Below are 140,824 nucleotides of genomic sequence, written 5' to 3'. Positions count from 1 at the left end.
AATTCGAAACACAGAAAGCCAATGTCGCGGTTATTCACGGTCGCAACAAGTGCAATCAGTTGCAAATTCAAAATTCAATTTTCGTTAATCGGCTTAAGCTGACTAACCCTACGGCATCCCAATGCGGTGCTCGATTCTCTTCAACGTCCCTCCGTTTCACGTATTTCCTATTCAAACTTTTTTTGCACACCTCACACACACACTGACACACACAGAGACAACAGGGAATGCATGCATGCATATGTGTGAAATTTTTTGGCGAGGTTACTGCGGTTAGAAGAACGATTGCAGAACTGACAATCAAACCAAAAATATTCTCCATCCGTAGCAGAATGACGACTAAACAGATACTTATTATTCCTTAATATGAGTAGCCATATATGACAAGTGGAGGAAATACAGATAAGAAGAGACAATGTATAAATTGTCCAAATTGCCTATTTTTTTATTAGAACACAATTAATTTGGCACAGTAAACTAGACTAAACTAGAATTCACTTAGAAATACTTGCCAATATATTTTGATTTGGCTTTGGCCGTAGTATTGACTCTATAATTACGTATACGCAACGTGATCCTTTGCAGGTTTCAGTTTAAATTTTAAATCAGACTTTAAGGCCAATAAATCGGCATTTATGCCCAATGTATAGAATTTACTAACTGTTTCATACATTTTGTTGCCATTAATATACCATTGTCAAGCTATGTGTATAGGGTAGAAAAAGAGAATATGTTCGTACCAGATAACGGCGAACCTAAAACCAATTGTCTGCAGAGTTTTGGTGAATTTATCTCTTTGCTCTAGGTATATTGTCGCCCTTGGCAGTTGATTCAAAACATAAACTCCCTTTCTTTGTAATCCATTCATATGTAGTTAATCGATAATTGGTCTAAAGGAATTGAGGATCACTAAGGAAAATTGTTTGATTTACCCAGATATAGAGAGAGTTAATGTATTTTAGTTCAATTGCCATAACTATGCTGCCTCGTTCAGTTTTTTTAATCCGAATTGAAGCTTAATGCTGAATTTTGACTTTTTACTTCAAGCCACAAAAACTAAAACGCATTTTCTTTTACTTTTTGTATGAAACATTTGAATAGTTTTTCATTTGAAATATATTTCTTTGACAAAATAATCCTATTAATTCTAAGTATTTTGTTTATTAAGACCAATAGAGCAAAACATGTTGTTCTTAGTTCTATGTTTGAATTTCTTTTGTTTGCTTTTATTCAAGGTTATGGTAATATGAATCAAAAAGGTAGTCCTTTCAGTTGGCCGGATGTCAAGGTTACACATGAATAAAGGACTTCATCGTTAACAACAGCAATGGCAACAAAAGCAACAAACGCACTTGAAACCAATATGAAATTTAATTATTTTTCATAATTAAATTAAACAAACTATGTACTCAAACTAAAAATTTATGAATAACCATGCATACTCGAGTGAAAGTTCAAAGTTTAAATTGACAGTGAAATTCGTATGGGGATGTGTATATACATACATATATATATATATATATATATTGCTTTCAGACACCAATGCCAAAGGTAATTTCAAGGTCGTTAATTTAGTTTTTGTCCGGGTTTACCTTCGCTATTTTACGTATACCGAACTTTTAATTAGTGGCGCTAGCTTGAACAACAGACCGGAAATTAAGCGAGTGAACTCTCTCTCTCTCTCACTCTGTGCATTCCATTCGATATATATATGTGTCTGTGTGTGTTTGTGTGAGAGGAAGGGGAAGTATAGGAGACTTTTTCTATTTGGTTTTTTTATACCCTTGCAAAAAGGGTATATTAATTTTGGTCAAAAGTGTGCAACGCATCGAAGGATGCATCTCCGACCATATAAAGTATATATATTCTTGATCAGCACGACGAGACGAGTTCAAATAGCCATGTCCGTCCGTCCGTCCGTCCGTCCGTCCGTCCGTCTGGATCAACGCAAACTCCTCCTAGACCGTAAGGGCTACAGAGCTGAAATTTTGCATGTAAGCTTGTATATACTGCAGGCGTTGTATATCTCGGATTCAGCCGGATCGGACCACTATATCATATAGCTCCCATACAAACAGCAAAGTCACGAACAGTGACTTTTCTTAATAACTTCGTTATTTTCTGAGCTATTGTCGTGAAATTTAATATTGGTGAGTTAATTACACATATAAACGACTATGCCAAATTTGATCAAGATCGGGTGACTGTATCATATAGCTCCCATAGGAACGATCTTTCGAAAACAGTGACTTTTGTCAATAACTTCGTTACTTTTAACGCGATTGCTTTCAAATTAAACATTTGTTAGTTTAATATATCTGTTAATGACTGTGCCAAATTTGATAAGGATCGGGTAACTATATCATATAGCTCCCATAGGAACGATCGGTGGAAAACAGTGACTTTGATCAATATCTTCGTTATTTCCTATGCTACGACTGTTGGCCGTTCTTTCGCAAACATTATCCTTTTTAGATAAAACGTTTTTCCACTTTGATAGCTATAGGTAAGGAAAGAGTTACCAAAAAAGTTGCAAGGGTATAGAAACTTTGACGCGGTCGAAGTTAGCCCCGGCCCTCTGGTTTTTTTAACTCTTCTATATTAAAATATAGGCAAGCAGCCTTCAACACTATGTAGAATAAATTTTAAATATTTGCCACCTAGAAATTTATGTCTATGTGTTTGTATGTAGACAAAATTGACAGAAAATTCCATATACCAATTACCTCAATATGTTGGAATTTTGTCGTGTAGTTTATATTTTCTTTTGTTCAAGTCTTATATATAGTATTTACAGATAATTAAGGTAAATCTAATATACATAAATTTATTTGAAAACTTCTGTCGAGTTGAGTCAAGACTATTGAATTTCTTTTGTTTTGCAATCAATCAACATATACAACTAAAATGATGATGCATTTTATTAAACACCAATAGATTTTGCTTGCTGCAATTTATGGTAAATAATTTTGATATTTTATCTTGTTGTCGAACATATCCATAACATAAAACAAAAGCTTTAAACACACTCTCTTAACGAGCTCTCAAGGCCGACATGCAATTTAGTTTTATATCATAAATCAAATATTATTATTTGTTTATGACTTACTAATTATTTACATTTTTGATTCAAAAACTTTGCTTACACGAGGGTGGATCGCAATTTTGTCAGTATGACAAAGTAGAGGTCACATATGGCAAGGGACTAATGATATTTAATGGATCATCAAGAATTAAGTACCAAATAGCAAGGAGTCATAGAATTAGTTTGCATTATGTTTGCCAGTTGGAAAAATATAAGATCAGATTTCATATTTATCACAATTCAGATGAAATTTAAACACTGTTGTATTAGACCTCGTCTTTTATTTTTATTATTTTTGAGAAAAGTTGAGAGTTAGAGGTTCATACACACACACATACTCGCACAGACAGAAACAACCGCCCACATAGAGCAAACTACTCTTAGTCTCCCTTCATGACCCCTGGTCCTCTTTTGAGTACTTTTGTTTTTGCAGATATTTGAAATAACTGTTCACTTAATGCTTGCACGTGTATGCGCGTGGGTATACGTGTATCTCTGTGTGTGTGTTTGCGTGTGTTGCCATTAATTAGCCTTTGTTTTAAAGCAGAATACAAATTGAAATGCATTTTTCATGGCTGACGCAGCACTTGGTCCCTCTTTACCTGTCTGACCCTTCTGTGCCATCATTTGTACTCCAACCAAATGGATGTTTATCCAGTGGCAAATGCATAAAAACGAAACCTGTTGCAGAGTGCATGCAAATGCAATTGCATTCACCACGGGCAGTCAGAATGCTGCAGTTTGCGATAGTATGAGTTGAGTGGTTGGGTCACTGTTGCAGCTGCACTTAAGCAAAAGTACCAAACGCAAAATGTAACCATTCGACTTGAAGATACTCACTAAATGGACTAAATGGAGACTGATCGAGTCTTAATGTTAAGAATACCCCAGAAATATATTGGTAGTACCTAGTTAGTAAGAATTTGATTTTAAAAGTCTTTAAATTATAATTGATGCTCAAAAATATTATTCAAAATGTACTCGGTTTTTCCATGGGAGTTTTTCTCAACAAGACTTTGTATAAATTTAAAATATTGCAAAAATATGCAACAAAATATTCATTTAATATTTCATATTTTTCTGTTCTTATTTTTTATTTAGAAGCTAAACAAACTACAAACCTTTACATTGAAGTTTGCAGTCAAATGAAATTTTCTCTTATATAAGGTTTATGCGTTTAGTTTAAAGTTCAAACTTGTTTTCATTTAAATAGGTCATTTAGTATGGCAAGAAAATAAATTTTCCGAATACATTTCATTTGGACCAAAGACTTTTCATAATTGTTGGTTTTTTGCCATGACAGGTTTACTTTCAAACTAATAAGCTCTGACAGGGCCCTGACTACCCATTATAAGAGTAAAAAAAAAAAAAAACAGCAAGGGAAATATGCATATTGCATTTCTGGTAGCAGCTGCAACTAAAGGGGCAAGAGCGTGGAGATAGAGATAGAGAGAGACAGGGAAAGATAGAAGCACTCACACACGAGATATGGAGAATGGACGCGTCCAGCCCCAGCAGCAACAGAGGAGAAAGCACCAGCTCATCTCTGGGAACCCAGCAGAGTAATCGTAGCTTCAGCTCCACTCGGACAACTTTCCTTTATATCTCTTTTTTTTTTGGATTTTTGGGTTGCTTTAGCCACGTCGTTAGTTTTGCACTTTGCTGGCTGTCATTTTGGGGGGCTGGCACGTCTAGGGGGCGTGTGCCAGGATACTGCATTATTTACAAACTTGCTGCACGAACCACCATCAACCACCTGGTGGTGGTGGTGGTTATGGGAGTGTGGTAGTGGCTAGCACTCTACACTTGCGGACGGTTGTAAAAAATTTCATCGTCCTGTAGATACCGCAACTCATCAAATTGAAACACAAAACGGTAGACAATTTATACATATATAGAACCAAAAAAAATAAGTGCCACACACTAATATCTTAGATAGAGGCTTACAGTGTATCTTTCACATTAATTGAAATCACGCAATCAACATGGGGAACGTCTTTTAGTAGGGCTTTTAGTATCTTTGCCCTTAACTCGATTTCCGGTTTGATGCGCTTCTGTTTGTTTGCCCGGAAATTAGTTTCGTTTATTCTCTCTCTCTCTCTCTATCTCGGTCTCGACTTTACTACTCTCACACCATTTAAAAAAACCTCAACTGGATGCGGGATACTCACACTATCCATCAGGAAGCTGCTGGTGGACCATTGTTTCCAAGTATACATGCTACACATTTTTCCTAGCTCAATATTTGCATGTGAGGAATTTTTTCAATGGCAGCTTTGTTTGTTTAGTTTGCATTCAATTTGCTTAAATTAAATACACATACATGTGTGTGTGTGTGGTGTATGTGTGTGTGCGTATGCATGGAATTTGGATGAAACATATGTATATACACATAGATTTGTAGCAAATGGATAGTCAGAATCAAGGGCAATAGTGACGATTATGAATTTCATTTAAAATTTCACACTTAAATCAGTCTCTTTGTGAGTTTTTTTTTTTACTCGGAATGAATTTTTATTGCAAAATGTCTCACATTTGAAAATTTTATATATTTTAACAATTTTCACAAAAATATCTTTGGACTTACTATAACACGGAATTTGAGCTTTTGAATTGGAAATTCATAATTTGATTGGATGAATAAATTTAAAACTTCCAGATTAAGAAATTTAAAAACTTTATTCAAAGATAAGCCAAAAATCTGAGATAGTATATAGAAAATGTTTGATTTTTATCAGAGCTAACCTTCCGATAATTGATGTAAATATTTTGTTTGTGAAAAATATAAACTAATCACATAGAGGAGATTATTAGAAAAACGACTTTGTTGCCAAAAATAATATTCTTTTTATTAATGGATGTTGCCTAAGTTAAGCGATTAACTTGTCAAGTAGTTTAATCTGATAGTTAATTAAAGAGTATCTTAGTTTTGCATCTTGTTTTGGTAGAATTTAAAAAAGTTTCTTCACATTAACATTGAAATTCGCATTCCACTTTATTTGCAACCGCAACAGATTAACTCAATTTGAAGCAGTAACAAATTCTCATGTTATTTTCAAAAGTTGATCAAATATCTTTGTGTGTGTGTGTGAGGTGTATGCGTGTGGGTGTGGGCCCGCATGTATATAGGCGCATTTATTGTTGTGTTGGCAATTTGCGTCAAACCTCAAATAGACGACACTTGGCCACAGAAGAGAGATAGACACAATTCACATGAACCCCATGACATTTCTCAAGTTGGCGCACACACACACACACACTAAATGTGTAGTATGTACACACATATATGTACATATGTATGTATGTATGTAGTAAGAAATGAAGAGCAGAGATTCGGTTTCGGCTTGTTAAAGTGGAATAACAATTCCTAGAATTACAATAAAAATGGCAACAGCAACAAGCAAAATTCTAAGTCAGTGGTATTACCCTTTTTGTCCTCAAGACCAGCCATGTCACACCGCCACGCCACGCCACGCCGCGCCATGCCACACCATGCCACGCCCCCTTACCCAGTAAATATCCTCGTCTTGTGTTCTGTTGAAGCACTTTAAGCTGTTGCTGTCGCCTTGGTCTTGCTGTTGGTCTCGGTCTCGGTCTCAGTCTTGGTCTTGGTTTGGTCCTGGACTTAGTCCCGGGTCGTTTTCTATTGCTCCATCTCTCACCCCAAACTTAATACAACGAGATTAAATGTCCTGTCGCAGCAGGCTTAAGCGATAAGCTCAAGGCTTGTTGCGCTGCTAAAGTGAGACAGATATACCAAAGAGAAATAGAGAGTCTGAGACAGTAAGGGTAAACGAGAGAGCAACAGATTTTTGTTTGTATTTGTTATTTGCTGGGCTGGCATACAATGCTTTGACGGAAAAACATTTTTCTTATAGTCAAGTGAAAAGTTGAGTTGGCATTTCTTTCGTCTCCTCGCTTCCTCAGTTGACTCTGTTTGTAAATCAAAATAAACATTGCTTTTTGGTTGCTTTTGCTGCTTATTATGGAAGTACACTCGCTCCACACACACACGCACACACACACACACACACATATACACTCAGACGCACAAACAATTGTTTGTGTTGACGTCTGCACTTCGGCTCGTTTTGGCTTTTGTGGCCAGCTGTCAAGTGGGAGCGCGCCTTGGCTCCTATATGTATGCAATTCAATTTATTTCTCTTTGTATGTATGTACATACATACATATGTATATGCATGCATACATACGTGTGACATTCACATGTGTGTATGTATGCGTATGGATAGGGCTCTTCAAAACAACAACAAAAAAACACTTTGCAAAAAACCTTTCGTCAAAAATGCAAAATGGAGGTCGCTTTAAACGAATTAAAGATTGTTGACCTCATTATTTTCAACTCAAACCATTTCGGTGGAAAGGAAAATTAAATTTCCTCAATACAGACATTTGTTTGGTAGTGTTCAAAGCCATGTCGTTATATGTATATACAAGAGGTAACTCAATTCGATCTTGATCAGATGTATTTCTCTAGATAGATACTACCATTTCGTTGATGAACTCTCTAGTTGGGATTTAAAAGAGTAAAAATAAGGCGAAAACTGTTTGAGGATTCAATTCGATTCTGAATGCATCCATGATTTCGTGTATGCAAACTTAAAATGACTTTCTCAAAATAGTCCTCTTTAGACAAATCTCTTTTCTTTGTTTACTTTAATAAATAAAGTTTACTTTTTGATTCAAAGAATTATCAAACGTTTGTAGTTTTAAGCCATTGAAATATTACTTATATTAAAATCTCAGATGACACAGAGAAGCTAAGGCCACATAATTTAGTATATAGACCTGCCAATATCTAAGTTATATATGTTTTAAAACAATTTTCAGAAAAACTGATAAAAACGGTGCTCATAGAACTAAATATATAAAACATTGATTTTATAAATTTTTGTTTAAATTGATTTTTATTGATTTTTTTTTTCTTAAATACATATATCGTAATATTAATGTTAAAGCATTTTCAATCTCAATTTGTGAGATATATATTATGCTAGTTATCATTTAATAACCAAGGTAAATCAATTTTTAATGGAAAAACATAAATGTAAAATTTCGTGATGGGATAATAATTGAAGTTGCCTTAACTTAACTTTAGCAATTACTGGAATTGGGATTTAAATATAGAAACAACAAGGGTTTCGTTTCGTTCGTTTATGTATCTTGGGTTATATATATATATACACAGAAAAATCGATTGATTTGCTTAAAATTTTCTATATTTGCCCAGTGTATTTATGTCTGTATGTAAGTGAGTGAGTGAGTCTGTGTGTGTGTGTGTAATTGTGTAAATGAATGTGCTGGCATTTTGAGTTCCACTAAAGCTCTTATTTAAGTATTTTGCCCCAAAGGTGCTAAGATTACATAATTAAATTGCAGTCGTGGCATAGCAATTAATTAAATGTCTCATTTATTAACGCTTTGTTAGGCAATATTTTCACAAATGACTACAAAAGCAAAACGAAACAGAAAAAAAAAAGAAGGAAAGAATATAAAGAAAGTCAAAAAGAAAAGAAAAACGAAAACGTTAAAAAAATATACAGAAACAGAAACTTGAAGGCAGCAGAAGCAACATTAACAATGGAAGAGACATCCTTATAAAAGCCACCCTCACACACGTACACACACACACACACACACACACACAGAGTATGTATATATATGTATATATGCCTATATGTACACATAAAGAGGGGGAGAGACAGAGAACGAGAGAGGGGTACAGAGACACGGGGATATAAATTTACGCATTACGCATACGCAACGTGGGTGGCGCTGATTTATTTTTAACCTCAAAGCGTCATTCACAATAAAGATATTTTACGTTTATGACCCACAAAAATGGAAACTTTTTACGCTATAAGCCGCCGTGTACGCGCAACAATTTGGCTAACACACTGCTTTTGGGTCGGGCGGGGGTTGCTCAAGCCGTCGTTTACTTGTTGCGGTTGACCGGGCATAAACTCTATGAGACAACAGACACACAACCTACAATGACGATGACGATGACGATGCCACCATGTTGGGTCGTGGCCCAGACACCTAATCGACCAATTTCTGTGGGCTGTAATTTAATATGAGGCCACCAACTTTAACATGCCCAGCACGTGGCCGCAGGGGCCAAGGCAGGTCGATCGACTGACTGACTGACTGACTGACTGTTTCACTGGGTGAATGTTTATCCTGCCTGGCGCACACACACACACACACACACACAAACACACCTGTGTCAACAACAGGCTGTTAAATTTTTAAAGCCCGTCGCATTGGCATTCGTTTCATTTGATTTGATAAACGCCCTCAACTCCCTTCTGCTACCTTTTGTATCTGACTCTAGCTCCAGCTTTGGCTTATGCAAACAACTCGAGCCACTCGAGCAGCAGCTAAAGCCTTTCAATGGGCGCGTCAACAATTTACATTGCCATTGCCCTCGATTCAATAGTAAGTACAACATGATTCACATTGGCACAGAACAATATAATGGCCGTCTTTACACTGGGCCAAATGATTGTTTAACAACAATCCATTATTGTGATTTTGAGAACATATAAAGTTAGAAATGTCTATACAAATTGTGAATAAGACAAATCTTATTACATTTTGCTATTTGTTTTCTTATAAAATTAATCAATTTAAACCCCTTTGTAAGGGTTTATTCTTAAATTCCATACCTAACACATAAGGATATATGTATCTAGTAAACTGCCTATGTGGATTCGGGATCAGTTAAATTTTCTCTAAATCGTAAACTTATCGTCTGTTTATCTCCAATATGTAGCACCAAACATTTATTAAGTGTCCATTCCCAAGGGAAGACATACACTTTTTTAATAAATTTTATATTTAGCTGAATTTTGTTTCGAATGTTTTTGTTTTTTTTTTGTGTTTTGTTTAGCTTAAACTAAGACCAATGTGCAATTGTTATTTGCTTTTCATCTCATCTTCGCGCGTTGGTTCTTTGCCCTTGGCCCTTGCCATTTCTGTTTCCACGTCTTTCGTCTTTCCTGACACAATCAATCAACGCGTCAAGGGTCTCCTTTTGGAGCAGTGCCCCATTGCCACCAACTCTCACATCAAATTGCAGACCCAGATCGACCATTTGCTTTGTTCCTCCAATAAATGCAAAATAAAGGTGTTCAACATTTTGCCATAGTGCCACAGAAAAAACAACAGCAACAAAAACAACAGCAACAACAACAACAACAACATGCAAAAGACAAAAGCAAACTTCTGTGTTGTTTTCTTTTTTTTTTTTTTTGCGTACCCCATCATTTTAGGGTCCTTGTTGGCAAGGGTTCAAGCGACCTGCATAATATTACGACAAATGTTTGAAAAACTTTTTCAATAAGCAAAACTTTGCATGCAATTGTAGTGGCTAAAAGAGAGTTAGGTTTAAGGATAGAGTTGCTGGCTTGACGAAAGGTGGCTAAAAGAAATAAAGAGTGGGCGTGGTTGCATGGCAATTTGCATAGTTGGGTGTTGTTGTTGTTGTTGTTGGCCAGAACTAAAAGTGTAAGGGCTTCAGCTTAGTACATACAAAATGAATAAAAACCAAACCGTAACGAAAAATAAGAGCCAAAAAAAAAATTCATAACCAAATTGGATGGCAAATGGGTGATGAGGACCATAAATAATCCGTTAGCTGCTGACAGCATGAAAACGAACATGATGTATCTAATTTGCACACCATTCAGAATAAAGTGCAGACTAGCTACACAAACACACAAACACACACACACACACAACCATCTCATGGACACATGTGTGCTGGCGTCAATCAAAAATAGCGTTGGCAGGCAACGCCTCCCACTGTCTCTCAGTCTGTGGGTCTTTCGGTCCTTTAGTCTGACTGTCTGTCTTTATATTAGTCAGTTAGTCAGTTAGTCAGTAGTCTACTGTGTCTGTAGGGTTTTTGTGACACTCCGACTGTCGACAATGCAACTAAAATGATTTGTCAACTCTGAGCACCGACGTCAGAGTCTATCAGCGACATGCTACATATTTCTCTGAATGTTTACTCTGATGCTTTTCAGCTACTGCCACTGCCACTGCCACTGCCACTGACTTTGCATATCATTTTCTATATATATACACATGTGTCAAAAATACTAACACTCACACAAGGGAAAACACACACATACACACACACAAGCACCTACACTTTCTAAAAGTTAAATATAACTACACGAACAAATCTTTGTTTGAAAATCTGATTAAATATATATGACAAAAAAAGCAAAAAAAAGAAAAGTTTATCCGTTAGATGAGCTCAAGGATAAATACAATTATGTCTCTTACTCAGCAAATTCTCACAAAATTACAAAAATTAATTTAATATTTAAACTATTGTCATCATCATCTTTATCATAACCATTAGCCTATTATGATTATCACAAAGTTTATCCGGACTATTAGTAATCTAGCTGGCACACTCGGCGTATACGCAATTCTTGTTTGTCTAGAAACCACAAAGTTTTGTTTCAATTTTTTATGCCTAACCCAAACTTAATAGTTTAATGTAATAAAAATAGCCAACTCAACATAATAATAATTGACACATTACTTTGGAGAAGATAATCGGGTCTAACAACATTTGGATTACAAAAGGGCTTAAATGGTTTGTCAATTATTTGGCATCAGTCCAAACTAGACTAAAATAAAACTAAAAATTGTTAAATCAATTAAATTGAACTATGTTAGTGTAGACCTTCATACGCTGTTCGAGTATGTATGTATGTAGGTCAAAACAATTAAACTGCAGCATTTAATTTGATCCATTTTATCGATCAGATGTGGCTTAGTGCTTTTGCCCTTTCAAATTGGTTACAACTGCAGCAAAAAGTTAATGGCCAACAAATGCAATCGACACGGTGCCCTGTCCGCTGTGGTGAATAAACGAAAACGAACTTTAATGGCTAAAGGATAAAGGATACATATGATATCCATTAACTAGTTTGATTTATGCATCTGAACTCATGTGGCATTCAAAAACAAATTACCAGCTAAATGATATATCATACACTCATTACACACCACTAGGCAAATGAATAGGTACAATAAGTTGTTTAAGTTTTAATTGGTTATTTTGTTTCCGATTCCATTTTATCTTCTGCAAGTTTGAGTAGCTTCAAATTCATACTCTATCTTAATTAAGCAACCTGTTATTAAACTAAAAATGATTTTTGTAATTTTTCATCAATTTGCATAATAATTGTGTTAGACGTTAGGAAAATCACATTATCTAATTGCTTATTGTTAGTTTATTAGTTCTAGAAAACTTGATTATTCCCATTCAACTGCATGGCCATGTAGAATAGAATCTTGCCTTAATTATATGCAAATGCTCAGAGATTCAAGATGATGACAGTGATAATGGGCCATCTTCGTTGTCGTCTGGCATTGAGTTTTTGTTCTTGTGCTTGATAATTGCAATTGATGAGCCGTTGCCCATTATGATGAAGATGAGGATGAGGATGAGGATGGGAATGAAAATTAAGATGACGATGGCATTATTAAATCGAAGATGTTGATCATTTATAAAGCACAACGTTTGCATATTTTATAATAAATGGAACGTGTGACAGCATGCTTAACTTTTGCATTACCTCGTCACGACCTCGACATATCTCTTACAATCTCTCCCTGTCTCTGTCTATGTCTCTGTCTCTGTCTCTATCTCCCTGCCTCTATGACCTCTCAAGTAACCTCTTCACATGACTCCACCTTACCCCCATTTGCACTTTGCACACACATTCACACATTTTCCGGGTGTGTGTATGTATGTATGTATGTGTTTTACTCCTTGCATTGTATACATATTCGCATATCCTCGTTTATTATTTAAATGGAACATTGCAATACATATGCGTGTGTGTGTGTGTGTGTGTGTGTATCCCTGAATGAATGAATGTGTGTGAGTTTACAGTTAAGATATGCGAGGCAATGGGGCATGCTGGGTAACCTAATAAGTTGAATGAAAATGTTAATAAGTACAATGCAAAATGTGTTGCTATCAACACTTTAAATTGAGCCATAAAGTTCAACGAGCCAGACCGATTTTTAACAGTCAGTAAAAAAACTGTAAAATCATGAAATTTATAATTTAATTACATACAAATGTTTTGTCTTCACTCAAATAAATTCATGTAAGTCTTAGACAGAGATATAAAGCTAACTAATTAATTGCAGAGATAGAATTATAAGAAAGACAATTCAATATTTTGCCAAATGTCCGCTAAAAAAAGAATTTTAGCTGTATACGTTTATGTTTAGTTTTAAATACCTCCCTAACATTAAAAAAAACAAGCTCAAATATATTAAATTGGATGTCTATATCAAAGATATCTTCTAGAATCATTATTAAGAAGTTTTAAACAACAATTAGCCAACGCAAGACAAAAGGGGAAAGGGAAGAGTATTGTGAACAATTTACAAATACCGCGCTTAACTTTCCACCTCAATATTAATACTGTCTATTCAACTCAAACACTTGCTTTTCACTACTCACTCACTTGCAAAAACAAAGCAACGAAACAGCAAAAAATAATAGTATCAACTACAAATTATGAATTATCACGCTTCACTTCAAAGAACAAGAAAACAAAAAAAAAACTATATGGAAACGGCCAACATTCATAGTAATTGACGAATCGTGGCTTAGATAAACAAACACAGTTCGGATTTCAATATAGACGGAGTACCGTCGCACATTTATACGGCCAATGAAAATGCCAAGGAGCGAAAGCTTTCTCTTGGTACTTTTTAGTTCACATATTTAGATCATTCCCTTCGAGGGGACAGACCTATTCAAATTTTTGTAACGTTTTCTGTCGTCTTCTGTAAGTGACTATCTAAATAAATGGTCTCATTTATTCTTTTTTAAGTCAACGTCTTCTTAGTAACTCTTTTAATGCAAGTGAGCATAAATAGGGATTCCAGTGAGAAGGAAAATAACCCAATCTTCATTCGTTGAATTCAAAATATGAACGCATTTTATTTAACAAAGTGTTGTGTATATAAATGAACTCTTAAACTCTATATTCTTATTCTATTGACTCACATTTTTCGGGTGTTGAAAATTGTTTATATTTGTTGCCATTGTTATAATCTTAAGTGTTTTTCACAGAGTGTGGATGCATATTTTGTTTGTTTTGAAGCAATAATTGTCATGTGAATCTTTATTACTTATTTTTGTTTTATGTTTTTGTTTCGTTTTGTATATTTCTTTGGTGCATCTGATTCGGTGAAGCCATTTGAGATGAACATAATGTTTAATCTTAAACAGAGCATCTACAAACTTCAAGTGGCTAATTATTAATTGTGTTAGTTAAAAGTTCATATTTTGAATTCAATGTATTTTCGTGTTTGTTGTTCATTCTTAGTTTGTATTATTACCGCTTAGTTGATCTTATATCGCAGATTAAAGCGAATGGTAGAAATAAATGGACATATTAACATGTCATGCAGTTAATCAAACCACTAACTTCGTTTTATCAAAGTAGTTGACACAGAGTCATTGAGGAACCCACACAAGTAGTATTCCCAGAGATTCGATATTCGTATGCTGCTCGTTACGGATATTGCTCTAGGTGGCAATAAGGCATATCGAATGTATGTACTTCCGATATGGCCATTTGTGCTGGCCCACCACCCCGCTCCACAACGCCGTCGAAAGGGGAAGTGTTCGTGTACATTGGCGTGGATTATAGTTTCAACTAGACAGAGACACACACACACACACACACACACACAGACACGCACGCACTTGATGCTAACGCCTCAACGTTTGCGTGAGATTTGAAGCTGTGGTTGGTGGTTTTGGGTGGTGGATGGGGACTTGAGATGTGGCATGGTCATTGATTAGTGTCCAGCGTCAAGTGAGCGACCTGTGATACAATTTGCCGTCGAGCAAAGTGCACGTTTGTGTTTAATATGGTCATTGATTATGATTGTGTCACTGCTCTTAGCCTCTACCCCCCTCTATCACACACACACACACAGTGAGTCCAGCACTCACTGGAAGATGAAGTCATAAAAAGCATTGGGCCATACCAAAATGGATTCACATCGGGGGACGCACAAAACTAACAGCCAATTCGTAGGCATGTGGGGCACATACATACATACATACAATGGGCCAACACAAAAAGCAACAAGCAAAGGAGAGAGAATACGAACAAGAAGAAAAAAATAAACAAAGCAAAAACAAAAATGAAAAAAGGACACATAGGCCTTATAATCAGGCCAAAAAAAGATCAAAGTAACTGCAAAAAAGGCTGCAGGCGAATCTCAGAAAATCTGGCAACCGATGACACGGAGGTCTTCCACAAGGGGGTGGGTTAATGATCATAATGTTAATGGTGATGGTGATGGTGATGGTGATGATGAGGATGATGACTGTGACCAGAAACGTGGCAAGGCCGCCATCCAATAATTAGGCTGGCCTGTCAACAGGGAGTTAGAAACAGACAACTTAGAAACTTTAAAACCCAGTCTCCATCGTTCGTGGTCTCAATTCCAATGCCAGTCCCAGTGGAAAATATTAAGTTTTAATCAGACTAGAAAGAGAGAAAGAGAGCAAGCTAAAATGGAGATGGAGATGGAAACGGACCTGTAGATGGTGAAAAGGTCCACGAGAGTGTATTAGATGGTGAGCTGGAGCTGGAGCTGGAGCTGTTCGTGTACGTGGCATTTAGATAACCGTGACGAACTTTTTTAATGAGTACCGGTTTGCGGCTAATAAACATTTGCGTGCTGTTGCCCTCTTTACCGTGGATACACACGCTGCCTACCCGCCTCCTGGTCCCTCCCCCCGGTTTTGAACCGTTGCCCCGTTCGACATTGATGTTGCCATGACGCCATGTTTTTAATTGGCTGGGCATGGCCATTTGACCGTTTTGGCCATCGCTTTCCGCCCACACTCCCAATTGTAGTCATTTTCTTCCATTCTCTTACCGTAGGCACAATGCGCAACAGTTGACGTATCCCGACGGCCAACGGCAATTGCATATTTCATTAAATTGCCTGGCACACACACACACACAGACACAGATACGCAGACACACGCACACCCATCAACTTCTACTTACAACAACAACAATGACCACATTATTTTGTCACAACAATTCATTATAAAAATTTTATCCAAGGACAAGGGTGCCATTGCCGAAAAGTTATGAAAAGCGTTGCGACCCATTTGACATGACGCATACGCCACGTTGACTGGGCAAAAAACCAAAGTTTTCTTTGATACATATATAACAAAATACATATATATGTACATATATATTTATATAGGCATAGGTATACCCTTAATTTAAGCAAAAGCATTATAAGCTTTTCAGGAGGTGTACAAAATTTTGTACTTTTAAACCAAAAATAATCTTCAATTTAACCAAAATGTTCACCGTGTTTTAAATACAAATATTGATTCGTGAATAAGGATCATATCCATTATTTCGGTTTTTCATAAAACAACATAAATTTGGAGTTTAGTTTCTCTCTAGTAGTTGGTAGCTCAAACGCGTAAACTAGTTTTGAACTATAATTTCATAATGTCTTAATATGGCCATTCAAGTGCCAACACTTAAGAATCAAGTAATATGCCCAGTGTCACTTGAAATTTCATGTGTATATGCAACAGAGGGTTCAATATCCTCTCAGATGGTGTCTCGTTAAGGGTATTCACTGCCTTCTGAAAATAATTTCCTCTCGATCATTGTTGTTGTTGCTGTTGCTGTTATTGTTATTGTTGTTGTTGGCTGATACAAGTTTTCAGCATTCAAATTTACTTTGGAAAGTTTTTTTTTCTCTTCTTTTCTTTTTTTTTTGGCGGATGAGGCGCGTCGCTTGGTAAAGAAAACTTTTTGGTGCCGTTCGTTGCCTACTTTCCGGGGCGCCCTTTTTTCCCTCCGTTTCCTTTTTTTTTTTTTTTTTGATTTTGCCGCCGTCTTCATTGTTGTTGTTGTTGTTATTATTATTATTATTGTTACTGTTGGCAGACAGCAAATCAACAAAATTATGATAAACAGCTGCAGGTATAAGACCGTTAAACGAAAACGACCCAAAAACGACAAAGAAAGAGAAAAAAAAAATGGCAAAAAGCGAAAACGAACGATGGCAAAAAATGGAAGGAAGAAAAAGAAACAAGCAAAAAAAGGGGGTAAAAAAAAGTGAAACTGACGGCACGGTTGGCCGCCTGTCCTTCTATATTTCCACACCCCCTTTATCACGTATCCCATGCCTTTGAATACCCTTTCTCAAGTGGGTAAACTCAAAGACTAAGCTAAGATATGTGTGTTTTTTTAGAGTATTTTATACATCAGAACCAGAACCTCATGAAAATGCAAAAGGCAATTATTCTATTATATTTACTTTGTCAATTTGACTTTCTTAACAATTGAGAACTAAAAGGTATTAAATTAGGCTTAACACATTCGATCTTTCAATCAGCTCTATATTTAGAACATTTTAGAAACACATATAATTAACAAATGTCCTGTAGATATATATTTGTATGCACATATTCCCTTTTTGAGTCCTTTGAAATGCCTTTAAGAGTATAGAAACTTCTGTTTATATATGCCATATAAGGCCTGGCCCTGTTTTTGGCATTAAGCGACTTTTCCAATTCAATATATGTATATGTACATTTTTGGTTTCTTTTTTTTATTATTATTTGTGCCTTTCCCAACGACGAAGAGAATTTGCTAAACAAAAAAGCAAAAAAAAAAAAAAAATGGGGAAATAAAATCAACTAAAATATTTGCACATGTTTACAGTGGCGTGTTAAAGCTTTTGATCTTTTTTTTCCCTCTTCTCGGCCGTACTTTGTTTTTTCTCTTTCTTTTTTTTTTGTTTCTATTGCCTGACTGTGGTTTTATTAACGCTGCCATACAACAAGTATGTACAAACATACATACATACATATATGTATTCACATAACCCGATATATATATATACATATGTACATATGTTTGTATAGATGAATAGATGGGAAGCTCCAAGGTGACAGCAATTCCCATACCAACAACAAGATCCAGCTGCCTGTTTTTCTCCTTAGAGATTTTTGCATATTGCCTCCTCAAAGACGGAAAGGAAACGCAATGCCCGCCTTCAATTGAAGGCGCGTTTAGCTTTTTCCCAAACCAAGCAACATGTAAAATTTTCCATCTCTTCAGCATTTGAGCATTTTCAGCCACTCACCAAGACACACTCACACACACACACACTGGCATACACTTACACTAATACACATACATTTATTTTCAGGTGGCAGCCGTGGTAAATATTTGCATATTTGATATTTATGTACCAACAACTTTATACACAATGTAGATTTTCATATCGATTTTGGTGCTGTTGCTGTTGCTTCTGCTGGTTTTTACTTAGTTCTTGTTGTTGTTCTTGTATTTTTAGTTATTTTGCACACATTTGTTAATGTTTGCTATTCACTTCACACCGCCTACATACACACACACACACACACACATACATTTTCGCGCTTAGCATAGATAGATGAGCAAAAACAACTATATACAAGTGCTCGGTGTCGTCATGTTTGCCATGACTGCAAAAATTGTGAGAGCTGAACCGTCTATAAATAGAGACTCTGGACAATCAGCTGGGTTGGCATTGGATTGGAGGTGGGTTAGAGCTGGATACGAAAAACTGGTGCAGCCATTGATAAAGTTCCCATTTCTCACCCCTTCAATTCCAGTCAGTATCGCTAACAGTTTGCTTTCTCTCTATCTCTGATGCTGTCTGTCTGTCTGACTTCCTATCCGTCTATATCCTCTGTTGATTTCCTGTCAGCAACGCTAATGAAATCAATAATAAAAGACGATGCCAAAAAAAAGGAAGAAAAAATGCAAACACGGGAAATCCAAGAAATCCAATAAATTACAGTACCGTTATATGCTGATTAATTCTCAGAAGAAATTGTTAGAAATAAAAATATTCTAGAAATTACAGTTTTCATTATATCAATAGATTTTTTTTTCTGTTTTGATTTTAATTTAATTACAATTTTAGTTAAGCAAAACTTAAAAGGGGACTAATTAATTTCTTTTATTATGAGGCAGCTTGAAATTCTTAACAAATTAAGGTTATAGTCGAGTGATTTGTTAAACTATAGATTTGAATGTGAAGCATCGGAAAGGGAAAAGGCAAAGGCAAAACCTTTACAAAAACGAAAAGGCTAAAATTGCGTAAACAAAATTGTTTTTCGTTTGCCAGGATCTACTGTATAACCAGAATTTTGAGAAAATAGAATTTAATTTAAGTATAGCTGTAAGCAATTTATTATTGAACAGCTAAATAAATAAATATTGTGATGTATGTTATGCATAAATGTATGCTATATATATTTACAGTTAATTTGTGTGCTTCTATTTGATTAAAGGATAAATGACAAGGCAATATGCCTTTAATATACCTAAATATTTGCTTATTGTAATAGCATCTCCCCTCCCGCCCCATTCTCTCATCCTCTGTTACACCACCTGCTGCTCCTGCCATCATCTTGTTCTCCATCTTCTCAAATTCCATCTCTATTTGGCATCATTTATCTTATTGCATATCAAAGCAATTGACAGGCAAAATTATTTTACAATTTATATTTGGCCATTAATAATTGTAAGGCCAAATGAATTTGGTTAAAGCGTTGGGCATTAGTAGAGATTTTCATTTGATTTTAATGTTTCTCACTTTGCCCCGCAAAGCCAAAAATGTTCAACATCTGCCCAAATTTATGTCCATCAACTTGTCGTTGCCAAAATCTAAACTAATCAGACAAATGCAAAATGCATTTAATTTCTGAAATAATCAAATCTCTCTTTCTCTCTCTCTCTTTCTCTTTTAGTTCAGTCAGTCAGTCTATTATTCAAATAGAAAGCATAAACAAACAACATGACAAACAAAGTAAACATTTTGTTTTTTATTTTTGTTTTCTTCTTGTTATTTAATTGTATGTTTATTTGTATAATGAAACAACAACATCATATTGTTCTTTCAATTATTATAAGTATATTTTTAGGAACTACCCAACGAGCATTTGAAAGATTGTTTTATCATAAAGTCATTGTGATAAATTTCTTTTGTAGAAGACTTAAAAATGCAAAGACCAATAATATAATGCAAGGCAAAGGCAAATGGTATAATAAAAAATTGAACTCTAAGAAAATAGTTGAAACTGTTTAACAGAAGGAAACATATTTATCCCATCAAGTGGCTACCATTTTGAGCTCATTTATGACTACTTAAAAAGAGTATTCAAAAAAGGTTCGCATATGATCAGAAATTATTTAAAATGTGGTTAAACTCAAAGATACATCAAGTCTGATAGAAACTTTAATATTTTGCTAAAGAGAAATCTCTATCAGAAAGTAAAATTTTAAAGTTCCATATAATATATTAACAAATTAAGTCATTTATCAATGCTAATGAGACAAATTTTTCGAAATAAAGCATCAAATTTCCAAGAGCTAAAAGCTAGAATCATGACAAATTGCCGCATTAATGGGGAGCTGATTAAATATATTTGAAAAGAGAATAAAAATGACTGAAGTTATACAGAAAACCTTAATTAAACATGACTTGAATAAAAAGAATATGTATACATATATACCTATACCTATATATTTATGTATTTCTATCGTTAAGTCGTATATATCTCGGCAAATTAATTCGCACAAAGACCGCATTGAAATCACAAATAAAAGTGAGCATACATTTGTGCAATGAAAGCAGCTTTCATGTTGAAAAGAAATATACGCATATTCATTGCAATTTTCAATGGTCTATAAATAAATTAAACATACTTATATTCAATGGCAATCAGCATGGACATTTTTCTTCCATATTTTTTTCCCATTTGGAGCTTTGCCTTAGCCTTCATAAGGGCAACACTTTGATATTGAATATATTTTATATGTAGGTAGGCGATTTCAATCGCAATCGTCCTCGAGTATTTTGTAGTGCTTAAGCATCTGACAGATTATGGAAAAGACTCGTAGGAAATAAAGAAATTCAATTGATTTTATAGTCTTACCTTTTAATGATGAAAGTTTCAATCACAGTGACAAATCATGTGCAAGAAGGATATTTCAAATTGAAGTTTCCATCTAAAGTTGTTTCTCTGATTTTGTTTATTTCAATTTTACATGGAAACTGCACTTTTAGCCAGCTTGTTGATTGTGGCAATTTTAGCCATACATTGCATAGATTAAGTTCTATACATTTTCAAGGTTCGATTATTTGTTCTATATTGCTTTTGTTTGCTTGCCCCTTTTTTTTTTATTGTTGCTGTTACTTTTTCATTTCATTTCTGATTCAGCAGGCATAAAAGGATAGCAGGATCGTTTGCTATGATGCTTTTACCTTTTATGCTTGCAAAATGAATTACAAAAATTTGAAATGAGTGTATTCAAAAATGCTTTTTGTATGTATGTATGTATAAATGCGCTCAAGGATAGCAAGATTGGGAGGAGCATTGAAGCATCCTATAATATGCGCAAAGGTTCCCATAGACACACATGCACACACACACACGCACACATACGCGTACACCTACACATATACTCAGTCACGCAAAGCAACAGAAATGTAAACGTTGTACACATATTGAATCCATAAATAAATCCTTAAGCAAAAATTGTAAATGTCGGATTAAGTGTATCACGAGGACACACATAGGAGTTGTGTGTGTGTGTGTGTCTAAGAGTGTGCCAGCGCATAAATAAATATCAGAGAGAAGAGAAATGAAGAATAAGATGAGTGTGCATGTATGTGTGTGTGTGTGTGTGCAGCACTAAAAACTAAATGGCAAAAACACTTTAACCTCCTGCTGCCAGTTTTGGCCTCTGATGCCAGTTGATGTCAAACATGGTTAGATCGAAACAAAGTTAATTCCCTGCAGCAGTTTACACACACGCAAACACACGCAGCGATAATAATTACAGGAAACATTGTAATCCTCTTAACAGGCAGATTTACACGCCAAAAGCAAAAGTGTCTCAACAACAAAGGAAGACAAACAGAAAAAAAGAGAAAACAGAGACTAAAACACAAAATAAAAACAAAAAGCAAAACAGAGAACTGAAACTTGTTTGATATTTGTGTCACACACACACGCATCGCTAAGAAGCGGCTAATATATTGTCATATTCATAGTCTACTCTTAGGCGCCCAAATTTACTTACTTTAATTTTTGATATGCTTCTTAGGCTCTTTGAAGACGAACAAAAAAAAAACACTCACGATTCTTATATATATATATATATATATTTATGTATATATATATATATATATATATATATATATATATATATATCTTTGTATATTTAACTAAAACAAAATACGACCAAAAACTTTGCCAAAAAAAATGATTGTATTGCAGATATTGAATATCATTTACTACTCCTCTATATAATTTTATAAGATAAACTGATAACTGATAAGTATCATTTGCGCCAAGCACGTTCCACACACTACCAAGTCCCCAAGAAGACTGGAGCACATAATGGAGCTACTGTTTGGCAACGCTTCTTGGCTTAGCTAACGGTTAACTCAAAAACGGAGTTCGGCGGCGACACGAAGTTGGCCATGGCAATTGTCTGTGGGCCGCTGCCGCCGCACAAAAAGGTAGCAGATATCGCAAGGGACGTGGAATATGGGGCCGGGGGGTGGAGCTGGTGGTGGTATGTGGGTGGGGTGGGTATCATGAGTATTATGGAAAAACTGTTGCGCGTAGGGGAAATGTTGGGAAAATGTCCCAGCTGTATTTGTCTGTGTCTGTATGCGTGTGCGTGTGTTTTATTTTGGAGTGGGAGATTTGAGTGAGTGTTTGTGTGAGCTAGACCCCGCCTACCAAGGGCTAAAAGCAACAGTTTGTTGGCATCAGGGTCACCATTCACACACACACACACACACAGCAAAGCCAAAGGCAAAGGCAAAAGCAAAAGCAACAGCATCGTATAAGTATCAATAGCCCAAAAATATTTGCACACGATATGCGCACAGAGACACCGATGGATAAAGTATGGTCGGGCAGCAGCTTTATCAATGTCAAATGATGGTTGCTCGATGGCTCAACGTGGCGGGGCACAGACGGGACGGCAGCAGCAACTAGTGGTTCTCACATTTCCACAGTAACAAATTGTTTACGCTTAATTGGGCTATGCTTACATGGCCACCAGAGACAGCGAGCCACCTAACATATACAGACATATACATATACACGACGAGTATATGGATATTTTTTGAAGTTATTCAAAATTCGACATACACACACACACACACATTCATGGCCCTGGACAAATAGTAGAAAGTGTATTAAGTACATGAGTTGCTAATCCACTAACATTTCTCAAAAAGAAAACAAATTGATTGGATTATGTCGACAATCATTTAACAACAACGCAAAAGACTAATATTATTTGTCGTTTAGTTAAGAAAACCCATTGAAATTTATAGAAAGCTTAAATATATCCATGTAATCCGCTTTTCTAAACACCTGATATTTAAAAATATATATGATAAGTCTGTTGTTGATTATAGAATATCACCTAAGTGGCTTAAGAGATATGAATTGAAAGATATGAATTTTTTCAAATACTCCAAAAATTTACTAAATTTTGGAATAATATGCTTAAAAAGACAACTTGATAGTAAGCGCGACTAAAATGTTAATTGAAAGTTGAATTTAAAATGATTTAAAAGAGATAACAGAGATTTTGAAAATGAATTCCAAATTTAGGAGTTTAAAGAAAGGTTTTCAGATATTTTCAGAATTAATTTTTCTTATTTTATGCATCTCAGTGATTTAAAATGTAAATACTGTAAACGCCTCCGGCCCGTAGCATTTGCTTATCCTGATATATGGCTAATCCGGCACTGAATTTAGAGGCATCGTCCTTGTCTTTGGCTTTTCCTATATATTCGTGTTCCATGACTTGTGAGCAAAGCATGAAATCGAAACTTTTCTGCACAAACTCAAACAAGATTCCGTTTAAAAGTTGAAAAAGTTTTATATAACAATTTATCTTGTTGTTATTTGTTTCGTAAATTGTAACCAAAGACTTTTTGAAAAAGTCATTATAAATAGTGAAATTTTCTTTATATTTCTTAACTTTGGAAATCAACTACTGCAATTCAAACACTAATCAATTGTCGATTCAATTTCAATTAAATAAAAAGCAGCTATTTAAAGGAAACAAAGTTAAATGAATACATACTAATATGTAAGTGAGAGCTAATATATTGGCCCTTAGTTGATAAAATTACCTTAATATTTGCACAAAAATTCAATACATGTATTTTTCGAGTAAAAGTCTAGTGCCCAAGGGGTCTGATTTCTGATGTATACCTTTTATATTAAGAAGTCTCCGGTCAGTGGCAACAAAAAATGGGCCTTTGAGATTTCACCGAACACATACGTGTATGAATGTGTGTGTGTGTATAAGTATCTTCTTTTACTTTTTTCTTTTCGTTTTTTGTTTTTTTGTTATGGAGAGAGTATACAAACATAAATCAAAATGGCAGCTCCAGACAATGGTCCTGGGCCATTTGGCATATGAAAAAAAGGCTCGTGAAGATGGAGCTACACAAAGGTGCGAGGAGTTTAGGTTTTTTCTTCACTTTTTAACGTTTTTGCGCCTCTCGAAAGTGTCATAAAATACATATAGAAATGTCGACCCAAGTCTAGATTTGGTTTGTTAAACAAATCAATTGAATAGACTTACAAAGTATATAGATATAGACGGATATTTACAATTAGATATGCAGATATCGAAAGGATTTCTTGACCTTTCAAAAGGCGACAATTTTGGTCAAAAGCAAAGAGCCAAATGCAGTCAACTAAAAGCAAAAGTGCTTCAATTAATGAAAGTGCACACATGCAAAGAAAGAGATAGAGTTAAAGTGACACACCCATATTCACATCTGTGTGTGTGTGTGTGTGTATAGTGGCCACTTTGCATATTTATTGTTGCACTTAATTGGAAACAAACTGCCACAACTAGTACAAGTTAGTTGGAGAGGGATGAAGAATAAGAGGAAAGAGTAGAGAGCAATATGCATTTGTACAAATCAAATCAAAGGCAATAGAACGCAACGAAACGAATCAAAGACGAAAGGTTTATCGATTGGTCAATTCAATTTAATTAAAATCTCGAAATGTGCATACGTATGTACATACATACATACATGCATACAAATATATGTCCGTATCTATATGTATCTCCTAATGATTTGCACTTGATATATGGGATGTGCGGGTACCAAATGCCAATATAAATGTGGGTGGGAAATAGTTGGTAATTGGTCACAGTTGATGATTGCACTAATTACACAGGCACGCTTCGACAGCTAAAGACTAATCAAATGAATTTCATTTTCATTTACACTTCAAATCGAAGGCAACAGGATGTAATAGCAACCGGAAGCCGGCAACAGGCGAAAACAACAACGACAAGCTAACAAGCTGAAGAAGAGGCAAACAGGAGTGGCAGTAGGCATGAGGCAGGAGGCGGGAGGCAGAAGGCAGCTAGGGCAACAAAGGACCTTTAGGAGACGCCTCATGCGTGTGTGTGTGTGTTGAAAGGTTTCTTGTATTAAAGCAAATTATGCCTTTTTTATTATTTTGCATTCATACATACATAGATCAAAAAAACAAGAGAAGAGAAGAAGAGGCAACACAAAAAAAAACACGCTATTTGTTCTGGCTTCGAGTCAGGAACACACACACACACAGGCAAAGAGATTCACACACACACACACACACACACACACACACACACGCACATACATACATAGACAAACTCATTACGAAAAATGAGCGTCCTGCGGCGTTCAAACAAAGCAGGGACCATACCTGAGAGACCCACCCGGGGCTAGGTTTATGTGTGCTTGTTTATGCCAAAAATCATATATACACCGCCCACATATCGATTTTGTTTGATGTTTAGGCACAGGACACACAGGACACACGACCAGAGACTGAACCAAAAACCAGGAGCAACAGCTCATGCCGTGCCCAGAACCCAGAGACGGGCTATAAGTCATAACGGGGGCCTCTTGGCCAAAAGGGGGGGCGGCCATCGAAATAGCCGCCACCCCAAGAGAGAGAAAGAGAGAGAGAGAGAGAGAGAGAGGGAAAGAGGATACATAGTAAGTACTACCTCATCATCGTTTCCGTTTGTACATATATATACGTATATATTTATACAATATATGTACCATCAACTTACATTACGACGTCGCGACGGGTATTTTAAATATTTAAAGCGCATAAATACCGACAAAATTTGGTACACAATCCTCATGCCAGGCCTCCTGCTGACCCCCCCTCTCGCCAAATGACTCCCCAAAATACCTCATACCTCATACAGGGTGTTGCGAAAGTAAATTGAACAGCTCTGATTCGTATTTGGGTCAAATGTGTGTCATCGTCAAGTGATTCAGCAAGCCCCAAATGTATCGAAAAATATAAAATAAATAAAAGCAAATCATTCAAATTCAAACACCAAACTCATTCAGGCTAAAGCAAAATGTCACAATGGGATTGAGACCATTCACAAAATTTAAAGTTTCGATTACATTTTTAGGTAAACTGACAAAAATCATTAAAGTTAATATTTGTTATTAAAATTAATAATAATATTTAAGCAAATTAGGAAAACATTTAAGGTAATCACATTTAGAAGATATACAAGCTATCAGTCAAAGAACTGAATTTTAAAATAGTACAAAAAACTGTTGATGTTTTCTGAAAGCGTTTTTTAGACAATTTGTTAGCTACACAACTTACCAAAAGTTCTTGATGGCTTTTATACGCAAATTATTGTCAATTCATTTCTCCAGTTCCCTCATTGTAAATCACTTTTATTACATTATTTTGTACATACCTTCAATTTTTCTGCACGTTTCTTTATTTTAGGTTATGTTCATTGGTCTGGGCGTAAAGTAAGAGTCTTCGAATCTTATGTTGTATTTTAGCTGGCTTACACTGCGTATGCGTTATTATATATAAATTAAAAACCACTGATGTTAAACACTACTTCCTAAACGTTTAAAATTTATTAATCTTTCTTAACCTTCAACAGATTTTGGATTGTGTAATAGTGAACTAATTCCAACTAAAATCTACAGCAACCAATACGTTTGGAATTCACAAATGGATAGCTGCATATCGAAACTGTAAAAAACCAAAGAAGAGTGAAAATAAACGAGACATAGAAACATTAAGAGCTAAGAATACGATCTTGCTCTCCAATGAACGTTTGGAAAAAGTTTGTGAGCGGATGTTTGTGTGGGCGGAAGAGACTTTACCTAAGCTCCCGCGGCTAGGATCAGCGCTCAAAAGAGTAAGCAAAGAGCAAAAGAGTGAATGCAGTTGCTCTTCTGATCAATGCAATACAAGTGAGCCAGAGCGAGAAGGTGACACCAAAAAATACTACATATTGGTATTTAAATACATGCATTCGTTATTAAATCACAGTTTAAGTTTATTCAGATTAATTATATACAAATATCATTTAGTTTATAAATCAATATTCCAAAGACATTTACTTTGCTTATACTACGTATGTAGATATAAGTGTATGTGTATTCAGATCCACCGCAAGGCATGTCTGATAAACTCCATTAATATCGTATAACACTCTTGATATTTGTCCCAGACAACAACAACAACAAGAAAAACAACGGCAACAAAGAAGAAGAAAAAAAGGAAAAGTGCCGTGTGAAAATTGAGCTTAACAATTTATCGACAGTAAAGACGACAAGTGGAAGAAGAGTCCTCTTTCTAAACATTTAGCAGCCACCCTGTATAGAGTATAGGGATTTCAAGAGCTTCCACTTGAAGCTGTTTTTTTGCTACAGTATTTTTTACGAGCTGTTCAACGTTCGCTCGCTCTCTCTCATTTCTCTTTCTTTCTTTCTTTTTTTTTTTGGTGTTTCTTTTCCATTGTGGGATTTTTGTTGTGTGTTTTTTTGTGTTTTTTGTTTTATGCCAAAACAATTACACTTGGTGTTGGTGGCCCGAATGTTTGCCAAGTGAGCTCTTTGTGGTGCTTATTGTTATGGCTGTCCTGCCGACGCGTCGCTGCTGTTGCTGTTGCTCTGATTGTTGTCCTTTGTACGGTGGAAAAAGTGAAGGCTCGCATTGCCATGTTTATATGTACGTGCATACATACATATATAGCCATAAGTCCAGTTAATTAGTTGCTGCGGTTTTTCCACCTTCTCCTGGGAGTTCATTAAGCAATGCCAGGGCGATAGAGTGTTGAAAAGAAGAAAGCGAAAATTCTTGAAATTGCTTTTAAAAATAAATATGTATGAAAACAACAACAATGAAATTTCTAAAGAAAGGGCATGAGTAAAATACTAACACCCTCTCATACACACACACACACACACAGACACAAAGCCCACTCAACACTCATGGCTTTGTGTCTGCTCAATTTTTTTTTTCTCACAGCGATTGCATTGTGCCATTCCCAATCCGCTTATGGCTGCCGCTGCTCCTTTTGCTAGATGAGAGCTCCTGCTCCTGCTCCTGCTTTTACTTTTGCCATAAGCAAACAATGCACTCCAACCACAAGCAGTAGTTGTGTCCCTGTTTCATTCCTTATGACATATATCCCTATTCCTGTTCCTGGTAAGTGCTGTGCGTATGATAAAAGCTTGTCGTCTTTATATATATTTATTTTCATTCTTTTAGTGGGCTGCACTTTAAAATTTGATTTTTATGTCATTTTCATATGAAGTCTATATGACATACGTAATACGGTATATATTTATTTAGATGCTGGATCGGGTCCCTCAGTCAAAGCCAGAAAAACACTCTAAGCTAACCCTATTCTTGCGGATGAGGCTAAACAAAAACCAAAGCATTTTCATTAGCCTACCACCAATATGGGGGGACTTACCTACCTAACCGTTAGCAAGGTCAGCTTCAGCTTCAGCCTCAGCTTCGGCTACGGCGCCTTCACCTGGAATAGGCAGCATAATATCCTGGGGTAAAGCTCTCTGGCGATGTTGTACTAAAAATTTGAGGGGAAAAAACCCTTCAATTTGAAAGAGCTTTCATTGTCAAAGCTTAGTTTTTCTTTCGTCTTTTTTTTGTTTCTTTTTCATTTTTGTTCCAGTGACTGAGAGACGGTTGACAAATGCTCTGCCCTGGCGCAGAGTATATAGAGCTAGACAGAAATTAGAAATCAGTTTTAAATATACATAGATACATATCAATAGATGAAGAACGTGTAACGTGCTTTATCTTTAAAATAAATTAATTGTGCGCTTAACAAATTCTTCGAGTCAAAATTTATAATTTTTTAAAACTTTTGTTAACCATTCCATTAAATTATTAATTCTTGTTTAGTTTAAGCCGCTGTATAGACTTGAAGATATAGTCTTTTAAGATCCTTTTTAACTATATTTAACCAATTTAAAACACTTAAGTCATATTACCTTATTGCATTCGAATACTTCTGTTTTTGTTAGGGTATAGAAACTCCATCATGGAGCTGGGATTTACCTTGGCCTCTTTGTTCTTTTTTTTAGTATCTCGTTCCCTTCGTTAGTTGGTTGACCTTGACAGTGGCTAGAGAACTTGGCCTTGTTGAAATTAAATCAAATATTTGGCCAATTAATTATTTATTGCATATGTCAAGGAGCAATGCATGGAAATAACAACAAAGCGAGACAAAACGACAAACCAATACGAATTTCTATTAAAACTAATTATCTTTCTCTCTTTATTTAAACATTATCGTGTGTTCGTTGATGTTGTAGTTTTTTTTGTTTGTGTGTGTTGGTTTTGTTTTATACATTTACATATAGATAATATATAATAATTTGTTGCCTTTTTACATATTTATATTCGCTTCTAAATATAAATAGAAAATAGCTGATTTTTTGTTTTTTTTTAAAATAATTTTAACTAAACAATAAAACTGTATGCTCTCTCTCTCTCTCTCATTCTGAGTGCGTGTGTGTGTGTGTGTGTGTGTGTGTGTGTTTTGGGTGAGAGTGGTTGTCTTTTCCTATACACTACGAGTATTTGTTATAAGTTCTCATTCAGCTGATCCATAATACTTGGACACATCCATTTTGCTCAACATATATTCTTTAGTTTTTTGTTTTTTAGACATAAGTTTAGTCAGCTCACAAAAAAAAAATTGAATTTTACTTTATAGTATTCAATAAAGAGAACCAATTTTTCATTTTAGACTTAAGCTTAACGGTTTTGTTGTTTTACACTTAATTTATACTAAGGCATGTTATATGGTTGGGCTTGAAACTGCAACACATCAAACTTGTTGTGTTGTGTAATTTTTAATGCTTAATTTTTTTCGTTTTTTTTTGTTGTTTTCTTTGTAGGTGTTTGTTTTCATTTTTCTAAGCATTGTGTTTTTTGTAAGTGTAAGTTTGTAAGTTTTTTTTTATACAAGTCGAGTTAAATGAAATAAATAAACAGAGTTCAGCGGAAAGAAAGAAAATAATTAACGCTAACATTTGAAACGTGAACGTATCGCAAAATTGAACAATATTCCAATAATCCGTATGCCGTGTATATATATGTATGTATATACCCTATATTCTTTTTTCACAGACATTGCGCTGCATTGGGCTCTGGTGCTATGGACGAAACAACATTCGATTATTCCGCATCGAGGGAAAGGCATGGCAGGCCAGTCAATTGGTGATTCGCCTGCTGTGCTGATCTCACGGATCGCGGCTGAGCAGATGGTGGTGCATGCTCGCGATATGTCTTCAATTTTGTTTCCATGGCCTGCAAAACATACAACAAACAGAGAGAATAGCATAAAAGTGGTGTTAGCCAAGGGGCAAAACAACATTAAACACATTTAAATAACAACAACATCCACAACAATAACAACATCTACAACTACGACACAAAACAAAAGCAAAAGAAATACGTGTATGACATAAAAAACTTTGTATTTGTATTTTATTAACCAAAAAGCAATTAATAAAAACAAATGGACATAAAAAGTTTAAATAAGGAAATGGGGAGAGGATGCTGACTGGCGTCCGGTAATGGCATTTGTCATAGCGGCGATGCATCCGGAGTGTTGCGCATGCGTTCGGCAAATCGTTTGAAAATATTTGACCCCAAATTGAGGCTATTCGAGCTGCCATCGCTGCTGCCGGCGGATGTTGTTGTCTGGGCACTACTGGACGTTACAAAGGAGCTGCTGCTGCCGCCAAAGGCACGACGAAATAGGCTCGGCTCGCTACCAGATGGCGGCAGCAACGATCCTACTGATGAGGACGACGACGACGACGTTGGCAACGGCAACGGCAGCGACGGCGGCGGCGATGGCCGCTCGCAAATGCATCGAAACTTATCACAATCAGGACACAATAACGCCTTATCCCACTAAAAACATATGAGATATATATATTTTTTAACTAATCTTTCTTAATACAAGTATATAAGCATTACACCTCCAACAACAAGATTGCCTACTTCCAATTCCGCCAAACCAATATAAAACAATTTCCTTTTCCTAAAACAATTAGTCCAGTTGAAAAGACTTTATGGCTTTTTGAAAAATACAACTGATTGGTATAAGACTATTCAAAATTTTTGGAAAATTTTTGTGATTTTTTCAATAAATTTCACTTGAATTTAAATGCCATTTGTCTTCTTTCTGGATTCTATTGAGTTTAGTATAGAACTTCATAGATAACAAATAATATTTTTAGACATTTTAAGGGGGGTTGTGTTTTTGGTCCAATTATATATACAAATATATATATATATATAGGAGGAGGGGGGTTTGGTAATTGGGGAACTTACGTTTAGTTTTCTTAACATGTCGGCCACAATGTTCAGCGCCGTTGTGCGGGAACTGGCATTCATGGGATTGCCATTGATTAGGTTCTCGGGATCTGCAAAAGGAAAGCACACATACACAGCAGGTTAGGTTAGTCGAGATTGTGTAGAGAAATTATGGGACAATTATTTATATTAGTTAAACAGACTACAAACAAATTCAATTACATATACAAAACATACAGAGAGACACACACACACATTGCCTACGAAAAATGTTGCAAATTTGGCCTCATATAATTTTGTTTGTTTTTAATAATTTAAAATACAATTACAGCAAATAAAAAGACTTAATTCAGCTAGCAGATTCATCTCGAAAAATAAACAAATTTGTAACTATTTTTACGTACGCATTGTGTGATGTTTTCATAAGAAACATAAAATTAATTTTACTAATATCGCAAATTTCCCTAATATCGACTATTTGCATTGCTTCGGATGGAAAGTGGACTTTGATTGCAGCTTAAAGACACGTTTGGTTTGCTTTAACGAATTGAGTATCTTACTTTTAAGCGATTGCTGTTGATTATATTCGTTTTTATTAACTAAACTGCCGTTGAGGGCGCTCGAGCTGATGCTGGTGGTGGTTTTTGAAGCAACAATGTTGTCATGTGGCGGCATCATATCACCATTGGCCACAATGCCATTCGGTAGCGAGGAGGATGAGTTCATGGAGCTATTACCGGCTGTGCCTGTAGAATTGTTGCTAGTGCCATTTGTTGGCGTATATCGTGACTTAACATTGAGCTCTTGCTTGAGATCTGCGCAAAGACAATTTAAATTTCAATTTTATATTCTCACCATCTCACTCAATGTCTAAATATACTCACCTCGCGTCTCATCCATGAGCCGCTGCAGTTTTTCCTGCAGCAATCCTTTCTCGTCTACCTCCAGTTCAAGCAGGGCATTCTTTTCGTATGCCTGATCCAACATTTTCTCAAAATTCTCTATGCTCTCGTTGAGAATGCGATGTGCACGCTCTAAATCATCATTTTTCTGTTCCAGCTGACGTAGATATACTTTCATCGAGTCGCGTTCCTTCTTTACTGTCTCCAACTGTTTCTCCATATTCGACATTTCAATGCAATGCGAATCCAGCTTAAGCTAAAACAAGGAAACATCTTAAAAGTTTGCCTATAGTTTGCATTTTCAAAGAATATTCACCTTGAGGGAATCATTTTCTTTCTCAAACATATTTAGCTTGGCTCTGAGATCTTTAATAATACTCTGTTTTTGCTCCAGAGTAGCGTCCATTTCAATTTCCATTTCGCGTGATTGTTCCACAAATTCATCATAATCCTGTTTAACATCTGTCCATCTGGAAATCAAAGAATAGATACATAAGTCCTTCGGCTCCCTGAACTGCTGATGGTACTTACTCTTTGTGATATTGTTTGGATCGCTCTTTCCAATATCTGCATTCATCTTCGACGCTATTAAACATTGGTGGAGAATCCATTTTAGTTGATTCCTTTGCAGACTTTTTCACTATTTATCTTGATTTGACTTTATATTTAAAATATATTATATATTATTTTTGTAATGTATATGTGTGTACTTGTCGGTGGTCAAACTAAGTTTGAAATTTCGTTCGTTCGAATTATTTGAAAACTCTCAATTTTTTTTCAATGAATACTTTGTTTTGGGGTATGGGGGGCGGCGGCAGGCTAACTTGATTCATATGATTTGTGGCACTTTCGTTATTTTTCGTGTGTTGAGTGTTTGTGTTGTTGCCGATGTTTTTTTTTTTTTGTGTTTTGTTTTTGTCTTAATTGCAGCGATTAAAAATGCCCAAACACAGTTGTTCAAGATTAGTGAAGTTGCGAGTCGTCGAGCCAATAGATTGATCTAAAAGTAAATGGTGTGGTGAGGAAAGCGATAGAAAGAGTGGGGAGGGGTTAGGATGTGGAAAAATCAATTAAGAACACCTGTTCTCATCTGGTTGCTGGTATTGTTGTTGTTGTTGTGTTTGTTGGTGCCCTAAATGGCAGATAGACCTAACTTAAATAAACACTTTGTGCGTCGTTAGTGTCTGTTGACGTCGCCGCAACATCACCACCATCACCACAACAACAACAACAACAGCAACAACAATAGCAACAGCGTCGCTCAAAGCTACGACGAAGTTTCCCATACAACAACGCGCTGCAAAAAAGAAATTTATGAAATCATCGCTTATTTTCACACGCCGTTACAATCTTTATTCATTAACCAAGCGATTACATTTCATATGTCAATTGATATCTTAACATTTACTTACACTTTGCACTTAATTTTATTACTTAAAATTTGGTTTATTTACATAAAAACTGTATAAATAGTTATACTCATCAAAATTCACCACTTCTCTTGAAGAATGCACAAACCAACCCTGGTCTGTCTAAAAGCAGTGTTGGCAAATGCAGCAGCGTACCTTTAATGTAGCCCTGTTCACTTTCGCAGTTGCATTTTGAAAAATGCAATTTTGAATTTACTTCTTATACACCCACTTGCTGGGTCGAGGTCGACGTTTTTGGATTTTTGTAATGACTTTGCAATCTGTGCGCTTTAATGAACGGTTAATATAAGGAATGGCTTTGCTTGTAGTGTCGTTGCTGCTACTATCATTCGATATGTGGAACTCTTCATCAGAATCCGTACTGTCTGTTAATCTAAGGCTACAATTTTCAGTAAATGTTATATCCCGGCGCTGGCTTGAGCTTATTGGAGGTGAAGAAGTTTTCTCTCCCATGACCATAATGGGCAAAGGTTTAAAATGAAAGGAGCTACGATTTGGTGATGAAGTTGTGGACGAGTTGTGACGCAGTTTTCGATTAGCAGGCCATTGTATTTCGTCAGAGCTGCTACTATTGTCATCAGCGTAATTTATTGATTTATTCGATTGCTGCACTTCTTTGGAAGATGAACAATTGTTATTTTGATTATTTTCTGACATCTTTCAACTTTGAAGCCGCCAACCAGTCAGCTGTGTAAAAAGAACTAGATCCAAACGCTAGCCAACATTTGTTTATGCATTGTCCAACCCTATGATGAGTACAGTGTGACCAGCTGGCATCACTAGCAGTGCAACCTGATTTCAACAAAAAAATAAGGTAAATTACAATAGCTCACAAATGGGCAACGAAAAATAAGTTAAAGCAATTGAAAGCCTTTCAAAAGTGCCACAAAAAGAAAAGAACTTCGCGACCTATGTTGCAATACGCGTTGCATTAGCGGTGCAGCAGAGAATTGATTGATTGCGGCGCATGCCGAAGAAGAGGGAGGATATTCAAAAGAAAACGCAAAACGAGTAAAAAGTAAAATAAAGTCACACACAAAAAAAAAGCGAGAAGCGAATAGAAGTAAAATCAAGTATTGCAGTAATCAAACAAAGAAAGAATTGTGCACCGAGCATATTTCATTTGTTAAACAATTTATGCTCTCAATAAAATTGACCGTGTATTTTTCCATTCCTCTCTTTTTCTCTGTTCTTTTTTTTTTTTTTTGTTTTAGTTGAGACTTTTGCGTTGCGGTGCAGAAAAGGCAGCGACAACAATAACAACGAGCAGCAGCCGCAGCAGAAGCAGAAACAACAACAAAAAAGCATTAGCATCGCCAGCAAGAAGTGCACGTTAACGGGAGTTGGTTTCGTTATTTCAGTTGTTGTTGTTGTTAAGGAGAATTTTTAAAACAAAAAGAGGAAAGAAGAGCAGTCATCGGAATGGCCGAACCCGAAAGACAGAGCCTTATTAACAATGAGCAATCGACGATGTACACGTTTCCCCCAGCTGTGGTGGAGGGCTCCGAGAATCCGGGCAGCAGCTCAGCCGCTGCTGCACCCAACAACGAGGATGGTGCGTATACGGTGGGGGACACAAACATGCATAGATGAAAATTGATTGATTTGAGAAATTACCTAGGCGAATGGTGGCAGCGGGCGTTCAACTTGACTCGCCTCGGCCCTACGTCTCGGATAGGTTGGTTGGGTCTCTCGTTTCTCGCTAGAAACCCAACAAGTGTGCGTCCCAGATTGTTAGCAACTTTGATTTAAAGTTGTATGTCGCTTTCGCGTCTCTTTGTGTGCATTTCCTACGCAGATTTTCACACTTTGTACCCACCCACCCACTCGCCCATCTCTTCCCCCAACCCGCTGACTCATATGGCCCTGACTTAGGGATGATGGTGAGAGTTTAGGTTTTGATAAGTGGGTGCCGGTAGTCAGGTAATTTGATGCCGATAAAAATTTCCCCCATCTATTGGCGTTGTTATTGTTTATGCTCTTTCTCACTCTCACTCGCTCTCCCTCTCTTCGCCTTTTGATAAAGTAGCGAGCAACACAGCTGTTTAATCAGCAAAACGTTGCATGAGTCACCCATACCCGTATTCTCCATTATCGGTGTACCCTTATACATGCATATGCAACACCCGCCCTTCCTCCTTCTCTTTCACTGTCTGCAGTGATTGCTACAGCATCAGCTTAAACAGCTTCATTGTTTACCCAGGAACCTGATCATCTGACATTGCCCATGTATATACATATGTATCTGTATACACTGCCCCATTCGAGAGATATTTTTAGAATCCTCTTCTTCTTCGACTGGACTTTAAACAACAGAAGGCCCATAGGACTGGCCTTTCGTTTAGAGATCACAAAGAACTGGGTATAAAAATCCTTGAATTTAAGACTCTGAAGGCAATTTTTATATACATACAAACATACATATGTAGGTATGAGTAGCTCAAGTGTAATAAGAATTCGGATTAATTGGAATCAATTCGTGTGTTGGTGTCACTTAACGATTCCATGAAACCAGCTGATCTAAGTTAAACCAGAAGAGTTGGCAACTCTAGTTTCCGTTTTATTCTGTGTTATTTGCACAAAGTTCGAACTTGTTTCCAAGTGACACAATTGTGGCCTGGCTTAGTTTAGTTTCATAGACAGACAGGAGCTTTGCATTGCTAGACCGAAACATTGAACCAATTGCATTTATCGCATCTTCTTTTCCATACCACACCAACGCACACACAAGTAAACTATCACTATCATCGAGAGTAGGGAAGAAGCTTTTGTTGCCTCTAGCTGTTGCAGTGCTGCTGAAAAGCCATTGCTGACAAGATGTATTTATTTTACACAAAAGGTCCACCTACGACTATTACTTACCAATTATTTGTGATGTGTTTCTAATTGATATGTTTGGTTTACCCACAGGCAATGCAGCCCTATCGATGGTGCCATTTATTGGACCCGACGAATTGCCGCCACCCTATCAGCAGAGCGGTGGAGCTGGAGGCGTTCCGATGGTCACCTGTCGGGTATGTCAGAATATGATTGACATAACTACGAAGCGGGAGCAACATGTGGTCAAATGCACTCACTGCAATGAGGCTACGGTAAGTGGTTTGTTTACCACACATCTCACACTCTCCTCATCTGTTTGAAATCTCTCTTTGCTATTTCAGCCCATAAGAAACGCTCCGCCTGGCAAGAAGTATGTGAGATGCCCTTGCAATTGTTTGTTAATTTGCAAGAGCTCGTCACAACGCATCGCTTGTCCACGTCCCAATTGCAAGCGCATTATTAATCTGGCTCCTAGTCCAGTTACCCCGCCCGTGCCCACCATGCCGGGCATGTGTCGTGTAACTTGTGGACATTGCTCGGACACGTTTTTGGTAACATGATAAAAACCAAATACATAATTGCATTTGATATTAATTAACCATGATCATCGTTGCAGTTTAACACATTTCACAATGCATTGGCACGTTGTCCACACTGCAGGAAAGTCTCATCGGTGGGCTCACGGTTCGCCAACAGCCGTGGTGTTATGTTTGCCATTGTGGCTCTGCTCTTCCTGGTGACCGCCATTGGTGTCACAGTTGGAACATACACGTATGCACAGGTATGATGACATATGATTCAATCTCACCATGATTTAAATCAATTGCTTGTGCTCCTTACAGAGAAATGGCGGCATGTATATCCTTTATATTGCTTTATTTGTGGTGGCGGCTAGCATGTTGGCGCGTTCCGTTTACTATTTCCGCCTTAAAGTAAGCGCCATTGATGGCCCTATATAAGAGGAACAAGTCGCTGGTCGGTGCGACATCATCTGAATACGGAAGTGCATTGTTTTTTTTTATTTTTAAAATATATATATACATACATATATATATATATTTATATATTATGCATATATATCATTCCTTTTGATATTAAACATAAATGGTAAAGTAAAGAGAAAACAGCAAAACAGAAACAAAACAAAAACACAAAACAGGAAAAACATAGAAAACAACAGCAACAAATTGCAAAGAAAACAAGCAACAAAAAACAAAAAAAATGAACACTTCTAAACACCGCAAAATGGAATGGAAAAATAAGTTTATATCCCGTTACCAATTAAACAACAACTCCCCTCACATCTCTTCCCCTATTCAAAAGTGATTTCTAAAAGCATATTTAAGACTAAATTATAAACCAAACAAAAAGTAAAAATATTATATACTTAAAGAGAAACATGCAGCTAGATCCGAATTCAAGCGACAACACAAAACAAAAATTGAAGAAAAAAAAATACCTGAAACTTAGTTTTGCACAACCAACGCCTACACACACTCTCACACACACACACACACAAACAAACACTCACTAGGACACAACCACTTTATATAAGATGAATTTTTTAAACTTTGCGCTGTTTTTGTTTTCTCTATCTCTTTTTTAACTCTTATATTATCATTATCACATTTATTTTGTAAAAATTGTGTTCTGTATTGTGTCTTTTTTTTTCTTCTCCCACTAATTTGTATTTGTCCATAAATCATAAATACTTTTTCTATATATATATTTATTCTTTGGAACTCAAATCAAAATCAAAGTTATAGCATATAAAAAAATAATACCAACACTATTATATACACTACCTATACTCGTATTGGGCTTTCCATTTCGATTAGTTGCCTCTTCTGCTAAGAATTTATCCAATGCACTTTTTTTCTCTCAATTAACGCCATTGCAACATATATAAACAAAGCATGCAACATACATACATACGAGTACATAGAAAAACAAGAAACAAACAGACAAACAAACAAACAACAAATGCTGGCGTTAGACGTACGTAAAATTCGAAAGGGTATGCTAATACATAGTGCTAATACTAAAAAGTACATAAAAACAAATTAAAATTTTATGCATAATTTAATATAATTAACTAAATGTCTGGATGAACAAAGAACATGCAACTGGCTAAATGGCTAATGGCAGCATTAACAACAATATTTAGGCAGCAAATCTGCAGAATCGTATAAATTGAGCGATCTTTATATATATCTATATATATATATATGAATGGAAGGAACGGTTTACTTTTGAAATATATATATATATATATGTATACAACCATTTATATTTAGTACATTATATTAGCATACATACACTGTAAATAAAATAAAAAGGAAATAAAAAAGACAAAAAAAAAACAAACAATTCCCTTTTTTTTGTGTGTTCAGTTTTAGATTGGTCAACAACATTTCGAGTTATTCTGTTCGCTCGATGAGTAAAATGAAGGTTTGAATTGAATATAATGATTACCTTGAATAATGTGATTACCTACTTTGTTGCTGTTAACGTTTTTGCACTGAGCCACTTTTAATAAAGTCTCTTAAATATGGACAATAAATTAAATGCTGATTTCCTCAATATATTAATCAAGCATTATGGTACAGAGAGAATTGTAATAACTTAACTAGTCGAGCGAGTGCATAAAATAATAGGGAAATCCCCCAGATGGGAAATGCCATCTCACTTCTAATGACGACATCGGCCAAACGAGTAGACCAAAAACAAAAGATCAACTAGATAACCCCTCCTCCTCCTCTACATACATACACCTGTCGCTGCTAGGCAACAGTCGTCAATGAAACTAGCCCATCAGAACTATATAAACTAAACACCTGTGAATTTTCATTTTGTTTGTTTAGGAAACAAATCCAAATACAGAGAGAGAGAGAGAGAGAGAGAGATGTAGGTACTGTATATTCCACATGGACTTTTCATTATTTGTCTAAAATAAATATCAAAATTTATTGTGTAAAAAAAAACTAAATTATCCCATTTGTGATCTCACTCTAAACAAAATTCGCTATGGCCGATGAGGATGATAAGCCAAAGAAGTATACACTCGATAGTCTTTTTATGGTTTACTGCAACTATAAGGTGATATAAAACGAGCTATAGGTATATCTATATACCTTCTCATTAATCTTGTTTCATCTCTCACAGCTTGTACCCACGGAATTGGAGAATGAGGAATTCGATTGTATTTTACTTTCCCAAATTGATGCCTGGCTAGAGCAGGCAAAACTAATGCCCATGCCCATAACAAGGACTCAAACAGGACTAATCTATATGCGTTATAAGTGGGTGTGTTTATGTACCAAGGCCAGATTAGAAATTTAAATGTTTTTTCTGTTGTTTTAGAAAATGGCGTTTGGAATTTGAAGACTTTTTGGAGGTACTTCAGCAATTGGCCACCGACAATGAATTGAACTACGATGAGTTAAAACAAACACTAATAGATGCTGGTGTACCCAGTGGTGCAACTGAAATAGTCACTGTCAAATAGTTTTTTTCTTCTCTTTTTATTCACAAAAAATTTTCAGTTTATTTTCAAAGACAATAACGATATTACACATAGAGAAAAAGAAAGAGGTTAAAACTTGTAAGGGGGCAGGCGTAAGAAATGAGGGGGAAAAAAATAATGATATTCGTGAAAAATCATACTCCAAACGAGCTGTAGTTGTTAAAATTACAATTAAATTATACAGTATTTTAAAATTTAATATAAAGATTTGCAATTAATTGACATCTCTTCTATTAACAATAAATAACATTCAACATGCCATACATTTAATATTCGAATTATAATACAAAATTTCTCTTGACAATAATCACAAAAATTGATATTAATGAATGAATTCAATATGTGGGGCTCGTTTAGATTGAATATTTTTAATCGATTAGATTTTCTTTTTCTCTTTTTTTCTTAACTTTTAAGTTAGTTTAGCACCAGAATGCAAATAAAACAAGAGAGAGATAGAGTGAGATTGCATATACAAATATATATAAGATTGTATAAAATAATCATTTGTTTATATAGATGATGAGTGTGTAGTACTTATATGCGAGCATTTTGTAGCATTTGCAATGTATTTATATATGTATATATAAAGGTACATATTTATATATGGTTAATAATGCACATTTCGTTTTGTACTGGCTGTTTTCATTTGGCTCTTGACTCTCGGCTCTAGCGAATGCTTAGAAAAATGTTTGTGATGTTGATGCCGATGCCGATGCTGATGATGATGGGGAGGGGGAAGGGAAAAGGTGTCTAGCTCTTAGTCATCATCATTATTGTTCCAGCAGCTATCATATGATGAGCAAAGAGCTCTAAACATACATACATATATATGTTTATACATTAGATGTCCATACATATGTATGTACGTATGTATGTGTTGGGGCACACAAAGAGAGCGGCATTTGTGTGGATTTTTCAGGTTTTTATCGTATTTGGCCGACGCCTAGAGTCACATCCAAGGTCAATTCTATTACTGCACATGATTTTGTGTTTCCGGTTTTTGCACATTCTGATAAGGTAACGGCGTGTTTAGAGTGGAGACTTAATATCCAAATCTTCTTAATGCTTCCTTCGCCTGGCTTATCATTTTCAATTTTCTTGTTCTTTAGTATTTCTATTTCGATTTAAGTAGATGTGGCACTTAGGATTAGATTAGTTTCACTTAAAGTCATCTGCAACTCGTTTACGAGTATATGGTACGCTCGAGCCAATCGTCCAGATTAAAGAAGGCTGTATCTGAATTGTCCGTATCGCGTTCCCGGAACATCTCGATGAAAGTCTTCACCTTAATGGCGCACATAAGGAAATCATCGAACGGAACTTGACCCTCCCGCGAGCCATAGCGATGCGCCAAGGCATTCAGCAGACGATTGTTCAGGTGATAGCCAGCCGAGTTGAGGGCACCACGCAAATGGAAGCCTTCAATGCTGCCGGAACGTCGGGTATCGTACAGCTTGAAGACTGCCCGCCATTTGGCAATGTCGGTAAGCAGAGCTTCAAACTCCTCGAATCCCAAGCGACCGGAACGGTCCTTGTCCAGCATGGCAACCATTGAGCGTACCGCATCCTTGGAGAAGCCATCGCCGCCAACCATCACATCACGCATCGAATGATCCAGAATACGCTTCAATTCCTGCCAATCCACCTCTTCGTCGCTGCCTGCAACGCTGTCGAACAGACGACGCAGGGCAATGCGCTGTGGATCGTCCTCCTCTTTGGGTGTTGGCGGCGGCAAGGCCGGAGCAATGCGATCGTCTGTCTCGCCGAAGCCCACCTCATCGTCGTTCTCCTCCATGTTGTTCATTGTCTCCGAGAAGACACGTATAATGAACTCGCCCTCCTCGTTGGGATCGAAGGTTGAGGGCACAATGAGATAATGTCCAGGCGGTAGCTTGAACCGGGCACACACCTCGCGCGTGTTTATAAAATGAGGTGAACGAGCCACAGAGGCGCGATATTTAAAGAAGTTCAGACCTTGCGGTTTCACCTGCAGATCCCTGTCTGTGAGATGGTAGATGGCAAAACCAATTGTAAGACAATCAATGCCCACATTGCGTTTGCTGCGTCGGTTCTTTTGCATTAGTGCCACTATAACCGTACACTTGCCATCGTCATCCTCCTCGTCGGGATCCTCTAGCGAAATTATGTATTGTGGATTGTGCCAGAAGGTCTCTAAGAAGTTACGACATCCTCCAGCCGTTACTCCGGAGGTCCATTCGCCCTCAAACATTGACATTTCCCATTTACGGCGTGAACTCTGCTGTTGATCCTCGGTCAGCGAATCCGGGGACAAATTGCAAATTTCCACACGATCGAAATGATTGAGGAAATCCTGGAATGACATCCAGAACTCGCCATCACGATCAAAGTTCAAACCGATCGCCTCCTTTTGGTGTTCGGGAATGAAACGCCATTCAGCTGAACTATCGCTCCATGGTCCATTCCATTCGGCATCGTTGCCCCACGGATTTCTCATACGTATCATGGGCAATTTACCCTGACGATTTGGCGTCGAAATATCCATCAAACACACCTTGGTTATCGAGTAGGCATGTCCTCGAATGAGGCCTTCGTGCGTTTCTGCCTCCAGCACATTTGGATCTGGTTCCAGGGAGCAGCCCATCATTGATCCACGCTCGGCTGCCTTTATCATAATGCTGAATAGGTTTGGTGGCGCCTCCTTAATATCATACCATTCCGTAACACCACCAGTAAAGTCCTCCATGGCCTCACATGTGGTTCCACCTGTAAGAAATTCAAAAATTATCCTTAAAATCTACAAATTAAAAGGGCAAAGATTATGCTTACCCTTGAGAGCCTCATAGGATCCATGCAACTTGGCATAGGCCTTTTCCAGCAGTGCGCTCCAGAACTCATTCTTCTCCGTGGAATGCATGTAGATCAGTTCCCCATGATAGGTGGGCAAACGATCATCAATGACTACCTCCACCCACTTGCCGTATTGCCAAAACTTGAAGTGGAAGATGCCGGCATAGTTCTCTTGGAAGTCCTGATCTGGTGGGATGACACGGAAGAATAGCTTGGAGTCTTGTGTCAAATTGGCAGCGGCCGCTAGAAGCCAACAGTCACCCAATTCGCCCTGCTGCACATCGAAACGGGAGTAGCCCTCGACAAAGAATTGAGGATCATCCACAATGTCACCGGGCCGGAGCCATTCGATGTAGCGATCGGGACGTCGCGAGTACATCAGCGACGAGTTATTTGCCGGAAAATCGGGATCTTCGAACATTGTGCCATTGGATACGCACGAATCGCGCAGAGTTTCAAATCCAACTGCTCCGCCGGAACTTTGACTGATTGGCCGTGTGCTGGTTGCCTTGCGACCCATCCAGAACATGTTCTGATTTTCCGGCACTTTCACACTGGTGAATGTCAATTCGGCAATGCCCACTGAGGGCTCCTCCTCAGCCGTCGGTGCACTTGCTGGTGGCGGTGCCGATGGATATGGCAATGCCGGAAAGCCAGCTGACTGCGGTGCTGGACTTACTGGTGTTGGCATGGGTGCATACGGCATTGGCATACTGGGAAAAGCCGGCATTGCTGATGGATATGGAGCTAACGGCGCTGATGGATATGGTAATCCCGGTTGTGGCATGCTTGGATAGGGCATATTACTGGGATAAGGGGCCAGTGGAGCTGCCGGATATGGCAGTGATGATGATGAAGATGTTGGTAAACTTGGGTACAAATTCGAGCCGGGGTATGGTGCGGCACTGGGATACGGGGCGCTTGGCATTCCCACGCCCATGCCCGGAAAGGAGGCATTCTGTGATGGAATCGTCTGCTTTGTCACATATGGCATTCCGCCCACGGATTCCGATGCTGGATAGGGCAGCGAGGGGTACAAGCCTGCCTTTGGCTTGCTCTGCGGCGCTCCATCGCTATTGCTGCTGACTTCATTCTTGCTATAGCCCAAGGCCGCCAAATTGACTAGCCCAATGCCACTCGCATGATAATTTTTGGGGTAATTATCAATGCCATACATTTTCACAATGTTCGATTGTGTTTTTTTTTAGCTCTAAACTTAATTCTATTGATTGATATTGATGGCGTAGCACTTGAAATCCGTACGTAAATTATATATAATATATTAACTGCTGCAATTCTGATGTGGAGCAACTGCCAGTTGTATTAAAACTGCTGACTCGATGGGAAAAATGCGTTTTAAATGGGAGAAATATCCAAATATAACTTTCTCAGGAACCAAAATGATTCATGGCATTAACCCTTGTGTAGTAATCAAATTTTCGCACATAATTATACATAGAAATACATTTTTTAACTATATATAAATATGAAATTTCTCTGTCAACAAAAGAAATTTACTTATTTGCTAGTAAAATTGGGCACTTGAAAAAGAACTACTCTTAATTACTTACATATGTATGTACATTATTTACATATGTATGTATACTTGGTTATGATGCCTCAAGAAATTTCAAGCGTTTAATTTGTGTAAATGAAATATTACATTTATAACCTCATTTCCACCTGAAACACTTATTTCTTTGCCTAAATAAAATGTTAATATCCATTAAATTGTTTTCACAACAAATAAGTAACTTGGAACCAAAAGAAAATAATCCCAAAAAATATTATTATTCTAATTGGAGTGTATCTCATTGGCCCATTCAAGGGTTAAAAACGCGTTTGGGAGGGTTTTCCAACAGAGCTGCCATTGGTTTGGGATTTTTTCGGTTTTTTTCTTTTTTGGTATTTTTTAGTACTTTAAAAGAAGCTATGAAAATTCAGTGTTGCCAGAATCATGGAAAATAAATAAAAACTGAAATCTGTAAACAATGCAACAGAAGCGAGAATTTTTATTAAAAATTGTTTAGAAAAATGGATAAGCAACCAGAGGTGCTGGAGGCACCGCTACGTCCCTTTAAATTATAAGTATACACCAAAAATGTCTTTGGGTCTTTATTTCATAAATATCTTCTCATCTCAACAGCACGGCTCATCAAGTTGTAAGCCTCACCGGGATTAGTTTTGAGCGTCGCAGCATAATTGTAAGTACTTTCGTTCGATCTCTAAAAGAGATTTAAGTCAAACTGAATTCTATTTTTAGGGTATGGTCGAACTAACCATAGTGCCAAATAATGAAAATCTACGTCTTATTCGATTGAATGCCAAGCAATTGCGAGTCTACAGTGTGGTCCTTAATGATGTGTGCCAGGCCGAGTTCACTTACTTTGATCCGTTCCAGAATATCTGTCAAAAAGAAGCTAAAAGTCGTTCACTCGATGTCTACTCCAAGTACCATCTGGCCGCTGCCCAAATAACCGATCCCGATGTCAACAATGGTGAATTGTTGATTCAAGTGCCTCCGGACGGTTATTCGTTAATCCAAGAGGGACGTGGCCTGCGCATACGCATTGAATTCTCATTGGAGAGTCCCTTGAGTGGAATGCATTTTGTCATTCCACCGACATCAACAGATGAGGAAACGCAACAGAATTGCTCGCACATGTTTACCAATTGCTATGAAAATTCCACCCGTCTGTGGTTCCCATGTGTGGATAGTTTCGCAGATCCGTGCACATGGCGACTGGAATTCACGGTGGATAAAAACTTAACGGCCGTATCTTGCGGCGAACTCCTGGAAGTCGTTATGACTCCAGATTTAAGAAAGAAAACGTTTCACTACTCAGTCACCACGCCGGTATGTGCCCCCAATATAGCTCTGGCTGTTGGACCCTTTGAGATCTATGTAGATCCCCATATGCACGAAGTGACCCATTTCTGTTTGCCTGGCATGTTGCCGCTCCTGAAGAATACAGTCCGATACCTGCACGAGGCATTCGAGTTCTTTGAGGAGACTCTTTCAACCCGCTATCCATTCTCTTGCTACAAGCAGGTGTTTGTAGATGAACTGGACACGGACATCAGTGCTTACGCAACAATGAGCATAGCCTCGGTTAATCTCCTCCATTCGATTGCCATCATTGATCAGACATACATTTCACGTACCTTCATGTCGCGAGCTGTGGCAGAACAGTTTTTCGGCTGCTTCATTACATCGCATCATTGGTCGGATACATGGCTGGCCAAGGGTATAGCCGAGTATATGTGTGGTCTGTATTCCCGGAAATGTTTCGGCAACAATGAATACCGTGAATGGGTGCAAACGGAGTTGGCTCGTGTGGTTAAATATGAGGAGCAATACGGCGGCATTATACTCGATTGCAGTCAGCCACCCGCACCGCTTCCCGTGTCGAGTACCAATCCAGCTGCAGCAGCCAGCAAGCAGCAGGAAATCCATCATTATTTCCCCATTAAGAGTTTGCACACAGTTTCCCCGAAATATGTGGAGGCGATGCGACGTAAGGCTCATTTGGTAATACGGATGTTGGAGCATCGTATTGGCCAGGAGTTGCTCATCCAGGTGTTCAATAAACAACTGGCCCTGGCCACAAATGCGGCATCCACCAAAATTGGTGCCGGCCTCTGGTCCCAGTTGCTCATCTCAACGAATATTTTCATTAAGGCCATATTCACGGTAACTGGCAAAGATATGTCCGTCTTCATGGATCAATGGGTACGCACTGGTGGACATGCCAAATTCTCTTTAACATCAGTCTTCAATCGCAAACGAAACACGATCGAGCTAGAGATCCGTCAAGACTTTGTCAATCAGCGTGGCGTAAGAAAGTACAATGGACCCTTGTTGGTCCAACTGCAGGAGCTCGATGGCACTTTCAAGCATACGCTACAGATTGAGAACACCCTGGTAAAGGCAGACATTACCTGTCACTCCAAGAGCAGACGTAACAAAAAGAAGAAGATTCCCCTATGCACTGGCGAGGAGGTGGACATGGATCTATCGGCCATGGAGTGAGTAAAAGTCTTTACGTTTTCGAAAGCATTTCATTACAGATCTCATATTTCAGCGATTCGCCTGTTCTGTGGATACGTCTCGATCCGGAGATGATTCTTCTACGCGATCTGATCATTGAACAACCTGATTTCCAATGGCAATACCAATTACGGCATGAACGTGATGTTACGGCCCAATTTCAGGCAATCCAAGCCTTGCAAAAGTATCCAACGAATGCCACTCGCATGGCTCTGACGGATACCATTGAGAGTGAGCGATGTTTCTATAAGGTCCGTTGTCAGGCAGCGCACAGTCTTACCAAGGTGGCCAATCAAATGGTGGCTGCATGGAGTGGCCCACCAGCTATGTTGAACATCTTTCGCAAGTTCTTTGGATCTTTCAGTGCTCCACATATAATCAAACTGAATAATTTCTCCAATTTTCAATTATACTTTCTGCAAAAGTCCATTCCAGTGGCTATGGCAGGTAAGTTTGGATCTCCAAGTGAACTAGCTATATCTTATTAACTTTTTATCTCTTATAATCAGGTTTGCGTACTTCCCATGGCATCTGTCCGCCGGAAGTGATGCGCTTCCTCTTCGATCTATTCAAGTACAATGAGAATTCACGAAATCATTACACCGATGCCTATTATCGAGCAGCTCTAGTGGAGGCTCTGGGTGAAACACTGACACCTGTAGTATCGGTGGCCATGCATGGAACACAAATAACCACCGAGAGTCTGTCCACAGATGCCAAGTGAGTGCATGAGAAACTCCTTTCACTCGTTTATTTCTAATTTGATCTTATTTACAGGCTGGTACTGGACGAGGTGACACGTCTGTTGAATATGGAAAAACATCTGCCCTCATATAAATACATGGTGTCCGTTTCCTGTCTCAAAGTGATTCGTAAGCTACAGAAATTGGGTCATTTACCCTCCTTGCCGCACATTTATCGCAGCTATGCGTCATATGGCATATTTCTGGATCTTCGCATTGCGGCCATGGAATGCCTGGTGGACTTTGTCAAGGTCGATGGTCGTAGCGATGATCTGGAAGATTTGATTACATTACTGGAAACGGATCCCGATCCGGCAGCCCGCCATGGTCTAGCCCAATTGCTAATTGATAATCCGCCATTTACACGCGAGTCTCGCAGTCGCCTGGACAAGCCGAATCTTGTGGAAAGATTGTGGTACAGCATTAACACATTAGCCTATGACACCAAATTGCGTTGCGACACTGTCGATCTGTATCACTCGCTTTATGGCACCAAACGGCCGAATTGCTTGCAGGCCAGCGAGAATCAGAACTTCTACAAGGATCTGATGAAGGACAGCGGCGGCGGCGGCAGCAACAGCGTTGGCAATAGTAATTCTAGCTTTAAGAAGACTAAAGAGGAAATCAAACCAATCCCCATCCCATTGGTGGAGACCAATCCGGACAACGATGTTCCAGAACCACCGCCAACTAAACCCCCCGCTATGGTCGCCATTAAACGAACAGCCACCGAAGCCTTTGAGGTGGGCGATGAAATCATCAAATTGGAACGAAGCGAAGAGATTTATGTACTAGATGATGCAGTCAATCAAGTCCAGTCATATGATAGCGAAACTAAAATCAATATACTGCCGGCCGATGATGATAATGACGAAATGCATCAGCTGGCGAAACGGCGAAGGGAACAGATGGACAAGGAGGCATCGTTTGGCATGGGAATGAGTGATATGTCGTCGCATCATGGTTTCGGCGATGAGGGTAAATTCAAAATGGATAATGTTTCCAAAAAGAAGAAGAAGAAGGACAAAAAGAAACACAGGCACAAACACAAGCATAAACACAACAGAGACAAGGATCGTGAACACGATCGCAGCAAAGACAAACGAGATCCGCAAATCTCACGCCTACAGGCCCGAGAGACCGGCACCCCCGATACGCTTAGCTCGGCGGATAGCAGCAACAGCAATAGCACTCCACCGCTTGGCCTGAACTAAGTGATGGCCAAAAAAACACAAAACCATTGAAGATGGTCGAATAGATGGTGTAATAGAAAATAAATACAAATAAAACTTAAAACTTTTAAATACTTACCAACATATCTGTGTAATCGTCTGGATGATCGATGATCTCTGACAAAGTCATATGAATTCCTCTTGATCTTCGTTTTTTGTTCTTCGTAGTATTTATTTTTTGTTTTATAATTTAACTTGCGCAACGTGCTGAAACATTTTTACAATACTTACAAACTAGACAAGGACATTTTAACTAAAAACCAGATGCATCGATACTTGCTAAGTACTAAGCTTTCGCTTTCGTTTGCTCTGCTGCTGCTGGGGGAGCCGCTGCCTTGGGCTCGCTGCCAGCGACCGCAGTGTCCTGTTCGTCGCGTGGCCGCCGCTTCTGGAGGGCATGGGGATGTCCCTCAATGGGCTGCAAATAGGTGACACTGCCGCCGCCAATGCCAGTGGCCGTCTGTTGCTGTTGGAGTTCAGCTGCCGATGGTGTGGAGACAATCTTCACCGACGGCTCTGAGGGGGCGGCCAATGAGCGGGCATGTTGATGCTGATGGGCGGACAATTGCCGTGTGGCCAGACGCATCAAATGGGCATAGTCTACTGGCGGATGATTGCGATATTCGGGATGGTCCTTGACATATTGCTCATACGGCACGGGAACGGGCACTGGAACAGCCTTAACCGGATAGCCAGCATCGACGAGAGCCTGGAATTCGGCCTGAGTGAGGGGTTTGCCATTGGGCGGTGGCAAATTCAATTGTTTTACTTCGTCCAAGGTGCGTAGCTTGTGCACCGATGTTGCTGTGGGTGGGACAGGACGTGACGGCCCAGCTATGCCCGTGCCCTGCGACACGTAGATGCTGGACTGTGAGGGCGATGGCGATGGATAATCGGAAATGGGTGACGGCAGTGAAGTGGGCGTTACGGTGACAGTCCTTTGGCTATGCTTGATGGGATCAGGCGGACTGGGATAGAAATTCGTCGGTGATCCTTGACTGCGATCAGCATAGTCGGCATAGAACAATGCCTTCTGTGGTGCGGCCAATTTATAGTGCTTGGAGCGATGATATTGCTTGGGACTTGGCTTGGGGGCTGCTGTGGGCGTGGGCACCGCCTCCTGGTAATAGTATTGTGACGGCTGCGGTTGATTTGCCGGCTGGGTGGGATAGACAACAGGTCCAAGCCTCTTTTGCTCCAATTGGCTAGGTGGCGCCTGACTGGGACTGGGATAAATGGGAGTGGGCTGTTGATAGTTACTGAATTTGAAGAGCGATGGTATAAATGGTTGATTGTTGGCATCCAGCAGGGAGTTGGGTGTACTGGCCAAATATGCCTTCGGTTGACGCAATGCTGGATGGGATGTTGGCGGTGCTGGATGCTGTGGTGGCGGCAACGGTGCCGGCGGGGGACCAGAGCGGATGCCATGCTGATGCTGATGCTGATGATTGACCAAAGTCGGTTCATTGCTGCTGTCCACATAGGCAAGACCGTGACCGGGTTTATTGGCTGCCAATAGTTTCTCAATTTCACTTTCCAATGAGGATTTGGCCAATGGATGATTGGGCAGTGTCTTGTAACTGATCTGTGGCTGATAGTAGGCAATCTGTGGAGGTAGAGCAGATATTAGTTGTTGTTGCTGCTGTGCCTGATGCAGATGACTCCGTGGCGGTGGCTGTGGCTCCTGCTCCTCGTCCACCTGTTGTTGGTGTTGTTGCTGTTGCTGCTGCTGCACCTGGGACAGAGGCAGATACTTGGGCCCACCACGGCTATAGGCAGGCGACACCAGTTCTTGCTCGGCCACCAGACGTTCACGATAGCCACCTAATCCCAAAATTGGTTCGGCCTGTTGAATAACTTTGTGTGTGGCCGCCGTACTATGTATGGGCAGAGATTTGGGGGATGGCTGCTGCTGTTGCTGGACAAGTGCCTGGGCCTGAGGATGTCCCTGTTGAGGATGATGATGATGTTGTTGTTGCTGTTGCTGCCTCAATTGCTCATGATAGGCACGAACCTGCAGCTCTTCTTCTAGCAACTTTAAGAACTGTTCTTCGGGTATCACCTGATAAGGTTGTTGTTGTTGTTGAGTTGAGCCCTGTTGCTGTTGTTGTTGGTGTCCTTGACTCTGATGATGCTGCGGAGCCGGCAACGGCAATGGCAATTGATAGGGGCCAACTCCCGGATACGGACGCGGACGTGGTTGCGGCTGTATCGATACGGCATAACGTTGCTCCGCCTCCTGTTCTTGCTCTTCCTCTGCCACCGGGGTGACGGTTTTTTTGGGTCCATTGGTCGCACCTTTGCCTTGACCTGCAGCCACAAGGGCCTTGGGCTGGTGATGCCGCATAATGTCTTGCAGATAGACATAGTGCTGCACCTGAAATCATCACAGTAAGAAGTGAATGGGTGGAGTTTAGAGCGATTACAATTACAATTTTCTATTGTGGGTAGCACACCAACTCAATGGCCAATGTCAGCGGCTGTTTAAAATAGAGCTCAACCACATGGTATATGCCATGGCTTTGGCTTGGCTTGGCTTTGGCATGGCATGGCAGGTGGTTATGGTGGTGCTTGTGGGTGCTTCACAGTTGCCATTGCTGTGAGAATGGCGTGGCATCTAAACTAAAGTTTATATAACACTTGAGGCAACTTTGTTGCTGCGGTAACCTGACTTTAGATTCACCTGGGTCTTTGGCTCATTGCAATCGACGGCCAACATAATTCACAAAACCTTACACTAGCCAACAAATTTACTCATAATTTAAGCAAAAAGTGATCAATGCTCTAAATAAACTGAATTTCACTATTTGTCGGAAAGTGCAAATCTTCTTTACAAGGGTAAAAAAAAAAGGTTTTTTTTAAGAAAAATATTTGAGTTGTTTTCGATTTGGCCAAATTGTAATAACTTATTTTATATTGAATCTCGATATTATTTTTATATATTTTCAAATTCCTTTTGATTCTCTTTTGTTAAGTTCTAACATTAATAATTTTAAACCTTGTTGTTGTTCAATCCTATTATCCTTAAATTTGTTGCTCATTTTTGAGAGAAGCTAAAACATATGACTTATTCATTAGTTGTTTGGGATTTTCGGACAATTTTTTAACAAATTATCATTTAAAAAAACGGAAAGAGTTATAAATATTGTGTTTTTTGTTAAATTAACAAGCTTAGTTTTACTCATGCTTGATTCCTATTATGAAAAGTTAATAGAATTTCATTGTTTTAATATGAAATTTAATAATCCAATTTAAGAAGGAAACGTTCAGTTATGAAAGTCACAGATTTTAATGAAATTTTGATATATATTAAAGATTACTTCTTAATTTGAGGCTGTGTAAAATATTTAGATACACTATTCGATATTTTCTCAATAAATCGTGTTTTAAACTATATCTTTGATCGCTTGTAAATCAATTGTATGCCATTTTAATTATGTCTTTATCATTTACAATTGAAGGGTTTATCGTATATACATATATATATATATATATACATAAAGATACGATCTAAGTCAAATGTATGCCATATTCTGTAATATCGAGTATATATATGGAACGATCAAATGTATGACATTTTGTTAAAGAATTTTCTATAATTTTCAATTTTATTTCATTATATCTCTCTATGAAGTAAAAACTCTGATATTGTGAGTAAGAAAAGAGAATCTCTTCTAAGTGATAATCATTTTTTGGTGGAGACTATATGGAAAATGCATAAGAATCATGGATATATTTAGAAAATAGTTTCAATTAAAAACTCCAGATTTTCGGCTCACTGAAGTGAGGAGTCATCAAAATTTCACGACCTTTTCAAAGACTTCCGTTTTGGGGTTATAAGGAGATGAAAGAATTTTGAACAATTTTACGAAACATTGACATTTTGGGAGGTGTCCAGACCCCGCAGACTCTCCCCGCTGTATCCGTCAATAATAAGAATCTCTCAATTGAATTCTTAATGCTTCTGGCAAGTCACTAACTAAAAGTATTTCTAAATTATGTTGTACACTGTCGGATTGTCTTCATCGTATGCGATTCACATTATTATAACAACTAAAAACCCAGGCAAGTCAAGGCGCCATTAGACAAACAGACAGACAAATTATATATATACATATATATCTATGGAGTTCAGGTAGACAGGTCGTCTAAAAGTAGGGTGATTATAACATTATGTCAACTTTCTTCCCACGACAACTCAAAGAAACCCGCCATTGTTTCTTGTCTTCTTTTTTGTTTTATTTTATTTTTTTTTTTTAGGTGGTAGACAAAGTTGCCAATGGCGGATGGTGCAAATTGTAGATGGATGGATGGATGGATGAATGGATGGCGGTTTGTTTAGTTGTTGATGTGGTTGGTTTGCCCCGAAGAGCGGGTGTTGCTGCCGCTGCCGCGTAATAACAACAATAATTTTGCAATTATGCATTTGATGTTACCAATTGTTGTTGTTGTTGTTGCCTGTTGTCGCCGTGTCTGTGTCGTGACTTACTTTTGCCCATTGCATTTATTATATTTATTTGTCAGTGCTTTTCATTTCGCATAGCAATCTCTTTATATATGTACATACATATATATATAAATGTATATATTTTTATACATTTTTCACTATTATTTTGTAAGGTAAAACATTATCTTTGGTTAATTGTAATTGCTTTTGTTGCTTTGTCGTTTGCAATTTGTTCCAAAAACATAAACAAACAGTAAAAAAAAAAAGAAGGCAAATATTGGTCAAGGTTCAGCTTAGATCAGCGAAAGGGAAAATTTGACAATTTGTCTGGGATTGGGGCAGAGCTTTGTCTATTTTTCTTCTTTTGTTTTTATTTTTTGATTATTTCTATTTTGTTGTTGCTGTTGTTGTTGTCGGAGGCAAAGAATCGTGTAAATGCAGGCAATTGGCAGTCACGAGCTCTTCGTCTGATGGCCGGCGGGCCATTCAAATTTTATGTTTTTGACGAAACGCCCGCAAAATTTGCAAAAACAAACAAACAAACAAAGGGACAACAATGTTCAATCAAAATAAACATCATTCATTCAATGTCTCAATCAAGCAACACCAACACACACAAATATATCTCACCTCTTGGCTCTGCTCCAGCAATTGGGCTGCATGTGGACGGGTATTGGTTGCTCCGAAATTTCTCAATTGCGGCTCCTGATGCGATTCATGTTGCTGATGCTGATGCGGTGCTATGGGGCGTATGATAAATTGATTCGGCTTGCCGCCATAAATCGTCTCCTGCCCATCCTCGGGATCATCGCCATGGGCCGCCGCATTGGCGGCTTGATTTGAGGATGCGTCGATGCTACGATGATTGGGATAAATGGGCGTCTCTTTGCCGCCCACTTGTCGTTTATCTTTGGGCGTTTCCGTTTCCAATGCTGCAGTTGAGGCTGCAATTTTGCTATCAGCATTATCATCACTCGAGCTGCTGCTGCTCTTTGATTTACCCTCACCATTGGCCACTGCAGCGGCATCCAAAGCTTGGACACCCAAGAAGCCTGTTAACAGAATACAATTAAAAATAATCAAATCTTGAAATCAAAAAGCAAATTTAAAGTTATCATTAAGTTTACTATTTATCCACTTTCTTATTTAGTCAAATGAATTAACTTCATTTGAGTTTGGTTTTTTTATGGTCAAGAATTAATGTTGCTTGGCTTAGTCTTTGTTTTTACTTTTATTTATAAAGTATAAAACTTTAATTTCTACTCGGACTTGTTTAAAATCCATAAATGTCAAGTCTACGACTTTTATTTCTGCTTCAGATTTGAAAAAAAAAAACCAAAAAAACAAAAATTTTAAACTTTGCCATTTTTCTTACTTTTAAGACAAATATTTTAAACTAAATTATGAATTATTTCTTATTAAAAATATTATGAATATTATTTTAAGGAAACCTTTTTCAACCCTTCTATTTAGTAATTTTGTCAATTTCTTTATATTTTAAGCTAGTCAAGTTTATTTTACTACTTAGATTTTACATTAACTTTAAAATAAATATTTATTTATTTGTTTTTAAGTTATACAAATTACTTTTCGATAGGCTTAAGATAGTTTTTGTTGTAAATTCAATGAAAATTGTTTTTTCATTTCAAAATTCAACGTTTTAAATAATGGTAAACATATTAACATCGAAAAAGATAAAGTATTATAGAAAAACTGATAAATCTTTTGTTTTGTTAAAAATTTTATGTATTTATTATGTAAAATGTGCAATTATATGTATTTAGATCTACAGTGAAACCTCCAAATAGACACACTCAAACTATAATACTAAATTGTTCTCGACTTCAATCCCTAATGGGATCCCTTTTCACTATGATGAAGCAGTACCAAAAAGTATCATTAAAAGGATTTTGAATCAACAAACAGCGAACTTTGTTATAACAAAATAATCTATATAATTAATTTTAGAAAAAAAACTATTAAGTAAGCAAGTAAATCAATAGATATAACCAAGTATTTTGTGAGATCACAATAGCTCCAAAATTTTGGACACGTTTTCTTTATAATTTGAATTTTTATACTTTTCTATATATTCTTTAGATTTACTTTTTGGACTTATCAAATTGAAATTTAATGGTTGAAAAATGTGAAATAATTTCATTATATTTAAGAAATGTAAGTCCTTAGGAACTTGATTACAAATGAACTTTTGATGAGTAACAAAATTTAAGTATTTTCTCCAAGTTTTTATATCAAGTCTAACTAATCTTCCAAAATAATACAATTCAAATAAAAAAAAAAAACAAGTAATTAAATCCTTTAAATACTTAATGTCATGATGATGACATAATGCTTACCAAGGAGAAGCGTTAAGGTCAAAATTCGAATTCTCATTGTGGTGTGTGTGTAGATGTGTGTGTGTGTGTGTTTGCAACTTGCAACTGCAACTTGCAATTGTTCACTGGCAGGAACAACAACACCAACACCTGGGAAACTGCAGCTTCCAGCAGCTACAAACGTAATGCGGGACTAGGAGTAATTGTAATTGAATATCTATATCGTTCCGTGTTTGTTACTTTCACAGTCACTTGGCTTAGTTTGGTTTGGTTTTGGTTTTCGGGCTTTTCTTTTTGTTTTTTCTTATTTTTTTTTGTTTTTGGATTTCCTTGTCAAACAATTCGTTTTACGATGACTGCATCTGCATTAAACATTGCCGGCTGCAAACAAAACAAAACAACAAAAAAAAAACAACAGAAAAAAAGCAGAAGAAAACAGAAAAAAAAAATGAGAAGCACAACACAAAAACCCGGATTATTACAAAATGAAGATTATATAATTGAAAAGATTGGAAGATTCGACACACTTGAAATGGAATGACGAAACTTTAATCTCGAGAAATTTGAATATTCGAATTCCGCGAAAACTCGTTGTGGTTAATCCTTAAAAGCGCGCGAAATTTGTTATACTTTGTTTTTGGTTTTTTTTTTTTATGTGCCTGGAAATGAGGATGAGGTTGGATTGGAGTGGAAAAACAGATGGGTGAATGGATGAATGAGTTGGTGAGATTGACTACCGTTTGCCTGGTTAAGGAGTTGGATTTTCACAGTGTTTTTGTGGGATTTTTTGTTGTTGTTTTGTTGGTTTGTTGGAAATATTTAATAGATCGCGCCCGTTGCACGTTCGACTAACGAATCTTTAGCATTGTGCAGCCGACACTTGTATTTATAAAACCGAAATCGAAAACCGAAACCGAGACCGCCAGCCGAGAGACCGATACATCCGAACCGACCTTTGCGTCGTGCCAGAGCCAGCAGCACCAAAGAGAAAGGTTGGCAGCAGCACCACCAACAACAACAACAACAACAACAGAAACGTCTGTTCCTCTCCTCTATGGGGCTCTCGTCTCCATTTTTTTTTTTTTTTGTTTTTCTTCTTTCGGACGATTGTGGGGGGCTACTTTTGGTTAATTTAACGTTGACGGCTCTGATCTGGTTGTCGGTGGCTAACCGCTAGTTAAGCACTCGCCTTAATGGTAAGGCCCAAGCATTTTGCCTGCCGCCTGGAAGCGCCCCCCAAAATGCTAACGTGACACTAAATTGCCCGCCCCAACTCTTGACTCTGACTTTTTGGACGGCTGCCGGCCATGGTTTTTCGGGATTTAAGACTGTTTTTTTTTGGCGAGGGGGAGGGCTCTTTTGGGCTGGCCGAGGCTAAAGGGCACTTTTGTTTTTGTTTTCGCCAACTCTTGTTGTTTTTTTTTTGTTTTTTTTGTGTTTTTTTTTTTTGGCCATGCGATCACAAAATTGGGCGCATTACTTTTAACAAGCATTTTAGATTTTCATTTGCATTTGCATGGCATATTTAATATATACCTATGTGCATGCCACCACACCCCACCCCTCCATCACCCATCCCCCATCCCCTACCGCAATCTCAACCCCGATGCTATTCTCTTTAAGAGAAAAAGACAAGTTCGCTGCTTAAGTCTTTTGTTTGACATTTCAAATTGGCTTTCGCACACGTTTCACAGTGGCTAGAAAAAAAAAACTGAATGTAAATTCTTCAACAACATTCGAAACCCTTGAAAAGAACAAGACGTACTCAATAATAGTTTTATGTTTATTTCCACAAGTCCTGGCAATTAGTTTTCTATTCTATTCCATTTAATTTTGTAAGTTTCTTTGTAATTATAAAAACAATTAATTTATATTTTAAAATGAATTCTTTATTCCACAATGTACAGAACAAAATTAGTAAAAAACTTCGTTAATCCACCATCCTTTCCATTATCCCAGATGGAACTACCTTTAAAAATTTGCTAAAACAGTGGAAAAAATACCTCAAAATTATCCTTTATTTTCAGGGACATACGCCAAATATATCGAATATAAATTTTATATATGGGATAAAGTTTTTTTTCAAATCGTTTATTAGCGATTTAAATTCTTAGAAATCATTTCTTAATTTTTTTACCAACTAAAAATGTAACTCTTCTCCATTTCGATGTAAAAAACGAAAGTTTTTTTTTTAAATTTTTGTTAATTAATATTTACATGTTGAGGAAAAACAATTAAAATTATTAAAATTATGAGATTAAAGTCAATGAAAAGCTAAGAAAGAGCTAGAAAATATTTAATTTATTTAATTTATTTTCGAATAATTTCTAATGCAATTCAATAAAGGATAAATAAGACTTATGCAAATATTTATCACTTGCTTGGTTTGTTCTAACCACTGTGCCCACTAAGATGATCTTCACAAGTGTGTTTGTATGTGTAATGGAGAAGGGGAGAGGGGATCACTTTTTTTTAGCCCATGCGTGGGCAGCTACACTTAACCTCAGCCATGCCCCGACAGCTTTTTGGCTCTGCTCTGATGCTGCAGCAGCAGCAGCAGCTCAAGTCGGTGGCCAATTTGGCCAATTGCCGTGCAATTTAATTGAACTCGCTTACCTAATGCTAATGTCAGTCTTCGTTTTCGCCTTCATCTCCGACTCCAACTCCAACTGCAACTGCGACTCCCAACTCCGATTTCGATTTCGATTCCAACTTGCAACGTCAACGTTGCGCCGCGTCGGCGGTGGCGGCGGCAACCGTTAGGCTTTTGGAAAATGTCTGCGTTGGTGGTGTCAAAGTTAACACGGTAGCTGTGAAATTTGGCGCTGAGGAAATCCGTGCAAGACTGTTGGACCCGATTTTGCAAGCCATTTCCTCATCCTTAACAAATTGATTAGGACAGTTGAGCTTAAACTAACCAAATAAATAAGTTTGTAATTAAATGGAAGATTTGCGGCTGTAACCGAAAAAAAAAAGAATTTGCGCAACAACAACAACAAGAGCAATGGCAACAGCAGCAGCAATAGTTGTTGTTGTTGTTATTTTGTTCACATTGTCATTTAGTTGTCTGCGTGTTGCTTGTGAAATTTGTTGCATTGCATGCCAAAGCCAAATGCAAGACAACGGCATCAGAAAAAACAACAACAACAACAACAGCAGCAACATCTCTGCAGATGATGCGATCAGCAGCAACAGCAACAACAGCAACAACTGCAACTGCAACAGCAGCAACAGTGGCAACATCTTCTTCTTTTCTTTTACTGCTATTTATTATTATTGTATTTTTTGTCTTCTTTAAATTTTCATCTTCTGCCGTTATTGTTGTTGTTGTTGCTGTTGTTGTTGTTGTTGTTGTTGTTTTCTAACAACCAGAAGTGCAACAGTTTTCAGTTAACTCCACTTAAATCAATGACGATGGCAATGATGATGATGATGATGATGATGAAGACGATGATGATGACTCTGCAAATGCAGTTCACATTTTGGCATTTGCATTTGCTTCATTTTTTCCTCTCCCCCCCCATCCCTTCTACTTCTTCGTTTCTTCTGCTTCTTTTACTTCTAGCGACAGTTTTATGCTCCAAATTTTATGTGTGCTTAAATTCATCGAGTTATAGACCGGCAGTCAACCTTAACATTTACTTTAGACTTTTCATATGCACATATCTTGCTTGACCGAAAACATTTACCAAAGTCTTAATTGGCAACTCTTTGGTTACATTTTGACGTTTTTTCCTACTGTTTGCTGCTGTTGTTGTTAATGAAAATATATATACATATGTGTTGGACAATCATCATGTTGCACAATGATATACTATGTCCATTGTCGGGGACATGCGAAGACACAAAAATTGGATCGCCAACAACAACAGACCCAGACACAGACACAGACCCAGACAGACATGTAAACCCACTCTATATGTTTAGATGTGTGTATGTATGTGTGTCTGCCACAATTGTCATTAAAAATACCTCAACATATGACATGGCAAAGTTAAATTAATGGTAGCTGGATAATAAAACTAAATAATGTATAATTTAACTACAACAAATGGCAATTAAATTGCCATTGAAATGAACTGAACTCCAACTGAACTGAGTTATTACGGTTATGTAGTAAAATTTAATTTGTCTTACTTACAACTAGATATATGTATGTACCTACAATGTGCCACAATTATGGAAAATATGTATGTACAGACCATCTTACATCTAATCACTTGAGAAAACAAATTTTTGACAATTCAAAGATCTTGAAATGGAAAGTCAGAGTCCTAGATCAACTTCGATTAGGTTTTTCTTTTTAACTTAAATTTTAAATTTAAATTTTCGTTTTTGTTATTTTGTTTATAACTATTTATAACACAGTGTGACGAAATTTCCAAAATTTCTTTAAAAACACAAGTAATTTTAAAGTCAAACTGTATAGTCAAAATAGTCAGGACATTTCTTCAAAATATTCTTCTAGAGGCAAAACACCTTTGAATGGGCATGTCTTGAAAATCTCTTGACCATTTTTGGATTGAGTAAAGAAAATATCACTCCAAATAACAAAATGCTGCCAGTGACAACAAAATTAAACAAAATTCTCTCAAATCTCATATAAATTGATAAGTTTAGAGTTAATAGGTTTAATTGTAAGATAAATAATAATTTTGTTTGTATTGGAAAATGAAACAACAAACAAACAGAAGATAGAAATTGAGAAATTGTTCTTGGATATCCAAGACTTTCAGTTTAAGAGGTAAACTATGATTTTTGACGAATGAAATTTCCCTAATTTAAAAAAAAAACGCTTTCTTTCCTAGATGCATTTACAAATAATTATGGTTTTCTTTTTCATAGAAGGCCACTTCAAACAGTTTTTTACTGAGAATCTACTTATTAATATAAATTACATATTTATTATTATTCATATGTGTATATATCCTGTTTTATGCCAGACAGAGCATCCCTGCCTTTGCTCATTATCCATGCAGTGTTAAATGAATGATTTTCATATTAAACTTATTCCTTGTGCACACTTCTTTCTAGGGAAAAGTGTCTCATTCTAGAATTTCCTTTGATGTCCTTTATATAACGGCTCAATATCAAATGAAATTCAGATTATCAAATTAAACAAAATCTCCTGAATTTAAAAAGGGGAAAATTAAAGGCAATAGAAGCACAAAAAAGTTGATAGAATATTAGACAAATTTATCCTTATTGTTTCCAAAATAGCATGAAAACAACGCTTAGATTAACAAGATGAAATTCATATGAAAATACATTGTTGGGCATTTCTCGGTTCAACTTGAGTTAAGTTAGTTCATTTAATTCCCATTATGGATACCAAAAAGACAACAAAACTCTGTCAATAATAATTAGCCTGACGATATACTCTTTTTCCTGTACATCCTAACAAACTTTTTGAATGATTTCTATGCCATTTCCAGGAATTTATTGAAGACGTCAAGTACAAGGAGTTTGCCTTATTTATGATCAAGGAAATCAAGATATTTCTAATCCCATTAGACCCCACTTTTGGATAATACTTAAATCCTTTTCTTCATTATGTTGTTTTTAATGTTTGCTTTTAGCATTGTTGGCAATTAATTGTTTAATTAAAGTTTTGTGGTTTTTATGTTAGAATTAAATCGGTTATGGCTATGGTTAAGTAGTATAAGCCAATAGTAGTCGTTGGCTTAAGTGAAATAGCATTCATTGCCTTGGCTTGTGGCAACTTTTTGTTAAGATTTTCATCAAAAAACAACAAAACAACAAAAATTGTTATTGTATTGTTTGTATGTAGTAAGATTACAAGCCCATTCTTTTAGAGGGGGTAATCAAATGTAATGTGTGAATATTTCACATGTTTCTTTTTGCGGTTTTAATCACACACAACGTCGGCCATTTAAGACATACTAATGGAAGAACTTAATTGTGTATGTGTGTGTGTGTGTGTGTGTGTGTGCGTGTGACCACAAGAAATCCATGGCCAACTATCCATTAATGTTGGGTCACTTATGAGTAAAGTGAAGAAAATTGAACAGTTAGTGAGTGAGTGAGCATCAAATTGATCCTTATGGAACTCATCTTGTTCACTGATTCAATTGTTCATTGACTCTTTTGTTCACTGACTCACTTAATCATTCACAATTTTGTTCAGTTTTTCTTACACTAAAGCAAATTATCACACTTCTGACCTCTAGATAAGTTTTTGAACTGAATCCTTATAACAATAAATCGTGAAAAATCTAATTTTTTCTTTTCCAATCAATCAATTTCTTGTTTTTATAATAATTGAATTGGTAATATGGATGGATTAGTAGTTGCAAGCTAAGCTTTATATACAATCGAAGATGCGAATATAAGAACTTATCAAGAACCTCTGAATAAATTCAGTACAGAATGAACAAATGAGTCTGTGAGTCAACTAATCAAATGAATTAACTAAACAAATGAGTAAGTGAGTCCATTCAGTGATTGAGTGGATTTTTTTTTTATTGCGGGGAGAGCCCTGGATAATCAGTAGAATCTGTGGCAAACAGGTACATAAAAAATTTCATAATTTCCAAATAGAACAAATTTGAATATTAAAGTATCAAAAGAATTTGAATATTGCAGTGTCCATGAAAATAGGGGGTGGGAAATAGGGGGGTTGGAGCAGGTCGCTGGTTAGTCCACTCCGTGCGGCAGGTCGAGAACATGGAGTCTTCTTAGGCGTCTGGTGGTTGAGCTGTTATCGTTCACTTATTGAAAAGTAATTCATTCACTCACTAGTTCATCACAAAATGAGTCTTTTTGTCCAATACTACTAACCCTATACAAATGTGAGCTGATGGGTTACAGGATTATGGGAATAATAATGTTAAGTTCCGCATTAGTTTTGATTTCTCGGTTCAATTGAGACTTGCATAATATACATATATATGTATTTTGGCACGCAATGTAGATCGGCCCATTGATATGACAAGGGCGTTGTCTATATGCATACATACTATATGGAACTCGAACTCTTTTGCCTGCCTCAGCTTGTTATAATCTAATTAAGGCAGCTGCAACAGTCACTGCAACTGCAAAAACTGACGGGAAACAAAAGCCCAGTAGCAGATGAATCAGATCTTCTGTATTACCATATACACCTATATATATATATATATATATATATATGTATATGGTGTTTTTTTTTCTATTTATTTATTAGCAGATTTTGCAGTTTTTTGTATTCTTCTCACGCCCAGACATGTAAATAATGTTGTTGCCTGCAGCAACAACAACAACAACAACTAGCCGGGTGTGTCAAATGACGATGGCAACTAAGACTAAGTTTACATGCCTCACTGCCTTGCCACCAAAACGTCTTAGCCATGTTAGTTCGGGGGTAGTGTGAAAATCTTGTTGACTTGTTAGTTTTTATTGCTGTTGTTGTTATTTCTTTTATTATTATTTTTTCACTCTTCTCATTCATAACTTTGTGTCTTTGTGTGCTCATTGTTTGTGTGTGTGTGGTTGAGCTGTAACTTTTATGTATTGGTATTATTTGCTGATGGTTTTTGATGATTGCAACGCTTTTCTGATTTCATTCATTAATGCTCCCAAAAAAAAAAAAGAAAAAAAAGAAGAGTTAAGCAATGGAAAATATGTGAAAAGAGAGTCTTTAACTTATTAGTGCGTAGAATTCCGCAATCGATTTTTCTTTTCTTCTCTTGCCCTCTGACATTTTTATGCTATGCAAATTGCATAATCATATCGATGATGCTTTAGCATATTAGTTTTATATAGTTAGTCAATAAATTTGTTAACAAGGTCGACAGCATCATTCCAGCCATATACATATATTGAGATCCATCTCAATGGGGAAGGCGACGGGGACGGTTAAGGGGAGTTCATAATCGTGAATGGAGAGCATTAAATTCAACATTCGACATTAGGGCATTATAATGTTCATAAGCATTGTACACACACAACAACAACAACTCGTATTTTAACCAAATTAACACACTCTCTGCACACATTTCTTTCAAAGATCACAAGGAGTGAGAGGAGGAGGAGGAGGAGAAGGAGGTAAACCGACATTATGGAGCGTTTGATTTGGCCATTAAATGTTTGCCTAGCCGCCAAAGCCTGCCATTTATACTTACAAAACACTTGCAGCTTTTGTTGCTGCTGTTGTTGTTGCTGTTGCTGTTGCTCTCCAAAATTAAAACCAGGAAAAATGCAAATCATATAACAATACAAGTCAAAAAGTCAGCTGAAGAAAATGTTCCATGGTTCATGTAATTCCCCCAATGGGAAATTGTCTACAGTTGACTGGACCTGGACGCTCGCTATCCATGCTCATTAGCAAATTATTTTGGCATATGTGTGTGTGTGTTTATCTTTCTATCCTCTCTCTATATGAGTGTGTGTGAGCCACGCTTGAACAAACCCGGACACGGATTCCACCTGCAGAAAAGACCCAAAAACCAAACCCCCATAGCCTTAAATTGGACAAACAACTTATTAAGCAGGGCAGGTGGCCAAGGGGGCACCTTCATCTCATAAATCATGAAATTGTTGTTAACGCTTCACTGCTTCTCCCCCAAAAAAAAACCAAAAAAAACTAAAACATTAAATAATTTTCATTTATTTTGCTTTTGCCTCACAACAAAATTTATGCAAAACAAAATTAGAATGCTCTTTAAATAAATGCGAAAATCAAATTAATAACTATTTAGTTAAGCTTCAGTTTGCTTTTGACAGTTATGATTTATAAATGGTTTAAACATTTTGTTGCAATCGCATTTGTTTATATGCAAAGTGCTGCAATTATTCGCATCTCATTTGTGTCCACATAGACTGACTAACTGACTGACTGACTAACTGACTGACTGACTGGCTGACATACTAAGTGGACTGGGGGGAGCACTTAACTATTCTAGCATACTTAACTACTGGAAGCACTTAAAACTTTGCTCCAGAACGACGTTTTTTTTTTAATTGGTTATAAAATGAAGATTAAAAAGAACTAGAAATAGGAAAGTTTAGGCTATTCGTTTAGATATTCCGACATGGCAAATGAAATCGAAATTTGATTCATAAAGTTAAAAGGCCAACACATTAAGAACATCTTTTCATTCATATGACAGCTACTCAATATTCAATATATCTATTCGATCTACTTGAATACGTAGATATAATTTTCCTATGTACAATACTTGGCATTTGTGTAGCTTGAAAAGAAAATTGAATCAAAGGTCAATGTAAAAGCGAACACAAAGTAAATAAATCTTAGTTTAGTCACCTTAGTCCCAGTCACCTAGCCTAAGTTCGTATTTAAGCCATATATTAAAGGTTTTCGCTCATTTTTCCTTGCCATATTATATTATCACCCATCGAACTGTATAACTATGTATATAAAAATTTCTCAGCTGAAAAGCAATCGCTATAACTCTGTAAAATCTTCCTATCACATATAGCTTTAAGAACATTGTACTATCAAAGAGCAATAAAGCAAATAATGAATGAATAAAAGTAAATAATTTAATGTGAAAAAGATGCTTTAAAACTGAATTAGATGATTTTTAAGATTAAGCTAGTAACTGTTTTCATTAAGCGATAAACAAAGGTCAATGGCTTTAGAAGAAGATTTTATTGACTAAAACTAATGATAATTAATTAAAAAGGTTTTCCTCTATAAGTATATTGCATAATACTGACTAAAATGAATATGACCAGAAATTAGTAACAGATAATATTCAATTAAAAATATATTGTAAATACTCAATCGAAACATCACAATTTTTAAGTCTTCAAGCCAAAGACATGAATAAAACTAAACAAAAAACAACAAACTAGTAATTGGGAATGGTAAAGACATAAATTTACTAATTGTTCAGGAATTGTTTGTCCTTCTTCAAACAAAAACAAAACGATTGTTATTTGTTTTTCATTACATAACATTCAGCAGGTTTAGGGCTTTTAATATAAATATTTATACTCTTCATTGCAAAACTCAAAGGTATTAAGTAACTAAGTATATCGGGCTTGAAATGTAAAAAGGAGATTGGATTTTGACTATCAACAGGTGCTTCAGTTTTATGGGAAAAATTCATTATGATGGGATGAAGTAACCCTTAAGCAGGAAAGGAATAAACATTTTGTTTTAAGGATGCCCTTTTCAAATGTCCTTAATAACATTATGCCGTAGAAGAAATGCCTTTTTAACATTAAGATCCACAGAAAAAGAATCTCAAAAAATCGTCTTAACTGCCAACTAAATGAATCCAAATTTCGGATTGGCGGAGAAAAACTTCGAAAGGATTGCTGGCAAGGTTTGTGCTTAAAGATCAAAGGACCTGAATGGTACTCCACAGATTCATAAGATGCCACAAAAGTTTGTTGACTTAACGTGCGCTGAAAACTAAGGATGAATGGACTTAATATTAATTCTATTATTCCTTTAAACATAAATTACCGACGTAGAAGAATAATGTACATACTTATATGGTTTTTAATGATATAGATTTTTATATATTTTTTATTTCAATCAACTTTTTATTGCAACAAAAAACTCATCTGAAATCACAAATTAATGTGTATGCAATTTTACATGTTTGCTAATTATAGATTTATTAGTCAAATTTATGTATATTTAGGAAAGTTTCGAAATCCACATCATACACAATCGAATCATTACTACAAATTTCTGTAATCTTCTTAAATTTTTTTTCCTTTTTGTTTTTTTTTTTTTTTAAATGTATGCAAATTCCAGCATTTGAGTGCCAAGGTCTTTTACAAGAAAACCAAAGAGAGAAAGACAAAAACAAAAAAAAAAAGCATAACGAGTAAAACAAAAAGACAAATAAACATATTATTGTTAACGATGTGAACAATTTTTGGTGGATACAAACAAAGGTTTCGGTTAAATACAAACAATTAAGCACGCACCCGCACATGAAAATGATGGCTGAAGGAGAAGAAGATGGAGATGGATGGATGGATAGATGGATGGATGGATGGTTGGATGGGGGCCAGGGGCAAAACAGTTGGCGTCCGCTGACATTTCAATAGAACTGCCAAATGATTTCATTTAGCACAATTTATGGGCCCATATGTTACAAAGCTACCGATTCTACAGCGATAGACAAACGAAATGGTATTCTTCTTCGTTTTTTTCCCCCCTTATTTTTTGTTGTTGTTGTTTTTTTTTATGTTACCCAACTAACTGGTAACCAAGTTAACCAAGTCCCAGAGCGCCAAGCTCACTACCTTGGCATTTAAAGGTAGTAAAGTGCACACAAAAAAATGAACCAAGCAAACAGGAAGATTGGCAAAAAAAAATAAAAAAAAAGCAACAACAACAAAAACAAAATACATAGAAATAAAAACGCCGACAAGCACCGCTGAAAATTTCTTAATAGAAGCGACAAAAACAACAACAACAACAATAAGTGCAATAAATAAAGAAAACTAAATAAACTTTAAAACAAATGAAGTGAGTAAGTCGTCGCAACGACTTTTATATACCATGCAAGAAGTAGAACCTCGAGTACTAAGTGTTCATATTTGGGAACTTTCAGAGTCTTGAATCGACCTAATGATATGATGAGAATTGTCGAATTTGTAGGACCTATCGTAATGGTGGTTTTTGGGGCTGTAAAAGGGGAGAGCTTTGCTCCCTAAAGTAGGCAATATGCAGTTCAAGCAATTTACTTTTTGAAACTTATGTTCTGTGCCTAAGACTTACGTAGTTCTCAAAGCAAAGTTCAAAGGCATAAGGAAAGTTATAAAGGCTATTGCATACTTTGAGGAGCAAAGTATTCCCTAAGATCCTAGATCGCCATAAGCTATATACACATACATCCAAAGTATATAAAGTGAAAGCTCTAGATGGGGACTGGCGGTATTGAAATTGTTTTTCTAGTAATATTTAAAATTTAAATAATCAATAGACGAAACAAAAAATCTCTAGTCTCTCAAATATATAATAAATCACTAAAACCAAAACCCTCTTAGGTTTGTAGTTAAACTAGAAAACTATTCTTCTTCAAAATATAATATTAAAACACAGCTCGAAAAGAAGAAGCCACACCCCAAAACGAAAGGACACTTTTCCAAAATATTATGGATCTGTGGTTTAAATTTTAAGATTATCTCTGATTTCAGACATTTCGTTGCTTTGGAATAAAACTAATGGAACTAACTTACTTATTCTAATACATTCTAATTCTAATATTCTAAAACATTTTGAAAGATGTCTAAATTTGCTGTTTGAAAAGTCAAACAACAGTAGAAAACGGTTTAATTATATAGAAACTATTGCTTTTTAAAAGGTTTCATTGAAAAAGTAACCAAGATATGGTTATGAAATTATCCAAAATTTCTATTTCAAGTATATGAAATTAAATTCAATTAAATTCCAATTAATTTAAAGTATAAAGTAGAATTCGTTTTAAATAAAACGAAAATTAGATATTAAAATTAAATAAGTTGCAATCCACAAGAAAACTATTTAAAAATTATAAAAAAAAATGTTGCATTTGTTGATATTAAGACAAACTATATAATAAGTATTATACCTATTTCAGATTTCGTTGCCTATTATAACTTGAATATACCCAATTTTAGCCAATTAATGCAAAATAAAAAATCTATATATATGTAATATATGTATGTCTAAATATAAAAAGCGCAAAATAAAAAATAAAAAAACAGACCCCAAGCAGATTCAAACAGCCTGGGGGCCTGCTGTTGGCATCATAGACAACAACAACAACAACAACAACAACAACAACGACTTGGAATCACAAATTAAATGTTAATAGTAGTATCGATGTAGAGGCCCCCCTGCCCCCTCGCTTACAATAATGCAAAAGTCTAAGACAAAAACCGGATTTTGTGGCAGACAAACATATAATAAGACGACGAATAATCGAGAGAGAACAATGCGCGCATAAATCTGCGCGACAACAACAACAGCAACAACAATTTACCAAATACTTCAAGACTGAATGACTGATAGTCCGGGATTAGCGTCATCTAGAGGAGAGTCCACACAAAAACCTGCCACTGTTGCAAGTAATGAAATTAAAACTTGACATTGTGTGACTGAGCCCCACTTAATATTGTGTGTATGGTGTAAGGAAGCGATGAGATTCCCCCCAAAAAAATGAAATACATATACGCATATTAAGTGACAGATTACATAATGACCACCACCAGCAGCAGCAGCAGCATCATCACACAATCCACAATCCTACGTGACATGCAGTGAAAGTTAATTTGGCAAAAATATGTAGAAAAATTATGAAATGAAATGTATTTTTCCTTTCGACTGCCACTACACATTGGCAGCATTGTATTCGAGAAAGACCGAGAAAGAGAGAGAGAGAGACAGAGAGGATGCGAGAGAGAGGGAAATGAAGGCAGTAAGTGGCAAGTGGCATGTGGCAAGCGGAAATGGATATACAGAGTCCCATACTGTGGGAGCCAAGTAGGGCCAACACGAACAGCCAACACCAAACAACAGCGGCAGCGGCAGCCACCGCCGAGCATCACTTATGCCGCCCAAAAGGTTAATAAATAAATTTTAGATAAACAGGAAGAGTTCCAATGCAACACACCGACTATTGTATGCTCTTTAAATGAAAGTCATGATCACAAAATGAAAACATGAACTAATATTAATAAAAAGTTACCTCATATTAAAGTCCAATTAGTGATTATTTAGAAAACATTTCCAAAAATTTATAACTCTTTTTGTTTGCTTTAGGATAATGCCAAATATATATTCGATTCGAGTCGAAATTGGGTCTCAAGTCTCAAATTAGGTATATCAAAATGAATCGTGAAAGATAATGCCAGAAATTATTCGATTGGAAGCATTAAATTGGCTCTTAAGGATACTTTCCTTTATGATCTTCTATATCTCTCTTTTCGATGCTTATAGATGTTGGCAAATCCTCATAGTAGTGCCTGGAAGGACTCCATATTAAGTATTGCAAATTGAACATCCTGAATCACATCAGGTCGCTCTCAAATCAAATCATAGATGTTGGCAAATATTCAAGCTTAATGCCTGGAAGGTCTGAGTAATTCAAATCTTTAAAGAAGTAAATTCGATATCAAGGATAAGAAAATCACATATCACATTATATAGTTGTTAGACCCACAATTTCTAGTTAGGGCATTAATGAAAGTTTCAGGTTCAAATCCGCGCCCTCGTCCGCACTTAATCAACATTTAGCGTGTGCCATTTTATATTTCTCTCTCCCTCTCTCTCTCGCTGTCTCTTTCTCTGTTTCGTCTTGAAATGACAATTAAATGGGCAGCAAATTGGCGGCCAAGAGACAAGACCAAGGTGGAGAGACCAGACCAGACGACCAAACGACATTTCTTTTGGCATTGTTCGTTCAGCTGGGAAGCCGCCGCCGCCGCCGCCGCCGCCGCCTCTCACCTGAGGCCAGTTTAGAAAGGCTGATGGTGAGGCCTTTCCTACAAATAACAAAGGAAAGGTCCAGTCCATATGGTGCAGCACTGAGATCCACATGATATTGTTTATCTACATATACAACACACAGGTGGTGAATTTTTAGAGGGTCTATATAGGTTTTATTAAAACATGCTACACACACTTAGTTACATGATGGTTGGAGTTGTAGTTGGGATTGTTGTTGTTGTTGTTTTGTATGCTGTTGTTGTTGTTTTTGTTGTTAGCGCATTTGTTGTACAATCATTTATTGTGCTTGTGTGTGTGTGCAGTTTAATGTTTCATTTGAAGTAGACTTTGTTTTGCTCTTTTGTATTTTCTTTTTGCTTTTGTTTGTTTTTCTTTTTTTTTCTTTTATCAATTTTTTTTTTTTTTTTTTTTTTTTTGTTTAAACCCAATCACTGGGTTTGACTGGGTGTTATTCCAAAAGTTAATATCTATGTTGTTGTTTCTTTATTAATATAATTTTTTGCGTTTTTCTTCTTGTTGTGGGGCGAGTCACTTGGCTCACTTGGCATCGTTGGCTGCGGACTTGTTGCCAGTTTTAATGGCCACAGTGCGTTTCACATTGACCACGACATTGCGTTTCGTTGATGCCGGTCCAGGCTTGGCACCCTTAGCTGCCGGAGTGGCCGGCTTGGGAGCTGGCTTTTTGGCCGGTTTCTTGGCCGCCGATGTAGCCGCAGCCGGAGCTGACTTGGCGGCAGCTACTGGTGTGGCAGGAGCACTGGCTGCGGCAGCTGGAGCTGTAGCCGAAGCTGGAGTTGGAGTTGGAGCTGGAGCTGGAGCAGCAGCAGCAACGGCTGGCACAGCTGCGGCTGGTGTGGCCTTTTTCTCAGTAGACGATTTGGTAGCAGCAGCGGCAGTTGCCACAGTAGTTGGTGGTTTCACTTCTTTTGGTGTAGCCGACGGTGGAGACTCATCCTCATCATCGTCCTTGCCATTGGATTCCTCAACGGCATCTTTAGCCTTGTTTTTCTCGCTGTAAGAGATTAATATTTAGCATCATTTTTATGATAAGTTTTCATTTACTCACCTCTGAATGTCAATATTTAGGACTGATTCGTCCTCGTCTTCTTGGCCTATTGGCTCCACTTCGGCCAAGAGGTCGCCCAAATCTTTGTCGACCTCCTCCCATAGCTTTTCATTCTCATCCACCTCAGCATAGTCTTCGTCATCGTCATCGTCGATATTCTTGGCCTCAGTGGAAGTGTCAGCATCCTTTTCGTCATTGGCATCCTTAGTCTCTTTGTCAGTTTTCTCGTCTTGCTCCTCGGCTTCATCGTCGTCGTGCTCATCATCTTGGTCGGCCTTGGCCTTCTTTTCCGACTCCTCCTTGTGACGTAGGAACGCCTTAACATGGGGATGTTGCAGGCAATGCTTCTTAGCATAATCATCGAGCGAAATTTCTTCCGTCTTGACGGAGTAATGATTGCACAGTTCGCAAAAGAATGCTTCTAGAGCTTTTATAAACTCAGCACCGATTAATCCACGCTTGCGGATTTCCTCGTCGGTGCTCTTTTGTGCAATTTCCGCTTTGCTAAGCAATGCATCGATATCGGCCTCCATAATATCGTCATCTATCTCGCCAACCGAATCGACGGTAAGGAATTTATTCAAGTCAATTTCACGCTCATCGACGCTATCTTCCGATCCAGACTCATCGTTGCGGACCTTGTTCTAGATGCAAATAAATCGATCATCGTTTATTTGTTGAAAATTGTTTCTATTGAATCTCTCTCTTACCCGAATGTGCTCCAGGGAGCAGCGATGATTCTCATAGAGCATGGCATTTTTGAATGCCAGATGACAACAGCCGCAGTAGGGCATCAGGAATTTTTTGATAGTCTTATGATGCTCGGAAGCCTGATGCAGACTCTTCGGCTGACGATAGGCCAGACGGCAAAGGCGACAATAGCGCGACTCGTGCTGTTCCTTGCTATTCTCTTCAATCTCACGCTGGGTGGTGCGTTGACGGGCGCGCATGCGCTGAAGATCGGCACGTTGATTAAGTGCCACATTGCGCATAGAATTCTTGTGAGTGCGCGAGTTTAGATGGAAGCTATATTCCTACAAAGACGACAAAACGGACGACAAACGATATAGGGGGAGTGGGAAAGATATCTGGCTAACTTACCTTGAAGGTAACACACTTGATGCGACAATGGACACAGGTGAGCTTGATGAAAGTGCGCTTACGTGCACTTCCTTGATCCTCGTCACGATGACGGGAACTGCGTCGTTCCTTGCTGCGTCCCTCATCGTCGCTATCATCCTTTTCCTTACGGGAACGTTCCTTCTTGTTGGAGCTTTTCTTTGACTTGGACGACGATTCCTTTCCATCTTTGTCGGCATCAGCACCATCTTTAACTGACTTCTTCTTACCTGACTTATCAGCTGAACTTGAAGATTTGCTCTTCTCTTTGGGCTTATCGGCGGCATCGGCGCCACTATCATCTGTCTTGCCTTGAGACTTGCCCTCACCGCCGCCGCTGCCTTCATCAGCAGCAGCTGCAGCAGCGGCATCATCTTCATCCTCATCATCAGAGGCGCCAGCATTTGATTTGCCTTTCTTCTTATCCGACTCACTATCGCCCTTCTCCTGATCCTGCTCATCGTCTCCGGCTTCTTGATCATCGACGTCTTCATCATCGTCGTCGTCGTCATCGGCGCCACCACCGTTGTTGCCTTCGGGTTCGCTTTTGGGGCGTTTCTTGCCTAGCGATGACTTTGTCTTAGTCGATTCGCCCTTTTTATCAACATCGGCGGCATCTCCATCTTCTCCATCGTCTTTGCTATGGTGCTTCTTCTTGCTCTTGCTAGGCTTACTTTCTTCCTTGTCATTGTTGTCGTTGTCATCTTTGTCACTGGAATTTTCACTAGCATTCCCTCCCTGGCGCTGGCGGCGCAATGAGCTACATTGTGAAGGAAACCGAAGACGAAGTCGAAGTACAATTCGAGTCCGAGTTCGAGTTCGAGGAAAGGAGGCGCAAAGGCAAATATGTTTGTTGGTAAGTAAGTAGAGTACACATGGTTCAAAACTTTTTTGTAAACAGTGTCGAGTGTTTTTTTGGTTTTGGTTTTTTCTTTTTTAATGGGTTTTTATCAAAGTTCTCTTTCTCTCTGTCTCTCTCACACACACAATTTCTTTCCTTCTCTCCTTATGCTCCTTTCTGTTACACTTTTTATATCTTTATATCTCGCCTCTCTGGTTTTTGGGTTTTTTGTTTTGGCAAAAAAAAAAGTTTTATACACACTTATACAGAAGATTATAGAAGAATTATTCTACGAAGATAAAATCATCGAATCGAAAGGCACAATCTTTTAGCCAATTAAATATATATATATATGTGTATAGATATATAGATTTAGAGAGTTGTCAATACTCTCATCACTCTGTCTCTCTATTTCTCTATACAATCTGCCAATGATCGATGGCATCGATATATATATATATATATATATATATATACATTCCCAATCTCTCAATCTGAATGTCATTAACATTATTATTATTATTATTACACCATAGCGCGCTGCACATAAAGAAGAATCCTCGCACTCTTTATTTCTCTCACTTTTTTCTCTCACTCTCATTCTCTGAATTTCTGTCTTCTGTCAGCTGTATTTCTCTGTCACGCAGTATCTCTCAATAACAATCTCAATTCAAATTCAATTCCCGTTTTGTTTTTGTATCTAATTACCTTTTCAGCTGCTCTATTTTAGCCAATAGAGCTTTATCTTTCTGCTGAGCATAGAGCAGCTGGCGGCGCATAGTCCGCAAATCATTTGACTCATTGGTCCGAGCACGGACAATGCGCATGGTACCAACGCCACGCATGCTGCGTACAATCCCGCCACGCATATTCATGGTGCCGCCGCGTGGACGTGATATATAGCTGGTGCCGGCCACACTGCGCAGCATGCGTTTGGGTGGTCCCATTGACGAATCGCGCTGATGGCGACTGCCAGAGCCAGAGTCATCACGCTGACGATATGAACTTGAACCGCCGCCACCTCCTCCGCCGCCGCTTCCTCCGCCACTGGTACTGCTGCGTGGATGGTAATTGGACGATGATGAACCACCTCCTCCCAAATTCTGCGAAGATGATGATGGACGATCGCTGCGATCGTTTGACGAGCTCGTGCGACGATAATCCTATGACGATTGATGAGTAGGAAGGAGTGTAGGAGCATATTTTTGTTTGTTGTTTGTTTTTTGGTTTTTGTTTTGGTCGAATATATATATATATATAGAGATATATAGGTAACTTTTGTGGATGATAAATATTATATATGTATATACTCTTCGTATATAATATATATATATATGTAAATATATAATTGTTATTTAAAAGTTGGGCTGATCCTGGAGAGCGTGTTTTTTATATATTTTTGAAATTATTGTGTGGTAACTTGATGCGGAAACCCTCAAACTCTTTAACTATTTGAAATAGATCAAGATTATCGGTTGTTTTGGATTCTTTGAAAGCAAATCGACTGCTGGATGGTTTAAGCCATACATTAGCCATATACATATATATGTAGTATATATATAAATCATTATATATAGTAGGAGATGTTGTGTATGTTTAACAATCGCATTTCTATACATGGAAGATTTCTCTGTCCCAGGACGATTGATCAATCTTTGGCTAAATATCATTGCTATGCCTTGGACACATAGTAAAATATATATGTATGTATATAAATAATATATATTTATATAATGGATTATAATGTTTATATATATATATATATATCTGGCTGGCTGCGAGCTCTGTGCATTAGTTATATAATTTTATATTATTAACTGTTTTAATATATATATATATAGGTGTTTTTTTTTTTAGGTAGGGAGAAAGCTCGTAACGCTAGATTCCGGTGTTTAACCTTTACAAATAGTGCTATAAATATTTGGAAAATCATTAACATTACAGGAAACATAGCCAACGTTTTAATAAAAAAAAACATAACTTAAGAAAAAAAAACAAAATGGGGATTATTATGAGAAACCTCTGAAATAACGTGCAAATTCAATATATGGGCTACGAACATATGGAAACTTACATCGATACGTTGACGTTTGCTACGATCATCGCTTCGATCGCGTCCTGAATCCTGTATCAGAAAATCAATGGGAAATTGTTAAGCACTTTCCAACTACTTCATCACCCATATACTTACATAGCTACGCTTGTGACTGGATCCGGAATCGTAGCGTCCACCACCGCTGCTCGAGTTATGATGGTTGACAATGTCACGACTGCGATTCTCATAGTGATGGCTATTGCCGCCACCGCCGCCGCCTCCTCCACTGCCACCACCACCACCGCTGCCTCCACCACCTCCGCTATAACGGTTGTTGGTATGGTGGTAATTGTTTTCATACCGTCCGCCATTCGGGCGATAGTTTCCCTGGGTTCGTGTGCTCACGTAATTGCTCGAATTACGGTTGTTGTAATACCGATTGCCCATTGATGTAAGGGAACCGCGTCCACGTTGAATGTAACCACCGCGTCCACGCATTTTTTCTAGAAATCAAGCATACGAAAACGAAAAAAAATGGACAGTTGATAAAATTCTGATTGTAGCGAATGTGTAAGTGTGTGTGTGTGCGCGAGCGTGTGCCTGTGTATGCGCATGTAGATGTCTACCGGCTTGACATCCACCCCGAAAAATAATCAATACCATGCATGCATTTTTTGTATTTCATTACTTTAAATATAAATAGTTTTTTATTAGCACATACCTTCTCAATTATTTCTTTACTTTTTATTCTGACTTAACGATTAAACGCGCTCACAAAAGTCTTAAAATTTTTTTGATTTTGTTTGCAGAATTTTTTTTTAGCTCTTCCTCGTTAGAAGTTTTAGAGAAAATCTAGTAGTGTTGTAAAACTATCAATGGAAATATCGATGGAATTTTTCCGATATCGATACATCGAAACACAACCCGCCAGACGCAAGACGTTTTTATTAAATCGAACCATCGATGTTATCGATATTTAGAACCATCGAACTCAAAAATATCGAAGGACGTCGATGGTTTTGCAGCACTAAAATGAACTTCATAGGGCTGTCTTGACAGGTACTTGTACTTTCTGGTAGTTTTTCCTTTTCAGTGGCGTTTTTTCCTTTTTGGTATTTCTAGTTTGTGCCCCCGCCAAAATTCGGTGGCTCCACCTACCGTACAATGATAACAGAAAAATATTGACCAAAAGGCAATCAAAGTGATCATCACAAGATTATATAAGTACTATTTCAGTATTGTCACAAAATTATAGTAGATTTATATATATTTACTTTTTAATTTAGTTGTATGTAACTCTTTTCCAACACTGTTCTTTTGACGACTGGTTCCAGCTCTAGATTTGGCACCTGACTAAAGTTTCTTTTGCCAACACTGGCTACAACGATTTTTTCTTTCGGTGTTAAAAGTATTATTTTTAATATATAATTTTCATTTGTTGTGCGTGTGTGCATTGCACGCCAGTGTGTGTGCGTGTTACCATCAACGCTCCAAAACTGCGTTTCAAAGTAAAGTTAAAAAACCAAAATTGTGTGATCTAAAATCAAAACGAAGGGCATAAATAACAAAAGGAGACAATTTGACAACGACAATTAGCCCCCCCTTTTGCCATTCCTCTCTAGCGCTTTCATACTCTCACTGTCTCGGTATTGCCCTCTCTTTTTCTTTCTCTCACGCTCTCTGTCGCTCGCGGTCTGTGGTTGCGGTGTGGGCGGCCCACATACGAAGGGGATGGGGAGGGCGGCCCAAAAGGAGTCTCGCCCAGTCATTGGATTAAAAAAAAATCCTTGTTGCCCTTCGTCGTCTACCTTGTCTAATCATAAAAAAATTTGAAAAGCAAATATCAAATCTGAATGCGAATTCAATTATCATGTGAATAACTCGCGCGTCTCACGCCTCAAGTGGGCGAAATTTAAACAAATATGTACATAGCCACAAACAGAGACACAACACACACGCATACAGAAACACGGACTCACACATACATGCACAGCATGCGCGATTAGTATGTAAATAAATGCCACTAAACATATATAAATAAAATGAAAACAAACTTATAAACTGATAACCACAGACACTATACATTTGGACTACGACAAGGCAGCGGCAGCGACGTCGACAGCGCAGTTGCGACAGAGAAAGAGACCTCGGTGGGGCAGAATTTTACGACCATCATATGGTTTTTTGCTCTTTACAGTTTACATACGTACTCATACATATACATATATACACATATGTATATGTATGGATGTATGTAGGTATAGGAATTGACATTTCAAGTCTTGCAGTTGGTTCACCGCGCTATGCAATCCCTGCATTCAATTGGCCATTTATATCGATTTAGTCAAGTTTATATTGTATATAGTATATAGGCAGACATAGCACACGCACTAATCATTAAATTAGAAGATTCGCCAAATACCTACATGCATACATATATGTATGTATATTATACATTTAACAGATGACTCGACTTGAAAAGAAAATTATTCAATTAGAAACAATTTTTTTCCTGTTTGGAATAAAGTAACTTTAGTCCTTTGTATTAATTTTCCTATACCCTTCTAAAAGTAGGATAAATTAATATTGTTGTGAAGTTAATAACGTGTCCTACATACATATAATGTATATCTATATATACATATGTATGTATGTTCGTTCTTCAACATTATCATCTGATTGAGTCAGAGCATCATTCACTTCCTTTGACCACAGACTTCTGTCTTTGAATCATTTGGATTGGATTATACTATAATACCATATAGTTCTATATAACGAATCGGTCTTAAGTTTGAGACTTAATATGAATGATCTCCTATATTCATATAGTCACCAATGAAACAATCATTCCGAAAAGTATTTAGTGGAGGGGAGAGTAGAAGATATATTTGATAATTTCCGATCTCTGGCTGCGGCGATAGGAAAATCCAACAAGATCTTACTATAACAAAGTGTATACAAAATGCGGTGTAGCCCCCTGATTTCACATATATACAATATACTATAAAATATACTATATTGTCAACTTTTGTGTGAGACATGGCATATTGAATGCGTCATATTAAGAGACCATTGAAATCGATTCAGTAAAATCCGTTGACGCAGGCGTCCCCCCATATACAAATATATATATTAATATATAGTCATGATCTTGACAGCACGCGCTATTTAAAATTGGCTCAATTTGTTATTAGAAAGACAGTCCACATAGTTAAAAAGTAAAATCCATCATTTTGGAATTCCAGGCCACCCTAATATATATATATATATATATACTTGGGTATACATTGTATGATAAGTGGCTGGCTTGATCTTAAAATGCTTCCGATATTGTATTTTTATTATTATTTTTTTTTTTTGCTTACAATTTCTATATTTATATTGCTGTGTGTGATAATGAAAATTCAACAAGATTAATTAGGCCCCGGGTCCAGTACGGATGTGTGAGGAGTAGAGGTGGTGGGCAGGTGGGGGGGAAATTGAGGAGCTTCGTCGACTATATGCTAATTTATTTTTGCTATACTGATGTTGTCTTTTTCTCTCTCTGTCTCTGTTTGTAGTCGACGCCATGAGCAACAATAGGAACAGGAAAATGCAAGCCTGCTAGTAGTATCATAAAGACAAGAGCAAGAAATAAGATCAAGATCCCACGATGAGCCGCCAGGAGACGGCGTCATCGTCATCGCTTGCTCTGGGAGCAACAACCACCACCAGCAGCAGTAGTAGCAGTAGCAGCAGCAACACCACAACCACCACCACCACTACCACCACCACATCTAGTAAAATATCCACCTCAACTCCTCAAAAGGGTGATGACCCGCATCGCGATGAGGAGGAGTTCATTAATCGGAGTATCGCTAGTGAGATCGATGCCAATGATGTCATATCCATGTCCATTGATAGCAGCAATAATAGCAATAGCACTGCTGCCACAACAGGTCCCACTTTGAGTGGCAGTCCCGTGGCCAAACGTCAATTGAACTCGGCGAATCTGTCGCGCATACGACCGCAATCAAGTTATTCGGCTCGTGTCCTCATCTTTGATGATTCGGATCAGGAGGCAGCGGCAGCAGTTGCCGCCTTGGCAGCTGGCGCTTCGTCATCGAATAGCAGTGCCAAATCGTGTAGTGGCTTGGAACTGTTGCCCACATCGCCAGCAAAGCTGTCGATTGGCAACGATAGCAGCACCAATGGCTCTTCGATGATGCGGAATCTGAATCTTACGAAAAGCTCATCGGGCGGTCTATCGGGCAGTTCCAGTTCGCTACATTCGCGTGGTTATACAGCTTTGCTACGCAAAATCTCTTATCAGCAGCATACAAACTCCTTAAGGGCCGTCAGTAGTGGTAAGCCTCTAAAGAGATTTATGCCAAGGTTTCCCCATCTTCTAATCTTTCGACCCTGTCTCTCTCTCTCTCTCTCTCTCTACAGAGGCCTCCAATTTATTGCGTATGCGGCATTCGTCTCTGGGAAAATCAGCTCCATGTTTAACTGGAAACTATTTTCGTCAAGAACTGGCTGCCGCTGCTGCTGCTGCTGCAGCCGCTGCTCCGCCTTCCAATCAGGCATCATTTCAGGGATCGGCGGCGGCAAATGCTTCGCCTGGTCTCAATATCTCACGTTCGGGTAGCTGTGCTGGCATCGGTTTGGCCAAGCAGCATCATCATCATCATCATTTGCATGGTGTGGTAATGCGTGGCTCGACTGGCAGCAGCAGCTCTGGTTCCTCCTCTGGCATCTCATCAAGCGGTGTGGCCCATCATCGTCTCAGTTTGGTCACCAATGCTGCCGGCGTAGCCGCAGCTGTGGCCGGATCTCGTGCCCACTCGCCCTACTCAGCGAGCCCAGTGGATAGTCCACGTCTCAATTCACCCATGCCATTTGCATTTGCACCCATTAAAAGGATAGCCTCGTGTCGCGGTGTGGTCGACGGTCGTCGCTGGTCAGTGGCATCGCTGCCCTCATCCGGCTACGGCACTACGCCAGGCAGCTCGAATCTATCATCCCAGTGCTCGAGCCAGGAAGCACTCAATCAATTGCCGCCGCCGGCACCATCTGCCGCTGGCGTCCAAGAGGATGCGGCAGCTGTGGCCGCTGGAGCTTGTTGTGCCGAGCATTTGAAGCAGCATTGCCCCAAGCATTGTGCATTGCTATTGGCCGCCACTCAAAAGCCAACACAACAACAACAACAACCATCACCTAAGCCGGTCCAGCTGCATCCGCAGAAGATTGTAACCGGCTGCATAAATTGTTGTGCCGAGCTTAATGTGGTCTGCAGTGGCCAACAAGGTGTCGCTTCTGGTGGTGGTGGTGGTGGTCAGCCAGCTAATAGCTCACCCTCACAGGCTATTCCTGGAGGACGTATGTCACCATATTTTCGTCCACGCTCGCGCTCTTTATCCAGTCCCTCGCGTTCACCCATTGTCGACAATGAGATTGCCGTGATGAATACCCTCTACAAGGAACGTTTCCCCAAGGCCACCCAACAGATGGAGGAGCGTCTGAAGCATTTCATCCATGAAAACAAGAGTGCAGCATGCAGCAGCTTTCGAGATTCTCAGCCCATAGTGCGGTAAGCTAAATGAGCAATGTGGTGCCTCCTTCCGTGTGTCCACTCATTAAATCCTTGTCATTTCCAGGTTTGTTCATCATCAGGTTTTGGAAATGGCACGCGATTGCCTACATAAATCGGAGGCCAAGTTGATAACTTCGCAATATTTCTACGAATTAAGCGATAATCTGGAACGTTTGCTCGTCGAGACAAAGGAAAAGTCACCAGAGGCTGCAGCCGAGCTGAGTGGAGTGATTAAGAAACTTTTGTTAATTATCTCTCGTCCGGCCCGTCTGCTCGAATGCCTGGAATTCGATCCACAAGAGTTTTACGAACTACTCGAGGCAGCTGAGGGACATGCTAAGGCTATGCCGGTGATAAAAGCCGATATACCGCAATATATAATACATAAATTGGGCCTAAATCGTGATCCTATAGCTGAACTGCAGCAGGAGCTAAGAGAAACGCAACAAATGTGCTCGGAACAGGTTACAGTGGAGGCATCCCAGGATTCAAGTGGAGCTCTGTTGCTTAATTCGCCATTGACATGTGCTGCCAAGCAATTGAGCAATCTGGCCTTGGATGGCCTGCTAGATAATAGTAATCCGAATGCCAGCAGCGGATCAAGCACACCGCAGGCCAAATTGCCAACACAACCACCCCAGACGCCAGTCGCACCCACAGATGCCCATCCGGCACCCAGTTTCGCTCTGGCTGTTAGTCAACTCAATGAACGTGAGGCCAATGCTAATGCCCTGCTTTCCTCTGGCCAGCAGCAACAACCTTTACCCCATGAAAACGATTTTGACATTGTCAAGCTGATCTCAAATGGCGCCTATGGAGCCGTCTATCTGGTGAAGCACAAGACCACACGCCAACGCTTTGCCATGAAGAAAATCAATAAAAATAATCTCATCCTGCGTAATCAAGTGGAACAAGTGTTTGCCGAACGTGACATACTCTCGTTTGCCGATAATCCCTTTGTGGTCAGCATGTACTGCTCCTTCGAGACAAAGAAACATCTCTGCCTGGTCATGGAGTATGTGGAGGGTGGCGATTGTGGTACTCTCTTAAAGAACATTGGACCTCTGCCCGCGGACATGGCACGATTCTATTTTGCCGAAACAGTATTAGCCGTAGAGTATCTACATAGCTATGGTATTGTCCATCGTGATCTCAAACCGGATAATTTGCTCATCACTGCATTGGGTCATATCAAGCTAACCGATTTTGGACTATCCAAAATGGGTTTAATGTCATTGGCAACCAATCTGTATGAGGGTTACATTGACTCGGAGACACGACAGTTTTCCGACAAGCAGGTGAGTTCCCCTTGACTCGATAATACTTAACCACATTCTAACTTATTCAAATGGATTGTCAGGTTTACGGCACACCCGAGTATATAGCCCCAGAGGTTATTCTACGTCAGGGATATGGCAAACCAGTCGATTGGTGGTCCATGGGCATCATACTCTACGAGTTTCTTATTGGCTGTGTGCCCTTTTTTGGTGAAACGGCTGAGGAACTGTTTGCCCATACGGTGAACGATGACATCGAGTGGCCCGATAGCGAGGATTGGCCGGTACAAGGGGAGGCCAAAGATATTATAACACAATTGTTGCAACAAAATCCCCGTGATCGTTTGGGCACTCAGACTGGAGCCTTAGAGATGAAGGAGCATGTCTATTTCCTGGGCATGGATTGGAATTCATTGTTGCGTCAGAAGGCTGAATTTGTTCCACAACTATCGCACGAGGATGACACAAGCTATTTTGACAGTAAGCTAACCCACAATTCAGTTAATCCCAAACCCAATTGATTGGTTTTCTTCTCATCACTCTCTCTGTAGCACGCATGGATCGCTATAATCATGATTTGGCCGGTGAGGATACAGACGATACTGATGATACGCCAGTCTTTGGTAGCTTCAATTCATATACACCGCAATATAGAAAACAACACTATAGTTGGTCACGGAATGCCAATTCCACCAACAGCACCACAACCACAATAGATGGAGTAAACAAGGGAACATTGTTGACATCATTGCCATCGAGGGCTCAGGAATTTATGATCACTTCATCATCGGCCATGACGATGCCATCAACGACAATGATACCAGCAGGAGCAGCAGCAGCAGCAGCAGCATCAGGAGCATTACCCAAATTAAAAACGTCAAATGCCATTTGTACATTGGGATCTAATGCTAATGATGGAGTGATTAATAAATTTTTAAATACTCCACAATTGCGTAAATTGGATGTAAGTGTTACTAAAGCGAGAAAGTAAACAGAGAAAAAACTAATTTATGTCCCCTTACAGCTCTCGTCTAGCCAATTGAAGGTACCCTCGACCCCGGATGCCGAATATTTACCCGAACTTCTTCATAATGTTACAATTGGTAACGATGCCGAGCTCCGAATGCTCAAGCATTATTTGCAGCAACCGACGTCCACTGTACAGAGATTGCAACAGCGTCACAGTATGCCACCGAACACGACGACGATCATTAGCACACCAGCTACACCGCCGCCGACCCAAACCGCCGCTACACCACCTACAACCACTGTGAGCAGTTTCTCACGCAGCACACCGGAGAGTTCGCAAACGGATAGCGATGACTTCTCGCCCCAAATCAATCGCAAGCGGAAGGGTGTCTGCGCCCGTGATATTTTGCCACGCTTCTCCATTTCGATTGAGGATGAGACCATTTCGGCAGGCAGCTCATCGGCGGAGAATGTGAATATGCCCAGAGAGCAGTCGCCGTTGGCTCTGCAGCATCAACCGAAATCTATGGATGGCACTAGCAGCACAAGTGGCAGCAGCAGCAGCAGCATGAAGCATCATCGTTCCCGGTCAATTGTGAAATCGGCCTCAGCTTTGGGTCTCTCTCTTATGACTTCACTGGACAATTCGCAATTGGCCGCCCAACTGTGTGGCATTCAGTCGCCAGGTGGTGGAGGCAATGGTTCGAGCACGGCCAGTTCCAGGGACACGTCGCCGTGCCGGGAACTCTCCCCACTGGTTACCAATCTGAAGCCGCCCATCATTATACGCCGTGGCCCACGAGGATTTGGCTTCACTGTGCACACAATACGTGTGTATTATGGTGATACAGATTTCTATACGATGCATCATTTGGTCATGGCCGTAGATGAGGGTAGTCCGGCATTTGAGGCCGGCTTGAGGCCAGCTGATCTAATAACTCATGTTAATGGAGAAGCTGTCCAGGGGCTATTCCATACCCAAGTACTGCAATTGCTTCTCAGTGGCGGCGAACATGTTACATTGAGGGCCACTCCTCTGGAGCACACGAGCATACAGAGCGGTGGTCGGAAGCGTGATCTCATGCAGAGCAAGCTGGCCAAGAAGGGTCTCAATCGTCAGAAGAAACAAACGAAGCGAGAGCACGATAAGAAGCGAAAGACATCGCTTTTCCGTAGGATAAGCAGTAAGCGTGCCAATGCGGAGATGCAGCAATATTCCGCTGGCACTAGTTCACCCACCACGCCATCGGCTAGGAATCTTTCACCCTTGGATTCATCGTATCATAGCCAATCGGCGGCAAATTCCTCATCCACTTCACCATCATCCTCATCGCCCAATACACCGACTGGTTCAAGTGCCTCTAATAGCGGCGCCGGAGCTGTCGGAGGAGGCGGCGGAGTAGGCGGTGGAGGAGGAGGAGTAACACCTGCATTAGTCCAATTGCCATTGGCCGCACCCACCAATCAGGTTGTGCTCCTACCACATGTAGGAGCTGCTGTTGGCAGCAGTCCCACATCAGTGGGAAATGTACCAGGTTTGTATATTGGCCACTCCTTGAAAGAAACCTTCATAAAATTTAATCTTTGCGCGTTGCAGTGTCTCCCACAGGAGTGGTGCCGCAGCTTTATCAACGTCCATCCACCTTACATGGTCTCAAGCACAAGTTACACGCTCCCACAACATCGAATGCCGCCAATCCAGCTGGTGGATTGAAAACCTTACACACAACAAGCAATAACTCACTGCCCAATCGAAGGAAATCGGTGGGGCATATACCACTATCTCCATTGGCACGTACACCGTCGCCATCGCCTCTGCCATCCTCTCCAACACGATCGCCATCGCCCCTGGCCTTTCCGCTAGTGGGTCATCAGCCAGGAGCATCAAACACGACTCAATCGTACAGTCCGGGAAGTACTTTGCCCACATTGCAAGCGGCTGCGAGTTCAAACAACAAGAAGGGGGGATTTGCGCGTACCAAGTCAGCGGAACCAAGTTCACCATTGCTTAGACGTGCTCTGTCCCCAGATCGACTGCATCCGCGCAGTGCAGAGACTAAGATATCACCTCTCTGCTGCTCGCCGCCCATCAAGCAGCCGACACATCAACGGGTGGTGGCCACCACCTGGAGGCCAGCGGCAGGCTCTGGCGGAGCTAGTGGCGCAACCGGAACGGCAGCAGCTGGACCAACAACCCAGCAGCCGGTCAATGCAAATGCCGAGGAATCTCAAGGAAGGCCATCAGCAGCAGTGGCGGTTGCAGTCACCACTGCAGCAGCAGTTCCATCTGCTGCTACTACTGCTTCGGATGCTGCTGTCATCACGCTAGCCAATTGTGAACTGTTGCCCCGAATTGCCGAAGAGAAAGATTCGCCCACCAGCACTCAGGACAGTAGTAGTAGTGTCTCCGAGGGATTTATGCCCGCCATTGAGGAGTATGCCGAGGGCGAGTCTTCCTCATCGCCCACACAAACGCTAGAGAAGCCGGACAAACAGAAATCTACTGGCATCGCCAGCATCGATGACATGTGGTATCAAAATCAAGAAGCCCTAAATAAGGCTAAAAAGATCGAAATTGGTAAGAAGAAAGAATCTAAAACATAAAACACACAACAATTTAATCTCATTTAAATCCCAACAGTTAAGAGTCAAACACCACCAACACAACAACAACAACAACAACAACAACAGCAACAGCAACAAAATGCCACTTCTAAATCCAAACCCATCCCATCCAGTGCCTGTAAAACTTCGATGACAACGACAAAGCACGCCAGCCCCAGTGTAACCATATTAACGCCAGTACGCAAAGAGCCACTAACGACTCCGACGAATCCATCCGCCAAGCAAAAGAAGTAGCGCCAGGACATAGTCGAGGAACACGACGCGAACGGAAATGAAAGGGAACAACTGGGTTATGGTTGTCTGTGTTTTAAATATCGCCATTAATTGCGCATAGGAACAGGAAATGGGATTAATTCCCAATTCTTAAAACTGAAAATCAAGGGATTTGTATTTGAATGTGTGTGCGTGTTTATAAATCGTATTTCTTTGGAGTAAGCTTCTGTTTTTATGTAATTTGCGCAAACAAAAAAAAATTTACAATTTAGCAATGAAATTAATTAGAAAATTTGTGAGAAAAAGTAAACAAAAAGAAACCAACAATTAAATACTAGTAGCTTGTAGTTATGTTTCGTAATCCGATTAAATACTATATATATATATATATATAAACCTATATATATAGACTTATATACATATTTGTAAATTAGTAGAAAGTATGAGAGAGAGAGCAAAGTTAAAGAGGATCTAAGAAGATGGTAACGATGCTGATGATGATGATGAACAGATATTCCAGTTTAAACAAAAGCAAATCTAAGAGGCACAGCACGCAATTTATTGAATATATTGTAATTGTATATATCTCTATATATATATATAAATGTTTAACATTTTTGATAGAATCAATGGCATTATGAAAACAAGAGGGAGAGAGAGAAAGCGACAGTGAGAGCGAGAAGAAAGTGAAACAAAAAACGTCAAGTTACCAGAATAATTGCTTTGCTCAAGTGTCGGGTTAACATTATTTTTAAAACGTTTCTTTCTCCTAATCTACTATGCAACAACAACAACAACGCCACTATGTCGAATTCAATTAAAGAAAAAACAAAAACAAGAAAACAAAACAAACTATATTTAATAAAATAAATGTTATATGTGTGTGTAAAAATGATTTTTACTATTTTTTCCCCTCAGCTATCCAAATGCCAAAAATGAACTTGAAACAAATTTCTGAAACTTTAAGGATAATTTTGAAAATTTCCTCTTTAAAATGAAGCATTTGTGCTAATCTAAAGTCCTGCTAGAAATATCAAAGAAAACGGCTTGTTGTTTTATGTTAGTTTATTACAAAAAGTATAAATGAAAACTATTTTCAGCAAACATGAAAAACTGCCCAATAAGTTTCCAAAACGATTTCGCAGTATAGACTAGTTTAATGGCGAGCTGATAAAATAGTGAGCAAAATAACTTGAAGGAGTTTGTTGAAAAACTTTTCATTAAATTACTTAATTATAAATAAAATTCTCTTCAATTAAAAATTAGTTTTTTAAACGAAACATTCTTTTTGCATTCATATGAAAGGACAATGTGTAAAGTAATGCAATGTCATGCAATCATAATAAGAGACTGCGTTATCGTTGGCTATCGATAACACTTTTGCCAGCTGTGCACTTTAAGGTGTAAACTTTTATTGTTTTTTTTTCTCGATTTGCACAATAATGCTGCCCAAACTAAAGATATCAGCGTTCCTGCTCAAGGTGAGTGTGTTCCCAAGTGGTTAAAAAGCAATCTTTACATCTTTTCCTTCCCCCTTCGATCTTGTTCAGCGTTTGGAGCGTGTGAAGCTGCAGTGCAGCGGCGTTTTATATGGAGTCTTCTACGGTGATGGCACTCTGCTGGTGTTGAGTTTTAACATTGAATCAAGCGTAGGTCAATTGAACTATGAGCAATTGCTGCAGAGATTTCCAGCCGAAATGGATCTATGTGGTCTGGTCAAATTCGGTGATTGTTCGGATGCTGAGGCCCATTTGAGTGAGGTGATCTCATCGGTCGATATAACGGATAATCCCATATTGTTGAAATGTGAACTTGGCACACTGGTGGGACTGCGAGCTAGCTTTTTTGTCCATGGCAAACTGGAGGATGTGCCCTACGAGGTTATGGAGGCCGAGCAGCTGTACAATGATTTCTGTTTCACACGATTGCACTGTGGTTTCAATTTGCAAACGGCAGAGACACCCGAAGCTTTGTCCAGAGAGATGCATGTACTCAGGAAGCGTGTAGCCGATGGCAGTCTTGTGTTTCATGTGCCGCAAACAAATATCTGGGTAACGAGTTGTGGTCCCCAGGATAAGAGATTTACCAGTGAATCGAGAATAGAGAATTTATTGGAACTTCTGCCTAAGCGGGAGTCTGTTACGGGAACGGCCAGCAGCAAGAAGAAGCAAGACAAAGAAACACAAGATAAATCCAGAAATTTGGCTGTCGTCGGATGTGATTACGAGGTGATCAATTTGGATGTTCTGCAGAGTAGGACACGAGAAGCAACAACAGTTCAGTCACAGCCCCATCCGGCCCTGAGTATATGTCTTACGGCCCTAGAACAGCCAAAAGTAGCATTGCCCCTCGAGGTGGAGGCCATGGCCATTCTGTGTAAGAAAACCAAAATGTTACGTCTTTACGATGTTCTAATCGAGAGCATATGCCGTGCTCTGAGGCTGTTCGAGCAGAGCCTCAACGAATATCTGCAAGAATCGGAGAGTGGTGGCAAACTTTTGGTGCCGAAAAGCTATCATTTCTATCCACAGGAGTTTGGCCACTTTCTAAGCTGTGCTTACCTAGAAGATTTGAAAGATGACGACCCAAGCATGTTGGAGAGAAGAAAGAAACTCCATAGGCAATTCTCGTTACCCGTTTCTCGACCCTATTTCCGGCGGGCCAATCAATGCCAATTCATTAACCATTTGGAAGAAGCGCCATGGACACCGCTTCTAAATACTCATCTGGGGCTTCGGCCCAGTGGCGTTGCCGATGGCAAGGAGTATCTAGTTAATGGCAATTACCATTACTATCATTATCTGCAGCAGCAGGTTCAGGACAAGGGCTGGGGCTGTGCCTATCGATCACTTCAAACCATTTGCTCCTGGTTCCTGCTGCAGGGTTACTCCGAAGCATCCATTCCCACACATCTGCAGATTCAGGAATATCTGCACAAAATCGACGATAAACCAGCATCGTTTGTGGGCTCTACCCAATGGATTGGCTCGACAGAGCTCAGCATGTGCCTGCAAGGTTTCCTCAATGTAGACTCCAAGATTCTTCATGTGACATCGGGTGCTGAGCTAGCGACAGTTGCATCCGAGCTGGCCATGCATTTCCAAACACAGGGCACTCCCGTCATGATTGGAGGCGGAGTCCTGGCCCACACTATCATTGGCGTGGATTATTGTGTTCAGAGTGGCCAAGTGAAGTTCCTTATACTGGATCCCCACTACACTGGAGCCGATGATTTGGCCACCATACAAATAAAAGGCTGGTGCGGTTGGAAAGGCATGGATTTCTGGGATAAACGCAGTTATTATAATCTCTGTATGCCTCAGAGACCGATTCTATATTAACAAAAAAGCACAGATGATTTATTTTTTCCATTTGTATTTAAGTTGATCTTTAATGTTTTCCATATGTGTGGGCTCTTTGTATATGTCATGAGTATATGAAGAATTTATATAATTGTATTTTATGTATGTATGTATATGTACTCTATAACTCTCAAAACATATTTGCAATAAAAAAAAAACAGATGTATTCCAAACAAAAAAAAAAAATGTAACATATATTTTAGAAAACATCAAAATTAAAGCCTTGTATATTGATCTTACCCTGGAGACCCAATAGGCATTATATCCAATTAGTAAAACTGATCATCAGTTGGGCGCAGAGGACACAATGATGATCTTTTCAAAACTGGTATACACAGAATTGCATTCTGAAACTGATATACAAAGTTATTTCGCCTGTCTATCGATAAATCAATTTTGGTGTTGAAAAGTTTTCATTTTAGTGTTGGGAAGCGTTTGTGTCTAACAAATGTCTATTTACATTCTAGTAGCCTAGAAGCTCATGGCCAGAAGTTTGTAATTAACAAAATTATTTGTTGTACAAATCAAATAAATATGAGTGAAAACAAAGCCAAAGGACCCCATCAACCAGGAGAGGGTATACGCTCCATGCGTAGCACCAGCGTGTTTCGTTTAATTAACTTTGAATTGTACACAAAACCGGTAAGACCAAAACCCAACAATAAATTTGAATTTCTTTTAAAGTATATTATATAAACTATTGCCATTTTTCTTATAGAACACGATAATCATGGGAATAGGACTGGCGGCTATTACCGGTGTCTTTGGCTATATAGCCTATATGCGTTATAAATATGAGAGCTTGGGCTATTATGTGGCCATCAAGGAAGATGGTCAAGAGCAGTTTGTTAAAAAGAAATCAAATTGGGAGATTTAAAAATACATATTAAAGTAATAATAACAATAGCCAATGATCATATTCTTATGGAAACATTCTTTATTTACTTGGTAGAACAATTTGGTACATAAATTTGTTGTTATCTGTTATCTTGGAGTTTGATGTTTGTGGTTTTTGTTGGTCTGCTTTCAGTTGGTTTCTTCTTGTATTTGTTTGTTTTTTTTTGCCAAAATATATAACTATTAAGAAATCACAATAGTAGAAAAATGTTTTTAACTAGAAACTTGTTTTTGCGATATATCGCGAAATGAGCGTTAAACAGCAGGAGAGAGTTTTCTTTTGGGCGGGGGGAGGGAGAGAGTTTTGAATGATGAGATAGTGTACACGTATCCTATGTAGAGTTTGATGCGGGGAAGGGCTTTTTTCTTTCTTTTAAGAGGGGGAGGGGAAAGGAAAAGTTGTTAGGTTCATAGAGGTTTTTCTACTTTTCCTTTTGACTTTTTGTTTGCTATGTTCATCTCGTCTTTTAAATCCTTGTATCACACATTTGGTTTCCCATTCGCATATCTCTCACTCTCTCACGTTCTCTCTCTGTTTTTTAAACTTATTTTCCCTTCAATTTCCTTGCTTTTTCTCTTTTCTTTTCAAAATGTTTTTCGTTTTTGTTGTTGTTTTTTAGCAAATATTTTGTTATTGCTGTTTGTTTTAGGCGGACAACTTCAGAGCCTTGAGCTCATCCAGGTACCTTGCTTCCATTTCAATTTTATTCAATTGATTTAATTCCAGGGTTTCGCCCTGACCTTGTCGGGCCTTTAGCTTCTTAATGTCAGATAGCTTCTTGGCCACGCTACGAATTTTGCGATCCTTTTCGCTGATATTCTGGCCATTGGCCTGGGGATGCTGCTGCTGATGATGGTTGTGATTCCGTTGCTGCTGCTGCTGATCGGCTGCATTCTCGGTCTGATGTTGTCTGGCCTGATGATATTGCTGCTGTCTCGACTTGTTGAATGGAGCCGCCTGTTGCTGTTGCTGCTGCTGCTGCAGTGATTGATCTTCCCCTGTTGGCGGTGCGGCATCTGAGGCAGCGACACCGCCACCATTATTAACATTATTCACAACATCCCTTCTATTGCGTTTCTGTTGCTTGTTTTTGCTCTTATTATTGGCGCCACCTGCAAATGGACGGGGGAAAGAGAGAAGGCAAAAGCAATAATTAGCATAATTTGTTAGGGAATGAAACCGTTAACCATAATCGAAAACTGTTCAATTAACTAACTATTAGCTATACCATTTATTTATATAATATATGTATATATGTAGATGTTTATCTGGTTTTTAAGCGACTATAAAATTTATATTAGGTTAAGATCAAAATACAATTTTAAATGTTTGCCTTAATTATAATAGCTCGAATGAAACTAGTAGAGTGTTGTATAATGAAATGGAAGTTTACACATTTAGTAAGTAGGCAAGATTAAATTGAGAAAAACTAAAGATATATCGCAACTGTTACCGATACAAGTTTCAGTTTCATTCCCCCTAAATCGGTATATATGTATATATACTTTACATTCTTTAAGCGAATCCCTAAAAATTCTAATCCTAAGACGACAGAGATGAGATGACATGACGTTTCTCACTTAATTCTCATTTCATTTTCCCTCTCAGACGACTCTCGCTCTCCCAAGCTCCCCTCTTTTCACTCTCTCTCTCTGTCTCACACTTCTCATCATTTCGTCTAATAGCGTTTATGCTGATAGGGACGATATCGCCGAAATGATCGACTCGAGGAGCCCTGTGCCGATGTCTGACCACCGTCACGCATAACCAAATTGGATATCAATTGCTGTTGCTGATCGCCTCGTCGCATTATCGGATTGTCCATATCATATTGTCTATTCCAAAATGTCCGCATCTTATTACCTGCTCCGCCGCCGGTTGTCAGCGTTAATCCGGGAATGCTGGGCTGCGGCAAATATTTCTCCGGATTCTTGCCCTCCTTCAACAGGCGCAGATGGGGCGGTGTGTAGGCCTTTTTGCTTGCCTCCGGTTGACTTGATTTAATACCCTCATGCTTCGCCTTGGTAATTTTCGGTTCCGTAAATGTATTATCAGGATATTGTTGCCATTCAATACCAAGCAGTTCCTGACCAGTCGGCCACATTGTCTCATGAAGCAATGCTCCCGAATAATGATAAACCTTGAACCTGAAATAGACGAATGATAGAAAATGACATTTAGTTCGATGATGACTACTTTTCGATCGATCAAAAAAACAAAGTGAACTGTGAACTGAGACTGAACTTACCCATTGCTAATCCTTAATCTTGGGGCAGTGGTTGCGGTAACAAACCATTCACCATTCGGATGCCATTCAAAGAACGTTGTATCAGCACATTTTAGATTGGCCAATTTCTCACGCTTAGACACATCCCAGACTTCGACAGCTCCGGGCAAATTACCAAATCCAGCCAAGACAATTAGATTACCGAATGGATTGAAATAGGCACAATTACGCGGACCCTCACCGAAATCGAAGACGACATCACACTTGAGATTATATAGGGCGGCCTTTGAGGGCATATAACCATAAACGACGACAAATTCATTGGCCTTGGGACTCCATTTAACCGAATGGACGGGCCCCTCTTTGGATAATGGCACCGAACAGGTGTCACCTTTGGTGGCCATAAAATGAACGGCTTGATTTCCATAGTATGAGGCGCCAGTCTTATCTACCTCGGTGCTGGTAAGCAAAAGGAGGCCAGTGCCTCGTTTATTCCATAACATTTCGACACGATCCGCTTGGAAGAAACTTTTGCAGGCCACGGTTTGATTTTGACCCAAGGCGGGATATTTGTACAATTTGCACATGGAGGGAGCACCCTTGGCACCGGGCGTATAGAAGGCTAGAAATGGTGGACAATGTCCTGGACCCAGGGATAGCATACCGCCACGGCTGCCGCCAATTGTCCTTGTTGTTGAGGCAAATCCTTTAATTGCATCGGGACCCAAATCATAGAATAAAGCTTCACCACCAACGACCATAGCGAATATCGATTCGTCTGATGACCATGATGGTTCCCAATCAGTTTGATTTTTTTGCACAATGGCAAAAACTTCATTCCCGGTGGCCACATCGTAAACAAGTAGATTTGGCGCTCCTTCTGGACGATCCTTAGTTATAGCATAATGCTCCCAGGTGCATAGATAATTGCCACGTGGCGAGAATTTCAAATAGAATGCCTTGGGACGTGGCAATTGGCACTGTATAGGCCATGTTCCATTCTGATCCTTCCCTGCTTCCAGCACTTTCACCACCAGGCCATTTGAAAACGCAAAATAACGGCCATCGGGACTAAAGCAAATCGATCTGGAATTTTTCGTCTCCTCTCGCGGCAAATTGGGTTTGTGCTCATATGGCAACTTGGAGCCACCCGATGACCACAGCTCAACAGCCACGCTAGAGCGAACTGTAAAAAACACGAGAAGAAAAAAAATTAAAATAAAATGAAATTGAAAAAAAAGTGGAACGAGCACCCACAAAGAACGCCGGATAAGTACAATATATCCGACTTGAATATACTGTTTACACTTATCTAAATGATCTTCCTCCCACTACCACGGCACGACAAAACCTAACCTATAAAGCTAACAACATTCCAGGAATGGCAATCATTTTCTATTACTTGGCGCAAATTAATGTATACCTTTATATACTCCAATCAATCCTAATGATCGCCGTTTTGCCACTTGGCTTTCTCTCAAAGCAAATATACCCCGACACACTTACACAAAGGGTAACAAAAACACACGAGGTGGCCTCAAAAGTGGGAAAAAAAAAGACTTAGTCACTGTGTGTAGTGTAGAAATCTACGAATCTACGAGAAACTTAAGAAATTTCTATTTACCATATGCTTGGGACACTATTTAAATATGTCGCTAGGATAATTAATAGGAATAATTTTAATTTGATATTTACTTGCAAGGGTAGGAACAACACCTTCCGCAGCCGCAGCCATTGTCTTCCAATCTCACACACACACACACACACACGCTCGCAGGCAAGCACAAGAACGCGTTGTTGTTGTTGTGTTTGTTGCTGTTGTTGCTGGTTTTTTTTTGTTTTTGCTGTTTGCAGCAGCTTCTTTTCAGTGTTGGTTAACTTCGACGTGTGCTATCTTGCTGTTATACACACACACGGTTGTATTGCGATAAATTACTAGCACGCATTTGGCGCGAAATACAAATACAGAAACCGAATCGGGATACGTTGAACCAAACCAAAAAAACGTATTTAGAACTGCAACAAAATTTCTACTCTACGAGAATTTAAAAACATTTTAATACTAAGCAATTTTGTTGTCTGTATACTCAGCCGGTATTCTGTGATCGGAGTCAAGGGTAGCTTGATTACTGAAAAAAAAACTACAAACAAATTTAAGGAAACCATAACACACACACTTTGATTTAATTTTATTTAAACTTGGTAAAATCTTTTTTAAAGTTTATGCATAAATTGTACCACAAAGAAAGAAAATTAAATTCAGAGAAACTAAAAAGTAATTCTTAATGAGATTTCTATAAAAATAAGCTGAAGTTTGTTTTTCTTTGGACTAAATATTTAAAAAAGGTACAGTTAGTAATACAAATATGAATGTATATGCACATATGTATTTAGGAAATTTTTTAGAAATTTCTATAAATTTTATAACGCAAAGTTTTACTTTCACCTAGTCTGTTAAATTCTGTAGGCTTTTTCTTTTGGCGTTTTTGGTTTTTTGTTTTTTTTTTTTGGCAACTATTACGAGAGTTAATTGTTAAGCTTGAATAAAAGCATTTAGACCGTCCATCCAACATGTCCAGCAAATGCACAATTGGAACTTGTTCAGGTTACTTTCGCTGATAAATGGAGGAGACAGTGTCGGAGACTTCACCGACCTGACGACACTTTTGCTGCCATTGCCGTTTGTTATTGCCATTGGCAAGAGTAACGGCTCTTGGCTTGGCTCTCATATTTCAGCCAACAACATTTTGTTTCAATTGTTACTATTAAATTTATTTTATTTTTCTGCATGCCGCAGCGGCGCGACGACAATTGACTTCAAATGTCTTGCATTTACCAAAAAAAAAAAAAAACAAAAAAAAATGAAATTAAACAAAAAGAGAAGAGAAAAAGTTGTTGTAACTATGAAAGTTTGTTTCTTTTCGATAATAACCATCACAAATTGGTAACTTTCCCAAAAAAAATTAAAAAACCCAACCGAAAATATATTTTGGAAAAAATGAAAAGCTCTCTTTTCAATACAGAGCACATGCGCAAGTATTTTTTTCATTTTTATTATTATATAATATTATTAATTAACAATTAATCAATTATTTGCCGACTCCATTCGCAATGCTTTCAGTTTCTCGATGGGTGAAAACTTCTTTCCCAAATCGAATCGAGTCATTAACGCGGCGGGTTTAGTCTGATGCATCTTCAATGCAATCGTCAATTGGCCCACAAATAAATGAATTATGTTATAATATGTTGGGAGAGGCTTTTCCCATAATTACAATCCCAATAAACTTGCCATCATTTCCATTTCCATTCCAGCTTAAATGACAAACAAAGAAAATAAATAAAAAATTTATTTAAAATATTAGTTTTTCTCTTATTAAATTGTTTGGTTATTACAAATTCATACTATATATAAATATTAGGTCATAAATGCCACCTTGATTGATATAGAGGAGGGGGTAACAAGTGAAGAAACTCAGATTTAGTGGTCAAATTGATTTTAAGGATAAAAACCAACATTTCTGACTCCTTCTCATTTTATTTGAAGATAATTTTATATATAACGATAATTTTGAATATTTATTGAATCATTAGGTAATCCAATCGTTTTCTAAAAAAAAACAAGGACAATTGAATTGTTTTTAAAAAGTATAGCAGGAAAATTCATCCCAATTCAACTTACGAAGAAATTGTTGTTGTTTTCGAAAAGATTTTCCAAGATCAGCTAGGGACAATCAAATGCTAAAGAATATAGACGAATTAGACAATCAATCATGGCGGATCAAAGTATATACATCAAAAATGATATACAATTGGCAAAGCAAAAGAGTTTTGAAAATATTTCAAAACAAATTTATGCTGATTTCATTTATTCCATCAATTTTTGGCCGATTTCTAAGTGTTATAACTCAATTTGATAACAATTCAACATATTTTAAAATAAAGTAAAAATAAAAAAAAAAACAATTTTGATCCAAATATATTAGTTTTCGAGGATTCAAAGTCAGGACATGGTCATTAAAAATCGGTGAAAAGTAGACAGAATTACAGTTTTTTAAAGTTAAAGGCTTTAAGATAATTTCAATCATGTACTCCGGACTGTATTTTTTAAAACAACAAGTTAGCTAGAAATTTCTAATCTATGTATATGTGTATATTTCTATATTTTAAGGTTGTAAATTTGTTTTTGAATGAAATATCTTAACAAAAAAATTTGTTTTAACTTTTGTTTAATTTCTAAAAAATGCTGAATTTGGCTAGTGATCTCGCCTTCTTATTGGCCAAGAATTGGTGAACAAGCAAAAGACTATTGAGTAACAGTGTTTCAAAAATATCCAAAATTATGACCATACTTTTTAATATTATATTATCTATATTGGGTGGAATTGTGCTGTTTGCGGTTTTCTGTTTTTGCTGCATATTCATTATGTGTTTTTGTTGCAGCGATTGCGCTATACGAAATGCAGAAATGCGTCCGGCTTGGCCGAGACCTCGACAATTGCCGCAGACATTGCCACAGTCGGCGTTGTCTCCGTCTCCGTTGTCGTCGGCGTCGCCACCAACACCAACAGCAACAGCAGCAGCAGCAGCAGCAGCAGCAAGAAACGACGACAGCAACAGGTTACGAGCAGCAGCAGCAGCAACAGCAACTGAATAGCAGCAGCAGCAGCAACAACAACAACCACTGTTAACGTCTTCTTGATGACCGAAAAGACGACAACATCAAGTGCTTAAGGAATGGTAAACGTTACCCTGATATGCCAGTTCCAGTTGAGCGCTCGAGTTGTACGGTTGTGTCGTCGCACGCGAATCACCCAACACACACATTGCATACATATAATATCCCAAAAACCCAACAAACAAATATAAAACAGCCAAATCTTTAAAAAAAAAAAAACGATCGCCGCCCTCTTACGCGCAGCTCCCAAGAAAAAGAAAAGTCTTTCAAGTTCAAAACACCAACAAAATAAAATTTATCTTATATGCATAATATTTAAAATCCAAAGAACGTTACTTAACGTGTGCGTGCAAGAAGCAAATTTGTTTTCTTCTTTTCCTTTTTTTTTTTTGGGTTTCAAGTTTTTACCGAAACAAACAAAAAATTATCAATAAATATCAAAAAAACCAAAAAAAAAATTATATATAACAAAAACCAAAAAAAGAAACAACAAGAAAACGTTCTTCGCATTTGAATTCTTTTTTGTTAATTTTTTTTTGTATTATTTGAAATATCAAATACCAACACACAATGGAATACCGGTGCTTAAGTAGAAGTTCTGTCAAAGTAAGTCTGACCCCAATAAAAAAAAATACAAAAAAAAAAACGAAGAAGAACTATATATATATACCCATATAAAAAGAATTCCGTAGTCATTGAGACACATAGACGGCTATTAGATACCCTTTTTGAAGTAACTTGGGTAATCGTTTTGTCTCAAAAGTATGCAAAATATTGTCAAACAGGCATTAAGCATTTATTTTCTTTTCGATTCTAAACATTTTTCTCGATTTTGTTTATGCGAATATGGTTGAAATGGGAATTATGTAGGGTATTAACAGAGATTCTGAAGCACCAGACCAGGTGAAGCCGAAGCCAGCTGCAAGATCTTCTTCTTCTTCGCCGCCGACGACGACGACAACGACGACAGCAGCGACGTTGTGCCCCACCTTTCCCCAACCCCCTTTTATGTTACTACTCCTCCTCCTGCTGCTCCGCCCCTTGCTACACTCCTACTCCTTCAATGCACTTCGCTTCTCTGCTTATTGAACTTGGCATTGTTCACTCCGTTGTTCTCCGTTGCGTTGCGTTTGTTGTCTGTATTCCTTAAACCAGTATGGCATAAAAGAAAGATATATATGTATATATATACATGTGTATGGTTTTTAGAGTATATATTTATTATTTTTGCAGCAGCATCAGCCCAGCCCAACCCAAACCCAGCACCTTTTGGGTTTTTGTGTAATCGATTGGTCGGCCGATGGATCGTTTGGTATCATTAAGTGCTTCCACTAAGGCTTGGTGTTCCTTTTTGTTATTTGAAGTATTATTTTCTCAACTTGGGCTATTGGAAATTCCATTTGCATTTCCCCGCCCCAACCCCCTTGCCACCCACTATAACCAATAACCATATATATGTATGTATGTACATATGGCATATGAGCGACCTATTTTTTATTTTTTCTTGTAGAGTTCTTCGCCTTTGGTTCCTTCTCTCTCACTTCACTTCACCTCACTTCTGTTGTCGTGTCTCTTCTCTCTTGCTGAAATTAGCACCTTTTCTTTAGACTTTCTTTTCGGCCCGTTGTCGATGGCGCGGCCGCAAAGCAACGGCGACGGTGGTCTTGGCCTTAACGAATTTTTAATGAATTTACTTTAGCCAAATAACTTTTACTAGGCGTACATCTTTTTAGTTTTTCATTTTTCCTATTTCTCTCTCTCTCTCTCTCAGTTTGTTAGTCGTTGCACGTCTCCTTAAAGCAAAAACCAAAAGAAAAGAAGAAAAAAAGGCAAATCAGAAAACAAAAAACGTGTGGGCTAGGTGACATATGAAATGGCTAGCTATCTGGTGGGAAAGGTATGCGCCACACTTTGCCATAAAAGATGTGGGCTATCGTCTATTATGTAGGACATGTATGCAGATAAATAAGGATTTTTCACTTTTTTCTCTAGAGAAACTCTCTGGGAAGCAGTCTTAGTTGGCTTAAAAAGGAATTTATTACAGGAAATTTCAAACTTCTTTGGCCCAAATCATTTTCTTTACTGTAGTTTGTTTATACTAGTTTAAAATAAATATTTAAAATTAAGCCAAGAAAAATCCATGCTTTAAATTTTATATTTTAATATATTTCATTATTTGTTTGCATAATCTTTCAAACTTTCATATAAGCAGACTTTTTGTAGCTTTATCTTTTATAATTCTTAACTAGTTCTAGCGTGATTTACTTTATTACATGATGAGAGCAACAGTGTTTGCTCTCTCAGAACATCCTTGAGCCTGCTTGAGTTTGAGATTATGAATATATTTAAGAACAATAAAGAAAATTCAAATTATCAACACACAAAGTCAGATAAAGAGAATCAGGTTTATATACATATGTATATATATTACAACGTTTAATTAATTGATTGATTTCGACTAACCGTTTAAGATAAAAGCGAAACGTTTTAGAAAATTTTCCCATTGAACTTGACCGATTAGTCTCATTTATCAAAAACAAAAAACGAAAAAAAAAAAAACTGTAGAAAGCCAAGACAAACAAAATAATAATAATAATAATAATAAAAAGCAACTCCCACATTCATTGACTCATTCACTCATTCACTGGGTTTATGGTAAGTCTATTCGGACTTTTGATTTATGTAGATTTCATTCGTGTTTGCCCCCAATTAAGCAAACCAAAGAAAAAAAGTAGAAAAAAATGCACAAGTCTTGGCCATGTTGATGATGATTCAAAGACAAATTCTTTACAAAATCCCAAACTCAAAACCAAAACCGAAAAACTCTCATACCCTTAAAAAGCCGCAAGCAAAAGTTATAAAAAGTAGGCTAAATATATTCATACTTTTTTGATTCGTTTTGTTTTTTATTGTTGTTGTTGTCTTTTTGATTTTGTTATGGGTCTGCGTTTAGAGCCGGTCTTCAACGGGAGAGTCAGTCACCGAAGATTCTCATTCATGCGTGATGAGCAGAAGAAGAACCCAAGCTTAAGAATTTTATAAACCATAGACGACTTTGCAATACCCTGTAGACTCTCTCTCTCTCTCTTTCTCTCTGTCTAAAGTTGATGTAAGATGTTGTTGGGTTTTCATATGTTTTTTTACAATTTAATAGTCTTTTATTTAGAAAACGATTTCCAAATGTTATTTTAATCTATTAATAATCTAATTTGAGATTTTAAAAAAAGTTCTAAAACTAAAGGAGAAGAAGGTCTTAGCTCTTTAGGCTTCGAGCAGATTTGGCTTCAGTTTTCAATTGAAATATGTCATATATATATAAATTGATTCAATATTTATTTTATTCTATGTTAAAATTATCATCTAATATATAAATTTGGATTTGGAACTAGAAGAAAGTCTCTGAGTAGGTTAGTCTTAAGATATTGTTTCACTCTCAAAGTTTTCAAGTTTGATTTTGATTTTGGATATTACCTTAACTTAAAAGTGTGTGTTTGAAATGTTGGCTAAATAAAGTTTTTTCCAATGGTTAGCAGTTTTTTTTTGTGTGGCTCAAATAGAAATGGGATAAGGATTCTTTTGCTCAACAAATTCAACTTTACTTAGCTTTACACTTTAAAAATTTCAATATCATCCACTGAATCAGTTAATTATAGGGTATAACAATTTAAATTTCATTTGCAAAACAAAAAAAAAGAAGCATTCAAAAACTGTAAAACAAAAGAATTCTAGGTCAAAATATTTCCTTTGTTTCTTTGATTTTTATTAGGAGAACCGAAATAACAACAAAAACAAAAGAAAAGAGAAAAATGCATAAAAATAAAATTATTGTCATAAAATTCTGTGTTAATTGTTGATTTAATGTAGCGTAGTTCTCTCCATCCATCCATCCATCCATCCATCCATTTATATATCCATCTAATGTTAGGAAAATAATGAGGGAAATTATTCTTCTATGCAAAGAGATGGCCAAAAATTGATAGCGTAATGAGTAAAAGTGTTAGGATGAGGGTTCTACATTTGGTCAAGCGAAATTTTTGTTTAGTGTGTGTGTTTCTTCTCCGTGTTAGCCTCGTTCCACGTTACCCGTTCCACGTTTTCAATCTGGACGTCGGTTGGTTGGCTGCTTCGTTTGTTAGCTGGTTGGTTGGCCGCGCATGCGAAGTAGCTAAGCCAAAAATGAAAGCGCCGTTGTCATCGTTTTTTTTTTATGTGGTTTGTGTGGGGGAGGGCAGCTGGCTTGAGGTTGGGGCAGTGTCCATGTCCATGCACTTGTCTCTAACTCTCCCCCTCTTCGTGTCTTTTGACTTCTTCTGTTTTCTAAGCCATCTTTTTTTTTTTTTTGTGGTCTGGGAAAACGTGATCTGCATAGCTGTGCGGCGAAGACTGTCAAGAAGATAGAGTTAGAGATTGGCGGTGGCGGCTGGGGGAAGGGGAGTGTAGGGGAAACCCATTGAAAGTTTTGTCGCTTCGGGGTTATCACGCCAAAGTATGCTGCTGCTGCGGAACGGTTCAAGTCAAAGATGAATGGGAAAAAAAACAAACGGTCTAATGGCCAACGGTGTTAAGAATCATCATCATGATGAAGTTGGCAATAATGCTTGGCTTACCTAAGTAGCGAAATCATCAGACAAGTGCTGAATTCTATATAAGATGAGATCTCAAATGCTCAATGGAAAAATTTCTTTAGCTCTAATTCACTTTTTTTGTTAATAACAAATCATCTGATTGGCCATATTTGATGAATGTCAAATAAAGTCATAATTTTCAGAAATAGTTTTGAATTTAAATTCAATGAATATAGAAATATGACTTTTATGATTATAGAGAATTGTCTTTAGTTAATCTTTAATCTTTATAATTCTCCAAAAAAGTATTTATATATGTTTTAAACGTATTCATCATTCTTTAATTCTTAGTATAGAGATAATAATAATTCAAACTCTTAACTTTTACTTAGCTTAGGATAGGGAAGAACCCGTTGACCGCCTAAGACTTGGTGGTATCGTAATCCTATTGGTTCATGTCCATTGTGATATAAGATTGTTTGACATATTTATATAAGGAACTACAAGGAGTCCATTTTGTAAGGAACTCCATTGTCTGTCCTTTGCAGCGAATTGAAGAGGTAGTCCTTCAGGTACTAAAGTCTATAAGATGCTAAGGGTAGGCTCTGATTTTTCCTTGTTTCCTGCTAGGGTCCTAGGGTAAATTCTAGTATTCGTATGTCATGTAAGAAAGAACATATTATGTTCTAGCTATAGCTATAGAAATATGTAATCGTATCTATATTTGGCTTAAACTTTCAATAAAACATAAGAAATTATTTACTTTTAACATAATTCGAAAATTGTATAGAAAAAATGTCTCTTGAACCAAGTTATCCAGTCAAAATTGGAAGTTTTGTCTTTCATCTTATACTCCAAACTGAAAAATCAGAAGCAAATTACTTATAAGAGAATTATATGAATTGAAATAAGAACGTTTTTTTCATTGTGAGGGTTAAGCATTCATCTTATATACCAAGTTAAGATGAGTTCTTCAATCAATCATAAAAAACTTAAAAATTCTTTTATTTATCAAACTGTTAATAAATCCAATGAAATTATTAGAAATTCTCAAGCTAAAGTCATTTCGAATGCTTTTTTGGTAGATAATAGAAATAATTGTATGAATAATTTGAAATGGTCAATTCTCGTTCTTCTTAAGTTGTGTGTTGAAAAGAAAGAAATCGCTCGCCCCACCGCTGCAGCTCCCCTCTAGCAAGACACTTGGGAGACAGAGGCACACATTCTTCATTGGCCATCTGTGTGCTCTATAAAATATATAAAATTGCAACAAACAAAAGTCTTTTGGGTTGAAAATTGTGTCAGTCAGGCAGTCAGGCAGGCAGGCAACAAAGACAAAACGCCACTGACACTGACACTGGACAACGGGCCACCACGATCACAAAACCATTCTCAATTCATTTCAATCATGAGAGACATTATCACTGACATCCATTGAGAATGTGGAACCTGGCCTAGACAAGCCGGAGAAATGGCCAACACTCTATAAGAGGGAGTGGTGGAGAGGGAGGGAGGGAGGGATGGAGGGAGGTGAAGACACTTGAGGCTGTAGGCTACGCTTATCAATAAACCAGTTCTAAGACTCAAATTGCGTGCAACGGTCACACAGATGTGAGGAGGCAAACAGAGACAGAGGAGACAAGTGGACAGGTGGACAGACAGGTGTCCGTTGGCTATTTGTTTGTTGCTGTCAACAACAACAACAATAATCTAACTAATTTTCACTCTTGAATTTCAAACCATGAGAAGAGTATGCTAGAATTTAATTTTTGTTTATTATTATTAAATGCCAATGTTAATAATGCTCAAAGTCATCGAAAGGTGGTAGAAGAAGAACATATAAGATAGTTAGATATAGGCAAAGTCAATGCCAAAGAGAGAGATAAAGACAAAAAAACTTAAGAGACAGAGAGAGAGAGAGTGAGAGCAAGAGAGATGGGGAGCAAGAAAGGGGGGAAAGATGTGGGTCGTTAACCTCGTTATAACGGCACCTGATATATATCTATATATACTCACACACACACACACACATGTAAAGCGCGTTCAGTCAGCGGGCTCAGGCTCTTGACAGTTTTGCTTGGGTCTCTCTGGGTCTTTCAGTCTTTACTTCTACAATAGGTATACATACCTATGTAGGGGTCCGGGTATACCCGTTACTCTCTTTCAACTCATCAAAGGGTATATGTTTTTTGCAAGTGCAGAAAATACAACTGATCAAAAAAGAACATTCAAATCGAGATGTAAATTCTAAAGTCAAATAGATCACTACGATTCTAGACCATATACGAAATTCTGATAAGTTTCACTTGGAATTCGGACTTATTTGAATTTAGAACTGTAGAATCAAAGATCAGTTAGTGATATAAGTTGGTATTTGGTTATAGAACTTTAAGACCAAAGATCGCAAACGAAATAGTAATCATTTCCACTTCAGATAAAACATGTTTGAATAGAAAAACTGTAAATTCAGGATATATTTGAATAGAGAAAAACAAGATAAAAGATCAGTTACGAAATCGTGTGCATTTAGAATTAGATTAAGATATATTTGAATAGATAACTTTAAGATCAAAGATAACATGCATAGATAGAACATATTTGTAAGGACAATTGTAAGATTAAAAATCTTCAAAGAAATATTAATAATTTATAACGTTCCCTTAGGTTTTTGAATACAAGAAATCTTTCAGTCGAAAGCAAAGTTCAATTAAAGATATAAACAATAATCTGGTCAAATTAGTAGGGATTAGTTCTCTCTCAGAGAATTTCAAAAGTATTTGCATTTTATTACATTTTTATAAATTTGATTACAATTGATCCTTCTTGATAAATTTGTGTTAGAGAACTTTAAAAACAAAGATCAAAGTTCAAAAAAACTTTTGAGTTGTTATGAAGTTTAATATTTAACAGATTAGGATTAAAAAGACAAGATTATAAATATAAAGTTTATTTTAACCAAAATGTACCTAATAATAAGTAAATGTTTTCCAAATTGATTAAGTAACTAGAAATTGGAAATGAGATAAATGGGATCTAGTTTAAAAACGTTTTACAAAAAGTTCCTTTAACAAATTTAAATCTAGTGCTAGGCCAAGTTTTAGAAAATTTGTTAGAAAACTTATGCAACTGTAAGGCAAACGATTAAAGTCTCTAATGGGCATTCGCATGGTCGGATGATTTAGTCTTTGGTTGGTTTGGTCGGTAGACCACTAACCATTATTGTTGTTCCCCTTTTGAATTTAAAGTTCTTTTGTTATGGCCAACTATTGTCGTGTGTGTGTATGTGTATTATGTAAGCCTAATGACTTGGCAAAACTCAAAACTCTGTGCCTGTCTCTCTGTCTCTGAGAAATTGTCAACACTTCAATGGATTTTTGATTAATGCATGAATTTGACATTTTTTTTGTTGTTATTTCTCCTAACCGGCGGGGTACAGTCATCACATACCAACAAACATATTTTCAATGAACCTTTCTCACCGGCCAACTTTAGCTCTAAACACTTTTAAGAAAGTCGCCTCATTAGAGAAGCCCAAAAAAGTGAAGGAGAAGGAGAGGAGAGACAACCCAATCGAGATGGCAATTACCAAGTAAAATATATAAGTATATAAAAAAATAAAACAAAATGTTAAAGAAGAAAAATACAAAATTACCTACGTTTTGTTGACAGGTTCAAATGGCAATGGCTGGCCATAAAAACGGAAAGTTAAAAGAGAAAAAAAAAACACACACACACACACACACACACACAGAGAAAATGCCTCTAGAAAATCACGTTTAATGACAAACTACCAAAAAGTACCAACAGAATTTGAACAAAACAAACATAAAAGAGTTAACAGACACGAGGAGACAGTAGCTCAGGCTAAAGGCGGTGAGAGTGGCCAAGTCTGGACGACAACTTGGCTCTTCATTTCGGCTCTTTGGATGCGTGTGACAAAAGTCTGTCACGTTGTTGTCTTCGCCGTCGTCGTCGTCGTCGCATTCATTAATTTTTCTTGTAATGAATGTTGAAAAAAAAAAAAAACAAGAAGAATTAAATAATAGAATTTCGCTTTCATTTTCATTTCCCAACACGCAATGACCACTTCAATTATATATATATTTCTTTTAGCCATCATCATTCACATTTTGAAAAGAAAGTTTCATCAAACCTGTGAACTAACACAATCGTCACATAAAGTGAAATGAAAGAAAACAATATTATTTTGTTCAATTAAAATAGTTGTCGAGTTATTTTTATCACTAATCAGACATGCGAAAAGAAACGAAATTAAATAAATAAAAAAAAAACACGAAGAGAGGGTAAAAAATCAAATATTTCTTTTACTTTTTTTTTTTTTGTTTTTGTTAGCTGCAATTTGAATTCCAAACTGAATCGTACAGAAACCGTACAAACTGGTTTCTCACCGATCAAATCTGCACACACACACGCAGAGAAAGTGAAAAGAAAACTACAAATATCTGCGACTCTGAGAAGTAGTGTGGTCATAAAAAGTTCAAACCATATTAGAAGTCAACTTGATTAACATTATTATTTTTAGTTTCAAGCCAAAAAAAAAATACCCTTTTACAAAGTGTGGCACATTGAATTTAACACAGGACGCAGTCGAAAAGCTTATTAAGATCTCTTGTCATAGATCTATTAGATCAAAAAGGACTCTCTCTCTCTCTCTCGTCATTTAGTAAGCATACTGTTTTATAGAATTTTCAATAATAAAGCTTCAACTGAAGCTATGGAAACAAAGAACTGAACTAATCTTTGTATACCCTGTGCAAGTTATTGAATTAGCCTTTCCTAATCCATAAATCAAACAAAAAGAGTTTTTTAGACTTATCTTTTTGCCAGAAATCATCTTGATTTGATTAAGAAATTTTGATTCTCTTGTTTGATTTGAATAGAAATTAATAGCTATATTTATATATCTAAATTGAATTGCGAGTGATGCAAAATATGATTGTGAAATGAGTCAAACACTGTTCACCGATTAAACTAGTCATTAATGATTAATAATATGACTCAAAAAAGATTAGAAACTGATTAAAAGAATAAGAGAACTGTTCATTAAGAGGAGTCCTGGCTAGGATGTTTCCCCATTTCAGTACAAAACTGTTTCCTCAATAGTCCCTGTTTCTAATTTGCAAAATAAGACATTAAATTAGTAAAGTGTAACTAAATTTAATTTTAAAACAATAATAATTCATAAGCAAGTTCATTTTATATTCTTTTTGTTTTTACTTCTAAAACTACATAATTTGTTGGATCAGTTTCGAAAATTCCTTTGGACTTCATTGACAACTAAACGATTTTGCTATTAATTAATCTTACAATTAGTAAAAGTCAGTCATAATTTCCAAGTGTAAGGTGCGAGGATTAAAAAAAAAAAGTCCAATGGGAGCCATTACCTGCGGACAGTGTTGCCATCTATTATTTTTGTCTTCTCTTTGTCTTTGTCTGGCAACTTTTACGACTACAAAGTCCTTTAGTGAAAGAGATTAAAAATAGGATAGATGGCAACACTGCAAGTGAAAGAAAGATACCTAACTAGCCTATTAAATCCTTGAGTATTCATGTCTGTCTGTAAATATGGGAAAGAATATGACATTACAAACAGATAGAAAAAGTTTAGAATAAATATAGTATAAAGTAGGTGAATATACATATAAAAAGATTCAATGATTAAAAATTAAACTTAGAACAAAGTTAGCTTCTTTGATATTTTCATTGTGTTTTGAGAGTATTTCTGTGTCGGTCTAAACAAAAACCATTAAATTGCCGTTTTTACTTTCACACACGAGGGCGTAATTGTGATTAATTTGGTTTTTTTTCTCTTAATATTTTTGATGCTTAATTTTTTTTTCTTTTTGGGGTCATGGGATGAGAAATTAGAAATTTGGAAAATTCTGTTTTTACCATTTTTCATTTTCGGTCTTGAAAGACGAAAAAACAAAACACATAAAATACTTGAATGACCCGTGGCCCGTTGCCGGGTCTTTGTTTTCCGTCTGGTTAGTTAGTTAGTTAGTTAGACTTAATGAAATGTGATTTCAAAGAATTCGTAGAATTTGAAAAAACCACACCAGAAAAAATGTGTGTAGAACTGTCTCTGTCTCTGGGCCATGGCCATGGCTAGACACACACACACACACACACACACACACATACATATAGTGGAGAGGTCGCAAGTTCAACAAGAAGCACTGTTACCACATAGACAGACAACATTTTGCTATGACAAAACGAGCTCCCACTTTGGAGGCAGTTGGTTTTTTTGTCCCGTAATTTTCTCAGTTTGTCTGTTACCGTTATCGATTACTGAATTTGTTTTCGGTTATAATTTGTTTTTGTTTTTTTCTTTTCTTTGGTTTTTCCTTTTTGCGCAGCATTTAACGGCACTTTGCATCATCAGCATTGCACTCACAGCGGCGAATGCCGCGTTATGGCCTAGCTACAGCAGTGACTCCACCTCCTCCTCCTCCTCCTCCTCAGTGATGCCGAGCAGATGTGCCGGTGGGCGTGGCCTGAAATATCTATCCGGTGATGCATTGACAGATTCGCTCGACTGTTTGGGTCCAAATAATGCGCCATATCCCAGGTGAGTGTGTGACAACCGTTAAAAAAAAAATAAACTTTCTTTTCTAACGCCTCTTCGGTTCGGTTTGGTTTTTTCTTCTTCTTCTTTCTTTTATTCTGTCTTTCTTCTATTATTGACAGTGCGGCCGTTGCTCGCACATTCTCCAATTGGAACGGAAATTCGCGACGTGGACGTCAGAGTAAATTGCCCAACACACTGGATCCCGCCATAACCACAAGTGCATTGTTGAGGGCATACGATGAGGTGAACAACAACGAGGCGGCATCGTCTATCGGAAGCGATCGTTATGGTAAGTCGGTCAGAGCTAATGATTTTTACTGTGGTTTCGACTGTGGCCGCAAATGGATTGATTGACTGGCTGACTAACTGATTGATCGTTCGATCGATCGTTTGATTGATTGATTGATTTGCATTTAACTGACTTTTGCAGGTCGTTCGCTGAAGAATTCATCACCGGCCCATCAATGCAAGAGCGATACACCGGCGCGTCTATGCAAAACACGTTACAATACCACAGCGCCCATGTATGGTGTTAGCTTGACCTCCGGCCAACCGGTGACCATTGTTCAGAAATTTCCCGATCTATTGCAACAGGTGGTCTTCGAGGTGTGCGAGTGAGTATAAGCAAAACAACAAAAACCACCCACAAGACTCTATTGCAAATTTGAATCATTATCTTGCCAACAGATCTTCGGAATGCGATGTTGTGCGCGGTGAATGCACACAAACGTATGTACCCTATCTATTTCTGGTCATACCGTTGGGTCCAGTGACGCTAACCGGTCAGGATTACGTTCTTGTCGAAAGCGGATGTGTGTGCAAGCCCAAATATTCAACGGGTGCAGCTCAAGAGCCCAATATGATACCATAAAAACTTTGGCTAGGATGTGAAATCGTCAAGGACAAATAAAAATAAACCACACAAACATACACACATACACACACAGCAACCAAAAGAACTGAGCGAACGAGTTTTGGGTCGACAACGAGAGAAAGATAGAGAGAGAGAGAAGGAGAGCGATTGCAGCAGCAATGCGTAAATGAGAAATTATTTTTTGTAGCGAATCAATTTTGCAAAAATGTTATTTAATGTATTTTTTTTTTTTTTGTAACCTTCTTTAATTATTTCCAACTTCATCTTTAAACTTCTCTATGTAAAAACAACATCAACAACAAAACAAAAGAAAATGAGAGAAAAAAAAAAAACAAATTGAAATGCAATTTTGCTCGAAAAATAATGCAAATCATTAATATTAAGTCTAAATTTAAAAGTAAAGAACAATTAATTTAATGCTTTATGCATTTATAGTTTGTATTTATTAGAAGCCCTGAAAATGGATGCGTTTAAAAATGCTAAATAAATAATATTAATAAAAAGATAAATATTTACATAGTTTCAAAAACAAAAAACATCGTTACTTTTTATAAAACGAAATGCAACTCTGTATCCGGTACGGCAAATTTGTAAAAATACCAGAAAGCAAAAAATACCGCAAATAAAGAAAAATTCCCTGAACAAGTGCTAAGGGTGCGAGTAATAGTCCTAAGGGTGCGAGTAATAGTCCTAAGGGTGCGAGTAATAGTCCTAAGGGTGCGAGTAATAGTCCTAAAGCAAAAAAAAACTCAGTTCTAGATCTGGAGAAATATCGATGCTTTACTTTTTAAAAACATCGATAACATCAATGTTACCATCTCTAGTTCAGGTTTTCTTTTAATTTTGCGAAAAACAGAATAGCTAAAATCAATTAAACGGATACGAGTTAAAGTTAATAAATTTAGTAAATGTAATTGGCTTTGCTTGTTTGTATAAATTAATATTTATTTTTGTGTTAGTGAAAAAGGCAACAGAAAAAAATTCCGAAATAATAAAAATGCTGCCTCGGCCCCGGCCATTCATAACACACACGCACACACACACACTTGCACATACATAAAATACGGTTTATGCGACTTTATTAGATAAAAACGTGATTTTAAATATTTTGTCAAGTGAACTTTGCAGAATGTATAAAATAAATTGAAAAAGCCAAATGCACGATATTCATAATTTGCATTAAATAAAATATAATCAAAGCGTCAGTTTTGTATAAACATGTACGCATACATACAAATGCCCCGCTCCATGTTTCCCTGAGTGTGTGTGTGTAGACAAAAAATTGCCGGGTTGATTTTTTTTATGCTATTGAATTTTTTTTTCTTTCTCTCTCTAGTTATCATTATCAACAAACATACACAAATGTTGTTTAGCCAACCAATAATAAATTGGTGGCGGCAAGTTTGACAAGTTTGAAGAAGAAAAAGAATAAAAAGAGAACCAACGAAAGGGAAATTGGGAAAAGGAAAAGCGCAGCAAAATGATGTTCACCGTAAGCATGTGTGGGGGAGGGGGAGAGTGAGACGGCAAAGATTAATCGATATACATGGGTTTCCTCCTTTTCTGTTTCTCGGTTTTGTTTTTTTTCGCCCCGTTTTCCTTTTTGTGATTTTTAGGGCACCAACCAGCAGCAGGATACGCGTTTCAGTGACAAGGAGAAGAAGCTAATGAAACAAATGAAATTTGGTGACTGCTTGAGTAAACGTGTGGATATGTCCAAGGTTAAATTGGATGTGCTACGTCCATGGATTAGTAAGAAAATCACGGATATATTGCACATTGAAGACGATGTGGTTGTTGAATTTGTGTACAATCAACTGGAGGAGGAGAAATATCCATGCCCCAAGAAGATGCAAATTAATATGACTGGATTTCTGAATGGTCGCAATGCCCGCCAATTTATGGGTGAACTTTGGGCATTGCTACTCTCAGCCCAGGACAGTGATTCGGGTATACCAGCCGAGTTCATACAACAGAAAAAGGATGAGATACTCAAGAGGGAGGAGGAGCAAAAGCAACAACAGCAGCAGCAGCAACAACACCAACAGCAGCAAAAACGTCAACGAGATCAACGCTCATTGTCGCGGTCTCGTTCCCGTTCACGCTCATCCCTGCCGCGGCGTGAACGTCAACGGGATCAGGCAAACAAATCCAAGTCACGCTCACCCAAAACATCGGCCGTATCCTCAAATAATGGTTCCGTACCCAGTGCCGCTCGTGAGGCTGCAGCCAATGCAGCAGCAAGGATTAAGAAGCGCGGTGGCAGCTCATCCACAAACAATGTCAACACAACATCAGCCACCACAGCTCCGGCATCATCATCAGCATCCGGAGCAGCAGGAGGTTCACAACGTCCTGGATCCAGGGATCGAGAGCGTGAACGTGATCGACGTCCGCGTTCACGTTCGCGTCAACGTCAACAGAAATCTCGCTCCAATTCCCATGTTTCCCATAAGAAGGCCCCATCTGTGGAGCCGCCATCATCTGGTGGTGCAGCTAAAACCTTAAATGGACGCCATTCGACTGAGAAATCCAAGGGCAAAGTCGGCTCATCCCGTTCGCGCTCTCATTCCCGATCCCGTTCCCGTTCGCCGCGTTCACGTTCACCTCGTCGCAGTCGCTCTAGGTAAACAAAAACAAGAAAAATGCAAGCAAATTGAAATTATAATAGAATAGATTACAAATAATGTATAAAATTCACAATATTTGCATCTTATTAAGGTAAATTATAATATATATATATAGAGAAGTATTTACTTACTTTAATTCAAGATTAAGTCTCTGTTGATCCGAAAGTTCCTTAAACTATTTAATAGACCTCTCTCCTTTAACCTTGTCTTGATGTGATTATTATGTTTGGCCAAATGTCAGACTTTTCTTTTGTTATTTAATTGTCGATAAACATTTGATTAGATTAAGGACATTTGACATTTCGATTAATATCGATTCAATATGTGTTTATTGTGACGCTTGAGGAGGAAACTTGAATTCAATTTCGAGGGCTAATTTATTTAAGATTCCATCTTAATTGCAAATCTCTTGGAGTTGGAAATATTTGTTAATCAAAAAACATTTCGTTTCTTTTCGCAGATCATTGAGTGGCAAACGTTCCCGTTCACGCAGCTCTTCGGCACGCAGTCGGCGTGGTGGTGGTGGCGGTGGCGGAGGTGGAGGGGGTGGTGGTGGCGGCGGTCGTAGACGTTCTAGCAGCATATCCATTTCACCGGAACGCAATCAGGATCAATTTGAACATCGTCGCAATAAAAATAGTGTTCAAAATAAGCGTCAATATCGCAATAATCGCGGTGATTCGGCCAGTTCAATGGAACGTGAACGTGGTGGCAACGATCGTGGTCGTCAATTTGGTGGTGGTGGCGGGGGAGGTCGCCGTGGCGGCAGTGGTGCCGGCGGCAGACGATTTTCACCACGCGGACGCAGTCCAATGCGTCAAGATAACAATGGTGGCGGCGGACGCTTTCAACGTTCAAATTCCCGGCGACGTTCGCGCTCACCACGTCGTCTCTCACGCTCGCCCATGCGTTATTCGAGATCACCAAGGAGGTAAGCAGAATCAGATTCATTTAGTTGATCGCTTCATGAAACTTGCTCAATTCTTTTCTCGTTTAGATTCAACAATCGACGACGCTCGCCATTAATGCATTTCCGTGGAGGTGGTCGCGGTGGTGGGCGTGGCGGCGGTGGTGGCAACAATCAGCGTCAAATGTGGCAACACAATCGTGGAGGATCGCCCAATCGTAATGTCCGCATACATTGGCAGTCTAGACAAAGTCCAAATGGTGGTGGACGAGGTGGCGGCGGTGGTGGTGCTGGTCGTTTTGATCGTCGTCAATCACCAGGACAACGTCGCTTCTCTAGAGATCGACGCTCATCACCCATACCGGGTGGCGGCGGAGGAGGAGGAGGTGGCCAGCAGCAATATCGTAAATTTTCACCACGACGATTCTCGCCACAGCAGCAGCGACGAGGCAATTCACGCGATCGTCGGCCCAATTCACGTGATCGTCGCAGTTCTCCTGGCGGCGGTGGACCCTTGCCCAATCGTTGGGATCGAGATCATCACCATCATCCGCCGCCAGTTAGTAATCGTCATCAAAGGCGGTCCTCATCGGAAAGCTCAGGCGCTGGTGGAAGAAGACCCACGCAACGCAAGAGTCCCAGTCCAGCGGTTAGACGTGGACGCAGTCGCACCCGTAGTCGTAGCCGTAGCCGCAGTCATAGCCATAGCCGTAGTCGTTCCAGCCCGAGGCCCACTCGCAAACAGGATAGTCCTGCAGGTAAGACAGAAGCAAATTCTCACTTCACCTTATCCCATTCTAACTATCTCTCCTCCGTTTCTGTTTTTTTTAGAGCGTTCTTCGGTGGAATTTAGCGGTCCAGCTGTGAGCACCATTGATCTCTGTCGGGAGGATCAACAGCAGCGAAAGTCAAAGGCGGTAGAGGTGGCCGAACAGCAGCCGCTGCAGCAGCAGCAGCCACAGCAAACTGCTGCTCCTACAGCATCTTCTGGAGGCGGCGCCGTTGGTTCCATCTTAAATCGTCGACAATTCGCCAGCTTGTCCCGCACTCCCTCACCGTTCCTTAAGGAGCATGAGCGATTGGCCGCCGGCTCCGTTGCCGCTGTTGCTGTCGCCTCATCCTCGACTAAATCGGCACCAAAGAGAAACCGAAATACAAGTCAATCGAGCAGCTCGGATAGCAGTGCCGATAGTGATGACAGCGACGATGAACAACAGCAGCAGCAGCAACGACAAAAATCGGCGCGACGCAAACAAACAACATCAACAACAACAACAACTACAGGATCAGGAACAGCAGCAGGTACAACAGCTGCTCCTCCTCAATCAAGTGCTGGATCACAGAAGAAATTAACTGCTGCTGCTGCGGATGGAGGCGGACGTCGCAAATCGAAAACCAAATCCCAGCGCAGTTCCGGTAGCTCTAGTAGCAGCGATCAAAGCGGCGATGATGATGATGAGGATAACTCTAGCAGTGATGACAGATCGAAGCAGAAAAAGAAAAAGGAGGCTCTTAAGGATAATAAGCGACGCATTGATATTAATAAGAAAACGCCATCCGCAGCGGCAACGGCAGCTACCGAAATGGAAACCACCACCACCACCACCAATCGGAAGCGAAGCCATAAGAGGTCATTACGTGATGCCGCAGCCATCAATAGTGATTCAGATGATGCACCATCAGCCGCCTCTGCACCCAAAAAGAAGCGTAAGAAATCGAAAAAATCTGTGGATTTCAGTGATTCGGATTCGGACGATGAGTCGTCGGCAAAGAAAAAGAAGCATAAGAAACATAAGAAGCATAGCAAGAAAAGCAAAAAACATAAGAAACACAAGAGGAAGAGCAGCGGCGGCGGAGGAGTTGGTGGCAAAAGTCGTTCAGCTGCAACTGGCAATGATTCCAGCTCTCAGAATAGCAGCGATGAGGAGAATACAACAACGACCACATCGAAGCGTAACGGTAAATTGACAATGTTACTTGCCGGAGCCGGAGGCATCAATGAGGATCTTGAGAAGCAGCTGCGGGAGCGTGCTTTAAAATCCATGAAAAAGTTGGACTGAATACAGACACTGGACACACAAACACACACACTTTCACTCACACACACACATACAGACATTATGTAGCCATTAAAAAAAAAAACTTATATAACAAAAAAAAAAGTAAAAACATTAAAATTAAACTGCATAAGCCAGAAAAAAGAAAAATTAATGAAGGAGAAAGAGACATAGAGAAAGAGCGAGCGAGAGAGGAAGAGCAAAAAAAACATTCATTAATAAATTGCATAAAATTTGTAGGCGGGGTCTTCGTATGAGTGTGGGGTCTCCCCCCACTTGCCCTCCCCCATCTATTTATACCATGTATTTCATACCATTAAGTTCTATTAAATGAATACAAAAATTTTGTATTATGTACAAAAACCAAAACATAATATACATACATATATATGTATTTACTAACTAATTAATTAGTTGACTGACCCTTGTGGTTTTCTAAATAACAAACAATAACACAGCAAAATATAAGTTTTCCTCCTCTCAACAGCAGCAGCAATAATACAACAACAATGAGGAAGCAAACATTTACAACTATTAAAAAAAAAAAATACAAAAACAAAGTAAAACCATAAGAAAATTTGGTAATTTGAATTGATGCCACAGTTTAATGTATAAGTAGGTTTTACAGATTGTAATTATTTTAATGCTTCAATTCAAAAACAAAACAAGAAATTGAGTTTGAATATTTAAGCATTAACTATGTGAAAGTAAAACAAACCAACAACATAAAAAAAAACAAAAACTAAAAAAAAAAAACAGAAATAAACTCAATTGTAAAATTAATATGGCAATTTAAATAAAACATTTGGCGGGTGGCATATAGTAAGCGAACCAGCACAAGTTTCTAAGAGAAATTTTGTATTTACTCAGCTGCTTTATTCAAAATATTAAAAACTGTCAATACGTTATTCTGGGAGAGCCCACAATTATCGATAAGTTGTAGTGTTGTAAATAAAATACCCATCGTTGCATTTCGATAACTAGTTCCGATATCTAGTATTTTTGTGACACCGGCCAGTTTGGCTCCTGGTCACACTTGACCGAAATATCTTCCTTTTCCTGTTGTATTGCAAGACGGACGGTACGTGTAAAAAAATAATACGCTAATAATTCGGCAATCTCTTGTTATTGTGCCATAAAAACAATGGAAATCTTTCAACGAGAACCTAAACTATTCGCAAATGATGATATGCTGGATTATTGGCTTGGTCTTTTTCGTACAAATTTCAATGAATTTTTGCTTTCTTGTATTTACAGTAACCGCCCGTACAATATATTGAATCGTACAAGATGGTAAGTAAAAACAATACATTTTGTTTAACTTTACAATACAATTTCAAACATTTTATCGCTGTAGGCTCGTGGTCCTAAGAAGCATTTGAAGCGTTTGGCCGCCCCCAAGGCCTGGATGTTGGACAAATTGGGAGGTGTTTTCGCTCCTCGTCCATCGACCGGTCCACACAAGTTGCGTGAGTCGCTGCCTTTGTTGATCTTCTTGAGAAACCGTCTCAAGTATGCCCTGAACGGAGCTGAGGTCACCAAAATTGTGATGCAGCGTCTAGTTAAGGTCGACGGCAAAGTCCGTACCGATCCCACCTACCCTGCTGGATACATGGGTAAGAGAAGTCATATATACATATACATGTGTGCTAATAAATACTAAAAATGCAATTTATTTTCTTGCTCTTCTATAGATGTCATCACCCTGGAGAAGACCGGCGAGTTCTTCCGTTTGGTGTACGATGTCAAGGGACGTTTCACCATTCACCGTATCTCCGCTGAGGAGGCCAAGGTGTGTGTTAACGATTTGGTTACCTTTTTTTTCCTGTGTTTTTTTTTTATTGTGGGCTTTATCGAAGACCGATTTATGTTTTTTTTTAAAGTGATACATTACATTGGTTCAAAATGAAGCCCAAAGCAATTTTTGTTACGACGGTCACTGATCTTGGCATATTCACAGCCATTTCAGTAACTTTTACGTGCAATTACAATTAAAAATGGTCATCTACAAAATGTGAAATTGAAAGTGAAGAGACTCTCAGCCAAGTAAAATTCTTGATTTCGCTGATTTGCCCGCCAGTTGTAACATTTTATGGTGCAAGCAGTCCACGTTTTTTTTTTTTTTTTACCCACTTCGAGATACTTCGAGTAAAGAGTGCTGCAAAACTAAAGATTTTACGAAGAGAGAGAGTAGTTTTTTTTTTTGTATATCTCGACTTATATTGTGTTTGTTATTCAACTAATTTTGTGGTATTTTTTTATAGTACAAGCTGTGCAAGGTCAAGAAGAATCAATTGGGTGCCAAGGGTGTCCCATTCCTGGTCACACACGATGGCCGTACCATCCGTTACCCCGATCCCTTGATCCATGCTAACGATACCGTGCAGGTGGATATTGCCACTGGCAAGATCACCGACTACATCAAGTTCGATTCGGGTAAATATGATTCAAGATTTCCCTAAATTTATTGATTGGCTGGTTCGAAGACCACAAAATGTATGGAGAAGCAATTCTCTCAAGTTGCGTGGTTCAAATACAAAGCCAAAAGCAATTTTTGTTACGACGGTCACTGATTTTGGTAAACTCTAGCCATTTCAGTAACTTTTACGTGCAATTACATCTGAAAAATATTTTTATCTAGTTTTAACTGACTAATGTGTAATTTATCAATGTATCGTTGTAGGCAACCTCTGCATGATCACTGGAGGCAGGAATTTGGGACGTGTTGGCACTGTTGTCAACCGTGAGCGTCATCCTGGTTCCTTCGACATTGTCCACATCAAGGATTCCCAGGGTCATGTGTTCGCCACCCGTTTGACCAATGTGTTCATCATTGGTAAGGGCAACAAGCCCTACATCTCGTTGCCAAAGGGCAAGGGTGTTAAGCTGAGCATTTCTGAGGAGCGTGACAAGCGTTTGGCCGCTAAGACCCATTAAATTGTCAGGGAGTTGTAAGAACAGAGGGAATGAGAGTAATAAGGATTTTTACCTTTTATTATAACTCTGTACATTAAGCTACGGAATTAAAAACAAAAACAAAAATCGACGTTTAAAACGTGTGTTTTTCGTATCTCTGTGCTAAGAGAGGGGGCGCCTAAATTCTTGAGGTGGTGAATAATTTTCTACATCACTGTTTTCATTTGTAGTGGCAACTCTACTATTTACTCAGCCTTAGGACTTTTACTCAGACCTTAGCACTTTTTGTCAGGCCTTAAAGCCGAAAAAAATTTTGGTCACACTGCCCCCAAGGAGGTGGGAGAAAGTCAGTGTTGCCAAAATCAACAAAAATAAAACCCTAATTCCATACTCTGGCAACACTGGTAAAGGCATTGGAATTAAGCAAAAGGCAAAAAGACATTGACATTGGCATTACAAAAAGGAAACGAGGAAATATTTAGCTGTGCAGTCAAATCCCCAGGTAACTAAATATGATTGCTGTGAAACCATAAAAAACTTGTCTTCGTTTTGCGTTTGGACTGCCCACCGCAACCCACTTTTCCTGCTGCTGCTCCTCCTTCTCCACCCACTTCTATCCGCAAATCATATGCGAAGAGAAACAAGTAATTACACACACACACAGATGCACACTCATACACAACCGTACAGACACACGCACACAAACATGCATGACTACATCATATGTTGATAACTTTCAGTGCACAAATAATAACAAGAACAAAAAAAAAAAAAAAAAACAATGTTAGCTCTAGTTCTTGCAAGGGCTGGAGAAATGTAGAGAGCATAGAAATACATATATGTACATCTATAAATGTATTCAACGGTGGCTTACCATAAACATAGATTTTATATAGCTGAAGAGATCCCATTTTGATCAATTATACCTTTTGATAATAAATATATGTATTTGGTTTTTGGATACTATGTGCCCGCCAAAAAAGCGTTTGTCCAGCCCTGGTTACGAAAAGTAATGAAAGAAAACGAGTGTTATTTAGAAGTCATACTACATACATATGTGATTCATTTGTAGGGATTTGCTTGTTTGCGCAATGCAAAGACAGCACCGCCCACCCCTGCACACCATCACATTCCCTTCCACCCATTCTAAACCCCCCCTCCATTCCTCATGTGGATATGAGCCATTTTCTACATACTAGTACAAACACAACCACAATTCTCAATGGAAAGCCCTCTTTAGCTTTCTTGGTTTTTCTGCTATTTGTGGTATCAGTCGCACCCATTTAGTTATTCAAGCAACTTCTCTGTGTCTTCTTTACGCTTTCCCGAAAACAACAGAGCCCCGTCGTCAACCCGACCAAGGAGTAGAAGAGCAACACAAGAGCAAATATGTCACAGGCATTGAATCCATCATCAGCTGAAGGAAGTGGAAGTGGAGGTGGAGTGCCGTTACGCCGGGATTATGGAGCCACCGCTGATACGGCTGCTGTAATGCCTGATGTTAATTTCACCACACCGGGCGGCTCGTCTGGCTTCAGTCCCACAGAGTTTATGTCGCTCAGCGAGGATATTGGCCACAATATCACATCCGTGCTCAACAGCTCCAAGCAATTGGAGAAGCAATTAAAATTCATTGGCACACCCAAAGAAATGCCAGCATTGCATGAGAAAATCCACGGCATTAATACAAAAACAAATGCTAAAGTAGCCACAACCAGACAGGATTTGGAACGCCTGCGGGCTGTTGTCCGCCATGGTGATCGTCAGCAGAGATTACAATGGGAGAAACTGACACAAGAGTTTCAGAATGTGATTGAAAAATACTCAACTATACAGAAACGCATCTCATCGGCGGCTCGACAAAGCTATCAGCAAATGTTAGTCGCGGATCATGAGGCAGAGGTGAATGCCAGAGCAGAGCTTCTACAGGAGCAGCGGCAGGAGCAGGCATCCATGCAACAGGAGCATGATATGTTAGTGGAACGTGAACGGCAACTGACACTTATAGCGTCCGATGTCATTGATACGCATCAAATAATGGGCACATTAAGGAGTTATGTCCATCAACAGGGTGAACAATTGGGTGAGTATCAAAATTGTCCCCAATACTCATGCAGAGATTGTACATACTACATACATATAATCAATTGTAGCTATACATATGTATATAGATAGATTCCTTATCACAATGTGTGTCTGATTTTAATGCAAATTAATCTCTTTTATTTTTCTTAAGCCGTCCGCCATTGATACATGAAAAAATGTAGTTTGTAGGAATTGTAGTTGCTTAAGTTTTCGAAAAATACTTTGTCTAGAGACAATCCTTTGTCCTTCTTTAAGGCATTTAAAAAAGAATGGAATACTTTCTTTTAGCACTTATCTAAAATTACTATCATATAGTACACATTTTTCTCTAATCTAATCTTGTTGACCATAGAACAGTTCGTTGTGATTGTATTAAGAAAATTAAATTGTTAACTTTTATAGATTTTGAAAACACAAAAATTTGTAAATTTTTATAGTTCCAATATTTTGGATTTTTCTATTTTTCTATATTTTTTTTTTGTATAGTTTTGATATGTTTGAAGTCTGAAAAGTCAGAGATATACAAGACAAAGGTAGAGGAGAGCAAACAAGAAAGAGAAGGAGATACAGAGAATAGATAGAGAGCGAGAGAAAAAAAATTGCACCGAATAGAAAAGAGACAGATTTAAAAGTAATAAAAATTAGTTATAGGATTAAATATCTAAAAATTGAGACTTTGTCTTAACTAAAATAGAGAGCTAGAGAACAAAGGAAGGGAAAGAGATAGACGTAGCACTGTATCTTTAAGAGAGAGAGAGAGGGGGATAGAAGGTATAAATTGCACTGCAAGAGTATAAACTTTGGCATGCCAAAGTTAATAATGCCAATATTTTGTTAAACAACTTTATTTTATATAAATGAATCTTTTTACATAGATTTAATTGAGAACAGTATTGAGCAGGCGGCCAGCAATGTGGAGGAGGGGCGCTCGGAATTGGCTAAGGCGGCTAGAAGTCGTCAGAGCTATCGTCGCAAGATTCTAATACTTTTAGTAATTGCTGTGATAATAGGTTTAATTGTAACTGGCATTGTTGTTGCCAAATTCAGCAGTTAATTGTTTTATATATATATATACACACACATACATACATATACATACACATACACACACACTTACACATACACATATACATACATATAAACGCAAACAAAAAAGCGGAATAGCATATTTAATAATTTTTTTGTAAAACAGTTTTTATAAAAACAAGAGAAAACAGAAAAAAAACAACAACACAACAAAAAAACAAAACAGAAAGAATAAGTCGATATACATACATACATACATACATATAATATATATATGAAATGTTGGAAAGCGAAATTCTGTTTATTCACTAAGTGAGTAAAGACAACAACAAGATCAACAAATTATAAATAACTTTCAAAGTTGTTGCAAAAAAACAAAAACAACAAAAACCACAATAACAGCAAACAACAACAACAAATTATTCAGCGCTTTTAAATGTTAATCAGTTTAATCTTGTTAAAAACAAATATTGTGTTTTGCATTGAATGTGAAAATTATTTGTTTTGTTTTACATTTTGTATTTAGTTAACAAAAAACAAAAAATGAGGGAAACATATGAAAAAGAAGAAGCAAAGCAACATACAACAAATACAAGCAAATAGGCAACAACAAATATATATGTTAACAATTATTGGAAATTGATTAAATAAGTGAGCCTGCAATCTAAAAGAAAAGAAAACAAAATAATAAAATTAAGATATATTTGAACTTAATTTTCGATTGATTTATCGGCAAATTATTGGCGCGGGACTTATCGATAAATGCAAGCAGCTATCAGTGTTGCCAGATGTTGAAGCAAAGTTGGTTGATATTTAATAAGCTCCCGGCAAGAAAATTGTTTTAACAAGTGAAACGTATTAGTGAAAACCAAAACTGTGGATCTTTTTAAAAAAAACAATTAGCTGCCTATGATATCCTACGAAAAGGAAAGAAAACAAGTCGTAAAAAGCAACTAATAAGATTCTTTACTGGTGCGCTGGCTTCTTGCCTGGCGCTACTGGGTAAGTCAAAGAAAACTTTGTTACGGTAAATGAGCGCGGGAGTCTCAAAGAGGCTTAGTACAGACATTTACATATAAATATGCGACGCTCGTTAAAATCAACTTAGAGGACATTTTTTTTTAGGAATAAATATGTATAAAAATTTACATATTTACATATTATTGCATTGAAATACATTTAAAAAGCAATTTGGCAGGATTATCAAGAGGCTTGTTACATATACAGACAAATGTACCTATACGTACATACATATGTATGTGGCTTCCTCATCAAAAAAGTTCCGTTAAATACCAGTAATTTTTAAAAGTCAAAAATGCAGGATATTTAATAGTTTTGATAAGAAACTAATTTGTTTCAACAATTTTAAATATTTACCAATATTTTCAAAAAATATTTGTAAAATATATTACAGCTAATAATTACACATATGTAAGTATCCTTACTTTATTTTCTTGTGATTTTTTACAAATTGGCAAATGTGTAGCGAGTGCGCTGATTTGAAAATAATTAAAGATAAGTTAGTTCTTTAATTATTTTAATGAGACGATAATCTAATAATACTCGCAAACAAACGTTGTAAGGATTTGAATTAGTAATGTAATTGTTATTCATGCCGAGAGTCGTTATTCTCAGAAACTTTTGCACAAGTTGTTCAGTTGTGTGATAAGCTTCGATCCAATCACTTCTGCTCCAACATGGATCCCCGGCTGACCCTTAATCCTAATAATAGGATAACAAGTATTGAAATGCATTCTCGTGGAACAACTAACTGGAATACGGATTATGCATCCTTCTACAAAGATATAGAAGTTAATATTGCCTTAATTCAGAATAGTTGCGACCACTTGGATAAGCAATTGAAATTAATTGGAACTCCAAAAGATTTGGCGGAATTGCGTGATCGTATTCTTATCATCTATCAGAAGACAAATAATCGTATTCGAAATACTGGAGAGAATATCGAGGGTCTTCACACAGTTTTTAGCACTGGTGATCTGCAGCAAAAGATCAATGTGGATAAAATCAAAAGAAACTATTTTAATGTGATCAAGCATTATGTTTCTGTGCAAAAACGTATTGTATTAGCGGCACGGCAAAGTGACAAACTATTTTGGGACACCAATAAGGAGTCGAATCAGCAGGATGGCAAGGAAACTATAGCTAGAGAGTCTTTCGACTCGATGTCTGACCAATGGCAGCAAAAAGGCGATTGTTTATTGCTGAAGCGTCAAGAAATTTTGCGTCTAATGGAATTGGAGATTCTTGATATAAATGAAATAATAATAAATTTAGTGAGCGGTTTGGTTAATGATCATAGTTGGCAATTGGGTAAGTAGATCCCGCATATCAAAATCCAATTTACTCATCACACGTAAATCTATAAATATAATTATAAATTAATCATTAATGACCATTGACCACTAGTAAGTGAGTCAGCGAAGATAAAAACGATATGTAAACCGTTATTTAAATTAATATCCCGTTTTGCTTTTTGCCTAGATTCGGTTGAAAATAATATTGGTGATTCCACCAACTATTTAGAAGCAGGATCCAAGGACCTTAATTCTAAAAAGCAAGAGTATAGCCAGAAGAAAATGTACGGCCTATTTTTAACGTTCATTTTAATGATTTGCTTAATTGTATTAATCTTAGTTATTGTTTTATGGCCAACCGTCGAATAAAATTAATTTTTACTTCTGTTGTTGTTATTTTTATTTTAAATGCTTTTAAAAAGCGGGTCTGCAGTAACGATAACTTATCTAAAGATATTTATCGATACACTGATATATCGATGGCAAAAAGCAGTGTGACCTGAACTGTTCAAAACAGCTGATAAACCAAACAACGTGCTGTTGCCGCAACTGCGAACTTAATTTATTGTTTTGATTTTAAATTTTAATTAAATACATTGCACAATGCCTCAGGGAAAATTCAAGAAGGCTAAACTTCCGGCCTCCATACAAAACAAAAAGAAGCAGCAAAATAAAGTCGCCTTCACACGTCGAGCAAGTAAGCAAAATAACTTGAAATCTCATCCAATGGTTTGGCCGTTTGCAGAGTTTTGTTTATTATTCGATATCTTGAAATTTGTCCCACTAGATGCTCCGATCCAGGCGAAAAAATCAAAGTTCAACGAGACCCAGAAAATCAAATCAGTCATCTCCAAATCGGTCAACAAGAGTGTGGAAAGTGAGCTACGTTCTCGGGCCCACGAGGGTTATATTCAACTAAGCAAGGCTCAGGAGGCAGTGGCCAAACATCATGCCACACAGGCAGCAGCTGCTGCATCATCTAGTACAAGCAAACCTATGGAATAACTTTATTTATAATTGTCTAGTTAATAATAATAATTGCTTTTTCATCTGTATATATTAACCTATATAATGAAATGCCTTAAAAAGTATAAGTAAGTTTATCAGATGTTCTTTAAAGTCGGGACACATGTATTTGAGTTCATCTAGCCATTTCTCTGTCTGCTTTATTGCATATTGTATTTTGATCGGAATCACTATAGCCTAGAGGATTCAAAACTCTATTTGCTTGACTGATCTCCATACTAATCTGTCTCTAAAAATAGAGCACATCTAGTTATGCTTATTTGTTGGTTTATCTATCTTGATAGTAACCAGTCTTTAACAACTTTTTCAAAAAAATCTTTAGATTTAAAACATAAATATTGAATATTGTTGCTAAATTAGATTGTCAAATAAACCAAATAATGCAGGATGTGTTAAGCAATAGTTTACAATGATTCATAAAGTTGGATAGATTAGCTTCAGATTTGTTTAATTTAAATTTTATTCGATTCTGAAGACTTCAGATCAGCTCCAGTCATTTTATAAACTTTATCAATGCTACGAATGAAAATTTCTATTAGAAATGGATAATTTTAAGCAAAAATTTGAATTTTATGCTATTGAAGTTCCATATTCTATGAGGAATTTAAATATTTTAAAAGCGAAAACCAAAGGGTACTCTTAATCCATGGAAAATGCATTTCTAAAGGCCTTTCGAACCACATCTAATATTATTTCTATTGTCTCTGATCACCAAATTGTGTCCTTTTGTCATTTTGAAAGTGAAAAACTCATACATAAATGTATGAAAATGCTCATTGCCATTGTTCATATAAATCAAAATTCGCAGATCCACAGAAAGAATGAGAGAGAGAGAAAAGTATATAGAAAGGGAAGGGAATTCGCTTTGGTCGCCAATTGTATGCAAAAAAGGAAAAATTAAATGATGGTGTGGCAGAAGGGCGGGAGGAGGGGGCCAAAAATGAGAGAAATATGCCGCAGGTGGTCACAAACAGGCGGTCAGCGTCAGTTTGTCCATTCGTCCGTTTCAAGTGTTTGTCTTTGCAGGTTGGACAAATTTACATGTGCGCCTTGCCACGCAAAATGTGTGTGACAGAGAGAGAGAGGATGAAAGAGACAAAGACAGACAGGATGGTCCGCACCGCATCTGAGCGGACAGGACAGTCGCAGAATACCAGAGACACATGAAAACTCTGCAGGTACAGAGCAGATACAACCTGGAACACTACCTGGTCGATATTCAAATACGGCCATGTGCCAGCTCCAAGGCATACAGTGTGCAAATATATGTTTTAAATGGTTGTTGGACAAAAAAACAAAAAGAAAAAAAATGGGGAAAAAAAGGGAAAAAGATGTTGAATGTTTGAGTCGTGTGATTTCCGCTTATTATCCTTTGTGCATCTGAAAGGTGTCCTTTCGCTTAATGCCGTTTCAACAATTTTTAATTAAATGCTATGCAGCTCAGCTGCACTCACACATAAATATACGCCTATATATGTATATAAAGGCAAATCAATCAATTCCTGGCAAATGCCATGAGCCACCCCCCTCGCCCCACATTGCAAATAACCCATAAATGACAAAAAGGAAAATGAAATTAAAACTTCAATTTCTTTTTTGTCCTGTCAATCATTTTTGAACATTTTTTTGAAATATGCATAAATTTCTTCTATTTTATTTTTGTTTTATTTTTTTTTTGGAAATGTAAAGCAACCAAAAAAATGTCCTTACTCCTGTCAGTCTCCGTTTCATCTCAATCGGTTGTTCCATTTGGACAGTTAATCAAGCATAACGCTTGGCAGTTTTTACCATTTGGCCAAGTTTGGTCAAGTGTAACCGTTTTTCAAAAGCCCTCCTCCACCCCAACCCCACTCCACCTCTCAAAAAAATTGTCAAAAGCCTAAAAGCTATGGAAAAGTCAAATTCATCAACAACAAAACATTGAACGACGTGGCAAATACTCTACTCAATTCAAATTGTGAGTTATTTAGCTATTTTTGTTATCTATTTTCCGATCCCTTTTATAATTTTTTTGTATTTAAGTTTAGTTGCTATTTAGTTTAGTTGAAATTCATTGGGAATAATATTTCGTGTCAATTATCCAAGTAAATGATATTTTTTTTTTGCTGTTATGCTTTAATTTTTTGACTTCTATTGCAAAAAATATAAGCAAAACACTTTCCAAAAGTGTAAACCAAAAATTTTGAATAAAACTTATCGGAAAAACCATTTCCCTTTTAAATTTCTAATGATCAGTAGTTGATTTCTTCATGCATCTGTTTTTTCAATAATATTTGTGTTTTTGTTCAATTATATATCTTTGATCCATACGTCTCTGTGAGAAAATAAATCTTTCTCCGATTAGATCGTGTCAGAGTTTAGATTTCACTTGAATATGGCTTCGATGAAAAAAATATTTAGTTTATTTGTTTAGGGTATATAGAGATTACCTTTTGACAATATGAAAAGCAACTAGTTTCCATTAGTTTCTCTTTATGGCAGTTGTAATTGCTGTTGTGAATGCCCAAATATGCATTTGCATGCTCCACCTACTAAAACCCTATTGCTGCTGCTCCTCCTCCTCATTCTCCCTTCCCTTGCTTCTCGTCTACCTTTTGGCTAGCTGCTCTTCTGCATCCGTGAATATCCGCAAAGGACTCTTCAATATTTTCTGTCCTTGCAAACACTAAAATCGCAAAGCGTTCAACAAGAGCGCGACAAACGACGACAATTCTTTCCCTCTCTCACCTGTGGATGAAAGTGGTTCCGGTGTGAGGATGCCCAACCCCATCTCCATCCCCCTGCTGCTCATTTGCATGCGATTGAAAAGTGCGCGGAATCAAAGTGCATAGAAAAAGAAAACAAAAACAAGTAATTGCCAATGGATTTTCATCTTCCTCTTTCCTATATAGAATATATATATAACACTATTTATATTCTGGTTTCTCTCTTTGTGTGTGTGTGTGTTTGCTAATTAAAAGCGCATCAAAAGCGCACAGAACAATTTGCATATCAAACGAAACGAAAATTAAATAAAAATTTTTCAACAAAAAGCACTAAAAGAGTAGGCGAGGAGGGCCAAGAGGGAAGGGGTCGATCGGGCTAGGTGAGAAAAAATAACATGATGGTAAAACTTTTCCCAGACACCCAATAAATGTCAGCGCAATAAAAGTTTGTTGGACAAAACTATTTTTTAATTTTAAAACAAATGAAAGCGCGCGATAAGTGGCCAAAATGACTTGCCAATTTCCTTTAATTCAAAATGCTGCAAATGATGTCAATGAATGGTGAAACTATGCCTTAAATTGTATAACAAAATTTTCCTCAAATTTTAGCTAAAAGTTTTTCATTGACAAATTAGTGTTGGGCCAACTTAAAAGCTCAACTGGCATTTTCGACAAGTTTTTTTTTCGCGTCACTAGCAAAATGTTTCTTTAAATTTTTCATCTTAGCTTAAGCACATTTTTTTTAGTTAAACAGTTAAGATGTCCTTAAAGGTTTCTTCAGTTGTTTGACTGTTCTTCTTTATACACTACTCAACCGTCAACCGATTAGCTAGTTTGTGCCCACAACCAAGTAGCCCTTCCTACAAAAATTCAAGAATTATGTTAATCTTAATGTTGCACAGACAAAACTTTTACAATTTTGTTTTCAATCTGAAGTGCCTCACGTAAAAATTTTATGAAATATCGTATTGTCTTTCTGATAACAATAGTGATAAATGAGCTCACTTCATGATCATAAATGACTCCTTTCTCGGAAGGAAATAGTAACCAAGCCACGACCTTTCTTGATGAATTACTTTTTGGGCCGTTTTTTGAAGCTATTTGGACGCCTTTTTGAGTTGTAAGCTCGATAGCCTGACACTATGTTATTGTACTATATATAAAGCAGATTCTGAACATATGAAAGATTAATTTTTGAGTATTCTATTAATCAAATATGAAAATAATAATATCTTAATTAACCAGTGGGTTCAAAAAAGAATTGTCAAGTTGATTTCTTTTGAATGCTGATTGGGACATGCAATAAATTCTTTGAGGATCTTGGTGTTGTTCAGGGCCCACAAGCTGTCACTTTAGAGACAAAATCGGTCTTGGATAGCAGTCTAAAAGCTAAGGGAAGGACATATCCTTAATTTGAGCTTGACCTGAAAACAATTTATCTCTGTAAACTTAATGAACATATTATTAAACTTGATTTTTGTCCAACGACAGGTTTTCAACCAACAAATAAGATTAAACAAACTTTTTTTTAGCTCTTTCAGCTCAGCTTTATTGTGTTTAGATTTCAACAAGAAAATTAATTAACTTTTTTTGTATAATTTAATAAATTGACATTGTTGTATACATTTTTCATTCTTTTTTTTTAATGCAAGTGGTTTCTTTTTTAAATTAAATTTAGCGTTTATTATTTGGTTTTTTAAGTGACTTTGCCGTAATTAATTTAATTTTTTTTTTGGTTTATACAGGAATTTATTCTGTAAAAATGAGTTTGGCGTAATTAATTAATTTGATTAACTATTGAACAAAGTGTTGCTCTACAAAGGAGGGGAAAAAAAGGATATATGTATTGATTTTAATCAAAAGTTTGCATTTTTCTACCCTCATCAGAGCTTTCCTCTCTCCCTCTCTCTTTCACTGCCTCTCTCATTGTGTCTTTCCCTCTTTGTTGCTCCATTGATAATCTGGAATTCGGAAATTATACATTTCAACCTTGGACTACCTTTAACTTCACCTGTCCACACGGATTTCTAACTTTTTAATACATAAATTAATGCTTAAAGCCGAAAAAAAGAGAAACAAAACAACAACAGCAACGAACAAGCAGAGGAAGAACAAGAAACGATATTAAAAAGATAAAAGGCAAAACAGGCACAGGCATTGGGCAATGGGAAGAGAGATTCCACCTGCAGTCGCGGGGCAGGCAGGTCTTCCCATCGGTTCCATCTCATTCAAGAGCAACAACATATAATAATCCCATCAACATTTTTGGATACGCTCTGCAAATGAATTGTAGAGCGGCAACTGATGACGACTTCAACTCCAAATTCAACTCCAACTCCATCTCCATTTTCAATGCACAAGTCTCAGTTTTAGTCTCAGTCGTTGAGTCTCAAAGTCGAACCGGACCTGAGCGTGGATAATAATAATGTGGAACCGAAAATGAGCTGGGTTACCCCGATGTATCCGAGGGATACGCGTTGCCTCGGCATTTGCACCTGCAATGCGTTTGCGATGGCAGAAATGTTGGGTTTTTGTGTTTTTTTTTTTTTTGTTTTTGATGACCCATGCATGGCTCATGGCTTATAATTAAATTGAAGTTGTAGATACAATGTTTTTTTTTTTTTGGTTTTTGTTCATGTTGTTGGTTTCATACCAATCGTTGTGCTCCATAAAACATGTGAAATATAAAGATTATATTTCGTAATGGCTAAGCATTTGCATTTGAATGCATTCGGATCAAAAAAAAGAGGGGGTTTGAGTTGAAGGTTAAGGCAAAGGCAAAGGCTGGGAAACAGTTTAAATTTGAACAATTAAGCCGCAAAAGAGAGATAAACTTCAAGGAAACACTTCTCACCTCAAGTGACCATTCTACTAGTTTACATTTAAGCTAAATATAATTAAAATTTTCTTAGATAACTTGCGAATATTAACTATCTCATTTAGGCTTATGTACATAATTACTCAGAAAATATATTGTAATAGCTCTAAGAAATATTTAATGCAATACAAGTTACATTTTTTTAAACCTTCCAGAGATCAGCTTTGAAGTTGTTTCATCAGCACACTTTGCTTAATACACTACTAATTGCATTGTCATTTGACTACTTCAATACCTAAACTAGTTGAGAATCACACTAACAACAAAATGGGAACAACTCTAAAGTTTATTAGATCTAAACTTAAACAACTTAAAAGGATGATTTTTCCACCTTTATATAAAAATCTAACAATTGTAAATGATTTATTTGTTTCCCATAGAGTTCTTTAGAAAAAACTGTTGCATACCTTTTGGCTTTATTATTTAATGTTTTTTCCGGACACTTATTGTTAGAACAAAAGATTACTCAAACATATTATCTTTAATATCTTCAATTTAAGTTAAGGATCACAACAAAGTGATTTCTGTGATTTCAATGATTTTTTTTTTGTGTTATAAAATGATAACTAAAATTGTTAGTGATTATGTTAATAAAAAGTAACCAATAACATTAAATACAATGAAAATTACAATTGCTTAAACAAGACTTATCGATTGGTCTTAAGAATATTTTGCCAATTGTGTTTTGGTGGCTCTATCTTCTGTTAGTTATACAGACTGATGCAAAAAGATAAATTTTTTAACGATTACCTATAATTTGGGCTCAAAATATTTAAGAGCTCAACTTGGGGTATGAAAGACACAATGAAAGTCTATTAAAGACATTTAAAACAGTCTTTCCCCAAGATACATACTAAATTATTGAAAAATATATAATTCAGATAATCATATATCCAGTGTATATTTATTGACTAAATGCTGTGATTCTTGGACAATCAATTGGAAGGACACATGAAGATCGCCCTTTATCAAGAACGTATCCAACGTTACACTTACATCCATTTATATGGCATATTTTATTGCAAATGAAGGGCTTTTCAAAACACGTCTCGGGGCACGGGTCTCCACAACCCGAATTAGTAGCGTTCCCAGGACATTTTGGGATAAACATTGCACACACATATGAACCTAGTCCAAAGAGGAACAGTACGAGCAAAGACTTCATTGCAACGATTGCTAGATGATAACTTTTTTGTTAAGAACCAAAAGTCCTTGGAATGTCTTTCGAGATATTCGTTTAGCTCCACTTTCTGCATGAAATTCTAATTTCTGATGCTGGCAGTCGATGTTAATCAATAATCCATACATATATAAATATTAAAGCATTTAACTTCCGCAACCTATAAAATGTTCATACATACATACACATACATATATTGCTCATATGTGTATGTGTATTTGTGTGTGCAAAAAAAAAAAAAAAAGAAATCTGTTGTAAAAAAGGTCGACACAAACCGGATGTAAATGGAGCCCAGCTGCATGCCAAAAACTGCAATTGTCATCAATACAGCAAAAGCAACAACAACAGACAACAGAACATCGGGGCAACCATATACAAAGCCAATTCATAAAACAAAACCAATAATAACAAGAACAACAACAACAACAAGAGCAAAACAAAAAAAAACCAAAAAATCATACAATACAAAAACAAAAACGAAAAGCGAATTTCAATAACGGATGTAAATAAACCACATGAGATCGATTACCTCCCCAGAGTGCGTCAAGTCCTTACTGCCAGGATAACAGATGCACAAGACCAAAAGGACCAAGGACTGGCGGGACAGGTATGGCACACCATAACCCACTATGTGTTGTTGTTGTTTGTTCCTCTCATCTCTGCACTGCTCTTCATCTTCCTCTTGTTGTTGGCTCTCTGGCCAAATATCAGTTAACAGAGAGGCAAATTTTCCGTTCTCATAATAAAAAACAACAAACAAAAAGTAAGAAACATCATAAAATAAATCGAAGCAAAAATTTATCATAAAGCGCGCGCAAAAGGAAAACAAAAAATAAGCATAAGAGGCAAATACTAAAAGCTAGATACAAAAATGAACGACTAAAGAGTTACCAAAGTTGGGAAACAAAAATTGACTAACTTTAAATTGGTTAACTTTAAATAATTTATTTTACATTTTGATCATGATGTTTTAGTATATTTATCAATATAATTATTGAACTTCTTGTCAAGAGAATTTACCAGATTTATGGATTAGAAGTAGGTAAAAGTGGAACAATTTAATTTTTGTGTCTTAAGTTTTTGCTTTTAAACTTTGCTTTGAAGTTTTCTAAAGATCGAAAGGCTATATAATATAGCTCCAATAGGTTTTTGTTTAAATTTGTTTGGTTTTACTTGACATGAAGTCTTCTATCAGACAACTGAATCATATATTCTAATAAGAAATATTTGTTCGTGTATTTCTAATCGAGGGGGAATAAACGAATGAACAGTTCTTTTTAATTTTATGTAATATCTCTGCCTATTTGCTATCTTAGTTAGTTTTTTAGTTTTATAGATAGTGAAATGTTATAACATTAATTATAATTATCATTCTTATTACCCGTTATTATGTTGGTATTCTTTATTTTAAATTCTAGTAAATTTTTTAATTATTCGCTGTAAATCTTAAATTCTTGTTAAATCTGGCATACCCTATTTTTGTGCGCTTTTTTTGAATAATGGGTATAAAACAAAAAACATCTGTTCCCAATGCAAAACTGAAATCCTCACAGAAAAAAAAGTGCCAAGTTAAAATTTATTTAAGCTGTCTTTTAGCCAAAAAAAAAAAGGAAAGAAAAAGAAAAACACAAAAAAAAAAAAAATGCAGCAGTAAAATATGCGAGAGTAACAGCAGCCGCAGGCTCAGAGTCGGCCACTTGTTAAGGACCCTCCCCACCCACCGTTCTTACCCTCCTCTCGTGTCTCATCCCAGTCTCAGGTTTTAGTTTGCAGTTCCCTAGCTCAGCGACAGATCCAGATGCAGGTCCAAGAGCAACAAAAGCTCATTAAGGTACGTGTATAGCACCTGGTGTATTGAATTGTGTGTATGCACGGGTGTGTGTGTGTGTGTGAGTGTGTGTATGGTGTCGTTTAGGTGATTTCAAGGAAGAAGAAACCGAATGTTGTAGTGACGTCGCGTCTGCGCGCATTTTGGTTTGACTTTGGCCCCCCTTTGGGGCATCTTCTCTGTTACGGGCATTAAGATAAGTAAGTAAAGTCTTTTCGCTCATAAATGTGTTGATATTATTACGGTAAACAGTTGTGATGCATTTTAAATTGAATTTAAAATCGACTTGCACTCTCTCTAATTGGCCGGCCTTTCGTTTTGTGTCCGTCGATGAAGAGAATGATGATGATGATGATGATGGACTGGACTTTGTATCATCAAGTTTATGGGTTTTCTTCATTGAAAAGCCATCAAAAATCGATTGAGTAAAAGTGGGTTTAAGTGCCCACAAATTATCCTTTTCCCTTGACCCATATATGTATATAGTTTTTAAGTTGGTAGATTAACAATAATAATTGGGAATAAATGTTTAAGCTTTAGCTGGTTAAATGAGAAATTGATTAAAACAGAAAATTATTCTCTTTAAATATATTAAAGTTGGTCTGTTTTTTTTTTTGTTTTTATGATTACTCCAACAGATCTTGCCGAATTTCCAATTTTCAGCTGCTCCTTTTCAAGGAACCATAATTCAAAAGTCATCTCCAAGTCATTGTAAAGGCATTAAACAGAAAAGAAAAGAAACAGAAACAGAAACATAAAATCCAGCCGGCATCTTCTTTAACTGTGAGTTTGAGTTTTTAGAGGTGCAAATACATACAAAAAAAGGTGTTGGATTGTGACAAAAGATCTCTGACCAACGCCTACAGGATGCACAATGGCCTCAATAGAAACATGTATTGAGAAAAATAGAATGAGACCCAAATTTCGGTTCAATTGTTTGGTCGAAGAACAAAACAAGAGAAACAAAAATATACACATTAATCATCAAACGGCAAATGGTTGGTTCGAAATGTATTTAAAGCCAATCAGTAAAACCAAAATACGTTTATAGATCAAGGACATAAAATGTCTTTTCAAGGATTCACACTTCCATCATCCATCCATCCATACACATCTCTCAGTCCGTGTCTTCTCCATCTCTGGCTGTCCAGCTGAAAGTCTGAAAAAAAGGTCAAAAAGTCATTTAAGTTGAGTTAAAGAAAAATTACACAAACGCAATTACCAGGTGTAAAGACTGACCGGGCCAATTCCAAGGGCGTGGACTAATTGTTCGATTCTCTGGCCATGGTCCATGGTCCATGGACATTGCCAAAAGGCGCATGACAAATGCACATGAACAACAACAAGAACAAGCACAAGAAAAACACAAGAATGCAGAACAAGAAGGTGGAGACGTATGTAGGTGATGCAGTTCCTCGTAATCAAATGCATGTGGCACTGCCTTCTCTCTCTATCTCTCTCACTCTCTCTATGAATTTTTGCTCTGTAATTTTTGCCTTCCTCTTTGTGGAAACCGATGAAACGAACAATTGCTCTTTGTCGGCCTCGTATGTATGTTTTTTCCCTTTCTCTTCTTTGGGGTGGAACTTTTATTGAAAATCCTTTTGTCCAATGTGAATAAAGCGGCGCTACTGATGTGTGTTATTAATGTCCAGATCCAGAGCACCAGCAGCAGCAGCAGAATCGACCCATTTTCTTCTAATTTTATTTCACATTCTTGGAAAAACCAATACTTGTTGTTTAGAATATGAAGCAATTGAATAGATTTAATGATTGGAAAATTATCCTTACATTACATATACATATTGGCCTATTGCTGTGGCGGATCCTCGAGGGAGAAAATGAGGGAAAGTTTCCACCGCCCACAACTGAGGTTTTACTTTTTGAAACTGTTCAATCTTTCCTCCATTCCTCGAAATGGCCGATTGATTATATTTCCATATCTCAAGTTTCATAAATAAAAAGAAATATTTATTTGCATAAATTTACATTAAATGCAACCAAACAATATACAAATTTTATAATTATAATGAGAAAAAAGTAGAATATAATATTATCTCCAATTGTTCCAATTTGCATCAAGACCTACGAGATTTTAAAGATATGCTAAAACTATGAAAAATAGGGAAAACGTTAATAGTGTCAGGACATCCCTTAATATTATTCTAAAGGCAAAACTCCACTCCAAAGTTAATATTAAAGTTAAGTCTTGTTATATATAGTCTGTGATATTAGTTGGAAAACAGGTTCAAGAAAAAATTATTTGAATAGTTTTACACATTTATAATTTTTTTTGTTTTATTTTTTTCAGATTGAAGATATGAAAATAAAATTATATACAGATTGTTTAAAAGGTAAGTTGGAAATCAAGGAAATCTGGATTTGTGGAATGGTCTTCTATGACTCTCGCTCTGTAAGTCATTTTATATTATTATTTACCTTCTTTAGAGTATTGTCTATATTCTATATAATGCACCCCTAAAAATGTTTAAAACATTGACAATCTAAAATTCTTAAAATGTATTAATTTTACTTATATTTACTTCTTACAAATGATAAATTGATCTATTTTAAAATTGTATGATTATATTTATATATGTAAGTCAAAATGCGGGAGTTGGGTTTATTTATTTGATAAATATTTTTTTTCAGGATTAAGAAAAGTCTTTATTTCCATAAATTGTTAGATTGTTATATATTCAAAAAGTTCTAAAAATTATTTCTTAATAAATTTTAGTTTGATCCTTTACCATATCCATGTAAACAGGCTAGACAAAATCCGTTTGGGTAACTGATAAATGACTTGTTAAACAATTTTAGCAAGATTTTTCTTCTTATCTACAGTACATAAGCATTTCCATCAACGAACTTTTTTGTCAGTAAAATGATTTAGTGATCACAAACCAAATGTGATCTATCTTTGACACCCCAGCAGATACACTCAACATCCTTGGCCTGGTATACACTCAATTTTTATGACTTTTTTGTTTTTGTGTTCAACACTTCAATCTGAACTCAATGTCAAAGTCAAAGATGTTTTTCAACTGATTTATGGCCACAGAGTTTTTAAGTATCCGTTTCAGTGTTTTATTTTATATTCCACTCCCCAACGCCAACTTTGACACTGACATTTTGATAATAAAACGCAAAACGCAGGTGCTCCTTCTGCCTCGTATTCCTGCGCGTTTTTTTCGTGTGTGTATATGTGTGTGTGTGTGTGTGTGTAGTCATTTCCTGTGGTTAGCTTAGGGAATTATTATCGGTTGTGTGGGCTGATACAAATTGATTTGTAATTAGTTGCAGTTGCAGTCAACAGTGTGATTAACTTGCCACAGATCTCTCTTTCTGTGTGTCTAGAAAATATGTGTGGGGGATGGGTCTTGGGTTACACGAGGAGGCCAGGCGGCCAGCTGTAGTCAGCGGGCGTGTTCAGAGTTGATGTCCTCCAGGAAAACCGATCACTTTCAACACAAGCCACTTGAGATCGCTTGCGCTCTTTGTGAGGCTTGGCATAAATTATAACTTAAGACATTATCCTAGGCAATTGACAGTTTCTTTAAGTAAAATGACTAGTCACAATGACTGTGGAAGGGCAGGCGAAGGCGAAGGCGAAGGCGTTACTCTCAATGATGTAAACGCATCTGTGTGGATCCTTTTTCGGTTGTGTGGTTTACCATGTGTCAACAACTGTCTAAAGTCTCCTCTAAAGGATCCTCTAACCATGACAGTTGTCTACATTCTGTGCCATAAATCAAAGCCAATACCCAACATTTAATGGGTATACTTATGTATATGTACATACTATATGTATATAAACATGTGTATGTGTATATGTAGATTGCTTTTAGTTCAGTTATTAAATTAGACTTTAATCCACTTTCCACACGCTTATATGAACATTAATTGAATTCATAAATGAGCAGTTTATATTATGTGAAATTTATAAATTAACTAATTACCGTGTCATTTGATTGTTTTTTCCTTTCCTTGTTTTTTTTTTTTTTTTTTTGCGTTTGGTGGTTTTTTCCTTTATTGTTTTTATTTTTGTGTTCACAATTGGATTAAAATAATGCACAAACATAAAAAGGCATTTTAAATGGCGCATTTAATAATGCAAACACGTTTCGGTTATAGAGCATTTTGTGTGTTACTGATTCTGATTCTCGTTCTGGATTCTCTGGATTCGGTTTCGTTGTGTTTGTTGCAGGCTTTTGGGTTTATTTTAATTAAGTTAATGAAATTCAGTTTGTGAGATTTATGTATATTGTGATTTTCTCTTTTTTTTTTTGCTCCTCAAATTGAATGGATTATATTTGGCGGGGTGCAAATACACACTCACACACACACACACACACAACGTTTCATCAATTAGAAATTCTTTTTGAAATTATTTGCTACAACATCCTGACATTTCCCCTTTCGCGTCTAATGTGGGATATATTTAAAATGGCAATTAGTAGTTTTATCTTTGATAAGTATTATAATCTTAATTTACTAGCATTTGTTATCAAATAGTTAACCAAATGTCGTGCTCTTGCAATATTAAATGGTTTACAGCATATTTTATGGCAAATCCATTAATTATGGAAAATAAAACAAATATAAATGTATATAGTCATCACTCATTTTGTATTTCTTTGAGAATGAGAATTGTCTGTTTGCCACCGAATCATACAAATTTCAAAAGTTTTTTGTTTTTTTCTAGTAAAATTGTGTCAATTTGCCCTCTAGAATATACTATAGACACTGGAAGTATTCTTTATTTTAAGCAAATTGTCACCTTATCACATACATTTTCTTATATCATTGTTTTTTTCTAGACGAATAAACTTGATTTATAAAACAAATAAAACCCTTTAGATCTTTGGACATAAAATGGTTTGTTTCTAGCTAATTTTTTAGCTGGACAGTCCATTGCATACTTTAAGGCTTGAAATTCTCCCTTTTCAAATCCATCAGAAGCTAAGACAGTTATTGCTGATGTTGATTAAAAGAAACATTTAACAGTTTATCTGATGCACAACACTCGTAATGATGCATGAATTTCTTTCACTCAATTAAACAACTTTTCATCTTAACTGAAACAAGTTATGGTAAATTTTGCTATGATTTCGTATAATGTACTCTTAAACATTTTTAATGGAATGTTAGGCTATCTAACTAACAAGTTAATTCCAAAAAAAAACCTGCTAAAGAAAATTTCAACTTGGTTGCTTTTTTTTCTCGCCTATCTAAATCTTTATACGCTCAATTTCTGTTTAGTATGAAGAAAATCGACAAGTGAAAATCCATTGAAAAGCCATTGAAAATGTTTGCTTATATGGAAAGTTGAGCATATTTTGCCACCCATTTTTGTTTTTATCTAATTTAAGCCAAAGACTTGAATGCCTCAGTCATACTTATCTAAAATTTCGATCAGCGTTGGCTAAGTGTTTTTTTTTTTTTTTGTTGGTTTTTGGTTTTCTGTCTTGTTGTTGGTGTCGGATTTTTTAGTTCCTGCCAACGTTTATTCCATTTCCACCTACATCCACTTTCAGTCAGGCCGCAACTTCCTTGGCATTGTTGAGGTTGAGGTTGTGTCTTCTGTCTCTCTCTCTCTGTGTGTTGGCCCAAAAGTCGTGTCATGTGTCAATGGCAGAAGGAAGTAGGTGTATATGTTGTGGTTGATTCAAAAGGACTCGCTGAATACCTGTGTCTGCACCTTTTCCACAAGCGAAATGATGCTGCTTCTATATGGTATATACTTATACACACATATATATATTAATATAGCATATATAGATTCCTTGTAAATTGATATGACAAGGATGGCTGGCTAGCTGGCACTTTTTTTTGCTTGTTGTCTTAGAAAAAAGGAAGAAGAATAAAAATTTGCGGCATTTAATTTCTATTTCAACAAATGCATTTGAAATATGAGAACTTCTCACACACAAACACACAAACACACACACACACACACAGGTGGTGGTGGGGAGAAATGGAGAGCAACTGGAGCAGGTTTTCCTTCCCATACCCTATCGCTGTTGCTGTCCCTGTCTCTGATGTGTATTTAATGCTATCCGTTCATCGTTTATATATTCATGTTACCTTTGAGAATATTTTTCTCAAATTGTGCGTGCTACAAAACAGTTGACATGTCTGTGGGCGAGGCAATGTTTTCCCTATGTGTACCTGTGGAGCAGCAGCAGTGTTCACTTGGCGCTCCTTAAAATGTCAAATGTTTGACTGGGGACTCACGGTTACACCACCTACAACCTTCTATCCATTCATTCATCCAGCCATCCATCTATCCATCCTTCCATCCACCATGCACCATTCACACATGGCGCTAATGGAAATTGTGGCTAAGCAAACGTTGGCAAAACGGTGACGACTTCCTGTGCCACCCTGCCTGCCGCCGTGTGCCTCAAAATTTATGTTAAAAGGCTGTTAGTTAGACAGGGACTAAAAGGTGAGGAATGTCATAGTATGTACCGTATCATCTACATACATACATACATACTATATTATATGAAAGACCTTTTAGCCTTTCTTCTTGTGTTTTTCTTTCCTGTTTTTTTTGTAAAAACTTTTACTTTAAGAATATACTTTTTTTTTGACTAAAGTGGCTCACACTAAATATGTACCCAAAATTCATTAATATTAATAAGTCAAATTCATAAATAGAATCCTATGAGTAAGTCCTGGTAAATGAGAACATTTTTTAGTCGTGAGACAGCAATTTTTTTTCTTCTCCTTGTAATTCTTTTTATTTCAGTTACCAAGTTTGGAATTATTTCTAAACTGACTTTATATTTATGTGATAAATTGAGTTTTATAAAAAGTAGAACTGAATTAAATTGTGTAGATTTACGAGTACGAAATATTCAGTTATCAGAATACTCATTTCAATGAATTCTTAGAAACTGAAAAACAAAATGAAACCGAATGAATGAATCTGAATCATTCGAAAACTTAGAGTGCTCTGAGTATTCATAGGTTATTGAGTACTCGTACGTCACCGAATTAATGATAGGCTCATTCATATGAAAACTCAGTTCTTTAAATATTCTTAATATTTTAGAATATTCTAATGTTTTAAAGTGTATTGTTTTAAATAAATTGGATGAAATTGTACAAATTTTCATTTCAGTCCATCGTTAAATGAATAAATTCAATTTATTTCCGTTTTTAGCCTCATTCATTCAATTTATAATAAGATCGAATGTCTAAAATGTCGATTTCGATTCTCTATGTCAAATCTATTACCAGAATTTTTGTGGCCCCTTAAGTTAGTCAGATATAAATATTAAACTAGCATTAAATATGTTGCAAAGGTTTATGCAAAATTCAGTAGAGAGAAAATCAAAGTTTTAGTTTTAGATAATCATAATTTAATAGAGAAAATAAGTTGATTTTGAGTAATAGAATGTTTTAATGAAGCTCAATGATCTAAGCAAAGAATCCTTGAAACTTGTTGATTCAAAAATTCATAAGGAACTTGTTAGTTAACTTCCAGTGAAATTTCTATATGCATTTGTTAAATGAAATTTCTTGACCCTTGGAATGTAATGTAAACTAAGTTTAGCCATTGCCTCCATTCATTCATTCATTCATTTATTCATTCAGTGATATGTATGGCACGTGGTGCCATGTTTTTCCTTACTCCTTGTGCCCTTTTGCCCCTGTTGCCAGCATCCTTTACGCACATTTTGCCTTCCTGTG

At 37.4% G+C, this 140,824-nt stretch overlaps 17 protein-coding genes, 1 long non-coding RNA gene and 2 other non-coding genes across 23 annotated transcripts; 14 read left to right on the top strand and 6 right to left on the bottom strand.

Moving 5' to 3' along the window:
• Positions 1–29,829: 29,829 nt before the first annotated feature.
• LOC26530249 (nuclear distribution protein nudE homolog) lies at positions 29,830–34,346 on the bottom strand. Of its 2 annotated transcripts, none has more exons than XM_015179206.3 (7): positions 34,228–34,338; positions 33,347–33,815; positions 33,132–33,285; positions 32,798–33,071; positions 32,474–32,728; positions 31,932–32,023; positions 29,830–30,896 (listed from the first exon to the last, which is right to left on the bottom strand). In XM_015179206.3, the coding sequence occupies exons 2-7, from the start codon at positions 33,424–33,426 to the stop codon at positions 30,765–30,767; spliced, it is 987 nt and encodes a 328-aa protein (XP_015034692.1). In that variant the 5' UTR covers positions 33,427–33,815; positions 34,228–34,338; the 3' UTR covers positions 29,830–30,764. The 2 variants fall into 2 exon arrangements, with proteins under 2 accessions (XP_015034692.1, XP_023034259.1); XM_023178491.2 differs by lacking the exon at positions 29,830–30,896 and adding an exon at positions 31,042–31,508 and having other exon boundaries at positions 34,228–34,346.
• A 645-nt stretch (positions 34,347–34,991) lies between these two features.
• On the top strand, positions 34,992–39,428 carry LOC6638715 (type 1 phosphatidylinositol 4,5-bisphosphate 4-phosphatase). 3 transcript variants are annotated; one of them, XM_023178406.2, is made up of 6 exons: positions 34,992–35,059; positions 35,460–35,800; positions 37,156–37,337; positions 37,407–37,616; positions 37,682–37,846; positions 37,908–39,428. In XM_023178406.2, exons 2-6 carry the CDS (start codon positions 35,668–35,670, stop codon positions 38,022–38,024), a joined length of 807 nt encoding a protein of 268 aa, XP_023034174.1. In that variant the 5' UTR covers positions 34,992–35,059; positions 35,460–35,667; the 3' UTR covers positions 38,025–39,428. The 3 variants fall into 3 exon arrangements, with proteins under 3 accessions (XP_023034174.1, XP_002062202.1, XP_046868146.1); XM_002062166.4 differs by lacking the exon at positions 34,992–35,059 and adding an exon at positions 35,073–35,263; XM_047012190.1 differs by lacking the exon at positions 34,992–35,059 and adding an exon at positions 35,292–35,308.
• A 518-nt stretch (positions 39,429–39,946) lies between these two features.
• On the top strand, positions 39,947–40,856 carry LOC6638523. The gene is made up of 3 exons (XM_002062167.3): positions 39,947–40,164; positions 40,231–40,367; positions 40,429–40,856. Exons 1-3 carry the CDS (start codon positions 40,093–40,095, stop codon positions 40,571–40,573), a joined length of 354 nt encoding a protein of 117 aa, XP_002062203.1. The 5' UTR covers positions 39,947–40,092; the 3' UTR covers positions 40,574–40,856.
• Positions 40,857–41,044: 188 nt separating this feature from the next.
• On the bottom strand, positions 41,045–44,827 carry LOC6638524 (calpain-B). Its single transcript, XM_002062168.4, has 2 exons — positions 43,400–44,827; positions 41,045–43,336 (listed from the first exon to the last, which is right to left on the bottom strand). Exons 1-2 carry the CDS (start codon positions 44,595–44,597, stop codon positions 41,775–41,777), a joined length of 2,760 nt encoding a protein of 919 aa, XP_002062204.1. The 5' UTR covers positions 44,598–44,827; the 3' UTR covers positions 41,045–41,774.
• A 538-nt stretch (positions 44,828–45,365) lies between these two features.
• On the top strand, positions 45,366–49,517 carry LOC6638525 (transcription initiation factor TFIID subunit 2). The gene is made up of 6 exons (XM_002062169.3): positions 45,366–45,504; positions 45,570–45,624; positions 45,684–47,449; positions 47,506–47,918; positions 47,981–48,191; positions 48,249–49,517. The coding sequence occupies exons 1-6, from the start codon at positions 45,455–45,457 to the stop codon at positions 49,426–49,428; spliced, it is 3,675 nt and encodes a 1,224-aa protein (XP_002062205.1). The 5' UTR covers positions 45,366–45,454; the 3' UTR covers positions 49,429–49,517.
• A 148-nt stretch (positions 49,518–49,665) lies between these two features.
• LOC6638527 (trithorax group protein osa) lies at positions 49,666–58,876 on the bottom strand (the record flags this gene model as incomplete). Its single annotated transcript, XM_023180649.2, has 3 exons — positions 49,666–51,823; positions 54,524–54,945; positions 58,846–58,876. Coding segments are annotated over 3 exons (2,544 nt in total), but the record flags the coding sequence as incomplete, so codon positions are not given.
• Positions 58,877–69,914: 11,038 nt separating this feature from the next.
• Positions 69,915–71,024, bottom strand: LOC124460723. Its single transcript, XR_006954739.1, has 2 exons — positions 70,365–71,024; positions 69,915–70,294 (listed from the first exon to the last, which is right to left on the bottom strand). It is a non-coding gene; the product is annotated as an uncharacterized LOC124460723 (long non-coding RNA).
• A 130-nt stretch (positions 71,025–71,154) lies between these two features.
• Positions 71,155–76,556, bottom strand: LOC6639507 (glutamic acid-rich protein). Its single transcript, XM_023178735.2, has 8 exons — positions 76,434–76,556; positions 75,869–76,215; positions 75,752–75,802; positions 74,386–74,840; positions 72,819–73,596; positions 72,428–72,751; positions 71,718–72,361; positions 71,155–71,663 (listed from the first exon to the last, which is right to left on the bottom strand). Exons 2-8 carry the CDS (start codon positions 76,208–76,210, stop codon positions 71,189–71,191), a joined length of 3,069 nt encoding a protein of 1,022 aa, XP_023034503.1. The 5' UTR covers positions 76,211–76,215; positions 76,434–76,556; the 3' UTR covers positions 71,155–71,188.
• Positions 76,557–77,086: 530 nt separating this feature from the next.
• Positions 77,087–87,188, top strand: LOC6639508 (microtubule-associated serine/threonine-protein kinase 1). Its single transcript, XM_002062173.4, has 9 exons — positions 77,087–77,220; positions 79,273–80,058; positions 80,144–81,284; positions 81,352–82,585; positions 82,648–83,044; positions 83,116–83,528; positions 83,589–85,068; positions 85,131–86,111; positions 86,175–87,188. Exons 2-9 carry the CDS (start codon positions 79,365–79,367, stop codon positions 86,390–86,392), a joined length of 6,558 nt encoding a protein of 2,185 aa, XP_002062209.1. The 5' UTR covers positions 77,087–77,220; positions 79,273–79,364; the 3' UTR covers positions 86,393–87,188.
• Positions 87,189–87,743: 555 nt separating this feature from the next.
• Positions 87,744–89,906, top strand: LOC6639509 (probable Ufm1-specific protease 2). The gene is made up of 2 exons (XM_002062174.4): positions 87,744–87,852; positions 87,922–89,906. The coding sequence occupies exons 1-2, from the start codon at positions 87,814–87,816 to the stop codon at positions 89,710–89,712; spliced, it is 1,830 nt and encodes a 609-aa protein (XP_002062210.1). The 5' UTR covers positions 87,744–87,813; the 3' UTR covers positions 89,713–89,906.
• A 247-nt stretch (positions 89,907–90,153) lies between these two features.
• Positions 90,154–90,652, top strand: LOC6639510 (small integral membrane protein 8). The gene is made up of 2 exons (XM_002062175.4): positions 90,154–90,375; positions 90,452–90,652. The coding sequence occupies exons 1-2, from the start codon at positions 90,268–90,270 to the stop codon at positions 90,608–90,610; spliced, it is 267 nt and encodes an 88-aa protein (XP_002062211.3). The 5' UTR covers positions 90,154–90,267; the 3' UTR covers positions 90,611–90,652.
• LOC6639159 (eukaryotic translation initiation factor 2A) lies at positions 90,653–94,912 on the bottom strand. The gene is made up of 4 exons (XM_002062176.4): positions 94,554–94,912; positions 92,880–94,044; positions 92,495–92,778; positions 90,653–91,743 (listed from the first exon to the last, which is right to left on the bottom strand). Exons 1-4 carry the CDS (start codon positions 94,591–94,593, stop codon positions 91,277–91,279), a joined length of 1,956 nt encoding a protein of 651 aa, XP_002062212.1. The 5' UTR covers positions 94,594–94,912; the 3' UTR covers positions 90,653–91,276.
• A 3,021-nt stretch (positions 94,913–97,933) lies between these two features.
• Positions 97,934–109,764, top strand: LOC6639160. The gene is made up of 5 exons (XM_047012170.1): positions 97,934–98,139; positions 108,482–108,693; positions 108,813–108,982; positions 109,124–109,307; positions 109,381–109,764. The coding sequence occupies exons 1-5, from the start codon at positions 98,104–98,106 to the stop codon at positions 109,562–109,564; spliced, it is 786 nt and encodes a 261-aa protein (XP_046868126.1). The 5' UTR covers positions 97,934–98,103; the 3' UTR covers positions 109,565–109,764.
• Positions 109,765–110,379: 615 nt separating this feature from the next.
• Positions 110,380–115,220, top strand: LOC6639161 (serine/arginine repetitive matrix protein 1). Its single transcript, XM_023181748.2, has 6 exons — positions 110,380–110,477; positions 110,904–111,059; positions 111,184–112,193; positions 112,658–113,128; positions 113,195–113,862; positions 113,936–115,220. Exons 2-6 carry the CDS (start codon positions 111,048–111,050, stop codon positions 115,162–115,164), a joined length of 3,390 nt encoding a protein of 1,129 aa, XP_023037516.1. The 5' UTR covers positions 110,380–110,477; positions 110,904–111,047; the 3' UTR covers positions 115,165–115,220.
• Positions 115,221–116,194: 974 nt separating this feature from the next.
• On the top strand, positions 116,195–118,207 carry LOC6639162 (40S ribosomal protein S4). Its single transcript, XM_002062179.4, has 6 exons — positions 116,195–116,242; positions 116,419–116,454; positions 116,519–116,777; positions 116,856–116,953; positions 117,426–117,597; positions 117,845–118,207. The coding sequence occupies exons 2-6, from the start codon at positions 116,452–116,454 to the stop codon at positions 118,096–118,098; spliced, it is 786 nt and encodes a 261-aa protein (XP_002062215.1). The 5' UTR covers positions 116,195–116,242; positions 116,419–116,451; the 3' UTR covers positions 118,099–118,207.
• LOC6638576 lies at positions 117,003–117,154 on the top strand. Its single transcript, XR_049607.2, has one exon. It is a non-coding gene; the product is annotated as a small nucleolar RNA psi28S-3327 (small nucleolar RNA).
• On the top strand, positions 117,630–117,783 carry LOC6638577. The gene has a single exon (XR_049608.2). It is a non-coding gene; the product is annotated as a small nucleolar RNA psi28S-3327 (small nucleolar RNA).
• A 252-nt stretch (positions 118,208–118,459) lies between the features above and the next one.
• Positions 118,460–121,902, top strand: LOC6638578 (syntaxin-12). Its single transcript, XM_002062180.4, has 3 exons — positions 118,460–118,579; positions 119,416–120,160; positions 121,038–121,902. The coding sequence occupies exons 2-3, from the start codon at positions 119,467–119,469 to the stop codon at positions 121,214–121,216; spliced, it is 873 nt and encodes a 290-aa protein (XP_002062216.1). The 5' UTR covers positions 118,460–118,579; positions 119,416–119,466; the 3' UTR covers positions 121,217–121,902.
• Positions 121,903–122,885: 983 nt separating this feature from the next.
• LOC6638579 lies at positions 122,886–123,527 on the top strand. The gene has a single exon (XM_002062181.1). The coding sequence runs from the start codon at positions 122,886–122,888 to the stop codon at positions 123,525–123,527; it is 642 nt and encodes a 213-aa protein (XP_002062217.1).
• Positions 123,528–124,014: 487 nt separating this feature from the next.
• On the top strand, positions 124,015–124,594 carry LOC6638580. Its single transcript, XM_002062182.3, has 2 exons — positions 124,015–124,200; positions 124,291–124,594. The coding sequence occupies exons 1-2, from the start codon at positions 124,107–124,109 to the stop codon at positions 124,506–124,508; spliced, it is 312 nt and encodes a 103-aa protein (XP_002062218.1). The 5' UTR covers positions 124,015–124,106; the 3' UTR covers positions 124,509–124,594.
• Positions 124,595–140,824: the final 16,230 nt, after the last annotated feature.

Source organism: Drosophila willistoni (assembly GCF_018902025.1).
Source record: "Drosophila willistoni isolate 14030-0811.24 chromosome XR unlocalized genomic scaffold, UCI_dwil_1.1 Seg144, whole genome shotgun sequence".
Lineage (NCBI taxonomy): Eukaryota > Metazoa > Arthropoda > Insecta > Diptera > Drosophilidae > Drosophila > Drosophila willistoni.
The sequence above is the reverse complement of the archived record's forward strand: the minus strand, read 5'-3'. Positions and strand labels throughout refer to the sequence as shown.

What these genes read in the sequence shown, in the direction of transcription:
- LOC26530249 (XM_023178491.2), bottom strand. Translation starts at nt 33,426, where the DNA reads ATGGATTCTCCACCAATGTTTAATAGCGTCGAAGATGAATGCAGATAT. An exon ending in TCAACAGCAATCGCTTAAAA is followed by an intron (nt 32,024 to 32,473) that starts GTAAGATACTCA and finishes TTCCTTTTGCAG; the next exon opens with ATCCCGAGAACCTAATCAAT. An exon ending in ACATGTTAAGAAAACTAAAC is followed by an intron (nt 31,509 to 31,931) that starts GTAAGTTCCCCA and finishes ATATGTTTTTAG; the next exon opens with TGGGATAAGGCGTTATTGTG.
- LOC6638715 (XM_023178406.2), top strand. Translation starts at nt 35,668, where the DNA reads ATGGCCGAACCCGAAAGACAGAGCCTTATTAACAATGAGCAATCGACG. An exon ending in TGCACCCAACAACGAGGATG is followed by an intron (nt 35,801 to 37,155) that starts GTGCGTATACGG and finishes GTTTACCCACAG; the next exon opens with GCAATGCAGCCCTATCGATG. An exon ending in CTCACTGCAATGAGGCTACG is followed by an intron (nt 37,338 to 37,406) that starts GTAAGTGGTTTG and finishes TTGCTATTTCAG; the next exon opens with CCCATAAGAAACGCTCCGCC.
- LOC6638523 (XM_002062167.3), top strand. Translation starts at nt 40,093, where the DNA reads ATGGCCGATGAGGATGATAAGCCAAAGAAGTATACACTCGATAGTCTT. An exon ending in TGGTTTACTGCAACTATAAG is followed by an intron (nt 40,165 to 40,230) that starts GTGATATAAAAC and finishes CATCTCTCACAG; the next exon opens with CTTGTACCCACGGAATTGGA. An exon ending in CTAATCTATATGCGTTATAA is followed by an intron (nt 40,368 to 40,428) that starts GTGGGTGTGTTT and finishes CTGTTGTTTTAG; the next exon opens with AAAATGGCGTTTGGAATTTG.
- LOC6638524 (XM_002062168.4), bottom strand. Translation starts at nt 44,597, where the DNA reads ATGTATGGCATTGATAATTACCCCAAAAATTATCATGCGAGTGGCATT. An exon ending in ATCCTATGAGGCTCTCAAGG is followed by an intron (nt 43,337 to 43,399) that starts GTAAGCATAATC and finishes AATTTCTTACAG; the next exon opens with GTGGAACCACATGTGAGGCC.
- LOC6638525 (XM_002062169.3), top strand. Translation starts at nt 45,455, where the DNA reads ATGGATAAGCAACCAGAGGTGCTGGAGGCACCGCTACGTCCCTTTAAA. An exon ending in ATGGATCTATCGGCCATGGA is followed by an intron (nt 47,450 to 47,505) that starts GTGAGTAAAAGT and finishes CTCATATTTCAG; the next exon opens with CGATTCGCCTGTTCTGTGGA. An exon ending in AGTCTGTCCACAGATGCCAA is followed by an intron (nt 48,192 to 48,248) that starts GTGAGTGCATGA and finishes TCTTATTTACAG; the next exon opens with GCTGGTACTGGACGAGGTGA.
- LOC6639507 (XM_023178735.2), bottom strand. Translation starts at nt 76,210, where the DNA reads ATGCGTGGACGCGGTGGTTACATTCAACGTGGACGCGGTTCCCTTACA. An exon ending in GCAAACGTCAACGTATCGAT is followed by an intron (nt 74,841 to 75,751) that starts GTAAGTTTCCAT and finishes CAATCGTCATAG; the next exon opens with GATTATCGTCGCACGAGCTC. An exon ending in GCTCCCTGGAGCACATTCGG is followed by an intron (nt 72,362 to 72,427) that starts GTAAGAGAGAGA and finishes ATTTGCATCTAG; the next exon opens with AACAAGGTCCGCAACGATGA.
- LOC6639508 (XM_002062173.4), top strand. Translation starts at nt 79,365, where the DNA reads ATGAGCCGCCAGGAGACGGCGTCATCGTCATCGCTTGCTCTGGGAGCA. An exon ending in GATTCTCAGCCCATAGTGCG is followed by an intron (nt 81,285 to 81,351) that starts GTAAGCTAAATG and finishes TGTCATTTCCAG; the next exon opens with GTTTGTTCATCATCAGGTTT. An exon ending in GGCTAAAAAGATCGAAATTG is followed by an intron (nt 86,112 to 86,174) that starts GTAAGAAGAAAG and finishes AAATCCCAACAG; the next exon opens with TTAAGAGTCAAACACCACCA.
- LOC6639509 (XM_002062174.4), top strand. Translation starts at nt 87,814, where the DNA reads ATGCTGCCCAAACTAAAGATATCAGCGTTCCTGCTCAAG. An exon ending in TATCAGCGTTCCTGCTCAAG is followed by an intron (nt 87,853 to 87,921) that starts GTGAGTGTGTTC and finishes GATCTTGTTCAG; the next exon opens with CGTTTGGAGCGTGTGAAGCT.
- LOC6639510 (XM_002062175.4), top strand. Translation starts at nt 90,268, where the DNA reads ATGAGTGAAAACAAAGCCAAAGGACCCCATCAACCAGGAGAGGGTATA. An exon ending in TTGAATTGTACACAAAACCG is followed by an intron (nt 90,376 to 90,451) that starts GTAAGACCAAAA and finishes TTTTTCTTATAG; the next exon opens with AACACGATAATCATGGGAAT.
- LOC6639159 (XM_002062176.4), bottom strand. Translation starts at nt 94,593, where the DNA reads ATGGCTGCGGCTGCGGAAGGTGTTGTTCCTACCCTTGCAA. An exon ending in TGTTGTTCCTACCCTTGCAA is followed by an intron (nt 94,045 to 94,553) that starts GTAAATATCAAA and finishes TGTTTTTTACAG; the next exon opens with TTCGCTCTAGCGTGGCTGTT. An exon ending in GACAACCGGCGGCGGAGCAG is followed by an intron (nt 91,744 to 92,494) that starts GTAATAAGATGC and finishes GTCCATTTGCAG; the next exon opens with GTGGCGCCAATAATAAGAGC.
- LOC6639160 (XM_047012170.1), top strand. Translation starts at nt 98,104, where the DNA reads ATGGAATACCGGTGCTTAAGTAGAAGTTCTGTCAAA. An exon ending in AATAATGCGCCATATCCCAG is followed by an intron (nt 108,694 to 108,812) that starts GTGAGTGTGTGA and finishes TATTATTGACAG; the next exon opens with TGCGGCCGTTGCTCGCACAT. An exon ending in TATCGGAAGCGATCGTTATG is followed by an intron (nt 108,983 to 109,123) that starts GTAAGTCGGTCA and finishes TGACTTTTGCAG; the next exon opens with GTCGTTCGCTGAAGAATTCA.
- LOC6639161 (XM_023181748.2), top strand. An exon ending in CCTCGTCGCAGTCGCTCTAG is followed by an intron (nt 112,194 to 112,657) that starts GTAAACAAAAAC and finishes TTCTTTTCGCAG; the next exon opens with ATCATTGAGTGGCAAACGTT. An exon ending in TATTCGAGATCACCAAGGAG is followed by an intron (nt 113,129 to 113,194) that starts GTAAGCAGAATC and finishes TTTCTCGTTTAG; the next exon opens with ATTCAACAATCGACGACGCT.
- LOC6639162 (XM_002062179.4), top strand. An exon ending in CTACCCTGCTGGATACATGG is followed by an intron (nt 116,778 to 116,855) that starts GTAAGAGAAGTC and finishes GCTCTTCTATAG; the next exon opens with ATGTCATCACCCTGGAGAAG. An exon ending in CTACATCAAGTTCGATTCGG is followed by an intron (nt 117,598 to 117,844) that starts GTAAATATGATT and finishes GTATCGTTGTAG; the next exon opens with GCAACCTCTGCATGATCACT.
- LOC6638578 (XM_002062180.4), top strand. Translation starts at nt 119,467, where the DNA reads ATGTCACAGGCATTGAATCCATCATCAGCTGAAGGAAGTGGAAGTGGA. An exon ending in TCAACAGGGTGAACAATTGG is followed by an intron (nt 120,161 to 121,037) that starts GTGAGTATCAAA and finishes CTTTTTACATAG; the next exon opens with ATTTAATTGAGAACAGTATT.
- LOC6638579 (XM_002062181.1), top strand. Translation starts at nt 122,886, where the DNA reads ATGGATCCCCGGCTGACCCTTAATCCTAATAATAGGATAACAAGTATT.
- LOC6638580 (XM_002062182.3), top strand. Translation starts at nt 124,107, where the DNA reads ATGCCTCAGGGAAAATTCAAGAAGGCTAAACTTCCGGCCTCCATACAA. An exon ending in CGCCTTCACACGTCGAGCAA is followed by an intron (nt 124,201 to 124,290) that starts GTAAGCAAAATA and finishes TTGTCCCACTAG; the next exon opens with ATGCTCCGATCCAGGCGAAA.